This window comes from Mirounga leonina, unplaced genomic scaffold (genome assembly GCF_011800145.1).
Source record: "Mirounga leonina isolate KUSES-001 unplaced genomic scaffold, KU_Mleo_1.0 Mir_175, whole genome shotgun sequence".
Classification (NCBI taxonomy): domain Eukaryota; kingdom Metazoa; phylum Chordata; class Mammalia; order Carnivora; family Phocidae; genus Mirounga; species Mirounga leonina.
In genome coordinates, this window is record NW_023270453.1 from 14,299,661 (window position 1) to 14,421,556 (window position 121,896).

General features: G+C 41.6%; 4 protein-coding genes and 1 pseudogene across 7 annotated transcripts in view; 2 read left to right on the forward strand and 3 right to left on the reverse strand.

Moving 5' to 3' along the window:
* TAF3 (TATA-box binding protein associated factor 3) overlaps positions 1–8,423 on the reverse strand; it is a 177,749-nt gene extending 169,326 nt beyond the window's left edge. For both annotated transcript variants that reach the window (XM_035021681.1, XM_035021680.1), the window contains exons 1-2: positions 8,069–8,423; positions 2,814–3,056 (exon numbers count right to left, since the gene is read on the reverse strand). In XM_035021681.1, coding sequence (XP_034877572.1) covers positions 2,814–3,056; positions 8,069–8,234 — 409 coding nt within the window. In that variant the 5' untranslated portion in view covers positions 8,235–8,423. The remainder of the gene's footprint in view (positions 1–2,813; positions 3,057–8,068) is intronic.
* Positions 8,424–16,136: 7,713 nt separating this feature from the next.
* Positions 16,137–37,149, reverse strand: ATP5F1C (ATP synthase F1 subunit gamma). 3 transcript variants are annotated; one of them, XM_035021683.1, is made up of 10 exons: positions 36,991–37,149; positions 27,141–27,175; positions 26,490–26,621; positions 23,462–23,666; positions 22,146–22,289; positions 21,964–22,028; positions 20,571–20,726; positions 19,970–20,066; positions 16,878–16,914; positions 16,137–16,282 (listed from the first exon to the last, which is right to left on the reverse strand). In XM_035021683.1, exons 1-9 carry the CDS (start codon positions 37,044–37,046, stop codon positions 16,908–16,910), a joined length of 897 nt encoding a protein of 298 aa, XP_034877574.1. In that variant the 5' UTR covers positions 37,047–37,149; the 3' UTR covers positions 16,137–16,282; positions 16,878–16,907. The 3 variants fall into 3 exon arrangements, with proteins under 3 accessions (XP_034877574.1, XP_034877576.1, XP_034877577.1); XM_035021685.1 differs by lacking the exon at positions 16,878–16,914; XM_035021686.1 differs by lacking the exons at positions 16,137–16,282; positions 16,878–16,914 and having other exon boundaries at positions 19,966–20,066.
* A 54-nt stretch (positions 37,150–37,203) lies between these two features.
* On the forward strand, positions 37,204–70,220 carry KIN (Kin17 DNA and RNA binding protein). Its single transcript, XM_035021682.1, has 13 exons — positions 37,204–37,445; positions 42,298–42,392; positions 46,585–46,628; positions 46,712–46,834; positions 47,889–48,070; positions 50,859–50,907; positions 51,909–51,966; positions 57,953–58,082; positions 60,162–60,212; positions 63,036–63,104; positions 64,010–64,109; positions 66,008–66,108; positions 69,881–70,220. The coding sequence occupies exons 1-13, from the start codon at positions 37,332–37,334 to the stop codon at positions 69,941–69,943; spliced, it is 1,179 nt and encodes a 392-aa protein (XP_034877573.1). The 5' UTR covers positions 37,204–37,331; the 3' UTR covers positions 69,944–70,220.
* On the forward strand, positions 67,979–68,077 carry LOC118022011 (annotated as a pseudogene).
* Positions 70,221–77,545: 7,325 nt separating the features above from the next.
* ITIH2 (inter-alpha-trypsin inhibitor heavy chain 2) lies at positions 77,546–111,310 on the reverse strand. The gene is made up of 21 exons (XM_035021687.1): positions 111,069–111,310; positions 109,676–109,750; positions 108,097–108,129; positions 106,076–106,245; positions 103,164–103,268; positions 102,281–102,443; positions 98,217–98,324; positions 97,431–97,559; positions 95,922–96,038; positions 95,464–95,632; positions 94,733–94,858; positions 92,809–92,990; positions 91,770–91,955; positions 91,248–91,387; positions 90,032–90,201; positions 87,480–87,617; positions 82,540–82,653; positions 81,949–82,147; positions 81,201–81,373; positions 79,891–80,002; positions 77,546–77,816 (listed from the first exon to the last, which is right to left on the reverse strand). The coding sequence occupies exons 1-21, from the start codon at positions 111,150–111,152 to the stop codon at positions 77,669–77,671; spliced, it is 2,841 nt and encodes a 946-aa protein (XP_034877578.1). The 5' UTR covers positions 111,153–111,310; the 3' UTR covers positions 77,546–77,668.
* Between the last annotated feature and the right edge of the window lie 10,586 nt (positions 111,311–121,896).

Here is a 121,896-nt window from a genome sequence, read left to right on the forward strand (position 1 = left end):
TTTACTGTAGCAATTTCAGACTGAAGTCAGTATTAAAATCCCTAAACTGTTTTTCAGACTCCTTTACTGATACCTTAATTACATTTCTGTGGCAGTATTTACAAATGCTAACCATGAATTTCCTTGTGTATCATTTGCATGCTATAAAAATAAAACGAGAGGGACTAAGTGGTTAAGTGTTGATGATTATCAAAGCCCCGAACTTAGTTTTCAGTAGTGAGCTTGGTAGGGCTTATTAGATTATTAAAAATGATTCAATAAACTCTCTAAGTGAATAAATGCAGGTTATGCATGGACCAATGATGAGCTTGTGCATGAATCATGGGTTAAGATTAATCAAATGTCCATCTGAGTCCAGATTTTTTAAAAGGCCAGAAAAAAAAATTACGCAATTTATTAAATAGGAGGTAGAAGAGGAGACAGATACGTAAACCACAAAACAGATTGAGAAAGCTCCAAAAGGCACAGAGAAAATGGACTAAAATGTTATAAATGGAGAAGATAGTAGTTTTGGTTCAAAAACATGCCAATTGATAATGCACAGAAGTCCTGGTTGGTGAAACTTACCGCTAAGTCACTGATATCAAACTCATCATCACCCATCATCCAGAGGCTTGCTGACGTGCCGGTTATTTACACTAGCGTGGCTCCCTCAGTTTCCTCCTGTATAACACCTTAAGGTCTCTCCCAGCACTGGATTACCACTTAGGCTTTCTTAGCACAATTCCAAATTTTGTGTTTCTTGTCCTTTTAAGTGGCCTTTCAGCTAAAAATTTCAGAGCCACTAAAAGATTACTCTTAAAGCATAAGAGATCGTATCATGGGCTAACTTAGCACTGCTTTCATAAAGATGTCTAGGATGCTTAATAAATCATATTGAGTGACAACAGCAAAGAAGAAAATTCCAGGCCTGCTTGATATTCGTGACCTGTCTATAACAGAAAATGGAATTCTCTGCAATCCAGCTACTAGCCAGGCCTCTGCCCATTATCAACCCTCCTTTGATAATGTTGATACTGCAATACATTGGTTATATTTTTAAAGTAAACAAATATGTGTTTAGAAAGTTGTAACAAATATAGGTTTCTAAGGTCAAAGACGCTGACATTTACAGAGATAGACCTTACATGGGGGCTATGAAGGGTAAGATTTCCTGATAATACAGGCAACAGACACAAAAAAAGTCAATGGTGAGGAGGAGACAGAATTTTAAGCAGGTACTATGGGAAGCTGGGATGACTGAGATACATCTGTAGATTTCCAAGTCCTACTGTTAGTAATATAAACGTCGGCCTGGAAAGGAGGAGAAACAACGAACTTCCGTAAACAAGACCTTATAAATAGCATCTCACTCAGTTCAAGAACATTGACCAAAGGCATGCTCTGTGGGAAGCACTTGGTGATACGAATTCCTGCATCCATCAGTATTAAATCCCCAAGACCCTGCAGTGGAGAAGTGCTGAGCTGACAAGCAAAGTCAACTTCCCAAGCCACTCAACGCAGAAAACTAGGATACCTACCTATCTAAATTTCCATATGTATACAGCTACCAACAAGCACAGGTACGGTACTGCGTCCTCAACCCATTTACGACAGCACCAGCACTCTGTGGGAGGGCCTCCTGCACCCAAGATCCAAACTGTCTAAGGAAGATACACCAACCCACGATAAGTCTCTACCACGTAGGGTCAGTTTTTCAAATGGGGCAACGTGCACACAGATTGTACAACTATTCCAAGTCTAAAGCTAGTCCATGAAACAAATGGGGAGCACTCCAAGATGCTATTAAAGTGGAACAGGAGATTATAAGAAATGAATGACAAGAAACTGGAACCTTGAAGCATTGCTGGTGGAAGGTAAAATGGTGCAAATATAAAGGTAAAGAGGAAATGAATTGCAACTTTTCCATTTTTACAAGGAAAAATATTGTGAACCTGCATGAGAGATCACAAATTACTATGTATCTCTTAAGAGCCTTAGTGAACTTAAATGATCAGCATGTAAACTCATGCAGGGAGGAAGGACCTCTGCAGTGATTGATGACTGTGCCTGATTAGCTATTATTTTTTAATCAAAAATTCTGTTTGGCCAAACAATAAACATTTCTACTCATCACTAAAAAGTGGAGATAAATTTGCAGAACACTAGTGAATATTTACTCACTCTCTGTTCCCAGTATCATCCGACTCACATTGACAATAAGAAGGAGAGGAAAAGAGCGATCCCGGTTTTCCTTTATGTTGCAAAGATTTTCTAATTTATTTAATATCCTGTTCCCATATAATACATCTCTTGAGGGCGCCTGGGTGGCTCAGTTGGTTAAGCGACTGCCTTCGGCTCAGGTCATGATCCTGGAGTCCCGGGATCGAGTTCCGCATCGGGCCCCCTGCTCGGCAGGGAGCCTGCTTCTGCCTCTGACCCTCCCCCCTCTCATGTGCTCTCTCTCATTCTCTCTGTCTCAAATAAATAAATAAAATCTTTAAAAATAATAATAATAATAATAATACATCTCTTGAAAGCCTTCTCTCTGTGGTCACATTCTGTTCTCCCCTACTGAAAATTCAGAAAGGAAACAGATGCCTCATCAGACATAACCTTGACTGTGCCATGGCTCTGCCTAGTGATGCCAGCGCAAAGGTGTTGGCTAAAGGGTTAGACTAATTTGTAAACAACATTAAAACATCTTGATTGCATTTCTAGAATTTATACATTGGCATAGCATTTTATACAATTCACTCAGGAAAACGAAGATTATAAACGCATTAAAATAGTTACAAATGAATGAGTAAGAAACAAACAAAAAACTCACAAACCTTCTTGTGAAGACACAATGGGTGGCATGTAATCAGGAATGTACTCTTTTCTTTCCTCTGCATCTTTACTTCCAGGTTGAGGAAATTGGAGGACATTGTTCTTACTAACAGGAAATGAAGGAATTTGATGTGGGAAAGTCACAGGTTCAATATTGTGAATATAGTCTTCTAGTTCATGAAGGCTAACCCCCATAAGCTGGAAAGCTTCACCAACATCATCCAAAATTGGGTCTGTTCGGCCATCTGAAACAAAGTCAAAAGCCAAGCAAATTACTTTAAGAAAATTCCATGAATACTTTTTAAAATATTAAGAAGTACTGGGTTCATAGGTAGCTCAGAATCAAATATACTATACATACTTAAGACTGAGTTATTGGAAAGAATTTAACAGATTTTAAATGAAAGAGCATACTGTTTAAATATTAGAAAGCTGATTCCTGAAGTCAATTTGAAATACGATCTGACAACCAGACAATTCACACTAACAATCAGCTAGTACCGAATAAATTTCAGAAGTAGTTTACAGACGAACAGTGACGGACCAAATGTAAATGCCCAGTAAATATATTTTTTTTTAAGATTTTTTATTTATTTATTCGACAGAGAGAGACACAGCGAGAGAGGGAACACAAGCAGGGGGAGTGCGAGAGGGAGAAGCAGGCCCCCCGCGGAGCAGGGAGCCTGATGCGGGGCTCGATCCCAGGACCCTGGGATCATGACCTGAGCCGAAGGCAGACGCTTAACGACTGAGCCACCCAGGCACCCCAATGCCCAGTAAATATTACTACTGCTGTTTTTTATCAAATGACTAGAATGCTGTGCTAAGTAAATGTCCATTCCATTTTCACCATTGTTCAATGATGCATCTCTGGAACCTAAAACTGTGGCTGGCATACAGCTGGCACTCAATAAATATTTTTTGAATGAACTCTAGTACTTCCTTTCCGCCATCCCAGATTTCACTCTGTCTGGTTTCGGTTACCCACAGTTAACGCGGTGAAGCAGCAGACTTGGAGGGTCAGCAGTAGCCTAACCCTATGTCACAATGCCTACGTCATTCACCTCACTTCATCTCATCACGTAGGAATTTTGTCATTTCGCATCATCACAAGGGCGAGTGAGCACATTAAGATATTCTGAGACAGAGAAAAGTGATCATTCACTTAACTTTTATTACAATATGCTGTTATAACTGTTCTGTTTATTATTCGCTATTGTTGTTACTCTTTTAATGTGCCTAAATTTATAAATTAAACTTCATCATAGCTCTGTACAGGAGAAAACACAGAATATTTGGGGTTCGGTACTATTCGTGGTTTTAGGCATCCACTGGGGGGTGGTCTTGGAATGTATCCCCCGCGGATGAGGGGAGACAACTGTATGGCACTGAATCAATTTTTTAAATCCCAGAAAATTTACAGAAAACACTTAGATCAGAAAGATAATCTATGTGCAAATTTTAAATGTCATTAGAAGACACCATACAAAATGGACAGAGATAGATACAAAGTTAAGGCGAGATTCTCTTTACAAAAGTGGTGTTTTTTGTTTGTTTGTTTTTTTAACTGAAATCACTTCACTTTAAACTCAGTATGTCTGAAATTAAATCATGCTGTAAAATGAAAATAACCCAAAGTTTATAAAAATTAGACACATGCTTGCTCACACCTACATAAAAAAGTTCTGGAAGGATATACATCCAACTGTTAACAGTTTAAGGGGCTGAAAGCTGCAGTGCAGAGGGAAGGAAGCAGGAGACTCTCACTTGTAACTTCAAACATTTCTGTAGTCTCTCAATTTTGCTACAAGTAGGGGTTACTTCCATGATGTATAAAATAGCAGGGATAAATAAAATGGATATTCATTCTTCCTCTTAATGATGTAGATATGCATTTCAACTCTTCTATTCCTAGGAAAAGCAGTAGTATTCTCTCAGTCCAGAATAAATGATCATCTTGAATTCCTGCATATGCTTTGCAATTTCAACGCAAGACCCCTCCCTGGTTCTCCCCTCTTCCTGTCCATTTTTGGCCACAGATTTCAGAACATTTTCTTTCCCTCTCTTCCTACCATCACTCTCCTAGGTCAGTTTCCAGGTATCCTCACTTGAGTCTCTCTTGCACTCAGCGGGAGCACAATTTTCTTAAGATATCACTTTCATCATACTGTTTCCCTCCTTAGAAGCATGCAGTGTTTCTGACCATGCTTTCATTTCCTCTATGTCCCTCCCAAATCTGATTTCACATGTTCCTGTAACACCTTCCTAATGAACTGGCCACATATGTCAAGTTGGTCACCTCACTGGTACTTTCATCACACTCAGTCCTACTTGGGTATCATAGGTGATGCTTTTCTCTAGCCTGGCGTCCACTCCCACCTCTATATAGGCAGGCTTCACAGCTCAACTCAAATTTCATCTTTCCTGTGAAGTCATCCTGCCCCAGCCCACAGTCATCTTCCTTTACCTTCTTCCTTTTGCATTTACTGCCTATATCATGCAATTATTAAGTCACAAGTACTAGTCTTAAAGAGTCATTCTGAAATATTTAGCACCTACTTTCGGTGCACGCACACATATTTAATACATAATACGACACAGCGAGAAATATCTGCCCTGAATGCTTTCACAAATCATGACCTTAGAGAAATTTAAAAATGCATCATTTGTTGAATTAATAGCAACTTCTGATACTTGCTTTAACTTGAGAGCAATTTTTTTTAAAAGGAGCAAACATCATCAGTTTATTTTGTTGACAGTCTGCACCTTTGTCCACAACTTGTGGGCAGGGACTGTGCCTCAGGACGTTGATGTCTCCAACACAGTGCTCAGTTCTTTTTTTCTTAGATTTTATTTATTTATTTATTTAGAGCATGAGCAGGGGGAAGGGCAGAGAGAGAGAGAGACTCTCAAGTAAGACTCTCACTGAGTGCACTGAGTGCAGAGCCCAACACTGGGCTTGACTTCATGACCCTGAGATCATGACCTGAGCCAAAATCAAGAGTTGGCCGCTTAACCAACTGTGCCACCCAGGGGCCCCACTGCTCAGTTCTCAGTGGTGCTCAGTGAATGTTGTCAAAAAGACAAAGAGGATTTAAAGAAGGAGAATACAAGACTGCACAGTGGTAACCTGAGATCAAAATCTGAGTTTAAAACTAGGATAGTATAAAAAAAAGAACCTAAAAAAAGTCTGTAACTAGTAAGTATACCAGGAATCGGCATTTTTAATAAGTCACAAAACTATGATGGAGAATAATGAACCTGATAATCACATTCTCACTAAAAGCAAGAAAACTGGCTGCCAAAATTGGGTAATTAGAAAAAGGATTAACATTAACACATAACAATGATTACTTGATGACTTTGGAATACCTGGTTACTTGCAGTGCCAGCACTGTTCTGTGTATAAGGCAGGAAAGGTAACTATGTATTCAGGGGATATTTTCATTACCTAAAAATACAGAACATCTGTCCTTATTTAGGGAACTTGGTAGCAAAAATATAATCTGGACTATGCATAACCGCAACAGTATACTCAAGGACCATGAAAAGGGAGAGGGAAGGAAAAGAAGCAAAAGCCAAGAGAACAGTGTGCTGGTGGTGTACTTTCAAGATAACAATGAATGAGAGTTACTTTGCAGTGCCATATTTAGATTAGAAGGATCAGTGAAATCAAGCATTCAAAAAATACCACAGTTTGGAACTCAAAAAGTCAAGTGACTAAACAGCTATTATGGTAGTAGGTTATCAGTTCATTCATTTCTTCAGCAAGTATCTCCTGGGTGCCTAGTAAATGATAGCACCGTACTAGGTTACAGAATACAAATATAATAAATTTGTCGCCTAGGGAGAAGAAAAGGAAAGGGTGAGAAACAGACACAGATGATTACAAAACAAGGTGTTACATACAGGAATATGTGCAGAATTAGGAGAACAGATGACATATGAATTTCCCAAATCAAGTGATAAGTGAATTTCAAAACAGAAGTAGTACCACCGGTGCACCAGGGGGTGAGGGATACTCTAGGAAACCCCATGTGTATAGGAATGGATAGTTTAAAATGTTTTGGATAAGGCAGGTAATTCAGCATGGCTGCAATCGGAACAGCAGGAGCAAGAAAAAGCTCACAAAGAAAATATGCTGTTGAAGAGTTGAGATGTTCAGCCTGCAAGCAATGGTGTACAAATTAAAATATTTTTAAGAATGACACGATCAAATATGTTTATGGACAAATTACTTTGGCAGCACTGTCGAAGCAGGAATGGAATTGGGGGCTCAAGAAGTAAAGTGTATCTGTGGGTCTCAATTTTCCAGTCTAGGATCCACTTCAAGGAAGCAAAGTATCTTATGAAACACTTTACCCAGTTCTCCCGCTTACCCACCTTAACGACCTGAAATTTCAATGAATGGCAGTTCCCCCATACATACACATAGACACACACACACTTACTTCACATCAGTGGGATGCTGTGTGGTTTCTATTAAGTATTCCGAATTATTAAATGCCATCAGCTATAGATACTACTGGACACTCACTTAAAAACCAAGTACTGCAGCCCAGACTACCTGGGGACCCTTGTAAATTGCCTATGTTCCCTCTATTACACTTTTATAACCACTGATAAGAAAATATCAAGGAGGAAATCAATGAGTAACGGGGATGTAAGTGAAAGTTAATCTAAGTGAAACTGACAAAGTTGGCCTTGGGAAAGAGTAAACTGTCTATGAAATGAACAGATACAGAAAGAAGAGGCAGTGTCCCCAACGGAGCAGAGCTGTCAACGAGTATATGCTGTTATGAGCTGAAGAATGGCTAGCCTTGTAAGAAACGGCCGGTAGACGGAGCGCCTGTGACAACTAGTTGTAGTAGTTTGCAGGCAAGGGAGGAAAAGGACCAAAGTAAAAGAGGCTGCAAGGCATTCTGGAGGTGGTTCTACACGCAGCAAAAATGAGATGATGAGAAAGACCGATGCATATTTCCGATGAGAAGACGTGAGAGGGTGTGGAGCTGAGAGCGGAGACAGGGGTCCCGGCTGGAGGCGGGAAGTTAGTGGATGAGGAAGAGGCACCAAAGGGATGACTGGAGTTTCCAGGGGCAGTGGAACCCGAGGGACGTCAGAGGGCGAGAAAATGCCCGATCTCGGGGTAGGGGTAGAGGACGAACACCTTGGAGACGGTGAGATAGAGAAGGGAAGACCGGAGGTGTCACTCGTGACTGGCCAGAGGCAGCCCTCCCGCACCCAGCCCGGTACTCACACAGCTCAGAGTACCGATGGCAGCCCCGTCCCAACTGCTGCAGATAGCGCTGCAGCACGTCCGTGAGGAGGTGGCAGGCGCTGAGTTGCACCGAGTCCCAGCCCAGCGCCTGGCAGATCTGCGCCACCGAGACCCTCAACAACGACCTGGAGTAACTCTCGCACATCCCGCTCCGTGGACTCCACCGCAGCCCTTGCTGCCACTCTCTCCACCCCCACCGCCTAACCTTAGCAGAGCCCTCGATTCATCCTCTAGGGCCCCCGCGGCGGGGAAATCGTCCCCCCGACCCCTGGCGACCACCTCAAAGCGCCAGCAGCACGGAGCGCGCCAGCCTGAGAGCCGCCATTTTGGACTCGCTCCGCCTCCCGCTGGACGGTCGCCGGGGCGAGGCAGCACTAGCCGAATGTTGAGCGCGTCAATGAGGAAGCTCCGCCCTGTTGGAGCAGAGCGATGGTGTCGGAAGCGACTCTTGGGCCTGGAAGGATGCAGGAAACGGCTGTGCTGAGCGCAGGTGGAGGATGCGCCCGGGGAGGCAGGTGCTTGGGGCCTTGGGTGGGCTCTCTTGGAGGGAAAAGGAGAGGGGACCGTCAGTGGTTTAGGAGCAAAAGAGGGAGTCAGGATATGAAATCGAAATGCGGGTGTTAGAAGTGGGAACCTGAGAGGCTGTGAGTGCAGGGGCGGGATTTGGAGCGTGGGAACTTAAGTGCCCCCAAACGCGGATCTGATCCGATCTTGCCTATGCTGCTGTTTAACCATGTATAGATAGGTTAAATCAAACCCAAGCTGCTCAGAGGTTAGAATCAGGCGAGTGAGACACTAGCCTCGGTGCAAAATTTATGGGAGCACAAGAAAACTGAAGATCAATCATTTTTTAATACAGTATTAAAAAAAAAAAATCCAAACCACTTCCCCCAAATTCTTGCCTTACTCGCCTCATTCTAATCCCAGCCCTGGGTTCAATAAAACTCAGTTGCCTACGGAGGACAACTGAAATCGATGAAGCAGGCTGAGAGGATGGGGAACTGTTGCCTACTCAAGACTCTTCTCCCAGCCCCAGTCAAGTGTTGCCAGATCTCTCCAGACGACCGGAACTCTGGACTTTGTGATAAATATCTCGAGTTATAAATATTACCCAACCTATGGGTAGTCAATTGCAATGGCTGATCTAATGATCTCTTAAATATGCCCTTTTGTGCTCCCCCCACCCCAAGTTTCTAGAGTGTTCTTTCCTTCCTTCCCCTCATCTCTCTCCTCTGTATTTCTCTGTCAATTTCTCTATTCTTCTACTTGGCACAGTGCATTTAGTATTTTGAGTTTATGCGCCTTTCCCAATAAATCGTGTTTCTGAATGGATCTACATTCTCCCTATAGGGAGTATTCCAGAACTGTGAACATAATAGATACTCAATTTTTAAAAGTCAAAACCACAGCAGAACTGAAAATGTGGTGCTTCAGCCAAATGACAATTCTGAAGAGATGGTGCTCCGTGGTGGGGTGCCTATAATATTTTCTTCAGTGACACTTGTGTCCTCAAGATTATCGGGGACCTTTGGGGTGCAAACTCTATGGGAGTTTTAGCCTTAGGACTTTTAGTCCTAACCTTACTTGACCATTTTGTAGCCATTTGTTACTGTTGAACACTACCTTAATTTTGAAACTCTCTTATACCTTGGATTTCACAATACCTTATTATCTTGCTGTCCCTTCAGTATTATATTAGACCCTTCTTCATTTGCCTCTGTGTGTGTGTTCAACTCCTTAATCTTTTATTTCAGAAAATTTCAAACCTACAGCAAAGTTGAAATGGAAAAGTGTAAGCACAGGCATATACTTCACCTAGATTCATCAATTGTTAATGCTTTGTTACATTTACTCTATACGTATACACACATACTTTTTTTTCAGAACAGTTTGAGAATAAGTTGCAAACTTCATCACACTTAACTCAGAAACACTGGGGCGCCTGGGTGACTCAGTTGGTTAAGAGTCTGCCTTTGGCTCGGGTCATGATCTTGGGGTCCTGGGATCGAGCCCCGCATCGGGCTCCCTGCTCTGTGGGAGGCCTACTTCTCCCTCTCCCACTCCCCCTGCTTGTGTTCCCTCTCTCGCTGTGTCTCTCTGTCAAATAAATAAATAAAATCTTTAAAAAAGAAAAGAAAAGAAACACTTCAGTATGTATCTCCTCAAAGCAAGGATATTCCCCAGGAAGTTATTTCTGGGATGGAGATCAGCCTGCAGAAGGTTTATTAAGGAGTGTTCCAGTGGCTGCTGAACCTGTCCGTGGTCCAGCAACATTGGGCAAGAGAGTTCCAAGAGACACCCAGCCAGACCACTTGGGTGCCACCCATCTCTCCTTGCTGCCCACTGTGTAACTACAGCGTGGGCTCCTAATGACCGGAGTCAGTTACTCCTACCTGCACAATGACTTCTTTCTGCATGCTGACCCCTGGCTGAAGTGCCCAACTGGCAACTGTAGCTAATATTTCAGTGGGACTCCTGTGTGTCCCTTGGTGAAAGCATTCCCCCTTTTGCAAATTAGAACTATCAACCTGGAGGAGCCAGAGTTGCAGGGACAAGAAAAGTTTCACAGGTGGGTCACTGTAGGGGCCAAAATTGTCAAATGATACATGGAGATACAATGGGGACCACTGGACCTGCATTCTTTGAGTCTTTAAGGATGCCACTAATTTCTCCCTTCCCCTTCTCCCTGAGGTACAGGACCAATCTCAAGAGCTTGTTTCAGCCTCCCTGCTACCATAGTTCTGACCCCGCAGGCCAAGGAATCAGTGTGGAGGTTGTGCCAACTTCCCTGTATGTCTAATGTAACTACACATTGGGGGATCAGGGAATTGAAATCCTTAAAATGTTTGAGTATTTCCTTTCTCCAGTGGGTGGTTACTTGAGTAAGTGACTGTTGGTTCCTTTGCCAGAGGAGTAGGGAAATCATTATCCTCTCCATTTGGTGTTGAGTTCTTCTTCCTAAAGACTTAAGAGTTTCTGTCTGAAAATTGGCTCGGATCCAGACGTTGGGTAAGGAATCATGGCTGCTCATTGGGGCGACCATCCTCAGCCACCTAGTTGTCTATCCGTGAATTATTTTGATGGTACAGATTGAGGAGCCCACTCATCGGCGGCCCATCTGTCTGTTTCACCCACCCTTGTTCCAGGAACCATTTCTAAAACTCACCAGGTGACTTCCTCCCCCACCTCTTAACTTCTCTTATCGTGAGTTCATTCACGTGGCTTCCGACTAATACACAGCGAAGTACAGCCCTTTTGGCTTGTATTATTTTATAGTCCTACTGTCCCCACTTTGCTTGAATATCTGAACACTGATACCTCATACCAGCTTGTTTCCACTTTATACCGCCCTAGTTCACCCCTGGTAAAAGTTTTACAACCTGCACATTCTTGAACTACCTACCTTGTGCCAGGGGCTTATCATGCTCCATCGACCACCAGTGCTGAGGTCCTCAGGGCCAGCCAGGTGGCTGACCCAGCTCCTAAAATCCTCCTGTCTTAGTATCTACTGTCTCCACCCCTTCCAATACAAATTGCCCCCAAGTGATGGGGTGCCTGGATGGTTCAGTCATTAAGCATCTGCCTTCAGCTCAGGTCATGATCCCAAAGTTCTGGCATCTGGGCTCCCTGCTCAGCGGGAAGCCTGCTTCTCCCTCTCCCACTCCCCCTGCTTGTGTTCCCTCTCTCGCTTTCTCTCTGTCAAATAAATAAATAAAATCTTAAAAAAAAAAAAATGCCCCAAGTGAGACTCTCCAGGAAGCAGCCTCTGAGATGGAGATCAGTCTATAGGAGTGCTCTTGGGATCAGGACCCAGGGAAGGAAAGCAGGTGGGGGTGGGGGAAGGGAGACATCCTGTGAGTTCAGACAAGGGGGACTGGCTTTATATTCCCACACTGAGCAGGCACTGGGTGTGGGCTGCCCAGGAGGGAGGGGGCTGTGATCTGGGGCAGGGCAGTCTCCAGCTGAGGATTCCAAAGAGGGTTAAGTGCTGAGGGCTGTGTCCTGACACAGTTCCAGAAGCTCGGGAGACACACCCCTAAGTCCTGCTGTGGGTGGGGGGGGGGGGGGGGGGGGGAGGATCTGGGAGGAGCATCACACCTTCTGCTACACCATAATACCATTGTCACACACAACAGACTCAAGGGTGATACAGTAGTATTACCCAGTATCCAGTGGGTATTCAGATCTTCCCATGGTCCCCAAATGCCTTTTAGCTTTTTAATTTTTCAATCCATAATCTAAGAATCCCTCCTTGCATTTCATTGACATCTCTATAGTCTTTTTTAATAAGATCAGCACTCCCCCCCGCCCCGCCCCGTTGTTTGTAGGGCTTTTATTTTTTTGGTCTTTTATGACATTTTTGCGAAGTCTAGGAGTTTTGTTTTGTTTTGTTTTTTAGGACAGTTATTTTATAGAATGTCTTGCAATCTTTGATTGTTTTCTCACCTGATTAGGTTCAAGCTAAACATTTTTGGCAACAATATTCCTACACAGGTTAACAGCAAGGGTCATGTTGTGCCATCACTAGTGACAAAGTTTGGTCATTTGTAAAGGTTAGGTACCTACCAGTCACCATTGTAAGGTATCCTTTTTTTTTTTTTTTAACTTTGAGATTAATAAGTAATCCATAAGGTGATACTTTGAGCCGATTTGAATAACCTGCTTCTCCACAACCTTTCGCCACTGGTTTTATGAGCATCCATGTCTGATCTCTTACTGAGTCAGTCACAGTCATTACTCTGGTAGTTATTAAGTGTTGATTTTTCTAATCTGAGCGTTTTTTCCTACCTTTCTTAGCAGACGTTCTAGAAAGTTCCCTCATTTTTTCTAGTATGATGTTAGTATGGAGTCAGACATGCTTTTTATCCAGTGAGCTAGAATCTCTTAACATTATTATTCTTTTGCTGCTTAAATTATCCTGTATTTGGCCAGCAGGAGTCCTTTCAGGCCAGTTGCTGTGTGCTTTTAACAATGCCTCTGTCATTCACTGAGTGTTTCCATACTTGGTGGCACGAGATTTTCTCAGGCTCACCTTATGCTCTTCCCTGCCCTAGACTTAGAATTAGCCATCTCTCTAAGGGGCTCTGGTTCGCTATTTAGAAACCAAGATATGGGCTCTAGCTGACCTTCATTATTACTGGGGTGTCATTGCTTCAGGGACCTTTTGGTGGAGAAAACTAGAAAATATGAATATTCCAAAAGTCTGAAGTACATACTGATGCCTGATTCAAACCCCTAACTCCATATTCTTTACCTCCTCCCATTTCATATTTATATCTCCCTCCTCCCAAAGTAAGAACCCTGATTTCAATTATAGCAAATATTTGCTTTCTCCTCTAATGCCTTTGCCTAATTTTTAAGTATTTGTTCTCTTTTTATATGCTTCACTCCAGTAATTTTCATGGTTATATAAAGATGACTCCTTAACATAACGGTTTATTCTAAATTTTTCCCAAGTTTCAGACTAGTGTAACTAACTGCGTCTATTCAACAACTAATGTCTATCTGGATATCCCTTCTACAACTCATTTAATTAGTGTTTGATGGATGCCCCAAATGAAACTCATCGTTCTTTCTGTTCTTGGCTGTACACTTCAGTTCACCTCAATTACTAATCAGTGCCCAGTATACAACATCGTATCTAGCAGGCAGTCAGTGCTCAATAAACGTATGCCTTCTAGAACAATTCATCTTGCAATAACGTGTAGAATTAGAGAACAACTGTCTATACTAGAAACCCAAATTATGCACTTTAAAACAGTGAATTTTACCACACGTGTCTTCTCTCAGTGAAGGTGTTATTTTGAGAGAATCGGATTTGAGTGGTGGTAAGGAGACAAGCACCTCCTCCAAGAGCTGCAGCAGTGGGGACAAGGGGTGGCTGCTATCCACCGTCTGTTGACACACCAGTAGGACCCAGGGCCTGCGGACTGAACTTTCATCCTGAAAGCAGAGTGCTGACTCACCCAAGGACCCCTGGTCCTTACCATCCCGTCCCAGTGGAACGTGGAACGTGGAACGTGGAAGTGCTGGGGACCGGGATGAAAGAACCCAGCCGAGGGGGTTACAGCACAGGCCTAGGGGGCCCCAAGTACACTGGGGGCATCACTTTGTATTCAGCACTCACCCTGTATCAGATTCTGAGTATTTGGCAAGCATTAGCTCATTTGATTTTCCTAACAACCCTATGAAGTACTATTTTCATCTCCATTTCACAGATGTTAAGACTGAAAGAATAAGTCACTTGCCCAAGATCACACCACCAGTAAGGGTTGAGCGGGGTCTCCACGAAAACGTCATAGAATAGGTATTTTAAGATATGCAAGCTCTTAAAAGGTTTACCTATTTACCTGGAAGATGTACACCACCAAAACATCAGAGAGGGAAAAGTGTGACACAGGAAGTGAGCTCCAACCCAGGAGAGCGAGGCACCTGACATAGCACTGATAGACCAGAACGTCCATACTCCAGAGACAAACAGAGGGCTGGCACCATGAGGCCCCCACAACTGTTGTCCTCTCTTCTGAACCTCTGAGTCTGTCACGTTGAGCCTGACAGATTTTTACTCGACAATGTGCTTACATTCCTGCTTTTCTTCCTGCTGGGTTGTCTAGAATATGCAGTTCACCCTCATGGAAGTGTTCTGTTGTCCTCAAAACTGGAGATGGGCCAACGTGTTTAGAAGCAAGATAAAAAACGCCACCTAGCCCCATTCCTCGCTAACATTCCTGAAGGTGATCTAGTAGTTTGAACACACGTACGTGTCTGCCCGATGCCTCAGCCTCATTCATCCACCCGTCAAGTGATTCCTGTAAAGGCTCAGGGAAGCTAGAAAAGGACCCTGGGTGCTGTTCAGTTTCTCTTCCGCAGCCTTCTTGTAAGAAGGCAGTACTGCTCCTTACAGGCTTGTGGTTGCTCATCAATTTTTATATTACTTACCATTCACTTCATTTTTGTAAAAATAGTTGTTGGCAAAATAATAAAGCATTTGAAGAAATCTTTCTAAATAGATGTATTTAATGGTTTTTAAAAGTCAAGAGCAGCATACAAATTGTTAAATGAGAATGGGTATATTATATATATATATATGTATTTAAAAGTTTTTATTTATTTGACAGCGAGACAGACAGCGAGAGAGGGAACACAAGCGGGGGAGTGGGAGAGGGAGAGGCAGTCCTTCCACGGAGCAGGGAGCCCGATGCGGGGCTCGATCCCAGGACCCCGGGATCATGACCTGAGCTGAAGGCAGACGCTTATTACTGAGCCACCCAGGCGCCCCTATATTTTTATATATTATTTTTTTATAGTTCTTTTTGTAATTTATATATTACTTTTGTAATTAAAAAAATAATTTCCCTATTTTAAACAAATAGGAAAACCCTGACATTTTGGCACAGCCAACTTGTGCATAATCAGGTTAGGCATCCAATCTTAATGGTTATCTAAATGTGAATATGGAATGAGTTATCATACTGAAAGATTTCTCAGTGCTTGGAAAAGTTACTTAAATTTTATTTATTTATTTATTGAAGATTTTATTTATTTATTTGAGAGAGCGAGTGTGAAAGAGATCACAGAGAGGGAGAAGCAGACTCCCACTGAGCAGAGAGCCCAACGGGGGGCTCGGTCCCAGGACCCTGAGAGCATGACCTGAGCCAAAGGCAGTCACTTACCCAACTGAGCCACTCAGGTGCCCTGATATTTAAAATTTAAAGTAAGTATATGCCTGGAATTCTATATCCCATAGATGAGAAAGAGCAAATGACTCCAATAGCATTTTTACTTCATTTTGTTGGATGTTCTTTTTGAAAGAGCAGAAGAATGAAAGGCTGGGCTAGCTTGTGGCCTGCTGCCTCTTCCTTCCCCCCAACCCCAAATACTCTGGACTTGCGAAGGGTGTTCTGGAACTGTAAAATCAGCAGAGGCTCTTAGATTATCTTCTTACCAAAAAATTTTAGCAGTAGCAGGTCAATATTTTTAAGTACTTTTAACATCCCACTTTGAAAACTATTAACTACTGTTCCTATATAATAAGAAAAGACAGTGATTTTCTTTCGGTAAGTTGTTTATTGTAAGATAATTTACAAACCTCTTGCTGTCTTTAGTAGTTTAAACAATGGACCAACAATTTCTTCTGACAAGGACAACAGTAAGCTAAAAATAAAATCCGCTGGCTGAATTTTCCTTCTTTATCTGAAAAACAAAGTACAGAACAAATAAAAGTCAGTTTTGGAGGGAAAAATAATGATGTCAAGAGACAATACCTATTTAAGTGGGGTTTAAAGAACTGACTTTACACAATAAAATGTTACTATATACTAGTTGTTCTCAAATTTTGGTCTAGGGACTTTTCCACGCGGTCCATGAAGGCAAACTACTTTCTTATTTGCCTGTTTTACTCATTCTCAAGAGTACATGGTAGCATTTTCCAGGGCTAAATGACATGTACTATCAGGACAGAATGAATACAGAAACAAATGAGAATCTAGCTCTCTTCTATTATGTCAGAGGTGAAGGGGTCCTGAGATCATCAAGTTTGAGAACCACCAGTCTATATTTAATATTTCAAAATAATGCTAATTCTCTATCCGTAAAGTTTATTTAATAAATCAAAAAAAAAAGTGCCTGGCATTACCCATATGCTACCACAAGCTGGCAGCTACTATAAATGGGCCAAAATCTAAATCTCAGAGAATCTGTTTCACTTGCTTCATCAGTGTCAATCGTATCTAGCTAAATTTCTTTCTGGTGGGGTTAGGGGAGAGAGTGTGAAATATTGCCACTTTACCTCTTGTCTGAGGATGAAACTTGGTTTTCATTAATCCCTGGTTATTATGTTAGAAAAAAAGACAAAACAAGCCAGTCAAGAAGCAATCCATGCTAGTTAATCAGGTATCATTTCCAACTAAAAACATCCGTTTCCACACTCGGTATCTCGAGGAAATCATGTAAGTTAGTTACCAAACTATTCCTTTAAAACAGATCCGATGCCTGTTATAAAAAGTTACTAATTTCATTCTGGTTGGAACAATAAAACCATGTTGATGCAAGAAGGCAAGACCACGTAAGTGTAACTGAAGTGTAATTGAAGCCCGATAAATAGCACACAGTGTATTACTAAGGAATCAAATGTGTTTGTATTAAACAGTAAAGTTTTAACCAGAATAATTGATCGGTTACAGAGCATGCAATCCACTCATACACACACTCCAAGCTTGGACTGCACAGCCAACCCTAAAGGATTTAGACTACTTTTCTAGAGAGCCAAAATTTAATAGTCAATTTCTGATTCTCAGTTTTTATGTCCCAGTCTCCCTCTCCTCATTTCCCCTGGTTTTGCTCCTTTTTAGCCAGGTTTCCCATATTTCTAGTCAAGGAAGAGGGCAGTCCTCAATACTGCAGATGCTGTCTCCTCGCGTTTTATTCCCAGCATTCCTTTTTCAAGAGCAAAACAGGATCCTTGGTTCCCTGGATCACAGTCCCTAGAACCTTCAGAATGCAGCTTTCTCCCCCAGGCCCCCTCACACTTACCACCCAAGAAGAAAACAGCTTAGCATTAGCAGTAGGACATACAGCAAGGAAGAGAATGAATAATATGCTTATGTAATCCTCGCCTTAGCCCCCGTGTTATAGGACAAAACTGAGTCACAGAAAGAGTATCACACCCAAGTTTATCATGCTAGGAAGTGGCAGGGCCATTCATCATTGCACTGTACTCTCTGATGCTAACACAACATTAGTGACTAGACTGAGAGATGGGTTAGTCTTAACAAAGTCCTGCTTGGAAAGCAAACTAAGACAAGAACGCCTGGGCTAGCAAAGCTGATGGATCTGACTGACAACTTATACAATGGTCTCCATCAGTTTTGTGTGTCTCTTTGGCATTCTGCCCAGTTTCTATCCTGGGGAGATAATACTTCCTTAAGTATTTAAGGAATTACTTAATACCCAATTTAAATTTCACCTTAGTGACGAACCTATCTATTCCTGATTCTCAAACACGGATCCACATTTTCACACACCCACTGAAATGTTATCTCTCCCTCTTCTGAATTTCCACCTCTTAGGGCACATCACTCATTCGCTCAACAAGTATTTACCGAGGAAGTATGTGCCAGGTGGTAGGGCTACAAAAGTAAGACACAGTCCCTCCCAAGCCACAGGAGTACAGGCAAATAAAAAGGCAATTCCTAATAAAATAGTGTAAATGCTGAAAAGGGGAAGCACAGGATGCTAAAGGGTGCTCCACCCGAATGGTGAAGGAAGGCTTCCTGGAAGAAAGGCTTCTCTCAATTCAGGAGAGAGAGAAATGGAAGTCTGTCTATCAGATGAAGAATCCAGGGTGCAAAAGGAAGAAAAGAATGGCATTTCAGGCAAAAGCACATGACGTGTTTGTAGAACTGAAGTACATCAATGCGGCTGAAGTTCAAGGGGAAGTGAGACGTGGTGGTTAAGACTAGACTAGAGAGTGTTGGTGGCCAGAAAACACAGGATCACATTATCTCAAGCTAAGGTGTTCTGCAGGATGATTATGTAAGAGAATGGATTCTATTCTTTTCCTTGTAACAGCCTGTTGCAAGGCCAGACAGTAAATATTGTAGGCTTTGTGAGTCACATACTGTCTCTTTTTTTAAACAAAATAACCCTTTCAAAATGTCAAAACTGCTCTTGGCTCTGAGCCATAGTACGCTGACCCTCTTTTCTCCTGCAATGTCTAAGATAATTAGAAAAGAAGAAAAGAGTTTCCCTGTGGAGGCTGTGAGCTCTCTGAGGGCAAATACTGTCCCTACTACATCCTCAGTGTCTAGCACAGGGTCTGACACATAAGGGGCACTTGATATCCTTATTAATTCAGGAGAGAAATGACAAGGATCTGCATTAGGTGGGCATAAAGGGGAAAGAGTCAAGGGATATTAACAAGGTAAAATTTACAGAACTTAGTGACCAATTAGGAGGAGGTGAGAAAGAAGAGTCAAAGATAACTTACTATACATTTACCTCTCATCACAATTACCTACGTATTTTTGTTATCCTGTTACAATAGCAAAGCCTTGGTCACATCCTTTGACACTTCCTAGCACTGAACTTGACACACGGTGGGGGTTCAGTTTAGTCATTTTAAAAATAGACTCCCCATTTTCTCAACCCTGGTTTCATAAACCTTAACATTTCTTTTTTTTTTTTTTTTAAGATTTTATTTATTTATTTGACAGAGACATAGCGAGAGAGGGAACACAAGCAGGGGGAGTGGGAGAGGAAGAAGCAGGCTTCCCGCCGAGCAGGGAGCCCGATGTGGGGCTCGATCCCAGGACTCTGGGACCACGACCCGAGCCGAAGGCAGACGCTTAACGGCTGAGCCACCCAGGCGCCCCAACCTTAACATTTCTAGACAACCAAGAAATTTTCTTGAGGAAAATGCTACATTATCATATGGTACTAACATAGAAAATTTAGTAAGTGAAGAACCAATTTTGACCAAGATTTACCAAAAAACCCAAGATTTAAGTGAAACCAAACCCAAAACCAGTCCTATAGTTGGAAAGCTTGGTTTGTAATGTTTTAAGTTCCAAAGATAGATTTTATAAATGATACTAAATTATTTACATCTTTATTCCTAATGTTTTAGGAAAGTGAGAGCTAACAATATACTGATTTCTAAAAGAAGAAACTAAGCCCAAAGGTTTCAGCTTGAAAGAAGCAGAAGAAACCAGAGATCTCATTTTCACCAAATCTTTATATCCTTAAGGTAGATTACAAGGTTAGGCAACGGATCATTTCACCTTTAGCACAACAAAAGCGAAACTGAAACATCGTCACGTTAAGCCAGCAGACACGGAAGAGAGGAGGAAAAGTGTCTGGAGGCAATCTGCTGCTACTTACAGAGCTGCTGCGCCGGAGATGATTTCAATCAACTCTTTCGTGATGACAGCCTGGCGGGTGCGGTTGAACGTCAAGGTCAGTTTGTCAATCATCTCGGCTACAAACAAACAAAACAAAGGGATTAGACAACACTATCTCACACTACGAAAGAATAACTCATTCCTTAATGTATTCAGAGATGTATGTTGCTTAATTTAAAAATAAGAATTTTTATGTGTTTTTGGGTACCAAACCTGGCCTCTCAAAAAATTTCACAAAGATATTTTTACCTCTTCCATAGATACCTTTTCAAAGTACTTGCAAATTTACTGCCTACCAAGTGAGATATACTTCCTTAAAGGCAGAGATGATTATTTGTCTGTCTTTTGAGACGGAAAAATTCAAGGAAAGAGATGGTCATTGGTCAAAAATGTCATAGAATCAGTGGCAGAATCAGTGTCTTACTCAAACAGTAAGACAAGAGAACTGAGGACTGGGACTAGATCCTTGTTCTCTTGTTTCCTGGTCTACTCAAGGGACAGTAATGTTTTTGATGCAAAGGTCCTCATGCTACTCTCAGCAAGAGAATAACGCTTTCAGAAGAGATCCACTGTGTGCTTACAAGCGTTCTTGCTAGCGTTGTCCATGGCCGTCATCCTGGCACTTTGCTCACTCGTGGTGGATTCCTTTAGAGAATAGTAGATGATGCTGGCCAGATTGTATTCTTGGTAATTCTGCAGCACGTCAGCATCAATATCATCATAGATACTCATGCTCTCTGAAAGAATAAGTCATAAATTTCTTTGAAGTTACATAGTGCAAAGAGGGATTAAACAAAAACAGCTTACCAGTATAAAAACGCTTAATAATTACAGAGCAGAAGTCAATGTAAGATAGGTTAAAACATTCAGTTCTGAAAGTTTCATCTATTTCCACACTATAGATTATAGGTTTTCACCAAAATATAATGTGTAAACAAAGCATTTGAAATTCTACTGTAAATGCTTAACTTACTAAAACCTAAGAAGCGAACAATTAAAATAAATTCTCTGCATTTCATGGTCATGAGGTCCTCTGGATAGCATCAAACAGAGTGCCTGGCACAATGTCAGCAAATACTCAATAAATATTTTTTTAAAAAATAAAAGAATGAATGAAAAAACTGAAACTCATTTAGTGGAATACAAAAATCCCAAATTAGCCATTTGATTATTGGAGAAATCTGCAGGTGTCCATCAGGTAAATGAGAGGGAAATGGAATACAGAAGAGCAGGGCAGGAATCAGAGACCGACTTACATCTTGTTGATTACAATGCAGAAATTTAGTGGCACACCTCAACCTTCATTTATTAGGGTAAAGTGCTAAAGTATTGTACTTCATCAAACTTAAAATGCTATGGATGATAACCCCGATTTTAGACCATTAAGAAAGAAAATAACAACAATTAAAAATGGCATGCCATTGACTGGCAGAAACATCCCAACTTCAGAGACATTAAAATGTTTAAAAAGTATACATCTTAATACAGGAAATACTATGTACAGAAGGGGAAAATGCCTCAGGAAAATAAAATCGGTTCCAGAATATTATTTCTATGATGCTACCCTGAGCAATGATGACGTTAGTCAAACAGTAAGACAAGAGAACTGACTGAGTCAACGCAAATCAGTTGTGAGGACTGTTCATGTCACGACTCCAGAGCTGCTGAATATACTGTGCTTTGGGAGAGTGCCCAGACAGAGACTGCAAAGCCAATTCTAGCTAGGCTCTTCAATCTCTGAGAACAGAAAACACATCTAATCATTTATTTATTTATGTTCTCTTAATGAAGGAATGGAGTCAGAGTCATTAATGAATGGATCAAGAGATCATGGAAGCCACTGACAGACGGTGATAAAGCCCAACACGGTTCTGTTACTGCCGAAACAGGCCATCCTGACAAACACTATTTTCCCAAAGGTATAAACCTCTGCTTTCTACACAGAAAAATCCTTTTCCTGCAAAAACTACTTACCAGCACTTGCAACAGTTTCAAGGGAAAAGATGGGCTTTTCTTCTGTCTTGTAGGAGATGACAGACCTAGAAATTATACGAGCAAATGTCAATCTCAAAATAATAAACTGTTAAGTAAGCATTTACTTATTTTAAAGGACGAACACAAGCATGAAAAAGCTTCGATTTCTAAATTTTTCTTGCCTGAACTGATTAAAGATGATAGACCCTTCATCAAATTCATATCCGGAATTTAGCAGTTCAAGGGCAATAGTGGACGCATCCCCAAAAGTAGGAGGTTTTCTTCCTACTTCTTTGAAGGACACCAGAAACTGGTCAGAGTGAGTCCTACAAGAGAATCAGATCACACAGAGTAGTTTAAAGGAATACTTCTGCCGAACACAGGGAACGAGGGAAAGTATTATCACTTTGGATCAAGTTTTTTTTTGGGGGGGAGGGGGGTGTTCACTGAATGGAGTTGTTCCATCCATTATTATGATTATTTAGTGGCTGCCAAGAACTAAGGACTAATAATCAGGCCTCTCTTGTGTTATATTTCTCTATGCCTTGATTTCTCTTCTTCCCATCTCAATTAACTGCTGTTCACTTCTGACATTTCCAGGCTGTGCTAGCTCTTCAGAGTCCTTTTTTGTTTAAAATGGCAACTAGCTTTTGATATTCCTACTGTGTTCCACTCATGGGTTGGATGAAGGAGAAACACAAGTAAAAAAACAGAAGAAATCTATATATTCTGATTGTCCTAAAAAAACAAAAACAAAACAAAACCCTCTCTATGGGTATAAAAATAGGTAACCAATTTGCAACGACGTGGATGGAACTGGAGGGTATTATGTTGAGTGAAATAAGTCAAAAAGAGAAAGACATGTATCATATGATCTCACTGATATGAGGAATTCTTAATCGCAGGAAACAAACTGAGTGTTGTTGGAGTGGGGGGTGGGGTGGGAGGGATGGGGTGACTGGGTGATGGACACTGGGGAGGGTATGTGCTCTGGTAAGCGCTGTGAATTGTGCAAGACTGTTGAATCTCAGATCTGTACCTCTGAAACAAATAATGCAATATATGTTAAGAAAAGAAAAAAAGAAGAAGAAGGTAGCGGGAGGGGAAGAATGAAGCGGGGGAAATCAGAGGGGTAGACGAACCATGAGAGACGATGGACTCTGAAAAACAAACAGGGTTCTAGAGGGGAGGCGGGTGGGAGGATGGGTTAGCCTGGTGGTGGGTATTGAGGAGGGCACATTCTGCATGGAGCACTGGGTGTTGTGCACAAACAATGAATCATGGAACACTTCATCTAAAACTAATGATGTAATGTATGAGGATTAACATAAGAATTTAAAAAAAATAATAAAATAAAATAAAATGACAAAAAAAAATAAAATAAAATAAAAATAGGTAACCAAAAAAAGACACACCTTGCTGAAATAAACTATCAAAGATACTCCCACTTACTCATGCTTGCACCCATTTACACATAAACAGTATCTATTTAAATTACCTATGAAGTATACCCCTGATTTTATCACCAATTCCAACAAGCATGACTTCTTTCCCAGCTGCTGTGAGCGTGGCTGCCTCACTTTTCATCTGTTTAGCAACCGAGGAATGAATAGCACCACAGAGCCCTCGATCTGAGGACACACCAATAAGGAGGTGTTTCTTCTTGTCTTCAGGCACCTTAATATCAGCTTTTTCATACAGAGCTTAAATACAAACAAAAAAGCAAGAATTTAAAAATATGTAACATATACAAAATAAAGCAAAGATCCCTAATTTACAAAAGAGCTGAAAGAGTTGGCTGTTTTCGAAATGATGCATTTAAATGTAGGTGGCATCTGATATAATCAAAACTGTCTGTGTACTTATTCCATTTATAATCAGGTTGAAAACCATAAAGGTTTAATTCTCTATGTGATAAAGGCTCCAAGGGCCAATTAGTGGTCAATTTACCTCAAATGTTGACTTAAAGAAATCTCTAGTACAATTAAAGAATTTATAAGGAGGTCTGAATTACAGAGTACCAACTTACCTAGATACCAGACTTGGGAAGGATGCAAATCGTCAATATACAAGCAAAAAAGTAAGAAGCAAATATTCACTGACCTGTTCATATAATCTGCATATCAAGCTCTTATAAAAACTGTTGGCATTAAAATAGCAGATGCCACTTTTATTCTGGGGATTGCTTTGACCACCTTACTTGGTTGGTCTAGCCTTGTCAGCAGCAGAGGCCAAGAGGGGATTAAATGGGATGAAATATACACAGATTTTACTGGGGAAAACAGAGGAAATGGCTGTGGGAAAAGGCAGGAAGGAGTCAGAAGGGCCATCACAACATGATGCAGGTCTGACCTGCGGGAAAGAGGGAAGAGAGGTCGGGTGGCAGCTTCCTGGACCACTGTGCAGTTTCGGGGAAGTTCAGCAAGACCACTGGGGAGGCTGCAAGTCTCCCAAGAACGTGCTTGCTCAAGTATCCTGCCTGCTCAGGTGCTGGCTAGGCATGGCCCGTAGGAAGCATGGCCTGGGTGCAAACGCAGGGTGAATTCCAGCAGCTGGTGCCCCTGTAGGTACAAGGTGCATCTTCACAGCCACCACATTCGCCCATTTCAACAAAATTCCTGCTATTACCTTTTTCATTATAGAGCAGGGATTCTCAAACGCCAAAACCTGAGGTCCCTCCATAAAAAGCAGAGAAGTGGAGTGATGGGCATTAAGGAGGGCACTTATTGTGATGAGCACTGGGTGTTGTATATAAGTGATGAATCACTAAGTTCGACTCCTGAAACCAATGTTACACTATATGTTAACTAACTAGATAATTTTTTTTTTTTCTTTTTAAAGAGGCTCCACCCTGGGCATGGAGCCCAATGCAGGGCTTGAACTCACCACTGAGAGCAAGGCCTGAGCTGAGATCAAGAGTCGAACACTTAACCAAATGAGCCACCCAGGTGACCCCAACTAGAATTTAAATAAAATTTTGAAACAAACAAACCAAAAGCAGAGAGAAGTAAATATTCAACTCCAAAGTTCAGGGGAATGGGGAGAATATTTCTTTTTTTTTTTTTTTTAAAGATTTTATTTATTTATTTGACAGAGAGAGAGACAGCGAGAGCAGGAACACAAGCAGGGGGAGTGGGAGAGGAAGAAGCAGGCTTCCCGCTGAGCAGGGAGCCCGATGTGGGACTCGATCCCGGGACCCTGGGATCATGACCTGAGCCGAAGGCAGACGCTTAACAACTGAGCCACCCGGGCGCCCCGAGAATATTTCTTTTAAGTCTCTTTTTATGTTTTATATTGTACAGCATAAAATGCCTGTTAAAATTTTCTAATTTAAATATTTAAAATAATTAGCCACTTAATATCTAGCAGGTAGTATTTGGTTTGAAGGACTTCAGAACTGATTGGCAGCCTTGGCTTGAATTTTTAATATTTTACCACAAATACTCTAATCAGACATCTAAGCCAGTTTCTTCATGAGATAATTTTGTGATTATGGACTTTGGAGGGAAACAAATTTATTATACTTATTCATAGCAGCAAAAAAGGTAAATATTGAAATAACTTTCCCTTTTCATATAAATATGTAATTTATCAAACTTTACTGAGCCACTAAGGTGCTTAGGATTTATTGTGCAGCGAATGGGACTCGTGAGAGCAAAGGGCTGGGGTTGATAAGGATCGCTGAAAGCTAACCTACCAACTGTCCTCTGCACCTGTTACATGAAACTAAATGTGGCATTTTTAGAGCGAGGACTCATTTCCACCAAGGCCTACTGCTCTATCATTTTCTCACGCAAAGTTAATAAGCAAAATTTGCCTTCTTTATGGTTGAGTTTAAACATTCCACTCAAGTATTCATGAGTCCTGTCCATGCCTGCTCAGTCAACTCCACTGCAGGCTATCACCTCTGCACCCCGCAGTCTTAAACCAGCACATCACAACATCACAACATCACAGGACGACATCAAGCACCTAAGTCGAATGCACTATATTTCTAAGTTCTTTTGAATATACAGTTAATAATCTGGGAAAATTTTCAAAGTATTTTCTTTTTTTTTTAAAGATTTTATTTATTTATTTGAGACAGAGAGAATGAGAGAGAGCACATGAGAGGGGAGAGGGTCAGAGGCAGAAGCAGGCTCCCTGCCGAGCAGGGAGTCCGACGTGGGACTCGATCCCGGGACTCCAGGATCATGACCTGAGCCGAAGGCAGTTGCTTAACCAACTGAGCCACCCAGGCGCCCTCAAAGTATTTTCAATATTCACAGTCACATACAGCGGTTAACAGGCAGGCTTTGATGCCAAACCACTAAGTATGTGACCTTGGGCAAGGTACTTGATTTTAGTGTTTCTCATCTGTAAAGCAGGGACTCTAGCAGTTCTGACCCTTGTAGGATTGTTGTGAGAAACGAGGACTGTCTAACACTCAGACTAGACCTGTCGTCACCAAGCACCAAATAAAAGTCATTAGTGGTGATCTTTGTTAAACAGCTCTTCGTAACTTGTGAATTATACCCTTCACTTACCCAAAGATCCGATTCCATATACTCGAGCTGGTTTCAGCTCCCTCTCGGCTCGGGCATATTTTGCTGCCGCTACCATTTTCATAGACTTGGTGATTTTCTGGATGTTTTTGATTGACTTCAGTCGCCTGGTAACTGAAAAAGAGAAATAGCGTGTTATGATAAAGGAGTTACCATTTCACTTGTGAATTTATCGCAATAGCTTTCTAAACTGTGAGGTAGAGTAAGTAGCACTTAGACCATCGATTAACAGCATGATGCCAATTGAGGCTTGAAGTTAGAACGAGTACTGAGCAAAGGTGAAAGCCAGCCGCTGCTCAGACAGGCAAGGAGGCCACGGGAAAGCTAACAGAAGGTCAAACGCAGCTGCCACTTAGAATAAGATGGCCGCAGAACGGGGCGGCACACATTAAAAACATTTAAATAGCTTCTTCTACCGCTATCACTGTCATGGTACAGACAACAGAATCAGAACCACCGTGTGTTGCCTCACACTGGTCTTTTCCAAAACCAGGTCAATGTCACACACAAATTGACAAAAAGAATATTTTGTCAAGTTTTATCAAACATACAATGGGCTCAAGCAGCATATTTTTATTTCTATTTGTCAAAAATTAGCTTTTCTTAATTCACATATCGAGATTAAGTACTTACTATCTTTTAAAGTTGCCATATTTCGAACTTGGATCCTGAAAATGAAGATTTTAAAAATATTTTAGTTTTCTGAAAAAGAGCCCCTGATACAAGAAAAACTATCAAATACATTTAAAGAATGCCCCATAAAAAAACAATCTATTAAATATAGGACTCTGATATACAGATATTTATACACATACACACACATATTTAATCCCTTAATACTGATACCAAACCTTACTACCAAAGGCCTCATTTCATCTGCCTTAACAGCACAGACCTTCCACCAGTCACGATGGAGATCACACATGCTCCTAGTCCCACCTTCATGCCTCCCCCTGTACAGTTTCCATGACAAAAAAGTCCTTCCCATTGTTAGGCTATCCAAGTATACTTAAAACCAAGGTCAGCCACCTATAAAAAGCTACCTTGACTTCCTTAGTTCACTGAACACTTAGGATCAATTATACATTCTAACATGACCACATGTGTTAAAGTACAGTTTATTTAAACCAGTTCTTCTTCAACTCAGAAAAAATGTACTAAGCAGGGGCGCCTGGGTGGCTCAGTCGGTTAAGCATCTGCCTTCAGCACAGGTCATGATCTCAGGATCCTGGGATCGAATCCTGCATCGGGCTCCCTGCTCAGCGGGGAGCCTAATTCTCCCTCTCCTCCCCGCTCATGCTCTCTCTTTCTCTAAAATAAATAAATAAAATCTTAAAAAAGAAAAATGTGCTAAGCATCTACTATGCTCCCGGACATGGTCTGTGACCACAGGAAGCATACTATTATTTCATAAACAAGATTCATAAAAACTTAAGATTTACATAAAATGTACATTAAATATTTTTCTAATCTTTATGATTACAGTGCTAATGCATAAAAGTAAAAATGATTTGACTTCAATGTATGTTAAATATACACACACACATCTACATTTATGAAAGATAAATACGAGAGGATTGCCACCCTACTAAGGAAGACAACATGCTATCAAATAGAAATTATCTGTTAGGCCTTAAATCTCTACAAAGTGTCTGTGTTGGCTCAGAAAGCTCCATGGGAGAACTGAAGAATCTGTGAATTTGTGCATAAAGAAAGAAGGCCTAAGGAGGACATTCCCAAACAGGATGTAGTTTTGAAGCTGGAGACATAGGTTGGGTTAATTTAAATTTTATTTTATAGGTAGCAGGGAAACAATGAATACATACAAGCCCACAACCAGTTTAGTTTTTCAGTAAAGTACCTCAGATGGCAGTGAAAAACACAAAATGATGTTGGAATATTGATGACATGGGGACTGCAGGGGGCTGCTGCAGTTTTCAGACTGGAGAAGGCAAGAATGTGAACTAACATGTTGGCAAAGCAACAGGAAGACTAGATTTATGAGCAAGTTCTCAAGAGTGAAGAGGAAACCAGTAAGAATGATTTCCAATTTAATGACCTGAGTGGACAGTGTCATTAACCAAGGTAGAAAAACTGAATGGGGATGATCTCTCTAGAGATAATGAATTTTAATGAATATGACATAAAGACCATGGGACAAGGTGGAAATGTCCAATGGGCTTGGGAAACGTGAGATTTTTGAGCCTTGAGATACAGATCTCTAACTCATGGAACATGGATGTTGGTGCCAAAATAGGGAAGTAGAATTAGAAGCAGAGGGAAATTTCCTAATTTTATGAGGCCAGCATTACCCCAATATCAAAACCAGATAAAATCATTGTAAGAAATGAAAATTAAAGGACATTGTCTCTCATGAACATAGATGCAGAATTCCTCAACAAAAGATTAGCAAATTGAATCCAACAATATATTAAAATGAATTTTATACCACAACCAAGTGAGATTTATTCCAGGTATGCAAGGCTGGTTCATCATTTAAAAAACAAATAATATAATCCATCACACCCACAGGTTAAAGAAGAAAAATCATATGGCCAATAAATGCAGAAAAATTTTTTGACAAAATCTAATGCCCATTAACAGTAAAAATAAAACCCTCAGCAAATTATGAATAGAGAACTTCCTGCACCTGATGAAGAACATCTACCCAAAACCCCTGTGGTTTAATGATAAGAAACTAGGAGTTTCCCCCTAAGGCTGGGACTAAGGCGAGGATGTCCTCTCTCCTCACTCCTATTCAACATTGTACCGGAAGTCCTACCTAATGCAATAAGACAAACAGGAAATAAAAGGTTTACAGATTGGAAAGGAAGAAATAGTAAAACTACCTTTGTTCATAAATGACACAACTGTCTATGTAGAAAAATCCCAAAGAATTGGCAAAAAAACTCCTGGAACCAATTATAGTAAGGTTGCACAGTACAAGGTCAATATATACAAAAGTCAACTGCTTTCTTTTTATCAGCTATGAACACTTGGGAATTTCAAGTTAGAAAAATAGCATATTAAAAAAAAAGAAAAACAGTATCATAGAATTGTAGATTTAAAAATGGTTAAGATGGGGGTGCCTAGGTGGCTCAGTCAGTTAAGCGTCTGCCTTTGGCTCAGATCACGATCCCAGGATGGAGCTCGATCCCAGGATGGAGCTCGATCCCAGGATGGAGCTCCGAGGTGGGGGCCTGGAAGGGGGGTTCCCTGCTCAGCAGGGAGTCTGCTTCTCCCTCTCCCCAGCTGGTGTTCTTTCTCTCAAATAAATAAAATCTATAAATATAATATACATAATATATGTAACATATAAATAGAAATAAATCTTTAAAAAAATGGTTAAGAGTAAATTTGTTATGTGTATTTTACAATTAAAAAACACACAGAAAAAGACTACATATAAATCTAACAAAATATGCCACAAGAAAACAACAAAACTGATGAAAGATCTAAATAAATGGAGAGAGATTCCATACTCATGAATAGGAAGATTCAATGTTACTAAAATATCAATTCTTCCCAACTTGATCAATACAATTTTTGACAAAACCTCAGCAAGTTGTTTTATATATATCAATAAACTGATTTTAACATTTATATGGAAAAGCAAAACACCCAGAATAGCCAACACAATATTGAAGAACAAAGCCAGAGAACCGACACTACCTGATTTCAAGACTTACTATAAAAGTGTGGTAATCAAGACAGTATGGTATTGGTGAAAGAATGGGCAAGTAGATCACTGGAAGAGAGAACCCAGAATTTCACTCATAAGTGAAGTCAAAAACAAGAACAAAAACAAATGAAAATACAAACAAAAAGTAGAATGAGACCTACAAACACAGAGAACAAACTGAGGGTTGCCAGGGTGAGAGGGGTGGTGGGGGATAGGCAAAATGGGTGAAGGGGAGTGGGAGATACCAGCTTCCAGTTACAGAATGAGTAAGTCTGGGGAATAAAACACACAGCATAAGGAATAGAGAATCCAGAAATAGACCCACACAAATACAGTCAACTGATTCATGTTTGATACAGGAGCAAAGGTAATTAAATGGCGAAAGGATACACTTTTCTACAAGTGGTGCCAAACAGTGGACATCCATATGGAAAAATATTAATCTAGATAATAATCCTACACCTTTCACAAAAATTAACTTGAAATGACTCATAGATCTTAAGGATAAAACACAAAACTATAAAACTTCTATAAGATATCACAGGAGAAAATCTAGGTGCCTTGGGTATGGCTCTAAGTTTTTAGATAAACAAGAAAAGCATGATCCATGAAAGAAAAAATGATTAAGCTGGACTTTATTAAAAACTTATGCTCTGTAAAAGCCACTATTAAGAGAAGGAAAATCCAAGCCACACAATGTTTACAAAATACCTATCTGATAAAGGACGGTTATCTAAAATATACAAAGAACTCTTAAAACTCAGTAAGAAAACAAACCACCCAAATAAAAAATGAACAAAAGATCTAAACACAAGCCTAAGATAAACAGATGGCAAAAAAGCACAAGGCGCTCAGTATCGTGTCATTAGGGAATTGCAAATTAAAACAATGAAATACCACTTCACACCTGTAAGAATGGCTAATTTTTTTTTTTTTTTTTTGAGAGAGGGAGGCAGAGAGAGAGAATCTTAAGCAGGCTCCACGACCAGCATGGAGCTGTCTCAGGGTTTGATCCCACAACCCTGAGATCATGACCTGAGCTGAAACCAAGAGTCAGATGCTTAACTGACTGAGCCATCCAGGTGCCCCAAGAACGGCTGAATTTTTTTTTAAATGACAATTCTTTTTTTTTTTGAGATTTTATTTATTTATTTGAGAGAGAGAGAATGAAAGACAGAGAGCATGAGAGGGAGGAGGGTCAGAGGGAGAAACAGACTCCCTGCCGAGCAGGGAGCCCGATGCGGGACTTGATCCCGGGACTCCAGGATCATGACCTGAGCCGAAGGCAGTCGCCTAACCAACTGAGCCACCCAAGCGCCCTAAATGACAATTCTAAATGATGGCAAGGATGTGGAGCAACAGGAACTCTCACTGATCGCTGGTGGGAATACAAAATGGTACAGCTACTTCGGAAGATGGTTTGACAGTTTCTTAAAAATCGAAACAGTCTTAACATATGATACAGCAATCACGCTTCTAGGTATTTACCCAATTGAGCTGAAAACTTATGTCTACACAAAAACCTGCACACAAATGTTTATAGCAGTTTTATTCACAATCGCCAAAAACTGGAGGCAACCAATGTCTTTCAATATGTGAATGAATGGAAAAACGTGTACATCCATACAATGGAGTTATCCAGCAATAAAAATAAATGAGCTATCATGCCACAGAAGATATGGAGGAACCTTAACTGTATATTGCTAAGCAAAGAAGCCAATCTCAAATGGTTATATACTGTCTGATTCCAACTATCTGACATTCCAGAAAAGACAAAACTACAGCAAGAGTAAGATCAGTGGTTGCTAGGATTCTGGGGAGACTTTTAGGGCAGTGAAACTATTCTGTAATGGTAGATACATGTCATTACGTATTTGTCAAAACCTACAGAATATACCACAAAAAGAATGACCTTAATGAAACCATGCACCTTAATAATGTATCAATATTGTTTCATTAATTGTAGTACATACACCACACCAATGACAGATGTGGTTAAGTGGAGAAACTGTCCAGAGTGGGATGTGGGTATCTGGAACCCTCTGTACTCAACTTTTCTAGAAATCTGAAACTGTACTAAAAAATAAAGCCTCTTCACAATACCTTCAGAAAAGGATATTATAAAATTATGTTTTATGATCCCATTTCTGTGATTATATGTATATAATATGCATAAAAAGTTTGAAAAGGTCATAACCAAAACCTATATTTTTAACAACCTTTCTCTCCCTCTCTTTAAAGATTTTATTCATTTGAGAGAGAGACACAAAGCAAGCACAAGTGGGGGGGCAGAGGGAGAGGGAGAAGCACACTCCCCGCTGAGCAGGAAGCCCGATGTGGGGCTCGGTCACAGAGCCCTGGGATCATGACCCGAGCCAAAGGCAGACGCTTACCCGACTGAGCCACCCAGGTGCCCCAAAATCTGACTTATATATCTTACTATTGGTGTTATGCAGCCATAGACAAAGAAATATAGAGAAGAGGGCAGAGACTACATGAAAAACTTTAGATTTAGTTATAAGAATGGATCCACTAACGGATAAGACGGAAGTTGTCAAAAACTGACAAGTTCTGCTGTTTCAGAGCACTTACCTGACATACTGACCATTCCATTAACATCTGTTCATAATGGCGCTTGGAAAATAACATCATTTGTTGATTTTTTTTTTTTTTTGTAATACCTACTTTTTCACCCCAACCAATCTAAATGTATAGACTATAAGGAGTGACGTTTGGACATTATGGATTTAGGCAAATACTCCCAATTTAACGGACGTAAGTTTCTAGTCAGAGAATATCAGGGAATAAATCTGAATTGCATGCCATATTTGGATGAACACAGAATGTTTTGGTTTCCACAAGTATCCCAAGTGAGAGGTATGAAGAGGTAGGATCTTTTGTGATTCTTTATGCTGTGCACATGCCCTAATTTCCTATTTTGAAGTGCTCTCATGTTTAGCTTTCATTCAGTTCTAAAGACGTCTATGTTATTTTTAAGTACAATTTGAGTACATACAGAATAACCATAAGCTGATCCCAACTCTTTAGGGGCAGCTTGCTCTACTGAATATATAATTTTTGCAAATGAAAATATAAAGTTTTGAATCAGTTGTTTGTTCTGGAAACTGCATCAAATCCTGAGAAATCCTTGGGAGATTATTGGAGAAACTTAAAACATATCAGATATAGTGGATAGAAAAGTCAGAGGTTGTGGATTACCATTATTTTTTTTTAAGGATTTTATTTATTTTTTGTGAGAGAGAGCAAGCGTACATGAGTGGGGGGAGCGGCAGAGGGAGAAGCAGACTCCCTGCTGGGCAGAGAGCCTGATGCGGGACTCGATCCCAGGACCCTGGGATCATGACCTGAGCCGAAGGCAGACGCTTAACTGACTGAGCCACCCGGGAGTCCCAAGTTATTTTTAATTTTATTATTATTTTTAAAAGATTTTATTTATTTATTTGACACACAGAAAGAGAGCACAAGCAGGGGGAGCGGCAGGCAGAGGGAGAAGCAGACTCCCCGCCGAGCAGGGAGCCCGATGTGGGACTCGATCCCAGGACCCTGGGATCAAGACCAAGCCAAAGGCAGACGCTCAACAGACTGAGCCACACAGGTGCTCCTATGTGAAGTTTAAAAAATCAAATTAAAAAAAATTTTTAAGATTTTATTTGAGAGAGAGAGAGCAAGTACACAAGCAGGGGGAGGGGCAGAGGGAGAAGCAGTCTTTCTGCAGAGCAGGGAGCCCAACTCGGGGCTCAATCCCAGGGCAGATGCTTAATCGACTGAGCCACCCAGGCGCCCCCGTGGATTACCATTATTTACTATGATCATACAGCAGTGTTAGCAAAACTAAGAGCAGTAATAGAGGAGGGAGTCCCAGCAAGGTTGCTAGGGGAACGATTCCTTAAAGAAATTTCAGAGTTTGCAAGAATGTTAAGATGTATGCTGTATAAATGTAAAAATTAAGGAAGCAGCAGCATCAGCTAATTCTTAGGGGGAAATTATGAAGTATGTCTAATTCTAATAATACATGATTGTATGAAAGTCCATCACCTGCCTGTCCGCCGAAAAATGACTCCCTGGCACTTTTCCCCCACGACCACCCATGATCCAGTCTTGTTTGGCAAGTACAATAAACCTTCTTATATTACATTTTATGTAGGAACTGCATAATGTCGTTTTCAATTCATGTATCTGGATCCATACCAGCATTTCTTCTACCACGCCATGTTCTTTACAAATACTCATTTAATCTTCATGCTAACCCAATGAACTGTGCACTATTATTACCTCCATTTAACAGATGAAGAAATGGTGGCACAGACACTGAGTAACTTGTCCAGGGTCACACAGCGAGGTGAGTGGCAGTCGAGATTCAAATCCTGGTAGTTGGCTCCAGAGTGGATCTCCTACACTACATACCCCGATGCCTCACATTTTTTTACTTTTACAAGTAAATAAATATCTGCCACCTCAATCTCAGAATGTAATCTGCCTTCTGTCTCCTGAAATGCCATCTCCCTTCCTTTTCCACAAATATAATTCAATTAATGGCTATCGGTATGCTACCATAAAACAGTTCCACTTTAGAGAATGGGGAACACAAAATAGAAATGTATCTTCCCCTGATCTGAAGACAGGAAAAAAAAAAAAAATCACACTTCTCTTCCTTATTTCCATTTTCTTACATGCTACTTAAAAACAAGTTTAATTTCCCGAAATTTTGGGTATTTTACTGATATCCTAAACAACTAATATAATTTCACTAAGATTTTAAAAAGGCCTAATATTTAGCTAATGTTAGTAAGCTAACCTCCCTGAAACAAAACCTGTAACAGTAACAAATGGCATTTTTAAAGCTTCCAATAACCAAAACAGAACGGAGAAAATGCCCCTTCCTGGTTCTGTAAAGGCAAAGCTATTTTTCTCCCCTTCCAAATTAATTCTGTGGAGTGTGAAACATTAAGATGGTTTTCATTTCTGAATTTAAAAGGCAATTATGAACGGGAAGCAAAAGGCCACCCAGAATAATGGAATACGTGAAAATGCTTTCCCTTGATGTTTGATGAATATTCATAACCTACCAATTTAAAACCAACATTCTAAAGGGGTTAAGGTCCGGATTACAACCTGTATCTGCTGATGTAGGTTCCAATTTAGGAGCCTAACAGTTCCGTCACACTACTCTTATTTAAAACCATCCTTTATTATAAGATCTTCAAACTGCCTTACAAGTTTTTTTTAAAAATTGCTACAATTTTACGCAAATTATTTTGTCGTTTCAGAAACTCTTTCTATTTCTTAGAGATGAATTCGGATACTACCTCGGGTGAAAATACTGACAGATGACATTTCTGCACCGCAACAGGGGAAGGAGAGCTGATGTTTGCTGAGCGCCACTGCATGCCAGAAACTGTCCCATAAAGCTCACTAAGACCTTATGTATTTGTTTAGCACCACTTTTTAGTACTTTCCATAGTACGAACTTGGTGCAGGGCAGGCACCCAACAAATGTGTGCTGAGTGATTAACAAATGGGACAACCTACATGACTGAGAGTCCAACTACGGTGACTTAATTGCCATGAATACTCATTTTCAATATTAGAAAAAAATCTGACTTTGAAGGCAAATCCACCAACAGTTTTATGTAGGTATTCACATCCTACTCATTACCCTAAAATTTTTCTCTATTGTTAGGAATTATTTCCTTAATGAAAAACGTACTTATTTCCATTAAGGCTTTCTAGTCCCTCCACATGAAAATTAGGACACAAAATCTAGTTTTGCGCTGCAGCTCGTTAGAATTCTTATTTACTGTAAAACCGGAAAATTGCTACACTCAGCTTTTAGCCAATAATCCCCTTAGCACCGCGTCTGAAATTCTTCCAGACTCTGTCTAGCTTTAAGACATTTCATCCTATGATATGGTACAACCCACAAACCAACGTTTATCTGCCTATTGCGTGGCCTTCTAATATGCAATTTTTTTTTCGGAAACCAATGTTTAAATTCCTTAAACTTGCACGGCAGTTAACAGATGGCGATTGAAAGCCATCTATCTCCTCCTCCTCAGGACCTTCGGACCATTTCATGACCTTGCAGGGTTACTGCTTCAACATAATGGTTTCAAGACAGGGCTAGGTGTCTTTCCCTTCCGATCGCCATCAGGCGGATTTTTAAGGTCCCTTTTGCACCCAAACTACCATAAGCCCACGAAGGCACTTATTTTATGCAATAGTGCCCAGCAAAGAGCCCGCGCTACATACACGTCCTGGCTGAATCGAACAGGTCTTACTGGCCCATGCAAACCCTGCCCAGCACTAGAGGGTTCCAAAAGGCGTCAAGGACAGAAAGCACAACCTAAGCTTCCCTAGACCTTTTCTTAGGTCTTCCCCACCCCCTTTGTGGGCCCGGGGAAAGACTCGGTCTTCACCAGCCCGCACGCAGCAGGGGCTCCGTGAGTGTTAGTTGAGTGCATCCCAGACCGCCCTGAAATCAATTCAGACTAAAGTCTCAACCCCGGGGTCCAAGATGACCGCTCCTCGTGGCCCTCACCCCGCCCCACCCCGCCTCAAGAGACGTGGCGAGCCCTTACTGTCACCGCAGCCCCTTTGAGCACCCTTCCCGGATCGGAGGGGCTTCCTGCAATCTGGGCTTCCCGGGGCCTCCTAGGGACTGGGGGCCTCGCAGGCCCTGCGACCCCTGTCCTCCCACTCGCCTCCACTCGCTTCCTCTTCCCCCTAACCGAACTCCTCCATTCCTCGCAACCCTCCCGTTCCTTCCGCAAACCGCCATACCATTGCGGCTGCACGGCGCAGGCCGAGAGCCCAGCGACGCCCGCCCGAGAGAACATGATGGTACCGGACCGGCTGAAGGTCGGTCAGACAGGCCTCACCGCGCATGCGCGGGACCTTCCCGAGGCGCCTTCCCACCCAGTTTTCCCCTTTAGTCTCGCTTCCTCCCGCCGGACGGGAAGCCTCGCGAGCGTTGGGTGCTCAGCCTCCGGAGGCCCCACCTCCTTCCGGCTCGCGGCTGGTATTTGGCCCGCCCACTCCTCCCCCGCCCCCCCGACAGCTTCATTCCGCTTCCGGTTGGCGAGGCGCTGGGCTTCAGCAAAGTTGTCGCTACCGTGGTCGCGATGGGGAAGTCAGATTTTCTTACCCCAAAGGCCATCGCCAACAGGATCAAATCCAAGGGGCTTCAGAAGCTGCGCTGGTATTGCCAGATGTGCCAGAAGCAGTGCCGGGACGAGGTAGGCGGGCCTGGATGGGGCCCTGCTGGAGATCCAGGTTCAAGCCCCTGACACTGGGGGTGAGGGAGTGGATCTCAGGTCTCTAGTCGTGGGTTTCGCGCTGGGCGAGTCAGCTTCTCAAGTCAGTAGGGCCATCCTTACCTGCAGCCCTCATCCTAGGGGGACCAGTGGTCTCTAACACCTCATTCCTCCACGATCTTCCTCCAAAAACAAATGAAATAAGAAAAGGTTTTGCAGCTCTCGTAGACGTGATGCTACTCAAGCTGTCATGAAACGGGGGGCGTTGAATAGTGCAGCACCGGATGCCTGGGGGAGAAGAGTAACCATCATCTCTGACCTGACTCGACTAAACAGGATAGTTAGGATTCACATCTCTTTTCGGGATTAGATGAAAAAGGACAACTAAGCTCTGGCACACTACTCACCTAACAAGCGTTTATGGAGCACCTACAGTGTGTCGGGCCCAGGGGATTACTGTGGATAGGATCGTGGACGGGAGTCAGACTGTCAGAATCCTGAATCCCAGCCGCGCCACTTCCTAACTATGTAGTTTTGGCCACGTTGCTTACATTCCCTCTGCCTGTATGCTTATCTTGTAAAGTGGAAATAACAATTGTACCTACCGGTAAGATTGTGAGTTTTAAATCAGTGAATTATGCGTTCAGTGGCTCAGGGGGTCTTTGGGCAGATATAGGAAGTTTTGTATGCCATACAATGGAGTTTATACTTTTTTTCATTAATGAGGTGGATGATAAAGCACCTTGAAGAATTGAGAGCAAGCTAGTGACAGGATCCTATTTTTCTCTGGAGACTGAGTTGGATTGGGTAGGTGCAGGGGAACATTGGGTAATTGGAAGAATCTACTCGAGTGTTTCTGCAGCGAGAGATGAGATACTTAAGTAGGACTTACACTGAATAACACTGATGCAGTTTTTCCTTTTCATTTCTCTCCAGTTCTTTCTTTTTAATAGTCAAGGTGAAATTCCCACACAGAAAACTAGAAACTGGTACAGTGAACATTAATATATCCATTACCCATATTTAACATTTTAAGCAACTTGCCTATCTTTACTTTTTTCAGAAATATTTTTTTAAAAGATTTTATTCATCTCTCTGACAGAGAGAGAGAGACAGCGAGAGAGGGAACACAAGCAGGGGAAGTTGGAGAGGGAGAGGGAGAAGCAGGCCCCCTGCTGAGCAGGGAGCCGGATGCAGGGCTCCATCCCAGGACCCTGGGATCATGACCTGAGCCAAAGGCAGAGGCTTAACGACTGAGCCACCCAGGCGTCCCTCAGAAATATTTTAAAGTAAGTTGCAAATATCGGGATATTTCATCTCTGAATACTTTGGTATTTAAATACTTAAATACCTAAGTATTCTAAGATATTTGGATATTTTTCAAAATAGCCACGATGAACATCATCCCACATAACAAAATTAATAAAAATTCCCTTATGTCATCTGATACACACTCCATATTCACATGTCCTCACTTGTTCCCACAAATGCTTTTTAAAAGTTATTTGCAAACCAAGATCGAATCAAAAGCTATGAATTGGATTTGTTATTTGGACTTTAAAAAACAGATTTTTTTTAAAGAGCGTTTTTAGGTTCACAACAATAATGAGCGGAAGGTACGGAGATTTCCCATACACACTCAGGCCTCACGTATATACAACTTCCCCAGGATCAGCATCTTGCAAAAGAGTAGTACTTTTATTACAATCAGTAAAGCTACATTGACACATCATCATCACCAGAGTCTTTAGTTTATAGTAGGGTTCACTGTTGATGTTGGATGGTCTATGGGTTTGGACAAACGTATAATGACACATATATCCATCACTGTAGTATCATACAGAATAGTTTTGTTTCCTTAAAAATTTCTGCAGTCAGTTATTAGGGCTTTTATTTCTCTCTCAATTCTAAACTGAGTATAGAACCCACTTCCCTCACCCTTCCTTCTGCCCCCCTGAAACCCAATTATTTTTCTTTTTTTTAGTTAATTTTTTTTTTTTTTAAAGATTTTATTTATTTGACAGAGAGAGACACAGCGAGAGAGGGAACACAAGCAGGGGGAGTGGGAGAGGGAGAAGCAGGCTTCCCGCTGAGCCGGGAGCCTGATGCGGGGCTCGATCCCAGGACTCTGGGATCATGACCTGAGCCGAAGGCAGACGCTCAATGACTGAGCCACCCAGGCGCCCCTAGTTAATTTTTTTATATGCCTATAGTTGACACACATTACACACACATTACATTAGTTCCATTAGTTTCAGGTGTACAACATATTTTATACCTTATGCATATACAAGTTTATACCTTATGCTGTGTTCACCACAAGTATAGCTATCATCCATACCATACAACATTATTACTATACCATTGACTATAATCCCCATGCTATCTTTTTTTTTTTTTAAGATTTTATTTATTTATTTGACAGAGAGATAGAGAGAGAGAGCAAGTAGGCAGAGTGGCAGGCAGAGGGAGAGGGAGAAGCAGGCTCTCTGCTGAGCAGGGAGCCGGACATGGGGCTCGATCCCAGGACCCCAGGATCATGACCTGAGCCGAAGGCAGCCGCTTAATCAACTGAGCCACCCAGGCGCCCCCCACCCCCACCCCATGCTGTACCTTTTATTCCCATGACATATTCATTCCATCACTGGAGACCTATATCTCCCACTTCCCGTCACCGGTTTTGCCCATCCTCCCACCCCCCTTTCCTCTCCCCTCTTGGCAACCATCAGTTTGTTCTCTGTATTTATAGGTCTGATTGTGCTTTTGTTTTTGTTTATTCATTTGTTTTTTAGATTCCACATATAGGTGAAATCATGAAATTTGCCTTTCTCTGACTTATTTTACATAGCATAATACCCTCTAGGTTCATAGTGTTATAAGTGTCAAGAACTCATTCCTTTTTATAGCTGAGTGATATTCCATTGTGTATGTCTTTATCCATCTTCTTTATCCATTCATCTATCACTGGATTCTTGAGTTACTTTCGTATCTTTGCTATTCAGTTGTTTTTCTGATACTGGCTTGAAGAGACTAGGCCAGTAACTGCCTTGGAGCATTGCCACTTTCTGGTATGAAACAATTAGGTTTTCTTGTGGTTGTCTTTCACCTTCCTTCTCTAACTTATAGTTTCTATAAACTGGAACTTAGATCTGAAGGCTTGATTAGGTTCAGGTTAAATATTTTGGGGAAGACTACTTGATAGGTGATCCCATGTATTTCCTATTACATCACATAAGGAAGCTCATAAATATCTGATAGTGCTAGGATATTTGAGTAAATATGACAGCCTGTAAAGTAATGTTAGAAAGTAATATTTTTCCTCTTGCAAGAGCAAGTAACTAGTAAAGAATATATCTAGTTTCCCATCAGTCTTTTACTTAGGTGTTTTAGCATCCTTGCTTGAGTCCATTATTGCCTTAAGAGTTGCAAAGTGGTTGTTTTTCTCTATTTTTCTAAATTTATTATTGGCTACCATTCTTTTCTAAAAAATGTCCTTTTTCTCATTAACTAGGCCTATTTGGTTATCCTTAAATGTTACCCTAAATTATAATTCCTGTGAGAAAAGGAGGTTAAAGGCTTAATTCTTTCCTTTGGTTACCAATTTCAGAGTAAGACACTTGTGGTGGTTCTGTCCTGTTTGCCCTCAAATCTGTTTATTGCCTTCCCTACCTGGGAGGGTGACCTGTAGGAGGAGAAGTTAGTCCCTCTAAGGTCCTCCCCTCTCTCAGTGTTGGAAAATTGAGGGAGAAGATCAGATCCAGAGTATCCCCTTCTGCCCATCCACTCATGGGTTTCTAGAATTTAGTAACATCATTTTGTTTTCATTTTATTGATTTATTTTCAATTTATGGAAAGTAGTACTGGTTTTTTCATTTATGAGACTGATACTAAGTTTCCTTTTAACATACAATTAAGTAAGAGTAATTCACAGGTACTACACAGATGAGGCAGGAACAGTGTAGGTAGTCTGTGGGCGACCAGAGCTTAGGAAGCTTATCAAGATGGAGCATTGACATCAGGCCAGTGGCGTGGGATTGAGCCGAGGGACAGGAGAAGAGCTCTTAAGGAGGCCGAGAGTGGACTTAGTGGTACGTGGAAGGGAGACGTAGAGGAGGACTCGAGGATGCCTGTCTTTAGGGTCCTGGCTGTGGGTGTGGGATTGTGCTGTTCACCGAGATGGGGAATACAGGAGGAGAGACACATTTTTCATTTCTCTTTCTATGAAGAACCAGGTGTAAATGTTAAGTTGAGTAGATACAAGTCAAAGCTTGTAATTTTTTTATAGTCATCTGAAGAAGATGCAGATTTAGTGTATTTCACATGAGGTTTCTGTAATATGCCGCAGTGTGTTTTGGATAATGAACTAAAGTAGAGTGAAAATAGTCCCCTTCGTGGAAATTCACTACTGGCCCATCTTACTTCATTCCATCCCTCCAAGCACTTGCACAGCCCTACATGAAGTAGGCGCTCAGTAGAATTTGTTAAAGTGATTTAAAAAACAAAGTCACTCTTCTGGTACTGTGCCCTGTCACATTTCTCACTAATGTCTGTTTTCCAAAGCGCTGTTTTTCTCTCTTTAATCTGGAATTATTCTTTGGTTAGCAGTGTTGCATAACTCAACCTCGTAAAAAACTTGTAAATAAATATAATAGTGTGCTTAGAGCTAGTGATTTTTCTTTTTTTCCCCTTTCTTTTCCTTTTTCCTATTTTTTTTTTCTTCCCTTTACAATTTATTATCAAAGAGTAGCTTTTTAGGGTTGATTAAATACTTCTGTTTAGGGCCCATTGTGATGACCTAAATCAGAATGTAACTACTACCTTTACATGTTTGTAGAATGGCTTCAAATGTCACTGTATGTCCGAATCTCATCAGAGACAACTCTTGCTGGCTTCTGAAAATCCTCAGCAGTTTATGGATTATTTTTCAGAGTAAGTAACTTGAAGACATCCTTTGCTCATAAGCTTTACTGAGTTGGACATTTAGTAGATGCTCAGTATTTTCTATATTGGGAGCTGTGTTTATTCCTTACACATTAACACGATAGCTGTATTATCCTGTGCTCAGGTTTTGTTTTCCTTTGACAGTTTATCAGAGTATGAAATTGTTGCAAAAGTGGTCCTCACAATTTAGTCTTGCACTTCAAGCATAAAAAACTCTTTCTAACTCAGTTGTGGCTCAGAGCATAGCTCTGGAGTCAGACTGCCTTCCTTAAGCCTGCAAATCCAGGCTTCTCTACTCATGAGCTGTGTGACTGGCTGAACCACTTACATTTGTTTGTGCTTTTGTCTGCTCATCTGTAAAATGGGACTAAAAACAGCAGCATCTTCCAAGCGTTTGCTTTATTTTCTAGAGCTTATATAAAGATTAATGAGTTAATACTTTTAAAGTGTTTAGAAGAGTACCCAGTACTCGATTAATAGCTGTTAATTATTATTACTATTAATGTTTAGTTTCCTAGCTCTTTCTTTCCAAAGTTCTAGGACGGAGCGTTGACATCAGGCCAGTGGCATGGGATTGAGCCGAGGGACAGGAGAAGAGCTCTTAAGGAGGCCGAGAGTGGACTTAGCACTTAAGCACCCTTAAAAATTATTGAAGAGCCCCAAAGAGCTTTTGTTTATGTTTGATATTGATACAGTGCTATTTGTAAATTAGAGATTAAAAATGAAAAAAAAGTATTTATTAATTTATTTAAAATAATAAACCTATTACATGTCAAAATAAATGAATTTTTTAATTTAAAAAGCCTATATTTTCTTTTTTTTTAAACCTTTATTTTCTAAAACAAAAAAGTAAAAGTGGCACTGTTTACATTTTTGCAAATCTCTCTAATGTCTGACTTAATAGAAGACAGTTGGATACCACAATTGCTTCTGCATTCAGTCTGTTTCAAATGTTTTGGGAAGCACTTAAAGAAAGCCTACCCTGTACATAGATGTACAGTTGGAAGGGGGGAATATTTTAATAGCCTTTTTCAGATAATTTTGGATGTTCTTTGATACTACATCAAAACAACGGCATGGGAGTTTTTTAAACTTTTTTCTTTAATATTTATTTATTATTAATTTAAAGAGTGTACCCGCCTGTGCATGAGTGGGAGGATGGGCCAAGGAGGGAGAGAATCCACAAGCAAACTCTCCGCTGAGGGTGGAGCCCAACGCAGGGCTCGATCATGACCAGAACCAAAATCAAGAGTCAGTGGCTCAACCAACTGAACCACCCAGGCTTCCCTGGCATGAGTAGTTTCTTAAAGATCAGTTGCAGTGTGGAATCTGAAACCACATCAGCAAACTTTTTATATTCTATTACATTATGATCCCTCAATCTTTCACTTTAAATGGATCTCGTACCCATGCATGATTTTATATCATCATGCGTTGGTCATTTGGAAAATATTGGTTCACTGAGTATTCTGAATGTTGACACATTTTGTTACACAGTAACTATAAAATCATATTTATTAATGTGAGCATCAGTGTCATTGGAAATGTCTTTAAGTTTTGGGACGTATGTCAAACTCACAGTGACTGATGCTAGTTGACCAGATTCAAATTTTTGCTCGAAAGCTCAAATTTTATCATTGGCAACAAATACCGTCCATTGTTTTCCTGGATATGACAAGGCTCCCTTTGTTTATGTTTGAGGAAATGTCTACTAAATATCCAATTTGGAATAATCATGGTTGATTTGTCAGTCATTCTTTCCAATAAAAATGGTGCTCCGTGAAAAAAGGTAGTTCAGCGCAAAGCTCAAACGATTGCACAAGTGCTTTGCTCAAGACAATCACTGTCCAGCAACAGGTGGTTTACTCATAATCCCATTTCATCACATAGGATAGTGGACAGAGGTAGCCCCACAGGTTGAGATTTAATCCTGTTACTGATACTGCTTTGTCAAGGACATTCTCAGTGAGACTGGCATTGACTTTCACCGAGAGCGCCTGCCCATGAAGAAGACCTGGGCCGCTAGTCCAGGGTGGCCTCATTGCCTACTGCCTGGACTTGGCTGAGATGCCAGCAGGTTCTCCCTGCATGGCTTTCGTGCCATCAAGGCAAGTAGCACAGTGTAAAAGGGCAGAAAGGATTTATCTGTGAACCGCCTAAGAACATCTGGAATACACTGGATACATGTGCCACATTTGGGGAAATATCAGTCTGGCCAGAGCCTTCCTCTCTACGCCCGTCCACTGCATCCTCGGTAGCTGCCCTCCTCCTCCACCAGCCCCCTGGAGGGTCGCTTGTGCCTCTTTCCGTTTTCCTCTCTATCTTTTCTCAGTGGATGGTGCTCTTAACTGTCCGTGAACGCCTCTGTTTTCCATTCTTTCCTACTCCTCCTCCCTCTGCTTACTTTTTTCCTTAACCCTCTGCCTGTCCCCCCAGCTCCTCAAATGCAAGAACGTTCTTCAGAACGCCCGCTTGGCTTCCTTCCCTCCATAGTACAGGGGTTCCAGGAGTTCCGTTATTCTTGCAGCTGTTAACCTTTGTGTTGGATGACTCCTAAATCTCACCGTTCATTCCTAACATCTGTCTTAAGGTGTAGATTTTTTTTTTCTCTGCACAGTTCTATGTTTCTGAAGGCTCTCTCAGAGCCAACATTTTAAAGCTAAAGGCAGTATTCTGCCCACCACACCTGCTTGTTATCCTGGGCTGGCTGATAACTGCCTACCCGGAACGCGAGGCTGGGAAGTCCCTGTTGTCAATTCTCCTCTACGGTGTCCTTTAAACTTGCATCCTCTCCATTCTCACGGCTCTAGTAATAATAGTTCTCATCATTTCTCGCCTAAATTAATTCCATGAATAAATGTTTTTTAAAAATAAATAAATAAAAACCTCCTTAAGTGGGGTAACAAAAGTTTCCGAAAGTAAAATGAATACAGCGATAAAAAAGGAAGGACTGATAATAATTCTTACCCCAAATGAGAGGATGCACTGGGCTCCCAGCTGCAGCTTCCGCTCCTCCCAGACATGTTTTATGCCAGTGGATCACAAACCACTACACGCATCCGAATCACCTGCAGGGCTTGTGACCACAGTGGCAGGTTCTGAGTCAGTAGATCTGAGGTGGGGCTGGAGACTTGGCATTTCTATCTAGTTCCCAGGTGATGTTGATGCTGCTGTGCTGGGGACCACACTTCGAGAATTCTTGTTCTATACTTTCCACAGGATTATCTTTCTAAATCACAGATTTTCACAGACTAATTCCTAAATAAATTATTTGGTGCTTTTCCACTGCACGCATAAAACCCACCCTCTTTACCATAACATTCAAGATACTTCAAAGATTAGCCCTACCAGTATTTTCCAGCTATTGTCTTCCACCCCCGCTCCATTATTCTATTCTGTTCAATCCCCCTGTGTCTCTCATTTCTATCTACTCTTAACATTAGCTCAATTAGATTATCATTTCCCAGATGTGATGCTTTCATGTCTCTCTGCCATCTGGGAATGGCCTCTTCCTCTTCACCTCTAAAGTCCTATTTATACTTCACTGCACATATTAGAGATCACCTCTGGGCATCTCCCTCCACTCCCCTGATACTTCGTTATATCTCTTTTGCAGTTTGATTTCTGTTATGATTGCTTTTGCTAGATTGTAACCTGGGTCAAGATTCCTGTTTTATTCACCTATGTTTACCTAGCACTTAGCACGGTACTCAGTTCAGAGGGACACGGTAAGTGCCAATTTCCTGTGGAATAGGGAAGTTTTGTTACCAGGTGTTGTACACAAACAAGGAATCATGGAACACTACATCAAAAACTAATGATGTACTGTATGGCGACTGACATAATGTAATAAAAAAAAAAGAAGAAGAAGAACTGCATTATTATGCCACATTCAGTAGCACTAAGAGACTTGATGAAGGAACCTCTGCAAAGATGTTTAGTCAGTTTGGTTACGGCTGCTCCAGTTTCAACTCCAGGCTGACTTTTAACTATAGTTCTTAAAAGTTACACTCTTTTGGGATTCCTTCCTTTTTTAATTTTTAAAGGTTCGTAATAGATATTCACATGGATGTCTTGTATATCATTTGGGTGTTCACACTGTATGCTGGCTTACATTTCAGGAAGATGATGCTTTATATTTGTAGAATTACCATAATGCTCTCTTTCCTTTCCTTATTAGGGAATTCCGAAATGACTTCCTAGAACTTCTCAGGAGACGCTTTGGTAAGCATCCGAGTATTGTGCATATAACAACGTCATAATCTTATAACCTGCGCAGGATTGACAGTGTTGTATTTTGTTCTTAGGCACTAAGAGAGTTCACAACAACATCGTTTATAATGAGTATATCAGCCATCGAGAGCACATCCATATGAATGCCACTCAGTGGGAGACTCTGACTGATTTTACTAAGTGGCTGGGCAGAGAAGGTAAGAATAAGACAGGATTTAAATAGTTATGTGGCGCCAATGCAGGGAGAGAGAACTGTCATAGTTTCTGTGTAAATTTACAGAAACAAGGATGAGTAGGGCAATTAAAAACTCGTGGACAGGAGCAGAATCTTCCAGGATTGATTTCATTTGTTACACTTGAATATGAGTGTCTGGAATGGTTCTTTTGATAGTTCAAAGATGTATCACCGAAGCATCCTCTCATTTGGGGTAAGAATTATTATCAGTCCTTCCTTTTTTATCGCTGTATTCATTTTACTTTCGGAAACTTTTGTTACCCCGCTTACGGAGGTTTTTATTTATTTATTTTTAAAAAACATTTATTTGTTTATTTTAGAGAGAGAGAGTACAAGCGGGAGGGGCAGAGGGAGAGTCTGAAGCAGACTCCACACTGAGCAGGGAGCCCGTAGGGCTCGATCTCAGACCCTGAGATTACAACCTGAGCCGGAATCATCCAGGCACACCACAAGCTTTTTAACATTTTGTTTCAGTTTATTCCATTTCTGATCTTCCTAGGCTGAAGCTAGGGAGAAGAGAGGAGAAAGAAATTTTCTGTCAATGTATTACTTATTCAGTGTGTTACTTTATTCCATTGTATGGAGAAAATTTCTACTTAGTAAGTTAGCAGAATATCATGTACTCCTTGTATGTTAAATACTTAGAAACAGTTAAATAAGCGAGGTAATACTTCTTTTGTGTGTTTCCCTTACTTAAATAGTTGACTTAACCTAGCTAGTTAAAAATCAGGATAATAATTTTTTCTGTTTAAGGAGATAAAATATTCTACTTAAAATATCTAAGTTTCATCAGCTGTGAATATGGAAAATTTGTGTGCTGCATGAATTTGTGTATTTGAATGTTTGAATGAATGTATTTTTTTTAACTTTTTTAAATTAAATTTTATTTTATTATGTTCGTCACCATACAAAACTGAATGAATGTATTTGAATGAATAAGCACATGATGCAGAGATAGAACACATTTGTATTTACTTTTAGTTTTGATTGTATGCAAAAATGTTTTTTCTTTTAAGGTTTGTGCAAGGTGGATGAGACCCCGAAAGGCTGGTATATTCAGTACATAGACAGGGACCCAGAAACTATCCGCCGGCAACTGGAACTAGAGAAAAAGAAGAAGCAGGACCTTGATGATGAGGAAAAAACAGCCAAATTTATTGAAGAACAAGTGAGAAGAGGTCTGGAAGGGAAAGAACAGGTGGGCAACAATATCATTCTGGGAGGCAACAGAGAAAGGCTTCAGGAAGCAAAATTTTTAAGCATTGACTTGAATTTTGTAGGTCTTGTTCCTTAATTAAGAGAAGAAAGATGGCCAAGTATAAAAGCCCAGGTTTTGGAGTTGAGACAAATCTGGGTTCAATTCCTAACTTACTGACTCACGGTCTCGTAGAATTATATAATCTTCTAAACCTTGGTTTCCTTATCCCTAAGGCAGAGGCGATAGCTAATGGGGAAGACAGAGCAGATCACATCACTGGGCTGGAATTAACATAGTGCCGGAGTTAAACACAGTGTGGGAACCTATAGGGCCAGCATTCACCCCATTCTGGGGAGGATGCAGAGTATCTGAAGGTAGATACAACCTCTGGGCTTGAAGAATCAATGGGCAAAACCCAGACAAATGGGGGAAGGAAGACATGGTTCAGGTGGTTCAGATGTTGGAATAACTAGAATAAGGCATTTATTTTAACAAATATTTATTGGGTACCCCCTTCTTCTAGGCCTTCTTCTAGGCACTGGGGATAGAGCAGTAAACAGAAGGTAAAAACTCGCTGCCTCATGGTGCTTACATATCAAAAGTACAGGAAAATATAACCTAGTATATATGTGAAACTACTAGCCATTTAATATTTTTAAAAAGCTTCTTGTGGTATAAGATACATGTGATAAAGTGTATGGTGGGCGTTAATCTTAAGGTGACAGCTCAGTGAAATTTTACACATGTATGTGTCTTTAGCAGGATGGATGGAAGTAGATGGACGCATAGCCTATGTAGCGACCCACCAGATCAAGAAATAGACCATTTCCAGGGGTCATAGTCATTCCCAGTTAATAGTCCCCGTCCCCCAAGAAGGAACCAGGGTTCTTCCGGTACCACTGTTGATTATCTGTTAGTGTGTTTGTGAACTTTGTAGAAATGTGATCATACCATATACTCTCTGTCTGGCTTCTTTAACTTAAACAGAAGTTCTTTATGTTTCCTGTACCTATATTCTTTCCTATCAGTGTTTAACTCTTTTTTAAAAAGTGATGTTTGCTATTCCATTTTATGAACGTCACACAATTTATCCATTCCCCTTTTGAGAAACATGTGGATTGTTTTCAGTTTTTGGCTATGGTGAATACAGCTGCTCTGATCATTAGTGTACATGTCTTATAGAAGCTGTTTTGTACAGAGAGATGCAGGAATTAGTCGGCAATAAGAAAGTAAAGATCCGTTCATGAGTCAACTTTTATACCATGTTAGTTGACCTCCTTGATAAGTGATGGGTGTGCATGTGTATTATGGTACTCTTTCCATATCCGTGTATTCATATGCGTGTATTCACACAGCCTTTTAGGAGTTTTCTGTATTAAATTAAAATAACAATGGTTATTAAACTGCTGTAACTGTCAAATTTAAACCCTTGCCTAAGATTGAAAGTTCTTTATTCTTGAAATTCTTCTCTTACCTTTTTCATTTTAAACCTCTGCTTTCAATAGAGGGAAAATGGTAATTTCCTATTGTGGAAATTAAGAAGGATCACATCATGTACAGAGGAAATTGGTTTACTTTTTGGAATAGCATTGTTTTTTAACATTTTAGCATAATTCTACTAAAAACTTCAAGTTAATTCGTACTTTTCAAGTATAAATAGCATCTTCCCCTAAAAGGCAGTGGAAGTCCTACTGATCAGTGCTTCCTCATCGCACTCTTAAATATTATAAATTTTTAAAAAGCAACATCATCTTTCGCCTTCCTTTGTGAGATCCTAATGGAGAAAGAATATCCCAGCAGGATCTCAAGAACAACATTTTTATTAATAGAAAAAACAATCAACATTTATCAAACACTATTGCAGGCATTATGCTAAATGCTTCCTTTATTTTATCCTTATGACATCCCTACATATGCATATTATTCCCATTTTAAAGACAGAATAATTGAGGTACAGGGAGATCGTGAGATTGACAGGTGATGAAGCTAATAATGTGCAGAGGTGGGTTTGACCTGCAGTTCTGTCTGAGTTCGTTTTAGGCTCTTGATCTTACACTAAACTATCCCACAGTATAGAAGTGTTTTGCTTTTTAAAGTAATCCTCTAGCTAAAATTCTTTTTTTAAGATTTTATTTATTTATTTGAGAGAGCAAGCGAGAGAGAGCATGAGCAGGGGAAGGGAGAGGGAGAAACAGACTCAATGCAGGGCTCAATCCCAGGACACTGGGACCATGACCGGAGCCGAAGGCAGATGCTTAACCGACTGAGCCACCCAGGTGCCCCATCCTCTAGCTAAAATTCTTAAGGTTTATTGTTTTATGTTGTTTCCTGTTTAAATTATAGTAGAAATAAAAATGTAAGTAGTCTTCTGGGATGTGGTACAGAGAAGCCACTTTTTTCCCCTTTAGAATAATTCTTAGTTGAAGAATATTTGCAGTACATATAATTTCTTAACAAGCTCTTAATCATTTTTTTTTATTAAGATTTCATTTATTTATTTGAGAGAGCAAGAGAGAACTAGCAGGGGGAGGGAGAAGCAGACTCCCCGCTGAGCAGAGAGCCTGATGCGGGACTAGATCCCCGGACTCTGGGATCATGACCTGAGCCGAAGGCAGATGCTTAACTGGTTGACTGAGCCATCCAGGTGCCTGGATTTTCATCATTTTAGAGCTGCATGTTGGAGCTGCCTTGCAACATGGGTAGCAAGTCATAATTGGGACTATTGAATATTGATAGTAAATGCACTGTGAACCAAACCTTCATACTCTTTTTTCTTTTTCCCTTTTAGGAGGCTCCTATTTTTACAGAATTAAGCAGAGAAAATGATGAAGAAAAAGGTGGCTTTACTTTTTTCCTATTCTTCTTTTAATATGGATGATTTTATATTGGCTCTGCCAAAAACTAGCACCATGTTTAGGGGCAAGATGTATAATCTGTCTGGATTGCATTGTTTTTACCGATTTATGAAAAGGTAACAATAAATCAGGTAGGATGCTTTCAGCTGCAAGTAACAAAACCGACCAAAATTAGCCTAAATAATAAGGAAATACCTTGTCAGAACAAGAATCCCAGAGGTAGGGCAGTTCTGGATGCTAGGCCATCCATCAGGAGCTGGACACAAGGTGGTGGTAGGCACTTTCAGCCATCGTATGCACACCCAACAATGTCCAGAGGATGACAGAGAGCATCTCTTCTGGAGTCCCCTGTGAGCAGGAAAACTTTTCCTAGGAGACACTCCTCCAGGCAGCAGACTTCCTTTTGAATATCACTGGCCAGTCCATATCAGCCTCCACCTCAAGAACAGGCACTGGGAAAGGAAGTGGCATCATTTTGATTGGTTTAGAGCAAAAGAACCTTACTATTTACCTCCCGAAGCCCCCCACCTCCTAATCCCATTACTTTGGGCATTAGGTTTTCAACATACCCGTTTTAGGGGGATGCAAACATTCAGACTCTATCATCCTCCAAGCCATGCGTGCGAGGTGTAAGAAACAAAATTGGAGTCCTGTCCCCTTAGCATGGGGAGAGGGGGCCCGTGGATATGGGGAGCGGCCAAGGCAGTCCCCTATAGCTTGATCATATGTAGATCTTTCCCAGCTCTGTGAGCATCCGTTCAGTATTATCTGCAGGAATTCGTCATCTCTGGATAGGAGCATTCCAGCTCTCGTTTATTCAAAATGTCCGTGAGCTTTCTTTGTGGATACATTGTGGTGTCTTATCTGATAAGTTTTATAAGTTTCCTGAAATATATACACACACACACACACACATTATATATATATATAATACATATGATGAAATATACATGTAAAAAAATACATCATTTTTTTTCTTCCAGTTACATTTAATTTGAATAAAGGAGCATGTAGTTCAGCAGCAACGTCATCCAAATCAAGGTGAGCTCCATGAACATACATCTTAGAACTTGAGAATTTTTGTGAGATTGATTACTGCACTTTCAAAGCACAGGATTGTGAATTATTTTTTTCTGGTTGTAATTTTCTTCTTTGTCTCATTTTTGTTTGATGGTGGTTTTCTTTTGTTAGCACCTGTCTTTTTCCTTACCTGTCCGTGATACGATGCTTCTGAGGAAAGGCACATTTTGATTAAATGCCTCACATGACAAGTGTTTGCTTTTCTCTGAGTCCTTCTCCGCTTAGTGGCTCCCCTAAGCTATTGCAGTGCTATGGATTTTTCTATCACAGCCCACTCACCAAGTTTAAATATTAGCTTGGGTATACAGTTTTTGTTCTGCCTACTGTGTTAAGATTTTGTGAGAACAGAGACTAGGTTATTCACCCGCCTTCTTAGGCCCTGGTAAAGTATAAATGCACCAGAAGGCACGTACTCGTAGTTGTGCTCCCGGCTGCCTGGTGTAAGTAGCCGAGCAGGGCCTGACCAAGCTTTTCTGTAAAAGGCCACATAGTAAGTATTTCAGACATGATTGGCCGGTTGTCTTTGTCACAGCCACTTGACTGCTGTCAGAGTGAGAAAGCAGCCGCAGACAATGTTCCAACAAATGCACGTGGCTGTATTCCAATATGATCTTACTTCTAAATACAGGTGGCAGGCTGCATTTGGCCCTCAGGTTGGAGTTTGCCAAACCCTGATATAGCATGTGGTCAGGTTGCTTCTGTTCCCTTTTCATGTTCTCTTCTCTTGCGGTTCTTATCTGTTTTTTCACCAAATATTTATTCACAATCTGTGATGCGCAACGTGTCCAGTTTGGTTATGGAGATTCAAAACAAAACAAAACAAAACGGTAAGATACTCAGGAAGGTGCCTTCCCAGCGTCTACCAGAATTTTGTTTTTAGTTGGCCAATATTTACTTAGTATTTTATTTATTTATTTTTATTTTTATTTTTTTAAATATTTATTTATTTGAGAGAGACAGAGATAGAGAGAGCCCGAGCAGGAAGGAGGAGGAGAAGCAGACACCCCGCAGAGCAGGAAGCCTGATGCGGAGCTTGATCCCAGGACCCCGGGACCATGACCTGAGCAGAAGGCAGATACCCAACCATCTGAGCCACCCAGGCGCCCCTTTACTTAGTATTTTACGTGTTGTTTATTTAAGACCTAACTCAGTTTTCTTGGTTAAGTTATAGGCTAGTGCTTCTTGGCACAGCTAGAAAAGTGGCCAGGAGAAGTGAAGGAAATAGAGGAGCAATGTATAACTGCTTCTCTGGGCTTGCCAGAGATCTTCACTCTGATCTAAATGCTTCAGAATTGACACCTACAGTAGATACCATGAAGGACATGGTTAATTGGGTCCCACATACAGTACATTTGAAAAGAAAATTCTTTTCAAAATATTGGTAGGATATGACCTGGAAGACAGAGTCAAATATATCCAGTCACACACGCCTTATGGTTTTTAGACCCGTACGTGTTTCTCTCCGTTCTCCTTTATTATTTGTTATTCCTGAGTGTAGGTAAATGTTAAAATTGGTCCCAGTGGCCCCCAAATTGGTCTCCCTTGTATTAGTTTTCTATGGCTGCTGTAACAAATTACCATAAACCAAGTGTCTTTTTTTTTTTTTTAATTTTATTTATTTATTTGAGAGAGAGCAAAGTGAGAGAGAGAGCACGAGCAGGGGGAGGGGTGGAGGGGAAGAAGGCTCCCCACCGAGCAGGGAGCCCAATGGGGGGCTCGATCCCAGGACCCTGGGATCATGACCTGAGCCAAAGGCAGATGCTTAACTGACTGAGCCATCCAGGCACCCCAAACCAAGTGCCTTGAAACAACAGAAATGTGTTCTTTCTCTGGAAGCCAGAAGTCTGAAGTCAGTATCCCTGAGCCAAAATCAGGCCGCATGCAGGGCGGCACTTCCTCTGGAGGCTCTGGGGGGAATCCGGTCTTTGCCTTGCTCAGCTTCTGGTGGCTTCTGGAGTTCTTTAGCTTGTGGCTGCATCCTTCAGTTTCAGAAGCAGTGTCTTCACATTTCTCTTTGCTCCGTCTTCACGTAAAAGGATGTATGTGGTTCCATAGAGAGCCTGCTCAGGCAACCCAGGATAATCTCATCTCAGAATCTATAACTTAATCTCATTTGCAGAGAGCCTGTTCCAAATAAGGTAACATTTATTAACTCCAAGGATGAGGACCTGTTATCTCGGGTCTGCTAGTTAGCCTTCTATAGCCTGATGCCAGGCTCTGATGTTACTAGTAAAAATAGTTTTATTTGACTAAGTTCTATGAGTTCAGTCTCGAGTATCTATAATAACTCATATATAGTGTCTCAAATAATACAATGGAAAGACTCATCTAAATTTTCTTTTTCTGAGATTATGGTCCATTTTTATAGAGTTTGAGATTTATTTTCCTGTTGATTTATATCTCTTGTATATCTGAAACTCAGAATGAACAAAAGGATCTAGATATAAAAAATTGATACTTTAGATTATATGGAGGCACAAAGATAAGCCCTGCTTCTCCAGTGTTTGAACAGAGGTTACTCAGTTTCCATTTCTCTTTTGGGGCTTCTCTTCTTTAATTGCGTTAGGACTCACTCCAGTTACTGAAAGCAGAAATCTAGGGCTGTTCTAGAAGCAAACGTTCCATTTCCAGTCTGTTCCTGTTCATTTCTTGCCTTGATTTGAGTCCCATCTTGCCCCGTCTCAATTTGTCAGCCTCCAATAGCATCTTTGGGGAGGAGGGGTGTTACTGTTAGAGCAGGTAGTGTAAGATCAAATACAGTGCACAGCTGGGGCGCCTGGGCGGCTTGGTTGGCTAAGCGTCCGACTCTTGATTTTAGCTCAGCTCATGATCTCAGGGCCGTGAGACTGAGCCCCGCATCAGCCTCTCCACTTGGTCGGGAGTCTGCTTGAGATTCTCTCTCCCTCTCCCTCTGCCTCCCCCCTCTGTGTGCTCATGCACTGGGGGGTGCTCGCTCTCTAAAAAAGTAAATTAATTGATTAATAATAATACACAGCTGAAATTAATTAATTAATAATACACAGCTGAAAAAAACAGACTTTTGTTTTGCATTTTACTTTAATGTTCATTATTGAGATTGATACTTAAGTTTCTACTCTTAAAATGATTTGTATAGGTATTCTTTTTTGACTCTAGTGTTTTTAGGATAGGGATTATCACTTTGAAAGCTTGGTAAAATTTGGTAAAATATTGTGCTAGTATCTTTTACAGGTGAGGGAATACTTTTTTACTACTGATTCAGTTTCATTATGGTCATTAGTTTATTCAACTTCTCAATATAATCTTGATCATACAAATTTCAATAATTTGTATAATTTTGATTTTTCTAGAATATTCTTTTTACCTAGGCTCTCAAATTTGCTATTCTATTACTCTTTTAGAATACCAACTTTTTGTTTTCTTGAAATTGTCATTTCTTTGGTTTCTGTGTTACTGACTTCTGTCCTTCATAATTTCTTCTGTCAACATTTCTTATATTCTTCCTTATTCATTTTAGCTCTAATAGAATCGTGATATTGCAAGCAGGAAGATCTTTCTAAATGTCTTTCTTTCACCTGCGGGATAACGTCATTTTTGTCCATGCTACTGATCCGGTGCCTCTCCCGCCCCTTGCCCTCCAGCTATGCTAAATTATTTGCCCCATCCTAAGTGAGCCTCGGTGGCTCACCCTTTCTTGCCTTTACATCTTCTGTCCTTACTTCCCGGAATGCCCTTCCGGGTCTGTTCTCCCACCCTGTCGTGAGATCCCGATGGGCTCTTCTGTTTGTGTTTTTATCACCATTGCTTGTCACGCTGTAGACATTAAATAAGGCCAAATAAATGTTCTTGATAGGAAACTTTCTTTCTCTTCAGTTTAGTTTTTTTGTGCGGTGACATACATATAACATAAAGTTGACCATTTTCACCATTTTTAAGCATACAGTTCGGGCGATTCATGTCACGTGTGCAGCCGTCACCAGTATCCATCTCCCGGGCTTTCTCATCAGCCCAAACTGAAACTCTGTCCCCATTAAATGCTTGCTTCCCCATTTCCCGGTAGCCCCCAACCCCCAGTAGCCTCTATTCTGCTTTCTGTCTCTGTGGATTGGACTCTTCTAGGCTCCTCATAGGAGAAGAAGTCTACAGCGATTGCCCTGTTGTGCCTGGCTTCTTTCACCCGCTTTAATGTCTTCAGGGTTCATCCATGATGCGGCACGTGTTGGAATTTCCTTCCTTTCTAAGGCTGAATAATATCCTTTTGTATGTATGCACCACATCTGCTTCATCTCTTCATCAGTCATTGGACATTCGAGTCACTCCCACCTCTGGGCGTTCATGAACCATGCTTTTCTGAACATTGGTGTTCAGATACCTGTTTGGGTCCCTGCTTTCAGTCCCTTTGGATGGAGACCCAGCAGCGGAGGTGCCAGGTTGTATGATAGTTCTGCCTCGCTATTTGCCACAGCAGCTGCCCCAGTTGACATCCCCACCACCAGAGCGCAAGGGTCCCAGAAACAGAATCAGAACTTAGAAATCTATTCAGAGGATTGAATTATGGGACAAAACCCAGTAAGTGATTTTTCAAAAGGGTAAATGTAAAACGTTACAGTTTGGTGAACGAAGAATACCTGCCGTGATGACTGAGTGGGGGAATCCTGACCTGGGGCCCCTGTACAGAAAAGTAATGGTTGGGGGGGGCGCCTGGGTGGCTCAGTCAGTTAAGCAGCTGCCTTCGGCTCAGGTCATGATCCCAGGGTCCTGGGATCGAGCCCCGTATCGGGCTCCCTGCTCCGTGGGAAGCCTGCTTCTCTCTCTCCCTCTGCCTGCCGCTCTCCCACTTCTGCTCCGTCTCTCTCCCTCTCTCTCCCTCTGCCCCTGCTCCATCCCCTCCACTCATGCTTTCTCCCCTGAAAACTAAAAGCCTGAATAATAATTCTGTTGTTTTTCTGTTAATCACACCTTTTTCCTTGGTTATCTTCATGGTAGCTTTTTGCATGTATTTATCCTTTGTTCGTCTTTTGCAAATATGACAAACTAAATGATTACACTGGTAAGATTCATTGAGATATTAACTGAGCATGTATTTTATGTGAGTCACAAGATAGCAACTCTCTTTACAGGAAAAAAATAAGTATATACAAATATATACCCATTATTATATGTACAAATCATATATGCAAATGATTATAATATAAGGTGGCGTATGATACAAGCTAGAAAGTGCTATGGCAGTTCAAACCCTCATGAAGAATGGATCTTAAAGAATTGGAACAAATAGAGATAGATATTTGTTCTAATTGGAACAAATAGAGATTGAGCTGGGTATAAAAGAGGCAGTTTGCAAAGGCATGAAACATGGCATGGCTCAGTCAGTAACGAGTTATTCAGAATGGCTGGTGTATACAATAAGTCAGAGATAATATTCTTGGGCCAGTGGTGACAATTTTATACCACACTAAAAAAGTAGAATTTACACTGTCAATTCTAGGCAGTTAGGAACAATCAGAAATTAGGTGACATGTTCAGATTGCTTTCAAAAAATAGAACTGACAGTAATTGCTAGACTTCTTTGCCAACCTCTTATTTAATCCTTGCAATTGAGCTCTGAGTTGGCTCACACTGTTATCCTCATTAATAGATGAGAAACTGAAGCTTAGAAAAGTGAATCACCCAAGGTCAGAAGCAGAAGCCTCCTTAGCCCCTGATCTGCCTAACCCCGAAGCTGGCACCCCACTGGTCTGTGCTGATCATGGTTGGCACTAAGTGAAGGGGTGAGGAGAGGAAAGAGGGCGTTAAGGCGGGAATGGTTACATGTTCTCATGCTACTTAGGTCCTAGGTCCTCTGTTGTTTTGACTAATCTGTTGTAAATTAATCGTGTAACAAATTTCTTCTGTACTGTTCTGCACGTTAGAAAGCCTTCTTCTGTGCATTGGTTTTGTTAACAAGCATGGCTTTTCTTTTTACCAGTTCCTTGGGACCAAGCGCATTGAATACCATCGGGAATGCAGCATCAGTTAAAAGAAAAGAATCTTCCCGGAGCTCAGCTCAATCAAAAGAAAAGAAAAAAAAGAAATCTGCCCTTGACGAAATCATGGAGGTATAGTTTACAAGCTGCTTATCGATGTGTTAGCAGTTAGAGGAATGACATAATTCAAACTAAGGAAATTTTAGTCTCACCAATTCTTGGATTAATATAAAGTCAGAAAATGTATGCAGACTAGGTTAGGGGAAGGTAGTCTGGACGCAGTTCCATCTGGGTAGAGTTGGAATCCCTCATCACAAGTTTATTTTCGTGCCTCAGGTGCTGTGTTCAGAACTCTCCATGTGTTCATGGTCAGTGGAATTCAATCAAAAGGACCTGGGCGGTCACTGCAGCTAAAAACAAAAGCTCTGTTTCCCTTCTGTGGCTCTGTAAAATTGTCATCCTCCATGGATTCCTCCCACCAGCCTCTGTTCTCCTCTTGCCTCTGACTTCACTTACCACCTCCTAGCCAGCAGCAGAAAGCGATGACGTTGTTTTCATTTGACTTTACCTAATGGCTAAGCCTATGTGATGAATCCTTGAAAACCCGTGATTTAAGATTGAGGACCACACTTTGGCTCTAAATCTACTTGCACCTCTAGAGCTGTTCTGAATCTTCCTCTTTCCCTTTCCACACATAACCTTACCTTATCAATACATTTATGAAGTAAGTAGAAAGGAGAAGAAGGACAGGTGAAGAGAAAGAAGAAATGGATAGAAGAAGCTGACTTGTTTTTTCCTGTAATATCATTTCCTCTAATCTCCCCAACCTTCCTCTTTATTTGTGAAGGGATAGAGACAACTGTTTGGTCTTCCCCATTTCTGGGTGCTCTTACGATACAGGGCGGTCTAAACAGTTGAGAGTGTAATATAAAATGTGTACACTAAGAGATGTAGTTGCTCCATCACTGAGCATATACTGAGTCGCTGTTGTGTGGTAGGCATCATGCGAGGTCCTGTGTCTGTGTAGTAGGGAGAAAAATACAGTCCCGCTGTGTCATGGGGCTTTCTCTCTAGTAGGAGAGACAGTTCATGAACAAGTGAACGAGTGAGTAAGTTATTACAAAACGCTAAGTGCTAAGGCGGTCTGAGGGCGGGCCATGGGGGGTAGCTTGTGAAAAGGTGCCAAGGCAGGAAAGACCTTGAATTCAGGCACCTGAAGGAAAGGTCCATGTGGCTGGAGAATGGTGAGTGCGAGAGTGGTAGCATTTGCAGTTTGAGAGAGAAGTTGGAGCAACATCTTAGACGTCTCAATAGTCCATGACAGGAGGTTCCTGAATCTAATTCAAAGTAAAATGGGAAGCCAGACCTACCTGCCTTGTAAAACCTGCTAAATTTAGAATGTTCTTTGTTAATACTGGAAAGTTGGAGATATTAAAATGGAATTTATTATCAACCAAAGAATTGCAGCATCCTGTCCCACTGAAAGTTGGGACTTCAGGTTCACTTACAGCCATCGAGAAAGAAAAAGGCGCAATGTGACTCTTCAGCACTCTTTGTTTGGACACCCTTGTGCTTACATCTCTCGTGGTTATGTTTTTCTTTCCCTACATTCACAAGATTTATTATCCTTATCATACAGAGAAGCCCCTTTTGGCCATCACTGTAGGACTAACCGTGCTGCGCAAAATTGGTTTAAAGTGTTGTGTTTTTACCACATGAACATGTTGCTTGTTTCCCAGCTCATGACAGGCACACAAGGGAAGTGGGGAAATGGCGATATAGCGTTGGCATATGGCCTTGCAGTCTTGACTAAGTAGAGGTCGCTTGTGTTTATTTTCTTGGCCAGTTGACGTGCTTTATCACATATTTTTGTACATCCAAGTATGTGTGTGTGTGGTTTTTTTTTAAAGATTTTATCTTTAAGTAGTCTCAGCACCCAGTGTGGGGCTCGAACCCACAACCCCAAGATCAAGAATTGCATGCTCCACCAACTGAGCCAGCCAGGTGTGCCCCCCCCCACCAAGTGGGTTTTTTTTCCTTTTAATTAAAAATTAATTGCAAAAAATGTTTATTTGTATTTGTCAGAGCTTATAAATTACACGGATCGCCTTTGAGGTATATGTTTTATGGTGTTCATTTGCTACACAGAATGGTATTTGAAATAAATTGAGGATTTTAAAGAGAGAATTCTGTATCTTCTGTGTGCTACAGATCGAAGAGGAAAAGAAAAGAACTGCCCGAACAGACCACTGGCTACAGCCTGTACGTATTGAGTTGAAGCTTCTTATTTCCTGAATGCTTTTAAAAAAGTGAATCATGTAAAGAACATTTGGTACAAATGACTGAATTTCTCAAATATACTTAAATCATACGGATAGATCTATAACATTCATGACTTTTCTTTTCATCTGATCTTAAATGATCAGCTGCACCTGTATTGGAGAGTTACTTCACGTTTGTAGGCTGGTAAGATTTCTTGAGTTTAATGCCAGATTCGTTTGTGGACATCTTGAATTTAAGCCTGTAGTTATTTCCAATTTTGCTATAAGACAAGGGTTGTGTTTTCAGAAACGGGACTGAAAGGTAGAATTGTGAATGCCGAAGCACTTGTTTTCAACTTACAGCTTATTGAACTTAGAATCTCCCTTTAGGTACTTTGTCGGAAAAAGCCGGTTTTCATTTTACAAGCTCAAGTAGAGCTTTGTATTTTATTGTATATTTATTATTGCTGTTATTTTAAGATAATAATTTTGAAACAGTTAAATAATTTTAAACAGTATTATTTATTGATGCTCTGTTTTGAACCTAGATGTAAAGTTTTCGCAAGACGCTCAGGGTGCGTTTGTTAAAGCTTCTAAAAGAAGCTGGTTTGATCAATAATAGGAGACTGAAAAGTAGTGAGAATATGTGTCATTTAGATCATTTTGATGCAAAAAGTAAGATTAACAATAACCTAGAAGGTCATGAAGTCCAGAGTTCTCATTCAGATCTTCAGAGTCCTGCTCCCTCTAAGCAGGAAAACAATTTCATTTCCATGTCTTAGTTTGTGGTCTTCTGCATGGGAGGCATTTCTACATGGTACCCAAGTGAAGGCTCAGGAAGCAGGTTAGCTAACATGAAAATACTTGCTGCTTTACATCACAAATGAGTCCTCTGTATGAACTACTTCAACGAATTCTTCTATCAGCCCTATAAGGTAATTCCTGTTGTAATTCCCATTGTAGAGGTGAGAAAACTGAGGCATCAAGCATTTGAGTAATTTCCCCAAGGTCATAGAGTAAGCCCTGAGCCAGGATCTCCCTGGCAATCTGATTCAGTAGGTTGTGCTCTCAACTGGTCAACAGACCTGCATCCTGGGGTGTCTCAGGCGCCCTGACTCCCTGTCTCTGAGTACAGGTTGAGTCGAGATCAGTAAAGGCTGGACCTGAAGGGAAGAAACCACCCCTGTATTGTTTCGTTTTCTCCATTCCAGTAGCTAGCGTAAATATTAATAGTTTGATTATTGTTTATGAAAACGTAATCAAGAATTTTGCTCAAAGCATTCGTTCTTACCCAGAGAGTAATTCACAGATTTTTAGAGAAGTGTTTTTTCCAGATTATATATGTTTACTACTACCACCTTCCAGTCTCCTGCAGTGAAATGCACATTTTGACCAGCCTCCTAGGTGATTCTGATGTATGCCCTTCATTGGTTTAAAGGAAAAAGAAACCAAAAGAAAAAAAGAGAAAGCATTCCAAGTTTTAGTCCAAAAATTTTCTTCCCACTGGTAATACTTTCAGTTCAATTATATTTTCTGTTTGATAATTCTCTCTTATAATAAATTATTCAAATGTTTTTCCTAGTTCCCTCCTAACAGAGTATTACGTTAAAAGTGAGGATCATCCAACAGTGCTCTGATGACTCAGTGTGTCTCTTATGTTGAAATGGTCAATATGTTTGTTAAAATAACCAGCAGTCCACACAGATAGACTGGAGAGCTTTATTTAAACTCAGAAAAGAAGTATTTTGAACCGTTCTATTGTGTGAGCAAGTGTTAGTAAGCCCAATGATGTAATGAGTTAGCTTCAAATTTTAAGTGTGTACCCATGAGGGTCTTTGAGAAATTTAGCCCAGAAATACTCTGGCTAAATCAGAGAAGCTGTTTTGGCATTACTTGGCTTCATTTAGAAAGTCTTAGATTCTTAGAATAGAGTCCTAAGAATAAGACCATTCACGTTTTCTCTTAAACGTGTTTTTCTGCTATAATATATCCTCCCTACAAAGTCCTTATTGAATTTTGATTAATAAAATTTTTAGCCTGGCTTACTTGTGACCATCTAGTACCTCTGTTACATTCACTTGAAGTAGCAAATACAGAATCACTACAGTGATTATAGCATTAAGTCAGAAGAATGAATTTTCATGATCAGCCACTAGACAGCTAATCTAAATCAGGAAAATGATGATAAAGAAGCAAACTCAAAATGCATTAATATGAAATAAGCCCAGATTTCTCTCCCATTTGAGAATTAGATGTTCAGAATAATGATACTTTTAGCTGGAGCTAATCTTGAAGAATCCTGTCTGTATCAAAAATTCAGAGTAACCTAATGAGAAAATAACACTGTGAAAAATGTCATGCATAAGCTCAAAGACTCAGTTCCTTGCAATTCCCGGTGAGACCTGCCATCTGAGGTTTTATCAGCAGTGAACACCAACACTGTAATATCTTTGGCCCTTTTCATTTCCTTGAATGCAGAGAGAGAAAGAAGCTATCTGTGAAAGACATGGATTAATAGGGTTGAGATTGACAGATAAAAGTCCTAGATTTCAAGAGACCTTCAGTGTGGAAATCAGCCTTGAGACAGGTATTTTTTTTACCTCTTGGTAACCATGTTGAATAAAGGGAGAAAGAAGAAATAAAAGATCACTAAGGGAATGTTTTGCATAATTGGGAAGGCTTAGAACTCCAAAATTTCTTATTTAGCAGAGCAGTTACGTTTTGCTATGATTTTTGGTGAACATGGTTTAAAGTGAAGGAGTAAAACCAGAAAGCTAACTTATGTGTTCCCTTTCATCTTTATTTTTTTGTTGTTATTTTCTAGGAAATCATCGTGAAAATTATAACCAAAAAACTCGGAGAGAAATATCATAAGAAAAAGGGTGTTGTGAAGGTAAGGACGGGAGGCTGTGAATGGAATTTGTGGAAGGAGCTGGGCCTGGCCGAGTCAAGCCATTTTGATATTCCTGAAAAATCACGTCCTCAGGGCAGGAACATTGTGTCTCAGGATCTTGATGGTTCCATAAAAGGAAAGCTGAATTCATAATTTGTGAGAAAATGATTCTTTTGTGGCCATAGTTTCTATTTCACTTTGGTGTGCTTTCTTACTGGGGCAAATAGCATGTATGAAATCCCACTGGCACAGCTTAAACTCGCTTGCTCTGCGTGCCTTGCCAATCAGTGAGACACATCCTCTTTGTTAATGATGGGCAAGACAACTATGTCCCCAGAGTTCTAAGGAGGACTTCCTTGTTGTGTTTTGCCCAAGAAACTTTTAGTTGTTCTAGGATTTTAAAAGTTAAAGGTTGACGCTTCAGTCCTTTTCTCTCTTTGCTGTTGCTAAATAGTTTAATTCTGGAACCCAGCATTGTGCATGCAGAAATGCCCTTCTATTGTACTTCAAGCTAGGCATTCTTCTTCTCACTGTATTTGTTGAAGTCGTAGTCTAAGATCACCAACCAGTCCTTTATTCTCTCCAGACGAAAACCTTCACTAAGCCTTGAATTGAATTCTTTATTAGGAAGCATAGAACCACTATATTGTACATGTGAAACTAACGTAATATCGTTTGTGAACTCTACTGGAATTAAAAACGTAATAAAATTTTAAAAAAATTAAAAAGAAGCCTAGAATGAATAGTCGTATATGGAATCTATAAAATAGTGTCATTTATAGAAGGAGTTACAGCACTTACCTTTTGACTGGAATTTCATTTGTTTTCATCTTATCTATTTCTGTCCTTTGAAATTTGTGTGCACTTATTTCTGCTATTATAAAAGTGTTGATTTCACATGACAGGAAGTAATTGACAAATATACAGCTGTTGTAAAGATGATTGACTCAGGAGACAAGCTGAAACTTGACCAGACTCATTTAGAAACAGTAATTCCAGCACCAGGTAAATCTTTTTGCAGACCGTTTAATGTGTATGCTATCGAAATGAGTGATCCCAGCCTTAAAACCATAGTTTCTTGACATTACTTGATAGTTACAGACCCAGATTTCCATTCTAGAAATATATAGCTGCTGGTGTAACTGATACGCTTCATTTCAGGTGACACGATAGTTTGTTTACCAGTCCTCTGTGAAAGCTATTTTGTGGCTGAATCAATTTTCCCTTTCTGGGATTCTTCTTTTTTTTTTTTTTTTTTCTGAAACAAAACAAACTCACAAGGAAAAAAAAATTAATCGTACTATAGTTATTATTAATATATTTCTCTAGCTACCTGAGATAGTAAAGTAAAAGTCTGTATTGTTTTGCTTTTTCTTTTCCTTAATTGTCTCTATCATTTGAGTACTTCCGAATATCTAGCATGAATGCTGCTATGCCCAAGTTGTTTGCCTCTGACCCAGACTTCACAATACTATCCTTGCTAGCACAGCGATGTTAGACTCTAAAACTTCCGCTTATCGGATCCTTTATGCTTTCCCCCTAAAACAAAACTCACTTTATGGCTTAAAATTTTTTTTCAGCTTTAGTGAGATGTGACTGACACACAGTAAGCTGCACTCATATAAAGTATACAATTTGATCCACTTTAACCCGTGAATACTGTCTTAAACCATCCCTACAATCGAGATCATGAATGTACCCATCACCCCCCAAAGTTTTATCACTTTCCTTTATAATTCTTCCCCGCCACCCCTCCACTCCTGCTTACCATGTACCCCGAGGCAACCACTTGTCTGCTTTCCATCACTACAGAAGAGTTCCTGTTTAGAAGTTTATATGAATGAAATCATACCACGTGTCCTGTTTTTTGGTCTGGCATCTCTCATTAAGCATAATTATTTTGGGTTCATGCATGTTGTCAAGTGTATACATAGCTCGCTTCTTTCTATTACTAAGTAGTGTTTGACTATATGGATGTACCACTTTTTGTTTATTCGGTCACCTTTTGATAGACATTTGAGTTGGTCACAGTTTTTTGGTTGTTGCAAATAAAACCTCCAAGAACATTCATATGCAAGTCTTTATATGGGCATATGGTTTCTTTTCTATTGGGAAAATACTTAGAAGTAGAATAGTTCACTCATAGTGGGATATGTTTAAATTTTTATGAAACTGCCAAACCATCCTATGATTTTTATTATTTATTTATTTATTTATTTTTAAAAGATTTTATTTATTTGACAGAGAGAGCAGGATAGTGAGAGCAGGAACACAAGCAGGGGGAGTTGGAGAAGGAGAAGTAGGCTCCCCGAGCCGAAGGCAGACTCCCAACGACTGAGCCACCCAAGCACCCCAATCCTATGATTTTTAAAATGAGGCAAAGTGGAGCACCTGGGTGGCTCAGTTGGTTAAGTGTCTGTCTCTTGATTTCAGCTCAGGTCATGATCTCAGGGTCCTAAGATCAAACCCTATGTCATGCTCCGCCTGAGCGTGGAGCCTGCTTAAGATTCTCTCTCTCTCCCTCTGCACCTCCCCCTCTGCTCACACACCCGCCATCTCTTAAAAAAAAAAAAAAAAAGCCAAAGTAAGCTAAAATTTTTTCTGATTATTTCTGGACTGTAGACATTTCCCCTAAGTACCTTCTACTTGCAATCTAAGTTAAAATGTATCCCTTTGACAAGTAAGTGAAAAAAACCATGAGGATTCTTAGAATGTTAACAGTGATCAAGGCATCTATAAACTCTCCTTTAGAATATTACAGAGTTCTAAAATGATGAAGAACTTCTAAGATGGGTTTTGGTTTTCGTTATGTTCATTCAGTGTAGCTGCATTTTGCTATAACAAAGTAGAAGAAAAAAGTGAACATTTCTTTGCATTCAGTGTGATACTCTTTTCTACTGTAGGAAAAAGAATTCTCGTTTTAAATGGAGGCTACAGAGGGAATGAAGGCATCTTAGAATCCATCAATGAGAAGACCTTCTCAGCTACTATAGTCATTGAAACTGTACGTATGTTGACACAAAGAAATTTCTAAATGCTTTAAAAATGTGCCAGAATTCTTTTTCATTGGGTTGGTCTTTGTTTTATTTTAGAGTCTGGGTTTTTTGTTTGGGTTTTTTGTTTGTCTTCTCTCCTATATGGAAATCTGTCGGCTTAGTTTCTGTAATGACTCTGCCATTGTAAAGTATTTTGTGTTCTGATTTCAAAAGAAATGCATATGTGTCTTAGTCCACTCAAGCTGCTGTAACAGCATGCCATAGACTGGGTAGCTTATAAGCAAATGTGCTTTTCATGGTTCTGATGGCTGGAAATGCAAGAACAAGGCACTGGCAGATTTAGCGTCTGGGGAGGGCCTGCTTCCTGGTTCATGTGTCCTCACCTGGTGGAAGGGACAAAGGAGCTCTCTGGGGTCTTATAAGGGCACCAGTCCATTCATGAGGGCCCCACCCCCACAACCTCATCACTCCCCAAAGGCCCTGACACCAAATACAATCACATTGGGCATTAGGTCATAACTATGAATTCTGGATGGGACACATTCAGTCTATAGCAATACTCATTGTGTAAAACCTGAAAAGGACAATTGAATACAAATAGCTTTAAAAATTACCCATAATCCCCCAGCCAGATAACTCCCTTTAATATTTTGATCTGTTCCTTTCCAGTCTTGGTATTTTATAAAATTGTATGCCGTGTGTACAGTTTCACATCCCGACTTTTTTTCTCTCACATCTAATATAAAACTCAATTTGACATGGTATAATTAGTGGGGAATATAGAGTCAGAAGCAATGGGGGAAAAGCCCCAGAGATCAATATTTTAAACAGTCCTCCCCTTCTTTCATAAAGGGCTAGAAGGTAGCAGAGATCAGTAAAGTAATTTCAGGAAATCTGATGTGCAATTCAAAGTGTTGATTGACAGAACGGATGGCTCACTGACAGGCCTGGGAGCATGGCCCTGTAAGGCCTGAGACGTCTCCTGGGGGAAAGAAGGGCCTAAAGCGGGCTTTTCCCCCCTGCCACCTAATGCATTTTGGAACAGCAAACGACTGTGCTGTGCCTCCAAATGAAATCAGTTTTCATACCCAGTACCGTAGCATTCATTAACATTTGGGGGGTTAATAGACCCCTCGGAGAGTCTGATGACCGTCCTGAGCACTCTCTAGAACTGACAGGTAACTGCCCAGTTTCATGCGTTGCGTTAAGGGGTTGTAGGCACCTGAACCCAACACTGGATTGCGTTTGGAAAATGGTGTAGGTCCTTATATGAGAGAAACCACATTTAAGTAAATTGAGCATTTTTTTTTTCTGTCTCTGACAACACGAACTTAAAAACTGGCATTCACGAACATAAACCATAAGGGAAGGAAAGGAAAAGGCGTCTCTCCTGGTACTGAGAAATGTACCGATCTGACTGAATTCATAGATTGAGTTTTTTTTTAAAAACTCGGTCAGTTTTTCTCTCAGCCAGCATAAGGTCATGGAACATCTCATATTTCCTTGGCGAAATGATTCTCCTGCACTTTTTTAAATGCATAGTCCTATCCAAATTAGATCCTGCTTCAATTCATGCTTTCATCTCAGGGAAATGCAAAACAGCTAATCACTGCGGAGGGCATTCTAGGTTCCGTCCAGATCCCTTTGGGTCAGTGTGTGGTTTTCATGGGCCTGTTCCTTTCCTCCCTCCCTGTGACCCGAGCAGCTCCTCCTTCCTAAGCTTGTGTGGCACACAGAACTGCAGTGAGGCAGGGCCTGGGAGGGCCCCACATGGAAGGCCTTCTTGACTGCCAAGCAGCATGTACGTTTCAAAGGAGAAATCCACCTACTACTTTTCTTTTCTTTTGCAGCTTGCCCCCATTTAAAAAATAATCTTTTGTGCCCGCTTCGGCAGCACATATGCTAAAATTGGGACAATACAGAGAAGATTAGCATGGCCCCTGCGCAAGGATGACATGCAAAAAATAATCTGTTTGTGTGAGCCTGTGTCCACTCGTCTGCGTCCCCATGGTTCCTTCACATCATTGCCATGAAACACACAAACTTTCTAAGGGATTTCTCCTGCTATTTTTTATCATTTCTGACATCTGAAATTGTAGATCAGTATCAAAATATTTGAAATTTACTCATTTATTAAGCAGATTTTTAAGTAGCTAACAAATTGTTCAAAAACTGTCTCAGCCTTTTAGCCTGTTTGCCTAATTAACTGAGGGACTGGCTCCCTTCCCATTCCCCAGCTTTGTAAAAAAAAAAAAAGAGAGAGAGAAAAGCGAACTTGACCACAGGCCTTTGTACTTGATAATGAAAGATTCAGCCCTTTGTCATGCTTCATCTGGGAACTTACTTCCTTTAAATACAGTCATTGTTATATATTAAAGGAGTAGCATTTTAAAAAGGATTGTTAAGGGGAGGTATGATTCACAATGAAAAACACTGAAACCTCACTTCAAGGTTAGAGTCATCATCATCGTCATTTTATACTTTGCAAGAGAGAGGACCAGCTTTCAAATTTTAACCAAAAGATTTAATAAGAGCCAAGAATTATTGAGCTCATATTCCTATCATGTTCCAGATATTGTTTTAAGCACTTTATTGACTTGTTTCTATTTCCCAACAGCCCAGGAACCTAGGTCCTATTATTAATCCCCCCCTCGGGGATAGTGGGGCACCGAAGGCTCAAGTCACTTGTGCAGGTGGGATCTGAACTTGGTCAGTCTGGGCTCAGGACCCACATTTGTGCCTCTCTGTTCCCAGGCTGTATCCACTTTTGTGACAGGTGTTCTTTCCCAGTATCTAGTTTAACCCTTTTCCTTTCTTTTGGATACGAACAGAAAAAGCAAATACATTTGAGGTTGGGCTCATTTTCGGTAATAAAGGCCAGCCGAGCTGTCAGAGCTAAACTAGACAGACATGTTTGAGGATCTGAATTGCTTAACATGCTATCTGCTCTTGAAAAAGAAACCCCCAAATGGCACAAACACGGTAAAATTTAACTTCTCCTTCTGAAAGTCCAGGATGGGTGTTCTTTTTTTTTTTTTTTTTTAATTTAAATTATTTATTTATTTATTTGAGAGAGAGAGAGAGAGAAACAGCACGAGAGGGGATAGGGTCAGAGGGAGAAGCAGGCTCCCCGCTGAGCCGGGAGCCCGATGCGGGACTCGATCCCGGGACTCCAGGATCATGACCTGAGCCAAAGGCAGTCGCCCAACCGACTGGGCCACCCAGGTGCCCCAGGATGGGTGTTCTTGATCAGGAAGATCAAGATGGGAGCTTGATCAGCTCTTCTCGGAGGGGCGATGTGTGAGCCCAGGATTTTTACAGCTCATGTCTCCACCACCTTCAACAAGTGGCTTTTACAGCTGCCGTGTGCTTCACACACGCCAAGGCTGAGCAAGGTGGGCCACACGCGAGGACCATGTGCGTCACTTCCGTTCCCCTCTGTGGCCGGGGCTCCATCTTATGACCACACCTCCCCACGCGGGGAACCGGGGAAAAAGCATCCTGGGATCAGAGGACACACGGAGCAGCCAGCAGGTCCCTGCCACAGCATGTAGTGATGACACATTTCACATGTCATTGAAAAAGTCACTGCACTTCGTGATGAGGATGCCCTAGAAAAGTTTAAAATTCAGAGTCGCAGAGAAACGTTAGCTACCATACTAGGGTTACGGGGGTATGGAAAAGGCGCATTTGGATCTGTAAGTGTAGTGTCATTTTTCTTGTCTTTTAAGTCCCTGTGTGTTTTTAATCTTTTTTTTTTTCTATTGTTTTAACTTGTAGGGCCCTTTAAAAGGACGCAGAGTTGAAGGAATTCAATATGAAGACATTTCAAAACTTGCCTGAGTTTGAAAATTTGTTAACACATTAAAATCCTAAAGCATCAAATTGGTGTTCACCAAGACATTATGAGACTCTACTGTGTTAGGGTGTTTCTTTTGTATAAAGCAGATGGATTTATTTAAATACTACTGTATAGTTGTTCAGCTAAGCTTATAGAAAAATCAAATTATGTCTCACGAAGTATCAAAACAATGTAATTTTGTTCTTGTTGTTTTTGTTTCCTTTGTAATATTTCCTTAATGATTTTTTAATCTTCATTAAAAGAATGTTATTGTACAGTGTTTTATATAAGACTATTTAGAATCATACAGTTAGAGGACATCCTTCATATACTGTATATTTTCTGTAGTAAAGTTGCAAACTATAAATATAATGACATTTTAAAAAGTCAGACTATAAATAGAGTCACAGCGTTATTATAGAGATAGAGCTCACACACCATATAATTTTACCCATTTAAAGCGTACAATTCAGTGGTTTACCGTATATCTACGGAGTCGCGCACCCATCCCCGCTATTTACTTTTAGAACATTGTCATCACCGCATGTGCCCATGGTCACTCCCTGTCCTCCCTCTCTCCCCAGCCCCTGGCCACCACCAGTCTACTTCCAGTCTCTGATTTGCCATTCTGGACACTTCGTAATCATATGACATGTCTTTTTATGACGAGCTTCTTTCATGTAGCATCATGTTTTCAAGGTCTGTCCACGTCGGGCCACGTATCAATACTTCGCTCCCATTTTCTTGCTGTATGGGTAGGCCTACTCCCATTTTCCTACTGTATGGGTAGGCCACATTTTTAAAATCCATCGGTCAGTTGGTGGCCATTTTGGCTGTTTCTGCTTTGGGGCTATTCTGAGTAATGCTGCTACATGAACATTCAGGTACAAGATTTTCTGTGGACGTACGTTTTCAGCGCCCAGGAGTGGAGTCGCTGAGTCTCACTGTAACTCATGGGATACCATGTTTAACATTTTGAGGAACTGCCAGACTGTTCCAAAGTGGCTGCACCATTTTACAATCCCATCAACAATGTTGAACTATACATTTTTAAGCAATAGAGCAGTGTATTACTTAGGGATGCAAAAGATAGGAAATCCACCTCCTAGTTGGGTTATGAAAAAAAAAAAATCTTTTTTAGTAAATGAATGTATAGGTCACAGGACAAAAGGAGCAGACCTTAGCTTCCAATGGGGTTCAGAGTGTAAACAGCCTTATTGGGGCTTGGTCTCCGCGGCTCTTCCTTTCTCTGTGTTGGCTCCATTCTCAGCCCCTCACACCAGCAGGATGCCTGCTGGCATCTCCAGCTTCCCATCTTCCTTTCTCCCACAGTTCAAACAGAAGACTGGAATTGAGTTTTAACCAGTCCACATTGGGACAGATCACTCCAAATGCAAGGGTTGGAATATACTGATTGGCCAGACTTGGGTTGTGTGCCAGCCCCTAGGCCAACTCTCTTGGATGTAGCATCAGGGAGAGGTGAGAAATTCTCTAGCCAGAAGCTGGGAGAATATATGCTGGTGAACAGAAACAGAAGACGCAGCATAAGACATACTAATAGGATGATGTCAGTAGCTTTGCCAACACAATTCTTCCAGGAGGAATTCAAGTGTTTCTGAACTAACTTGACAGCATAGTCACATGAAAAGGAACTGAGTTTCAGAGTCGAGCAGACTTGAGATAGAATTTTGGCTGTTCTTTTCACCAGCTATGTAATCTTAGAAAATATCATGTTCTTGAATTTCAATGTTTTTTTTTAAATTTTTATTTATTTATTTATTTTTAAAGATTTTATTTATTTATTTGACAGAGAGAGACACAGCGAGAGAGGGAACACAAGCAGGGGGAGTGGGAGAGAGAAGCAGGCTTCCCGCAGAGCAGGGAGCCCGATGCGGGGCTCGATCCCAGGACCCTGGGATGATGACCTGAGCCGAAGGCAGACGCTTAACGACTGAGCCACCCAGGCGCCCCGAATTTCAATGTTTTTAATATACAAATTGTCAAAAAAAAAAAAGTGTCCCTCTAGGGTTGTTGTGAGAACTATAGAAAATAATAGGAAGTGTCAGATGTGGTGGTGGGCGTAGGTTCAGTAAATGGAGCCACACGTCTGTGGCCTGGCCTGGTATTAATCTGGCCCGAAGAATTTCAGGAGGGAGAAGGTTCTCCCCGATAATAAAATGGTAAATAAACCGCAACAGATTTCACATGCCTCCCCCAAATCTGTTTGGAATCACCTCCCTGGTTTTCTTCATAGGAAAAAATATTTCCTCTCTGCCTCCCACATTTTTATTCTTTTCCCCAACATCTTCCTGAAATTATCTTCAGAATGAAATAAAGTGGCATAATTGAGGTGACTTTTAAGTTTTAAAAATCTGAAGCACAAAAATATGATTCTAGGTGACAGGACATTTTTTCCCATAAGTTCTTAGAGCCCAGTAGTGGTTATGTTACACAAAGTGACTGTAGACACCTAAAATCAAGTTTTATATAGACTCTTTGTTTCCTTTTTAAAGCATCACAAGCTACTTTTCTTTACATAGACTTTTAAATTGAGCACAAGGTACGGAGATTTCACATCTATCCCCTGTCCCCACACACGCACAATCTCACTATCCACATCCCCCACCAAAGTGGCACATTTGTTAATAATGAACCCATGATAATGATTGATGCCTCATCATCATCCAAAGTCTGTAGTTTATATTAGCATCACTCTTGGTATTGTACATTCTATGGGTTTGGACAAATTGATAATGAAATGTATTCACCATTATAGTATCATACAGAATACTTTCACCAGCCTAAAAATCCTGTGATTTGCCTATTCATCCCTCTCTCCCCACAATTCAACTGCTTGGCAACCACTGAATTTTTTTTTTTTTTTTTTTTTTGCTATCTCCCATAGTTTTGCCTTCTCCATAATGTCATATAGTTGGAATCATACACTATGTAAACTTTTCAGATTGGCTTCCTTCACTTATATGCATGTAAGTTTTCTCCATGTCTCTTCATGGCTTGATAGCTCACTTCCTTTCAGCGCTGAATAATATTTCTTTTTCTGGATGAACCACAATCTACCCATTCCCCTACTGAAGGACATCTTCGTTGCTTCTAGATTTTGTCAATTATAAATAAAGCTGCTATAAACATCCATGCGTAGTTTTTATGTGGACATGTTTTCAACTCAGGGTAAATGCCAAGGAGCGCAATTGCTGGATCATCTGGTAAGAATATGTTTAGTTTTCTAAGAAACTGCCAAACTGTCTTCCACAGTGGCTGTGCCATTTTGCATTCCCACCAGCAATGATTGAGCGTTCCTGTTGCTCCACATCCTCACCAGCATTTGGTGTTGTCAGTGTTTTGATTTTCGGCCATTCTGATAGGTGTGTAGTGGTATCTCATTGTTATTTTAATTTGCAATTCCCTAGTGACATGACATTGAGCATCTTTTCATGTGCTTATCTGCCATCTGTGTTTCTTTGGTGAAGTGTCTGTTTAAGTCTTTTGCCCATTTTTTAATTGGGCTGTTCATTTTCTTATTGTTGAGTTTTAAGAGTTCTTTGTGTGTTTTGGAAAACAGTCCTTTATCAGATAAGTCTTTTGCAAATATATTTTCTCCCAATACGTGGCTTGTCCTCTCATTTTTTAGAAAGCTATTTTTCATCATATCACTTGAGGTCATATCAAATTATTGGTAATAGTGTCTTGGGAAACCAGATTCCCTGAGTTTTCTTCATTGGGCATGCCATTGGATCCTATTGCCTTCTGTGCTGCTTTTCCCCTTGTCTACTTCTGTCTATCCATTTTTGCTGTCATACTTGAGTAAATTCATTCAACAAACATTTACCTAGTGCCTCTGGTAAATAAGTCATTGCAGTAGGTGCTGGAGATTAAGATGTGAGAAGCGGGTATAGACCCAAGATGTGTGTTATGTAGGAATTGACAATGTTCAGTGAACTGATACTCAAATGAAATGATTGGCGAGTAAAGAGGAACTTGATAATCTAGGGCAGCAACTTAAAAATCCACCCTAGGGGCGTCTGGGTGGCTCAGTCGTTAAGCATCTGCCTTTGGCTCAGGTCATGATCCCAGAGTCCTGGGATCGAGCCCCGCATCGGGCTCCCTGCTCAGCGGGAAGCCTGTTTCTCCCTCTCCCGCTCCCCCTGCTTGTGTTCCCTCTCTCGCTGTGTCTCTCTCTGTCAAATAAATAAATAAATAAAATCTTTAATAAAAAAAATAAATAAATAAAAAATTAAAAAAAAAAAAAAATCCACCCTAACTTTGCTGGGCCTCAGTAAGAGATTTCATTAACTAATATCAGCATACACCTCAGTTCCTACTTCACTAAAATAGAACCACAGAATTAGAATATGAATCAGCCTTGATTGTTAAATTGGTTATAGGATTGACTGAAGTGTCCCCCAGAAACATTCAGTGAATAACTGAATCATTATACTATTAAAAGGAAACATCCTTGATTTTTCTTTCTCCTACATGGATAGCCCAGAAAAAGTCACTACTGTAGACTTGGCCAGTGTGGAAAAAGTGTTAAAAATAATACTACTAAATTCTTACCGCATTTTTATGTGCCCAGCATATATGAGCATTACTTAAGCATTTTTATGTATTCCGGCAGCCAGGTAACTTTTACTTTGATCTTAGAGTCTTTGGAATGACATATCTCTTTCAGTTGGGATAAGGCTGAAGTTAAAATGCCACTTTTTATGGTATTAAGTGATCCTATAAACATGTACAATGATTTGCATATCTCACACCAGTAGGTACTAAAATAACTCCTGATTCATAGTTCATTTTTACTATACATTGAGACAATCGTTAATTTCCTTTTCTTCCCAGTTATTTCTTTGGATTGCTAATTTTCCAACTCTTAGAAAATTGATTTTCAGTAACTTAAAAACACAAGTAAACATACAAACTTACGACAGAGATGCAATCTGAGACAAGAGGCTGTTTTTTTCAAACATGGGCTCTAATTTCCCCAACAATAAGCCATATATTTGCTTGGTTTAATGGAAACCATTTAGATTGATACTTACAAAGTGCTTTGAAGCTAGGCTACAGAAGTCCTAAAGATGATTAATATATATGACAGATAGCAGCTCTGTGATACCCCAGCTGAGATTTAAGTTGAATACCACTACTCTATACAAAATTAAATACTGATCAATTCCCAGTGGGTTACAAAGTGCTCCAAAGAATAAGAAAACATAATATAGGTAATTGTCAGGTTATTTTCCTTTATTGCTGAAAGCATAATACTTTCAGAAACTAATCAAGAGGTAGACAGTGGAAGAGTTTCTTCTTTTCCAACTATCCCTGTTAATTTGGTTCTTTCATTTGAAGTTCAAAATTGATTATTCATTTGTAACTCTAATTATATAGAGAAGGCATATTACTGGTCTCAGTGGGGACATGTGGACAGTATGAATACAAGTTTAGTTTTATTATTCAACACACCAGCTATTAATAAAGATTTTAATAATTTGAATAATATGGATTTGACTTTAAATCTAGTTTATTTGATAGAACCCTTGTTCAATATCCTGTGTATAAATGCACAGCCCAAGATCATCATTATTATTTTTAAAACTACAGAGCACATATAAAATACTAGGAATCAATCGAAACTTATGTATCTAAAGGTATAAAAGTCTTAAAGGCATAAAAGTCTTAAGGTCCAAATTGTTACCAAGTAACAGAATTAATTATAAGAACCCACTTTTGAAGTCTGTGTTAAATATTAGCATTTTAAGATCAGTATGTTTGAAATAGAAAATGGGAAAGATGTCATAGACTTTTTTAATGTATCATAGGTAACCATAGATGAAGCTGAAAACCAATGCCATTTGCCTCTTTAGCACTGGGGTCACCTTTGGATTCTAGAAATATCACGTTTCTTTAATATTTTACAATTAGGTCAACAGATAATCACTTGATTGTTCAAATAGAGGTTGGGTGTGTCCAAAAAGGGAGTTTTGTGTTCTTTCTAAAATAAAAATGACTTTTATAAATTATGGAGAGAAAGCTTCAAAACAATATAACTTTAAACCTTTTTTTAAGTGCAATTTTACCACTTTGGCCTTTGGAAATATATCCTAATTCTAGGAATTGATTTTTAAAGGGCAGTTAGAAACAAAGGAAAGTACAGACTTAAAATGAATCCAACTGGCACCATATCACGAAGATCCACTAGATTAATGTGGACGTGATGAAGACATCCGATTAGTTGTTTATTTATTCTGCCTTATAAATGTCATTAGCCTTTTGTTAGGACATAACTTGCTAGTCAAATTTATTTTGAAACGAAGTCTAATCATACAAGGTTTAATAATGTAAATGGCATTACTCTCAGACAAAAAGTCTACAAGGAATACTCAGGAAGCCTCCGCGTTCAAGATCATTAAATCGCTGTGAAACGTGTGGCTTCCAGAGAATCTGGAACTGTGATTGTCTACAGATTCATAGTAACATCAACAGCCATGTCAGGTAATGTCCGGAGCGATTTTAAATATGTGAAGAATTTGGGAGCAACACCATCTCTGAGGTGACCTTGGGATAACGGGAGGCAGACCTGTTAGGAGAGATTGTAATTTAATAAGCAGACCCCTCCCATTTGTATCATATCTTATTTGGAGAATGGCTTTGAGAACAGAGAGAGGTTGGTGAACTAAGGCCTTGTGACGGTGTATTTTATGTGTCAACTTGGCTGGGCCATGGGGTACCCACAGAGTTAGTCAAACATGCTTTTGGTGGTTTCTATGAAGGTGTTTTTGGATGACATTTACATTTAAATCATAGACTGAGTAGAACAGATGGCCTTCCTGAAGTGGGCCTCATCCAATCAGTTGAAGGCCTGTGTGGAACAGAGAGGATGACCCTCCCCCCAGTGAGTGGGAATGCTCTCGCTGACTGCCTGTGGATTTCATCTGCAACACTGATTCTTCCTGCCTAATGGCCTTCAAACAAAAGCATCGGCTTTCCCTGGTTCTCCTGCACCATCATCGGTCAGCCCACCCTGCAGGTTGGAAACTACCAGCATTTGTAACAACGGGAACAAATTGTTGTAATAAAGCTCTCTCTCTCCCTGTGTGTGTATTTAAATATACACACACACATATATGTGTTTCTCTTTCTCTGGAGCACCTACTTACACAGGCTTCATGGACTAAAAAGGACTTGTAAGGCCAACGCTGTGGAGGGAATCCTTGCTAACCGTATTGGGCCATCACAGGTACCTTGGCAAGTCTATCCCAACAGCTGGTGACAGGGCTTTAGTATTTATAGCCACAGAACAGTTAAGATCAAGGAACTTCCCTGTTCTTACTCGATGTTCGCCAAATCACCTTCTCAGAAATGAACATCCCATGTACCTGACAACGTAAAAATGTACTCAGCCTGCAAGGTTGAAGACCTGACACTTGAGAATAATGAAATCATCATAGTAAATGCCAAATGTAGGGCTCTGTCCGGAAGCCAGTCTGACTCGCCAAAGCAGCTCTCCTTTGCATGACCTTGATGAACACCTCTTAACATCGGAAGACTCAACAAAATCCTAACTCTTCTTTGCAAAGTGTTTATTTTTCTTCAGATGTATTAACAGGTTTTAAAAACCACCATGATATCTGGTTAGTGTTTTAATTATTCAGACCAAAGAATGACTGCAGGGAAAAACTGTACCTACAGATAATTTCCAAAGCCATCAATCTTTAAGGCCTTTTGAGAAAGCTATAAAGCTGAGGCACGAAGTAATCCTTGTAATGCCCATCGATGAAACCTTTTCCACTGTTGTGCACAAACCAACAGGAGACCTCCGTTCCAAACACTCTATCTGTTCGGTAGTCTTTCTGCAGACCTCTGCAAGGAAAATGGTGCATATAGTTAGGACACAGTCCAAGGCTTGGCCCTTCTGCATATCTGGAAAGGAGACACGCTCCGTCCCTTGCTGTTCTTTGTAGCATGTTCCTTCTAGGGCCATATCTGCTCGCCCCCACACATCCGCACTCTCCAAGTCGTATGGAACATCATTATCTGGGGCTTGGTGTTGGAAGGACAGGGAATAAGCAGTGTATCCTTAGATAATTCAAATAACCCTTTGGAGATTGACCAATAGAGACTTTTCCGGTGAGGAGTGCAAATTAACTTTCAGTTGGAGAGAAGGCGGGAACCCAACACTGGAGTGCTGTGGGCTAACCTCACATGTCACCTGCAGGATGAATCCAAGATGCCCCCCACCTCCCTGGGCGGGTGAGAGTGCTATGTAAGGGCGATGCCGGCTGTTTCTGAGAAATTCATGCCTTTTACTTAAAGGACAAAGAAGCCAATGATTTAAAAAGTCATAGGGCCTATTGTCACTAGTGAGCTTTAGAATATATACAATAGTGCACGGCCCCAGGTCAGCTCAATTTCAGTTATGCGTCACTAGGTGCTTGCGGTAGATGAACTTGAGGCCTAACAGTTACTTTTGTCATTAGAGGATAGCAGATGTGCGTTCACCAACCCCAGATAACTGTTCTTACTGTGATTACCTGTGCTCACCGTTGCTTTATCAAACACACACCCTGATGCCCATTGGTAACTCACTGGTCTCCAGTGCTCCAGAACCAGGTGAGTGGTATACTCACGAAGAGCTCATCTTTTGTTCTCTTTTGCTTTTTAAAGATTTTGACTTATTTATTTATTTGACAGAGAGAGAGAAAGCACAAGCAGGGGGAGTGGCAGGCAGAGGGAGAGGGAGAAACAGACACCCCAAGAGTTCATCGTTGTACTTTGTGTAAAACACAAAGCTACGTGTGGTGGTATGTATGGCTTAATTATGACTGCAATTTTATCGCTTACTTACATAGAAGCCAATGACATTTGTATGCAAAGAAAGTCATTTCTGGGGCGCCTGGGTGGCTCAGTCGTTAAGCGTTTGCCTTCGGCTCAGGTCATGATCCCAGGGTCCTGGGATCGAGCCTCACATCGGGCTCCCTGCTCAGCGGGGGGCCTGCTTCTCCCTCTCCCACTCCCCCTGCTTGTGTTCCCTCTCTCGCTGTGTCTTTCTGTCAAATACATGAATAAAATCTTTAAAAAAAAAGTCATTTCTTATAAAGCAAAGTTGATTGCTTTGTAAAAACTCTTAAAAGGCAAAAAAAAAAAAAACTCACCTGCTTTAAGATGCTATCAGATAGCACAGGGGAGACTACTGTCGAGGACTGGGAGAAATTGAAAAGACTGATAAGAATATTACACTCAGAATGCTTTGCGATATGGAATTCTCACTTCAAAACGAAGCATATGGATAGGGTTTGCATGAGAAAAGCTACACTAAAATGCATTGGGTAGATTCATGCTCAAGAAGAAGAAGAAGGCTCCAGTCTTAGGTAAACATATCCATTCATTCTCTAGCACTGTGGTTCACAGGTATTTTTTTTAAAAGATGTATTTTGAGAGAGAGCGAGTGGGGGGAGGGGTGGGGGAGAGAGAGAGAATCTCAAGCAGACTCCATGCTGAGTGAGGAGCCTGACTCAGGGCTCGGTCCCACAACTCTGAGATCATGACCTGAGCGGAAACCAAAAGTCGGACGCTCAACTGACTGAGCCACCCAGGCGCCCTAGTACACAGGTACTTTTATGATTTCCTCCTTTGATCAGCTTTTTCAGTAATCCAGCTTGTGTCCATAGGGCTAGTAATGCTTGACGGTGAGACCAACAGCTTAATTGTCCTCGGCCTTTTATGGTACCTGTTTGTCTAGCTAGTCCTTATTTGCATTTAGCCTGGCCCACCTGTGCCGTCCTTATGCAAACGTTGTGTATGTGTCTCTTCCTGATGAACCGTTCAGTCTGACATAGGTAACGCTTGCAAGAGCTTTTCTTGCTTCTATGATACTGTGTGAGTTTAATCCCGGGAGGCGTGCTCTCCGTTACTGTTGTATGCCTCCAAGGCCTACCTGGTGACAGTCAGCGTGTATCCCTTCACTTCCATGCTCGCCTCTGGCTTCTTGGGGACCTTTCCCGGTCGTTCATTGAAGATACGGATCTTTGGCTCATGCATGAACTGGCCTAGTGAGACAAAGTCCAGTCGCTGATTTACACAGAACCCAAGGGTAAATAAAAAACCAGTCTCATCTCATTTGGCCCAAGCTGCATTTCTGTCCACCCCCTCCCCAGAATTTCTGGGGTAGAAAGACATATTGAGAGGAGAAGGGCAGAGCGATGGAAGGGATGGGTCCTTCCCAAGAGCAAAGCTGGGCTGCTCGAGCCACAGTCATCTCACATATGAGGCTGACCTACTGGACAAGAAGTGGATCGGAACGCCGGCCCTGATGACGGGGTGAGCACCTGCCACATGGCTTAAATCGCAGGGACAAGGTTTGTGATGCCACATGCTTAAACTGGAACCATTCCTTAAAAAGTAGTAGGGAAAGTGGACCTAGATATCCTGCTTGTTATCACAGACTTCCAAAACCAGTTCACCTCTCTTCAGTTAGAAAAAAAACATCTTCCACATAAAATTGAAAGTGTATATCGCTTCTCTAACCTTTTGCCCAGTTTGTGAGGATGAAATCCTGGTTCTAGGAAAACCTCACCTGCAACGGCAAATGGTCTTGGCTAGAGCAACACCGAGTCCCCCTGCCCTGCTCTGTCGGGTTGCATGAATCATGTTTGTTATCTTCTGTATATTATGAGCTGACATCAAAAACCCTGACTGGCTGGGGAGAGACTGCCCCTCCCAGGGCCAGCCAGTTCTGAAAGACAGCGGAGGACTCAGGAGCATGCTATGATCTGCATGCAAACCATCCCAGGGCCAGACCTCCTCTACCTGGCCTGTGTGACCCGGAAGCATTCCAGGGCCAGGGGCCAGGTAACTAGAGACCACCCAAGAGCCCAAAGCCTGCCGAAATGATTCAAGCTAGCCAACCCGGAACTACCCTGCTCTGCTTTGTCTTCCCACAGAAACTCAGGAGAGGCTCTGGCCTAAACCTGTTGCTTCGGGTCCTGACCAAAACCTGGCCTTCTTCCGTGGCCCTGCATTGTGGGCCATGCCTCTTTGTTTCTAGGGGAACCTGAGTGACAATAAATGGTTCTGTCAATGGCATTGCCCCCTGTGTGTCCTCAGTCCCCTGTATAAATCAAGACCCAGGCACAGAGCATAGCCCCAACCTGTCCTTTGAGTCCAGACCCATCACTGTCCAAGTTCTAACCTCCAAAGTTGCTCAAGACCAAGACTCACTTGCCAGATGGGTGATAAACACCGTACCTATTAGTCCATGTGCTTTAGGTGAAAACTTATTTGTGGGGGGAATGTAGATCCCCAAAAAGTCTACATTGATTGGATGCTTCTTCCAAACGCGATGGAGTAAAACAGAGAAGGACATGTCTTTATCCAGGGTGATAGTCACAGTTTGCTCCTTCTTCACAGAGACAAGCACCCTGGGGCAAAAGGCAAAATGGAGTCAGTGTTTCTAGAACACACTGTTTTTAGGAAGTCATTCCTCCCACCATGAACTTGAGCTCGCCATCCCGCCCTGGACAATCCCACGAGTATTCTACTCCCTCTACAGCACTTTTCATTACAGAATGTTGTTTTTGCTCCTGGCTCCGGAATTCTGTCAGTTTATATGTTTGTATAAAAGCAATGAACAGGTAATCATGGGAAAATATGACTCATAAGACACAATCATAGTGTTTCCGGGCACACTCCGACATGGAGTTGGCTGGGGATTTTTGATGGATTCATTCACTTATCTGGCACGTCTTTATCGAGTCCTCACTACATGCCAGGCCGCAGGCTGGTGCTGAGACACACAGTGGCCAAAAGACATGGACTCAGCTGCCGGGGGGCGGGGGGCAGAGGGCTGAGTAGGCAACAACAATCTCTCTGAACCTCGACTTCTTCACATTTAAAATGATGACTGTAAATTCTGCGTTTCGATCACGGATTTCTGGATCGATTTGTGTAGTCATGTGTGGATGACAGACCCGCATCTGGACGTGACAGTACTCGCCTCTGATTAATGACATGAGCTGTGTCAGACCAGGAAAGGACAGACACCCGAGAGCCCCGACTCAGAGTGATGGTCTTGGTGCTGATCTCTATTTTCATGTCTTCGCTTTGTAAATAAAATCCCAGTGTTCCAAAATAGGTGCTGAGTTTTCCATTCTTGGGTTTCTTAGCACCAATGAGCTGCCCATTGACCAAAATCCCTGGAGGAGAAAACACGCTTTTTTCTCTCTGTGTGCCATTTTTTTGCACATGCGGGCACCATTATTCAAATTTACAAAACTTGACAATATGGGAAAATTATCATTTTTTGCTTCAGGACTTACATTTTTGTCCTAAGCAACTTTCACTTTGTTACTATGTCTTATTGTACTTTAAATGATTTATATCACAGCAAGATCTGCTAGTTCATACAGTTTCTTAGCTATTCTAATTCCCTTAGGAATATATTTATAATTCATTTCTCACTAATTATCAGAGTTTGAAAAGTACAGGACTTCTTTTATGGTGGGAAAGAAAGAAATTCCAAGTAGTGACAGTGAAACATGACAATGATCTAATTGCCTATTTCAAATATAGCATCTTTTTATTTTACCTGATTCTGGATCAGAAACAAGGTTGAAAATCTTTCCAGGTTCTGAGTCAATATTGAAACAAATATTCTTTTCATTTTTTGGTAGGTAAATGATGAAATGTGGGTCATTTTCAACTGGAAAATACACAAAGAAAATGAAATCAAACAAAATCATAGAAAGGAAGGTGACATTGAACAGTACTTTATTCCTGAACATCTTTAACTTAACAAGAACAAGTATTTATGGTGCTTCTACTAGATGCTAGGTTCTGTTCTAGGCGTTGGGGACCCAGTGGTGCAGACCCATTGTCCCTTCCCCATGGAGCTTCTGTCAGAGTTTTATTATTTTACAAATATAGTGTATACTTATTCTGAAACTATCACATATGATCTAGGCTAGAGATAAAAAAATGAATAAGAAAGACACAAAAGGGGTGCCTGGGTGGCTCAGTCGTTAAGCGTCTGCCTTCGGCTCAGGTCATGATCCCAGGGTCCTAGGATCGAGCCCCACATTGGGCTCCCTGCTCAGCTGGAAGCCTGCTTCTCCCTCTCCCACTCCCCCTGCTTGTGTCCCCCCCACCTTGCTCTCTCTCTCTCTCTGTCAAATAAATAAATAAAATATTAAAAAAAAGAAAGACACAAAGAATAAGAAAAGCACACATACACATCAGGTATACATATATATACTATATGTGTGTATATACATACCATGAGTGTTGTATAGATAGAGAAAAAGATGTGTGTTTTTTTAAGTAGCTATACACAAAACATAAAAATAAAGGAGACATAATATTATTTGTTGGCATACAGATATTAATCAATTCCAAGAGCAATGAAGCATCAAGCTTCTCTCAAGAAAGAACTCCTTTGCTACTAGATAACCTTATTCTGACTGATCTTTCTTGTTTGTTTGTTTGTTTAATCATTCAACAAATAGTTGGTGAGAAAAAAACCCAACTATGTCCAAAGCACTGAATTAGGCAATGTTTGGTATAGCTACAAATAAGTCATGGTCTTATTTATAAGACCTTCAAGAAAGTCACAATTTAATGAAGGAGTGACCAAGATTCTCTCCTTGACCAAACTCCACTTAGGCTCCCCCGACCTTTTCAACAAGGCCTCAACTTTTGGACTTACATGTTTGTCTCTGCATTTTCCAATTTTAGCAAGAATCCTAGTAGGCTGGCTTAGCTAGAATCCCCACCTGCCATACTGAGCACCCTTGATATCTAACTGGGTTCCTCACTCCCCACCGCCCTCCAGGTGACATCTGATCGCCTGACTGCCTTCAGCAAGAATCCTGTTAGGTCGGTTTGGCCAGAATCCCCCTTAATCCTGATGTTTCCTCTGAGTGATTTTGCACCCACTGCCTCACCCTGTCCTTGTCTATAAACTTCAACTTTGCCATGCTGTATTTGGAGCTGAGTCCAATCTTCTCCACCCAACTGCAAGACCCCATTGAGGGGGTCCCCATACCCATTGTAATGGCCCCCCTTGAATAAGGTCTTCCTGACCTTGCGTGCTCTAACGAATATCAGGAATAATTTTTTTCCTTCACAGTTTTTCTTCATTGAGACAGACACACCCACTGAGGGAAGAGAGAATAAAATAAATGACACAAAAATAGCACAAGTGCAATGCTCTGAGGGTAAAGATGAAGGGTGACCAGCCCCGCCTGGCCAGTTGAGAAAGGACTGGTGAAGGAGTTCACACAAAACCTTGAAGCTAGGAGAGGCAAAAGACACAGAAGAAACAGATTTTAATCTGAATACACAGCATGGAGGTATAAAAGTGGGTGATTTGTTGGCAAAGTACCTCAGTGTAACTAGGGGATGGGTTCTTGAAGAATGTAGAAAAAGACCAAAAATGGGGGTTGTGGAGATGGGTGGAGCACCACACCTAAGAATGAAGCTTTAAGTTGGGGAGCTATTTGTAGTTTTTGAGAAAAAAATGGGACATGATTTGACTTTAGGGAAATTACTTGTCACAGTATAAATTAAGTATTGGGAAGTGGACGTGGGAAGATCAGTTAGCAGCTAACGCAGCAGTAACCCAGGCAAGAGATGTTACATTGAATGGGAAACAGGACAGACGGGGGACAGAAGATTCCAGAGACCAGTGGTAGAATCCACAATGTCAGGTAACTTAGCGTAGAGGAACAATTCAGATCTGCCAGGCTTCCTGCCTGAGTCCCTCAAGGCCCCGGAGACAGGAAGGTCTGAGCTGTAAGAACCGTAGTGATCGTCTTTTCCAGATTAAAATGAAAGACCAGGCTTCCACTCATTGAGAGGCTATTGTCTTCTAGATGTTGTCACAAAGTCCCATGCAAACATTAACTCAACTAATTCTCTTCGTATCCTCGCAGAGGACAGGTCACCTGCCCGAGGTCACATTACAGAGTTAGTGCGTGGCAGAGCTATGAGCAAAGCCAAGCTGTCCAATGACAAGCCCATTCTCCCACCTACTCTGATACGCTCGTTTACGTTCATGTGTGTGTTTTGGAACATGAAATGGAAGATAAGCGAATGCAGAACAGGAATACAATCTGGTACTTCTTTGCACCCCTCACATTACCAAACTCTTGTGGTGAGGTCAATAAATACTTGGTGAATTGATTTTGTGTTGAGCTGGGCACTAGAGGGCATCATTAAAACACAGAACAAAGGTTCTCATCTCTTTTTCCATTAAAAAAATTCATTTTGTGATGATAGCCTCTTCCTTTACACAAATAAGGTGTTTTGAAATATTTTTTTGAAGGACATAGCTTTTATTAGAGATCATCATTGATTTTGCCATTTTAATTAACCAAAATCCCACTAATCAGACCTGCTGGTAGGTAACCACGAATCAACTACTGAACTGGTATCACTCTAGGCAGCAGAAACGTCATGTTTAGGTGAGTCTGTGTAGCCTTACATTTAGATCAGGTTGAAGGTAGATTGAGGGCTTCCATGACTAACTTCATAGATTCCTGAGGACCTGGTGTTTATGAGCTTCCACAAGGAACTAAGGTTATAACCACCCTGCAATTTATCACCATCTCCATTTTACTGGTGGGCTCACTGAGACCTAGAGAGGTCCCAGAGTCTGGCCCACTGTCACAGGGGCAGAGTCTGACCCCGGTACTGTCTGACTCTCAAGACCTTGTCCCTTTAACTGCATCGTACAGCCGACTATGTACACTCAGAGGAAGCACCGCATTCTTACTGGAAAGAATATAAAAAATGAGGTTAGCTTTATCTCTGCACGTTTCTACAGAAGCTTCATCTTGCAAAGCCACAGTGTGAGGGGCTCACGCACCTGTCCTTGCCCTTGTCTCTTGCTCTGAGAGCCACTCAGCACAGGAAAGATGGCAATTTTGCCAGCACTGTAACCTGACCTGTGGATGCCCTCCCCACGTGTGCAGTGTTGTAAAGTTAAATTACCCCTGCTGGCCGGAAGCTCAGTGCAGAGCCCCTCATAAAGCTCTGTCCTCGGACGTGCCAGGTAGGACAGGGGAGGGACCTCCGGATAAAGCATTGCCGCAGATGAAAGAGCGAAAAAGCAAATCACTTTTGGCCCACAAAGAATACTTTTAGAGACAAGCCATAGGGGTGAGTTGCACTTGCTCTAAAAATTGAATCGAAGTCCTCACTATGTTTTCTCCTGCCAATTTGGTGCTCTGTAAGTGGTGGGTGTACAGTCTTGAGAAATCAGTTCTGACAGTCAGAAATGTTCTTGCTAGAAGATTCTGTGTTCCAGGCAGCCTAGAAAAGCTGCAAGCTTCTAGGAACATCAGGAGCTACTCTGCTATTGAAATTTCAGATAAAGGGCTGATATCCAAGATCTAGAAAGAACTTCTCAAACTCAACACCCAAAAAACAAATAATCAAGTCAAAAAACAGGCAGAAGACATGAACAAACACTTCTCCAAAGACATACAAATGGCTACCAGACACATGAAAAAATGTTCAAAATCACTTGTCATCAGGGAAATCCAAATCAAAACCTCAATGAGATACCACCTCACACCAGTTAGAATGGCAAAAATTAACAAGGCAGGAAACAACAAATGTTGGTGAGGATGTGGAGAAAGGAGAACCCTGTTGGTGGGAACCGCAAGCTGGTGCAGCCACTCTGGAAGACAGTATGGAGGTTCCTCAAAAAATTGAAAATAGAGCTACCCTATGACCCAGCAATTACACTACTGGGTATTTACCCCAAAGATACAGATGTAGTGAAAAGAAGGGGCACATGCACCCCAATGTTTATAGCAGAAATGTCCACAATAGCCAAACTATGGAAAGAGCCAAGATGCCCTTCAACAGATGAATGCATAAAGAAGATGGGGTCCATATATACGATGGAATATTACTCAGCCATCAGAAAGGATGAATACCCACCATTTGCATTGACCTGGATGGAGCTGGAGGGGATTATGCTACGTGAAATAAGTCAAGCAGAGAACGTCAATTATCATATGGTTTCACTTATTTGTGGAACATAAGGAATAGCATGGAGGACATTAGGAGAAGGAAGGGAAAAATGAAGGGGGGGAAATCGGAGGGGGAGACGAACCATGAGAGACTATGGACTCCGGGAAACAAACTGAAGGTTTCAGAGGGAAAGGGGGTAGGGAGATGGGTTAGCCCGGTGATGGGTATTAAGGAGGGAATGTACTGCAAGGAGCACTGGGTGTTGTGTGCAAACGATGAATCATAGAACACTACATCAGGAACTAATGAAGTACTGTCTGGTGTCTGGCCCAAGCTGATTCATACACGAAACTCTCCTCTCTCAGTGGAGGTCAACCATGCCTGTAGAAGTCACCTGGTTTACCAGGACTTTTTAATTTTATTTATTTATTTATGTATTTATTTATTTATTTTACCAGGACAACTTTTAAATGTATATAAATAAATGCTCCACGGGATTGCGATCCAGGAAGCCAGGATGTGAAAGCGGTGGTAAAGGTCTCTTACCTCTCATCACATGTGGGGGAGGAGTTGCCTCCAGCACTTGGGCTCCCAGTACGGGCATTGGGATCTTCGGTGTTGGGGAAGGGTTGACCCAAGATGGGACTGAACTCAGAACAACCTTGTTTCCATAATACAGGGCGCCTGTATAGAGAAACCCGGAGCCATTAGTTCCCATGGAAATTTCTTACAACTTCAAGTATCTGTGTTACGCAGAACCTAGAGGTTCTCAGCTATGGTTTTCTCCCATTACTTTTATTCCAGAACTTTCTCTGTTCCCGCTTTTCCTGTTTTTCCACTGTGGGGCCTGCTCGAGGGCTCTCTGCAGAGTCTGGGCCCCGGACTGTGGGCTCTGCCCCACAGAGGCTGGAGAAGGGCCCCACGTCTTCAGCCCAGGCCCGGGAGATGATGTCCAGGCCAGCCCCTGGAGAGGTCCTGGATTACAGCTGCCTCGGCCTGGGTCCCTTCCTATTGCCTCACCAAACAACAATCTAAACAATTCAGTTTCTCAGCCAGCTCATTTCCCCTGCTGGTTATAGCAAGTTCATTTTGCTTTCTGATATACAGGCAGCCTTCCTGTCTTAGAGAAAACAAATGGCAGTTCACCTAGGCGTCTTACCTAGCTGATACAAAATCACTTATAAATGCCAGTTTATCTAGGGCGAGTTTCTGCCCAGAGAAATTTAGCTGTGGGGCCCCAGGCTCTTGTAACTGGGATGTCAGAAGTAAGAGCTCCTTGAACCCTAGACTGCTGCGGTTACCTGGTATCTCACTCGGACAAAATGAAAAATGTGGAAAGTGATCCCTCCAGGGTGTGCAGGCCATTCTTAAGACTGTGTTTCAATAGGACTAGTTCCTAAGAAAGGGAGGGCAGGAAGAAGGTGATAAGCCAACGTCTTCTAAACTTGGCACACGTGCCCCTGAGCACAGCTTAGGACTTCTCCCCAGGACACAGAAATCATGGGTGGCTTTGTGGCAATTTCAAGGTTCTCAGCTTCCACGTGTACTTTTCCCAAGAAAACTCCTTTCTCCCAGTTGAGAAGTGGAAGGCATGCTCTCTCACTAAAACCCCCCCGGGAAAATTGGTGTAGTGCCGAAAACTGGAATGACTCCAATCCGTTGCAAGGGACACAAATCCGTTTGCAAGTCAGTTTCCAGTTCTTTGCTTTAAACAGAGTTGAAGTGGGACCTGAGCTGTCATGCGCTAGATCATTAAAAATAATTTTTTTATATCTAGCATACTAGATCCTATGTGAGTTTGGCATATAACTTTGAAGAAGCTGTAAGTGAGTGACAGTTGCTGTGACCAAATTCATTCCATTCCTATCTACTTAACCTATGTCAACAAGATTTATCCGGACTTAGGCCTATAAAAACATTTTTTTTAAGATTTATTTTTAAGGAATCTCTATATCCAACTTGGGGCTCGAACTCACAACCCCAAGATCAAGAGTCACACACTCCACCGACTGAGCCAGCCAGGCACCCCTAAAATTTTTTTAAAGAAGAAATGACACTGAATCTGATCTCTTTCCATCTATTAATAAATAACACTTACCCATAGGTACTCGAAAAAACAGCCACATTTTTTTCTCATTAAGAGATGATTTTCAATAAAATTTTACTTTGGGATATCAAATTTATAATCCATGTATATTATTTTGACCAATTGCCTACTTGTAGTAATTTTAATAAAACTCAATCTAGAAAAAAAATTTGAACACTCAGAATCTAATGGTCACAAGAAATTGAAAAAAATTTAAATTTGTAAACATTTTTCTTGCATAGGAGCAGGATGATCAGTAAAAGTCTTTCCCACATAGCAGTGTATTACACTGAGACATAATTCTGCCAGTAATGGAAATACCAGTTCAACTAGAAAAAGGAACCATATAAAATTTCTAATAATAGAATTTGTTTATGTATTTTTTTAATGGATGATGGAGAGTACCAAGTTAGGTATTCCATGTCGTTGAATACACTTAAAACAGTGATGTAACAGGTTTATTTTAAACATTCACTACTGGGGCACCTGGGTGGCTCAGTCAGTTAGGCGTCTGCCTCTGGCTCAGGTCAGGATCCCAGGGTCCTGGGATCGAGTCCTGCATCGGGCTCCCTGCTCAGTGGGGAGCCTGCTTCTCCCTCTGCTTGCTTCTCTCTCTGTTTGCTGCTCCCTAAGCCTGTGCTTTCTCTCTCTCTCTCTGACAAATAATTAAATAAGAAATCTTAAAAAAAAATTCAATGTTTACAATACGCCCCAAATTAAATTCGCTGCAACTATTTAAGTGTGGTGAAAAATGGTTAAATGCTGATTTAAACAATGCGTGCCGGGGTACGTAGGTCTTCAAAATTCCTTTGGGAGCTAAGTGAGCAAAAGTTCTAAGACCATAACAATAAACTACCCCAAAGTAAATTGACAGGAAGAACTCGGACACACGGGGACCCAGGGCTGGGAGCAAGAGGTGGGCTACAGGGGGAGAGGAGCCGAGGTTGGAGGACCCCAGTGCAGGCTAAGAAAGCTGACCCGTCCTATTTGTCCAGCAGATGGAAGCACTGACCTGAGCAACAGGAATGATCTTGAGGGGGAGAGTCGGCCAGCATGCGCTCATCCCCGGCCTCGTTCTCAATCACCATCGCGGTGAGTGGGGTCACTATGTGATGTTCCAGAGACATCTGCAGGATAGTTTTTGTAATTTTCCTTTTGGCAGCAGCTGTAGGTGCCAGGCTTCTATATTTGGGAAACAGAGGCATTCAAGAACATTACTGTGCTTACGTCCCACACCCCACCACCTCTGGGCTCAGCCGGGACCCTGGGGACTCCAGATAAAAGAAGGCTAACTGGCTCCATGAAGCCAGGATTTTATTTAGCCATGCAGTCCTACAGGACTTTTTTTTTTAAAAAAAAATAGACTTTATTTTTCAGATCAGTTTTCGGTTCACAGTAAAATTGAGGAGAAAGGACAGATTTCCCAGATACTCCCTGTGCCCACACACCACAGCCTCCCCCATTATCAACAACCCCCCACCAGAGTGGTGTATTTGTTACAACCTCTGAACCTAAGCAGACATTTACTCATCACCAAAGTCCATGGTTTACATTAGGGTTTGTTCTTGGCTGTGCACATTCTGTGGGCTTTAACAACCGTGTGATGACATGTATTCACGATTGTACTATCGTACAGACACTTTCACTGCCCTAAAGATCCCCTGTGCTCCGCCCGGTCATCCTGCCCCTCAGCCCCTGGCAACCACTGATCTGTTTTCCAGGGATTGTTCCTGAAAAATCAGTATTGAACTTCAGCAAAGTGCTGTGTATCTGTAATTTTGCTGTGAATGCACCCAGCATGCTTCAGTAAAGGGGCAGGGATAGTCACAGAAAACTAATTGATGGTGACCATGATTTCTACCACAGGTGTGTGTGTGGGGGGGTGTTCTGTGGGAAGGAGAACAAAGGACCCTTCAGAGAGGACAGAAGTGTTCTATAACGATCCGGGTGGTGATTACATGGGTGACACATCTAAGGATTCATTAAACTGTACGCTTAAAATTCATGCACTTCACCCACTTTGTGTATGTTATACCTCGATAAAAAAGAAAATTGTGAACTCAGCTTTACTTAAAGTGCTTGGAACCAGTGGAAATTGACAATCCAAATCCCAAGTTAATTTGCCGCTTTTCTTGGTTCCAAATCCTTCTTGTGTATTACTTTCAAAATATTCAAGGCAAACCTCTTACTTTTGCAAATCCCTGTTATGTATACTCTTCTCTTCTTACCGCTCAGCTAGAAGTTGGTTGATTGTCAGATAGGCCCACAATTTCCTGGTGAAATCAGGATCTGCATGCTTGTCTTTTGATAGAAAATCCTCCAAGTCGTCCATTTCGGCCAGAGTTTCTAAGACTAACTCCGTGTTAGCCTGGATGATGGAAGATTCAGTTGAAAGACATCGGGGGAGCAGAACTATAGTTAATCAATCCGCATTTTTCCTACCTACTGTGAGTGAATCAGGGAGCTATGTAACTTCAAGGGAAGCGCAAAATAATTCAAAAGAATACAAAAGAGGAAGTAAGTGCACACATGCAAGGTTTGGGATTGGCTTTGGGATCAGAAGGGAAGGATTTACAGAATGGTTTGGGGACCATGGCAGAGATATTCTCATGCCTTCCCTTCCACTTTATCACTTTTATTCCACATGCAAGATTCTTGGAATGCAAAATATTAACCTGTTAATATACAAGATGGACTGTATCGAGGGGACCAGTTAGTCTTTTGAGAAATAAGGAGATAAGTAGAAGTACCGAAGTGGCAGTGATGATGCTCTGTAACTGCTCCAATTTATCAGGGTTATATTTTCCTGCCACCACAATCTCTGAGCCTCCAAAATAGTTGTGGAAACTGTTTTGAGTGACATCCGATACTGATAAGTGGGGATAGTTGAACTGAACATTCCGGAGCAATGGAGTAGAGACCTGGTTGTAGAATTTCTACAATTCATAAAAAACAGAGAAATCATTATTTTCATACTACTTCATCAGTCTAACACACTTTTTTAAAAGGGAGGAGGGGCAGAAGGAGAGAGAGAGCATCTTAAGCAGGACCCACGCCCAGCACAGAGCCCGACTCAGGGCTGGGTCTCACGACCCTGAGATCATGACCTGAGCTGAAATCAAGAGTCGGACGCTTAACCAACTGAGCTACCCAGGTGCCCCTAAAGCGCTTTTTGCTGAGATTCCTCAAATGGTTAGCTGGTATCTCTTAATTTATTTTCACAGGATCTCTGTGGAAAGCTATGAGACAGGGAAAATTCTCACAATTATCAGATGAACTGAGAAATGGAGAAACTAAAAAATTGTTAAGAATATTACCCTTGGGGGTGCCAGTCAGTTAAGCGTCTGCCTTCGGCTCAGGTCGTGATTCCAGGGTCCTGGATGGAGCCCCGCGTCAGGCTCCCTGCTCAAGTACATTTACAGGCTATCGTTTGATCTGTGTTGCATTATAAAAAGCTGATACCAAGGTGCCAATGCACTTTGAAGGGGAAACAATGGCTGCGATGTTAAGAAGGACCAGTTGTTTAGTGGGACTGGAGAGCCCAGAAGCTTTGATGATGCGTGGGAGGACTTGCTCAGGGAGTAGGGAGTGTGTGCCCATCCCCCTCCTGCCTTAAATCTCACTGTCAATGCAGAGCAGATACCCATGCAGGGTGGGGTGAGAGAGCAATCGAACACTTTCTGGTTGTCACGGCCGAACATAGCTGAAATGATGACAATTGTGACTTAAATTTGGCTAGTTGAATGACTTTGAATGAAGGAGGAAGAAAGAACAGAAAAAAAGTGTTACTTTGAGCTGGGAGGATGTGTCCTGGTTTCCATAAATCCTTTGAGCAATTCCACGGTTTTCATTGGATAGTCTCTTCAAAAAATCATAATCAACGTCAAATCCTATCCCCAAGCTGAACAAGGAGATATTGTCTCGGATGTTCTGCTTCACGTTTTTCTGAATTTTTGACAATTTCAGTTCACCTAAAGTTGATGACGACAGAGAGGAAGAGAATGAGGGGCAATGTTATAATGTTTTTGGAAAATCCACGGAGGGCAGTTTAGCAAAATTTGTCGAATTAAAAATGCACTTCCCCTTTTTAAAAAAAATTTTTTTTAAGATTCTATTTATTTATTTGACAGAGAGAGACACAGCGAGAGAGGGAACACAAGCGGGGGGGTGGGAGAGGGAGAAGCAGGCTTCCCGCGGAGCCGAGAGCCCAATGTAGGGCTCGATCCCAGGACCCCGGGATCATGACCTGAGCCTAAGGCAGACACTTAACCGACTGAGCCACCCAGGTGCCCCTGCACTTCCCCTTTGACCCAGAGACTCAACTTCTAGGGGTTTTTCTTAAGCTGCACTCACACAAATGGAAATGACGTATGGGCAATCATACATAGCAACATTATTGGGAGTAGCAACAGATTGAAAACAAATGCACAGCAGTAAGGGAGGTTGGTTAAATGATGATACATTCAAACTGTGGGATACTATGCAACTATGCAGTTATTAAAAAGAGCAACGTAACTGTATGTATTTATATTGAATGATCTCAAAGATACATTTTTAAGGGGGAAAACTGTAAAAATTGGTATATGTAGGATGTATTTGCATATAAGCATGTGTGTATGTATGAGTGTGTATATATATTCACATATAAGTGTGTATAGATGTATATGGAGTATACACATATGCACAGAATATATCTGGAAAGATACACAAGAAATTGCTAACCAAAGATTGCCTCTGGGGACAGGAACTGGATGGTTAAGGGACAGAAATAAGAAGCAGACTTAATTTTCTACTATGTTTCCTTTTCCTCTTTATGAGTTTATTCTCAAATTGAGTTTTCTATTTTTATTTTTTTCAAGATTTTATTTTTTTAAAGTAATCTCTACACCAGTGTGGGGCTCAAACTCACAACCCCGAGATCAAGAGTCACATGCTCCACCAAGTGAGCCAGGCAGGTGCCCCTGAAATGGAATTTAAAAAGTAAGCTGATCTGAGAGGTAGAATTCAATCTCTACCACTGAATCTACCACAAAACCATAATGACAAATGGTTGCTTTTCGTCTAAAACTCTAGTGGCCACTGTCATGATTGGTCCACTGGTCTTCCTTCCATCGAGCTGCGTCTGGCACAGGTCCTTATCTGCATGGCAGACTGCAACACAATCTAGCATGCACTTTTGTATTTGCCAGTAGAAAGACACAGATGAAGCAGATAAAAATAACAGCACATGATAGAAGCCAGGAGAAGTTGGGCCATTTTGTGGCGAAGAATGCATAATGTACAGGATATATCAGAAAGAAGTCATTTCTCCAGTTGCCGTGAGTGACTGGGGGAATGTGGAGAAGGATGGAATAGGATGGAGAAGGATGCAGACTCCAGAAGTGTTCTGGAGACTGGGGACGGACACACTCATCCCACCCACTCCCGTACGCCACCTCACATACCTTAAGTTGAGAGAATAAATGTAATAGCATATTATTACAGTTCATACTCAAATTTCCCCACGTTGTGGAGGCCAAATGGGCGCTTTCAAGAGCATCACCAAGAAATGTCTGGGACTGGGTTTCAAGGGAATGAGTGCTCCAGGGTCAAAAGAAGTCTCCTGTTAGAAAGCATGGGGCTACAGTGGTTTAGAAACTTGCAAATGCCATCAGATTTCCCATTTGAAGCAAGAGTTAAATATTTGTCACTAGAAGATTGAAGTGCTACTTGCCTACTGTTGGGTCGCCGTCAGAAACCAAAATGATCAGAGAGACTGATTCAGGGTCCAGCATTCCCAAATTATTGGCTTCATTCAAAATAAAGATGGCGCGCAGAAGGGCTTCGTTGATATTTGTGCCTGTTAAAGTAACATTATGTGCTGTTCCGTTATGTACTGTCTCTTTGCACAAAAACCATCACATCCTGGGTTCAGGTTCGTCCGTCTGGTGATCACTCATACGTCATTTTATTCAGTACCCAAATCCTTCGATTGTTTTCCAAGTGACACAAATTTCTCCCAGGCTGGCCAAGATTCCCCAGGGGAGTAAAATACTCACTTTGTAGTAAACTATTCCCTTAAAGATGAATTCATCCTTTCAAAACACCCATCTGTCATTTTGTTAAACACCCAATAGAAGGTCCCTAAATCAGCCTTGCTGACATGCTGGGACATTGGTCTGGGGACAGTTGCATTTTATGCTGAGAGTCATAAGAAGGCTAGTGTCACTTGCTGATATCCTTTTCTGAGAAAGATTGGGATGGTCACAGACTTGTGTGAGATGGGTTATGCCTCGTACTTTCACAAGAAATTAGTATTCATCATGGAATAATGCATGCATTACTTAAGGCAGGCCATTGCAAGCTGGGCAAAGACCACTGTGGTAGGGAGTGATACTTGCTAAGTGAATGAAGATTTGAACCCTATGAATGTTTCTCACTGGGCTCTAGGGTAAAGTCACTCACCTCCACTAGGCTGGATTTTCTCAATATACTTCTTGGCATCTGCAATCTGTGTTTTAGTAGCTGAGACTAAATCATTTCTCCAGGTTCTAACATTGTGGTTGAAGTCAACCACAGAGAATTGGTCTTCATCTCTTAGGTCATCCAATATGGTCTTCATTGCTTCCACTGTCTATTTCAAAAAAGAATGAAGAAGGGTCTCATTACATTAACTCTCAGCCCAAGAAGAAAGGAGGAAGACCAAGAATTCATCCTATCATCTTGCAAGTACCAACTCAAGCTGTCATTCATCCAGAAAACCTCTTGGTCATAAGCCAGCAGATCTGTGGTACTTTGTCAGAGCAGCCCCAGGTGACCAAGATGAGGCCTGGGGGGAAGGTGCATTGAATGTCTGCCATGTTGGGAGGGAATCAAAGAAAGCAGGGAGCCCTGAGCACCCTTACCAACAAGGAGGTACTTACTTGTTTCATTTTTATTCCCCACATTGAGCCGCTAACATCAATGACAAAGAGGATGTTTTTGGGAATTGGGTCCAGGTTTTCAGGTGCAAAAAAGTGGACAAAATATCCATTAAATACCTGGAGAACAGAACACAATGTTTAGCATGTAGGAAGGCAGGGCCCTAGGGACTAAGAGAGAAGAGGCAAGCCACAGGGAACAGGAGGAATGCTGGTCATAAAGGGGAGGCTCGGTGTCCATCCATGTCTCTCCCTCCTCCTTCCTGCTCTCCCCCACTCCTCTGCTGGGAAGGTCCAAGACTTCTGGGTAGTTTCATTCCCCAGGGCATTTCACTTTGCTCCCCTCCATCCACCCAGTCTTCATGGACAGCCTGCCTTCCAGGCACCCTGCTAGCCAACAGCCAATGGGGCAGGATCTCTGCCCTTACCGGGCTCACAGGCCAACCCAGAATCCAGACAAGTAAAGAGACAGTTGTAGCAGAGTGTTACATGCTGTGATCAGGAAAATAAAGGACTCTGAGAACGCCCAGTGGACACGTATCTGACTCAGATGGGGGAGTCTTTCCCATGGAAATGGAATCTGCACTGGACTTGAGCATGAGTTTGGGACTTGGGCAGGCTTGGGGGGTGCAGGTAGGAGTGGGGAGGAGAGTTCCACACAAGGGTGAGAAAATATGGCACACTAGGGGCTCTGTAAGTGGTTCAGCACCACGAGGGCTATTGAATTCAAGAATTCAAGGAATTAGAGTGGAGAGTCAGCAGGACAGATCATGAAGGACCTTTATCAGCACTCTAGAGAGTTTAGATTGTTCTCGAAGTTACTAGAAGTTCGCTCCAACTGGATTTGGGATCTCCGTCTTTGTCTTCTGCTCTAGGCTCTAACGCCTGGCTCCCCTAGTTCTCTTTCCACTGCCCTTGGTCGCTTCTACCAGGACAGTACAATGCCTAGCTGGAAATGTGTAGCTGTGGACACTTCTCTACCTCCCCGTCCTGGAGAGAAGCACAGACTTCCAGATACCCTCTAAGGGCTTTACCTTAGCACAAGGGAAATACAGACATACACCTAAGACACGACAAAGGGGGAAAAGAAATTGAAGAAATCTCACAGTGAACATTGGCCCTGGAAATCACCACTAGCCCAGATCGTTCTCTTGGTTGTTCCGTCCACCCATCCCCATAATCTCTCTACTTTCTTTGATAGTTTAATTGCAAAGGGCCTTCGTAGGTTATCCAAAACTCCCATTTTGTGATTTTCCTATTGTACTTCATATAAGGCCTAGAAGTATCCTTCTGAGACAAGAACATGAAACTCAATGATGCTCTTTGTGGTTTTCTTGACATGAAAAGATGATGCTTAGTAACACTTAGGGAAATAGGATTCTATCCCTTCTCTGAAACTGGACGCTTGCCTTGGCAGCTAGGAGCCACCCAGAAGCCAGGGGGGGCTTGTTCCAAAAGACACCTTTGTTTGGCCTCAGCATGGCAGTCCTCTTGGAGACTGGTTTTACTCACCTCGAGTTCTCCAGCTTTCTCTTCTCTGTTCACATCATACATCACCACCAGCTCTCCGTCTACTGCAGTCTCAGAGCAGTTGGAGCATTTTCTTTGCTGTACCACAGAGGGCTTGAAGGACACATGTGCCTGGAAAGAACAGTGACATCAGAGCCCAGTCTCTGCGCCTCTCCCTCCCAAGATGGGGGGCTGACAGCTTCCTGTGCACACAGGTGAAGAGTATTGCCCATGGCTTGATGGCCAGCCCCCACCCAGGCAGCATCAGAAGTCGCATTCCCAATGTAAGGGACAGTGGCCGGGCATGTGACAGGGCATCTGCCAGCCTGTGGTGCTGCTGCCCAGGTTTTAGGACTTCTTAAGATACTCAAAGAATTCCTCCCTTCCCCCAACAGAGAGATGGCGACCAGCTCGAGAAAGTCTGTGAAAGGTTCTTAGAGGAGTTTGACTCCTCCACTGTTGGTTATTATTGGTCATGAAGCGAAGAGAATTAAGCTGAGCATCTCTTGCTGTGACTAATGAAAATCTACCACGTGATTTATGTGATTATGTGAAAGCTGTCTTTTAGCTACAGTCAAGCACATGACTTGAGGGAAATGGGGCCCCAAAAGGGACAGTCACTGGTCAAAATGTAATGAAACAATAGATTTTGCTCAGGGATCTCTGTTCCTCCACAGACTTCACTACCTGACCACTTTTCTGTTCCCCAGAGCACAGGAGGGGCAAAGAACCCATGAGCTTGTGGCCACTTAAAATAAGACTCTTTACAACAAGCAATACTTATGATACCTTCTGCTGTCCTTTAGATATGACAGGAACACCATCAAAATGGCCATCAAATGTGTCAGGAACATGGAGAAATTTGATTCCCTGAGGTTCAATAACCCATACGTCTACCTAGAGTTGAGAAAGAAAATTACTCAAAGCATCAAGGTATCTTTTAAGGTTTTTTTTTTTTTTTTTTTTGAGCAAAAAGTACCATGACTACATCCTCTGCTGTTTTTCTCATCTTCAGGCTTTCCCAGAAGTGACCCAGTGTGGGTCCATGATCACTTCTGCACGTTCCTTAACTGCCGTGGATCTGATTCACCTGGCCACAGGGGCTGAAGACCCTTTGGGCAACTCAATGCTCCCCTCCTCTTGCTTCATTCCTCTGGGTTTCATTCCCCATCTCTATCCTAGTCTATTTTTATTGTTGTTGTTTATAAGAGTATTCATGTTGTCAAAGGAAACAAAGGAAGGAAAGCCATTGCGAAATGATTCTGCCCTTAGTCTGTGGATCTGTCAACAAAGAGCCAGGGCCCTTTCATTCCTTTTCTGTCTACGTGCTTTGAACAGAGCGAAGCAGAAGGAACTCCCTTTGGATGATCCTTGGAAAAACCATAACCACGGCTTTCATTTCTCTCTATAGACTCTAAGTGCTCTGCTAAGCACTTCACATGTATGAACCCATTTAACTCTTACCGATATTCTTACTATCTATTTTATTTGTTATTGCTTATTTTATGGATGAAAAAACAGACTCAGAATTACCCAGCTTGGAAGTGGCTGAGCCAGGCTTCAAACCCAGGACCCAAACTCCTAATACATTTTACACTGCTTCTTGACTTCTAATAGCTTGTGCTCCATCTTTTCAGTTGACTTGGCCACACTATTCATTAGTCCCAGGCCACAATATCCTATTTGTTTTTCATGAGATTTCCCAGCTTTTGCATACACCCACTTAAATGTGAGGCCATCAGATGGAGCCCTATGCACATTGGTTTCCTTACTGCCTCTTACTCATTTAGGATCATTTATAACAGTGATGAGCTCGCTCTCTTTTGGAAGTCCCTGCCTTTGGAATCATGCCAAATTTTTATCTAATTTTTACTTTTTTAAAGTAGGCTCCATGTCCAGCATGGAACCCAGCACAGGGCTTGAACTCACAACCCTGAGATCAAGTCCTGAGCTGAGATCAAGAGTCGGACGCTTAACTGACTGAGCCACCCAGGTGGCCTGATTTTTTTTTTAATCTTCTTTCAAAAAGTCATGGACACTTGTCTAAGCAGAGCCAACATTTTCTTTCTTGGTTATTACAAATTCCAACATAAGATGTGAGTTTAATTTGCCTCCAAGATTCCCATTAGCTCCAGGCTCTCCATGTTGGTAAGAACTAAATCTACATAGAATCAGGTGGATCAGACATCCCAGGACAGTTTGACCCAGACATTTTGAGTAGTTGATTGAGCAGTTCCTGGAGGAAAGGGAGAAAAGTCAGGGAGTTGCAGAAAACTGGGTCCACTGCTTTCTCTCTTCCATAAGGTTCTACCTATAAATAAGTGTAGACTACTCAGGACAAAGTTCAGTCTCTCCATAAGAGCATAAAAATGGCAGAGGGGTCTTTTCCCGAGTGTCACAGAAGCTATTAGTAGTCCTGTGCTCAATTTGATGCAGACATGGCCCCCAAATCTAGTAGGAAACTGTGCTTTGGGGGTGTGTACCTACGATCCCATCACTGGTTCATTGACAGGTCCCAACCTGTCACCCAAGATATTTATTGGCATTTCTGGAAGGAACCAGCTATGGGAGTTGAAATAAGATCTTTTTCCAAGATTTGATATATCCGGAAGGTAGGGGTGGGAGTTAAAAAGAGATGTGTTCTCTGTGATTCCTGTGAGGGAAACGTATTTCCAGTTAGGTGGCCCTTCTGATGGTGATTAGAAAGCTTTTCTGGAATAAACACAAGGAGAAGGTCTAATTTTATGATTTTGCCTTAACTTATCTCTGGATAAGATCAAACCTCTTTAGAAATGAATACATTTCATAGATGGTTACGGCTGGAAAGTACCTTAAGAATCACCTGGTCCAAACTTCTTTCACAGATGAGACACTAGTTAGGTTTCCGTAGTGTAGTGGTTATCACGTTTGCCTAACACAGATGAGACACTGAAGGCCAGGAAATGGGTTCGCCCAGAGCCCAGGGCTGTGAGTGTTAATTCTGGACCAGAATTTGGGAAACTTGCCACTTTGTCTAACACTCTTGCTAATAAATTAAGCTCCATCTGTCTTATTTTAAAGACAAGGAATTCCTAAGAGCATGGAAAATTTAAGGATGAACAAAAATTTCAGAAATATAAGAAAGATTTATGTGCTACATAGTATGTGTGTTAAGAATCATTATCTTCATGGACTCAAACTCAAATTCTTGGATTAATAGCATAGAACATAGTTTCAAATCTTAATTGTTTCTTAGCTGTTTCCTTAGGCAAGTTATTTATATATCTCTCTAAATCAGGGTTAATGAGATTTACTTTATAACTTGTGGGGAGGAATCAATGACATATAATGTAAGTATCTTATCCAAAATATTACAGAAGTATTCTCATAGCACTAACTCAGTTGCTATTAATATTATTAACAACCTGAGCACTTGCATCATTGTAGGCAAGATGCCAATCACATCTATTTACCGTGGGATTCATAGAATTGAGCAAGAGAATGGCACACATTCATCATCACTCCTAGAAAAATAGCCAGGGTCACGTGTTGAGTTGTGCAGAGCCTCCAGCCAGGGCTTCAAGAGGGTGCTGAGATCCTGCCCATAACCCAATGGCCAAGTCATTTGCCCTGACATGGGGCTGCATTTGCCAGGACGAAGGGCATCTTTTCTTAATTTTCACCAAGGCCCCAGATGTGCCAGCAGGGACACTGAAAAGAACTCAGTGGCATATCCCCTGGGAGCAAGTTGATGCCACACAGTGGTCATGGGAAGAAGGTGGGTTCCATTGGTCAGATATGCACCTTTTCAAATTGGAATAAAAATTTCATCATGATCCATTTATCCCTTGGAGTCATCTCTGCCTGTGGACCCCACCTTCCTATCAGTCAAATGGAGAGGCAGACTGGATCATATACTCTCCCGGGCTGCTTCTGGCTCTGCTCTGCCTTTGACACAAAATGTTCATGTGATGTCACAAAGATTCAAGCCCCCAAAGAGTGTCTCAGTTCTTAGGGCAACAGGTGAAGATGATAGTAAAGGTGAGTTCGTATCAGTAGGGCCATGGGGTCGTAAAGGAAGACAGCTAGCATTCACTGAGTTCCTATTATTTGCCACCTATTTCCATAAATTATATGGAAAATATGTTCTAGCACCCTTTCCTCAGATGAAAAAAGGGACCATCAGGAGAATGTGTCCCATGTCAGAGAAGGCTAGTGTAAGGGTTGAACGGCGCTCTCCCCCACTACCCGTACCCCCGAAGACATGTCTACATGAAATCCCTGGACACTGAATGATACCTCACTTGGAAAAAGTATCCTCATAGATGAAGTTAAAAGGTAAGGATCTTGAGATGAGATCATCATGTCAGTGGACCCTAAGTCCAGTGACGTTTTCATATAAGAAGAAGGCAGAGGGTGATTTGAGACACATGGAGGAGAACATGGTGTGACCACCAAGGTCGAGATTGGAGTGCTGTAGCTATGAGACCACGGGTTAAGGAGTACCAGCAGTTGCCAGACACGAGGAGAAGCAAGGAGCAGATTCTCCCCCAAGCTTTCAGCAGTAAAGCCCTGCTAACACCTGGATTTCAGGCTTTGGTCTTCCAAAACTGTGAGAAGATGAATTTCTACTGTTTTAAGCCACCCAGTCTGTAATCACTTGTGGCAGCAAGCCTAGGAAACTAACACAGCTAATACGGAGCCGAGCCCTCATTGAAATCCCTGAGGAGTCCTGGTGGACTCCAAATCCATCACCGTCTTGCTGACTTGCATGTATCCAATGCCACAAAGAGTGGTGACCCCGGAAAGTATAAATCGGGGCTAGGAGCCATCAGTGGATGCGGTCCCTGCATGCCCTGCAAATTCCAACTCACCTCCAAGTGTTTGGCCAGTCGTCCCGGCTGCAGATGGAGCCTGTGTTCATAGGATCCCAGCTTCCTCCACTTTACTTCCTGGTAGTGAAGTTCAAACTGCACCTTTGCTCCAGGGAGGATGTTTACTTCGGTTTTGAAGTTTTCCATATCAAGAGCCCTGCTCCTAAAGGTTTAACACCCGCCCCGGGATGTAAGTCAGCACATGCATGATGGAGAGCAAGACCCCGCATCTATGCAGAGGGCACCTAGGTTTTTGTGGGCAATCAGGCTGCTCAGGTGTTTATGAAAACAGACAGGAGGTACAATCCAGATCACTGAAATTCCTGGGTAGCTTTAATTCTACCAATAGTTTAGTCTCCTCTCCTACCTGACCTTTTTCTTCCAGAGCTTCTTAGAGATCTGAGTGTTATCTGCAAGAAGCTACCAGTTACTGATCCCTATTCCACGCCAGGACCTTGACACGTATCATTTCTGACATGGCAGCTCTGCAGGATGGGTATCATCAACCTTGTTTTCCAGATGATAACAAATGAGGCTGATAGATTATTAGTAACCAGCTCAAGACCACTTGGCTACTCAGTTGTGGGGCAGGGGCTCAAACCCAAACTGATAATTCGTGCATTGGAGGCTTATTCTAGAGATTCTTTACATCCTTGAAAGTCTTCAGGAAGAAGAAACCTATGATTGCATCAAGTGGAATATGTATTCCCAACGTAAGCCCTTATTTAAACACATATATATCAAGTTTACTGTGATCATTGCTTGAGGTGTTTAGTTTTAAAGAGGAAATGGCAGGATTATCAAATGAGGCTGATTTGGGCTTTGGGACTGAGTGGGAGCAGCTAGCGGATGAGACCATGATCTGCGCTGGCCCAGCCCTTACCTCACCAACCCCGCAGTCTTGCCTTTGGCTCTTGCCTGGGAGTAGAGAGCTCGACCCACAGTCTTCTCCTTAATGGAACTAGTGAATGTCTTGCCGTCTACAGTCCTAAAAAATGACAGGAGGCCCCCGAGTTGTTGAGTTTTCCCACGCAGTAGTCTCAACAAAACAAACTAACAACAAATAACCCAACCAGTTGGATTTAGTGAATGTGGGCCATTATAATTTTGCACCTAGAAGAAATAAGAGAGACATCTGCCTATCGCCTGGTCAGGAGTCCCTTTATCTGAGAGTGTGATTGAAGAGATAGGCACCCTGAGCGCCGGGGTGGTTAAGCGTCTGCCTTCGGCTCAGGTCATGATCCCAGGGTCCTGGGATCAAGCCCCGCATCAGGCTCCCTGCTTGGCGGGAAGCCTGTTTCTCCCTCTTCCACTCCCCTGCTTGTGTTCCTGCTCTCGCTCTCTCTCTCTGTCAAATAAATAAATAAAATTTAAAAAAGAGGCACCCATCCTGAAAGCCTCCCCTTGGGTGCTGTTGCTTGTGTTTAAAATTGTTCCTCATTTTCAAGCTTTACCCTTCAGATAAGTGTTGTTCTCTTTGGGTAACCCTTTTGAATTACAAATATGCTGAGGAGAAGTGATTGATAAATCACTAGTTATCTGGCTTACATTTGTTTAGAAGATGACTCTAATAGCCTGGGGGCTCATACTCTCTGGCAAGAGCAGAAGAGAGTGAGGGAAGATGGAGGGAGGCATTGGGGAATCCCTTTGCAAATTTGTGTTTATCCCCCTAACATCTCCCTTAGGGATCTCTGACTTCCCTTTGCAACTCCATCTCAACACAGTGACTGTCATCTAATGCGTTCCAAGTAATGATTGGTGAGAGCCATCGTATTACAGAATTTCAGAAGTAAAATGGACTCCATGGCATTCAAATGGACAGGATCTCTCACCATGTGGAGAACGCTAGACATCTGGCAGCATAAGGGCCAATTTCTTGTCCCAAGTGCCAATGACATGCTTGGTGAGGCTCACTTGAAGGCCATCTCTTTAGATGAGAAGTCAGAGCCAGGAGACAGTGACTTGCTCAAGGTCACACAGTTGGTCAGAGACAGCTAGAACTAGACGCCACGTGTCCAGGTCTGCACTATTCCCATCAATCCATAGTCTGGTTCAAAGACCAAGAAGTCTTTAATACAAAACAAAATTATCTCTAATGGGAGAATATTTGGAACCTTGATTTTAAAAAGGCAGAAGAAATATTTTGCTAGAAGAAATATTTTGTGCAATTCATATGAAATTGCAGTGATCAAGCTGGCTACCTTCTCTGGTCTTCATAAATTCAGCCCTGAGTGGAGGGAGACCAGAGTAAGTGTATATGTTGTAATTCTATCTTTTGTCACCTCAAATCTTCTATGACATGAGATGGAGAAGAAGAAAAGAATAAAGGAAAACAGAAAGAAGCAATATCTAGAATAAATTCTGGTTATGTAGCTTCAAAATAAAAATTTATTACAACAGTTGTAAATGTAATTTTTCAGACGCAGTGTCATCTAATGCCACTACATAAAAGCTCTTCTTTCTACATTTCCTTTTTTAGAACTAAAAATTTTTTGAAAAATAAATTTCTAAGCCAATTCAAAGGATACCAATTCAAAGTCACCTAATGCCTTTTCCCCACCTACTTTGTTTTGTTTAAAAAATATAGTTAACATGCTCTGTAATTTTTAGAAGTCAAAGTGCATGGTGTTTGAATGCTTTATCTATTCACAGTTATCTCTGGTTACCTTGGTGGTTGAAAGACCAAAGCCGATGAGAAGTAACTCAATCTAATGTCTTAGTAAAAAAAAAAAAAAAAAGCCAGATTGTATGCAGAGTCTTGTGCTCTGTTCTAGGCAACTGGGACAGGACACGGCCAGGCAGAGAACACTCTGGGGATGGCTGTGTAAATGGTCGGGGGTAGAAAGCCATCCAAATACTTGGAGGAACAGGGAATGTTTAGCCTTGATACATGAAGCCACCAGGTGGAAGAAGATAAGTGGCCTCACTTTTTAAAAAGCACTGGAGTGGCTGAAAAGTATTTTTAATTACAGAAATCTTCAAACAGACAAAAAATAGAATAATAGAAGAAACCTCCATGAAACCATCCCTGAGCCACACCATTATCAGTACTCAGCCAGTCTCAGTTCACTGCTACCCCCACCCTCTCCATCTCGATTATTTTGAAGCCAATCTCAGAGAGCATATCATTTCATCCTCGAACACTTCAGTACGTATTTTGCAGAGAATTAGAAAAAAAATTTGTGAGTGGAACCAGAGTCACTGGGTAGAAACGGAACAGATTTCAATTAAGTATGAGAAATAATTCTAACAGACCTGTCAATCATTGAGTGGATTGCTCTGGGAAGTAGTGAGTTTATCATTAAGGAGATATTCAAGTCAAGCCTGGATAAGCCACTTGTCCTCGGTGTAATAGAGGAATTCAATCACTGGACAGATGATTGGATTTAATCAGTGGTTCTCATGTTTTTTCCCCATAGAGAAACATATGACAGGTGACACGGAACTGCTCTGCACTCATATATGGTTTCCTGTAGGCCATGGCAAATCCATAGATTTCTCCCCGCCCCCCCACCCCCTCCCCTGCAAGAAAACACATTAAAATGCAAGTAAGAGTTGTTACCAGGGAGATAGCTTGGTTGCTTTAATTTATTAGATATGAAAAGCAAATCCTTCACAAATCCTGATATTTTGAACAGAAACAAATTATGGGGACCCTTGATATTCACTGGGTCCACAGATCTGAGAGTGAGAACCAGTGGAGCAGTTGACCATTAAGGTCTATTCTAACTATGAGAAGTTTGGATTCTATGAGTAGAGCATATCCAATTTCTAGTCTACACAGGAGTTACTCACATGGAAAAGTTGGAGATGAAGGCTCCTTTGGGAATCTGAACATCAAACACGACATTCTGAGGCTCTGGGGAGTTGTTCACCACTTTGGTCTGTATGACAGTGTTGGCCATACGAGAAGTAATAGTGGACTGGACTTTATAGCTATAAAGAGTTACTTGATCAGCCTCTTCCTGTAATTGGCAAGAAAGCATAGGGGTACTCAGAGCAAAATTACATAGAACTTCACCACGTATTTGATGGTAAGAGCACCACATTTTATTATGAACAATTTTCAGGTATTGGTAAGCATATAACTCAGGTAGTATTAAGCATTCTCCTAACTTGGAATCCCCCCGCCAGGCAGAAGCCCGCCTTTGTTTTGAGATAGCTCGCGATGCCTTTCAGCTCTGTGAGTCTATTCATAATGACGTTTAAAATGCGAATACAGAAAATGGTTGTGCGATGCAAGATTGGATTGAGAAAGTTCAAGAAATAACTTCAAAGGCAGGACCCTAGCAAGGGAAAGGATAAGGATGGCGGGGTTTTAGGAGACCCTGGCTGTATCTTCAGAGGGAGGTGCAAACAAGGGTAGAGTGGGGTGGAAGTACACTTGTGGTCCCCATATTGCTATCTGCCTTCTTCCATCTTTTTTTTTTTTTTTTTTACGATTTTATTTATTTATTTGAGAGAGAGAATGAGAGAGACAAGGCACAAGCAGGGGGAGCCACCGAGGAAGAGGGAGAAGCAGACTCTCCCCTGAGCAGGGAGCATGATGCAGAGCTCCGTCCCAGGATCCTGGGATCATGACCTGAGCCAAAGGCAGATGCTGAACCAAGTGAGCCAGCCAGGCGCCTTGCCTTCTTCCATCTTATCTGTTATGGTGCCATCTTCTCGTCCTTTTCTCCTTCCAATTAGAACAAAATATGACACACTGATGGGCGTGAGCAACAATTGGAATATGAAGAAAAAGTATCTTGTCGATGCCATGATTGGTCCAGTGCTCTGGACCTCCTTTGCTACTCCTTGTCTATTCATTTAAGGCAGCTCCGGTGTAACAAATTGCAGTCTACCACTTTGCTGAAAAGCTCATGTCTTTCAGGAGATGCCTGAGAACCGCAAGCTCCTTCAGGGTTAGGGCAGTTAGGTGACCCATTAGGTTTTGCTTTCTTCTCCAAAAGGATTTGCTTATTTCGATAGTAGGTGTCATCCCCAAAACTTTGTCAGGCAAGATTAAGCCTTTCAACTCCGTAACAGCCAGCTCACCTCAAACTAAGACAGAAATCCAGGCTGAGTTACTTTTCCTTCTTACCCATTAAGTGTATGCTTCTCACAGTTTCTGTCAGTTCAGAGCAGGAAGCCAATGGAAACCATTTCCTTTTTTTTTTTTTTTTTAAAGATTTTATTTATTTATTTGAGACAGAGAGAATGAGAGAGAGAGAGCACATGAGAGAGGGGAGGGTCAGAGGGAGAAGCAGGCTCCCTGCCGAGCAGGGAGCCCGATGTGGGACTCGATCCAGGGACTCCAGGATCATGACCTGAGCCGAAGGCAGTCGCCCAACCAACTGAGCCACCCAGGCGCCCCGAAACCATTTCCTTTTGATGTTTTCTCGCCACAGGAAGGACTTTTGAACATCTCAGGAAATCAGACCATTTCATGTTTGGGAACTTCTTTCCCACACTGTCTTTTTCCTTCCTCCAAATCCGTTAGGTGTCATAGTTTAAATTAAAACGGCTAAATTGGAATGAATATGTATGCTTGGGTGAAACTAGGTTTTTCGCAAAACTTAAGAGAATAGAGAGAAAGGACTTTTTCAGCTCCTGGTGACATCTCACCTGGTGACATCTCTCCTACATATATCCTATACTCTTTCATGCTGAATTTTAGACATACTTCCAAACAGAATTAGGCAAGAGGGTATTTCGAAAGTCAGGTAAATGCTCTCAGGGCTAGAGACAAAGAGGAAACCGCATTGATCTCCTGATAATAGGTAACAGGAAAATCATTCGGTCATCAATTTTTAACAAAACCAAAGTAAACTCACCATCGTTTCTCCAGATTCTCCAGAAACGCTTCTCTGTGAAAGGAAGATAGATAATCATTCTTCCAAAAGTGGGTTACTTATTACCTAGAGGACAAAAACTGCTTTCTCCCAGTCAAAAAAAAAAATTTTTCCCTCCTTCAATACTGAGTTACAATTCATTCATTGGAGCAGATATAAATGTCAAATATTCTAGAATACTATTTTCCCACTGGTGTTTTTCTTTGAACACATTTCTCAGCCACTTTGCAAACACACCATTCTTTGATATAATGCTAGAACATGTACTTTTAAATGAAAATATTCAACGGAACTCATGCTGAGTGGCCCATCTCCCCTTTATCCCGTTTGAGTTATTTTCTTATTTAGCTGAATGGTAATCTGGATGCCCCAGGCTACCACGGGGCTCTGGACATGACATTTGCAAGATCTGTAGTGCTTTCATCCCCCAGGCCCCACTCATCCTTCAGATCTCAGCTGAGGGAAATTTTCTCAGTCAAGCTCTCTCATGCCCACCCCCAAACTAGGTAAGCTTCTCTTACTAAGTTTTCATGGCAGCTAAGCTCTTCCTCCCAAGCAAGACGGTGGGAGTGCTGTCTGTTTCTTCCACTGGACTCAGCTACATGAGGCTCGGGATTTCGAGGCATTTCTTCTTTGGGGTGACCCTGGAGCCAGGCATAGTGACTGGCGTGTGGAAAATCCTGCACTTTCACTGTTATGCTAGAGAATTATCCACATGAAGGACTGTCCTCTAGGCATGGAAAGCTGAATTGGGTTTAAAGCTGAACTGGGTTTAACGATGGGTGAACATCTAATGTCTGTGGGACTTTAACAGAATAAGTCAGGTATTGGATATAAGGCTAGCTAGCCTGATTTGGAGTGAACTGGGGTTTTAGGGAGTGTTATATGACCTTTTGAGTCCAACAGTTGACTTTTTTTCAACTTTTTGAATGCAATTCTCAATGATGAAGTTTTCTCTTTTGTGGCTAGATGACACGAGAACTTGCCCATTGGGTTTTTATATTATTGATCTACAAGAAACCTGGACTCCTAGGAAGTCCAAAATTCACACCCATACAAAATAAGTCATTGGTCAGCTTAGTGTTGCTTCCATAAACACCCCCTTTCTCAGCACGTGGGCTCCATGTGGGAGAAGCCACACCCTTCCTGGCCTCTTGGAGAACTCACCCCTATGAATTAGAGGATGCCTCCGCGCTATTGCGGGCGGCCTCCAGGATGCAGCCTGGGACCTGGCTGGTCCCTATGCTCTCTGAGCTTCTCCCCAAGGCAGCAGTGACCGCCCCGAGGAGGATGTGTTGCTCAGTGGGCGGCATCTGCCACCCCTGGGAGAGGCAATGCCCTCCTAAGAGGAAATCTTTCCTGATAAGGCAGTAAAATCATCGTACCATCTTAGAATTTGAAGAAAATCCATAGCCATCCATCCTTTAAGGAACTAAGGTGACCACTATGATAAAAAAGAAGCTCTGAGATAATCTAGCAAAAAGCACCTTAATCCTTCCCCTCCCTCATCAATCATGATCTCTTTCACTAATTTCCCCTTCGAGACTAAGGCTTACTGTACCTGATACCTCCGGTTCTCCGGCACAAACTGAAATTTGCCTGGGGCCAGTTCAACAAGATCTTCGTATTCTGCAAACTTAAAAAAAATTTAGGATATTTATTTCTATTAATAAAAAAGATCCAGAGCAAAGGAAGCAGATGGGGACAGGCATAAAGGCATTCATCCTGTTTTTCTATCTTGTTTCCTATACCTTTGGGAAATCACTTTTTTTTTTTTAATACAATTACTTCTTTAATGTGTTTATATTTGCTAGCTATGTCTCAGAGGTGAATCCATGGAAGCTATTCTCTTCAAATTTGTTGGATGAAGCAATGCATTTTTTAGTTTGCTGGAAGATGATGGGGCATACAGGTCGGGGTCACTGTAACCCAATGATCAGGTAGGTACCTGGGGAGCTATTGGGTAAACATTGGCATCAGCAAGTGTGTGAGTGGATAAATGTGCCCATACGTCTCCTCCAATTAAAAATGTTGGGAAAAAAATGTCAATAGGAAAGGAATACCAGTAAGAAGTGACTGAGCAAGCACAAACATGTTTGGATGTCTTGGCTTCGATCCCCAGCTCTGTTAATCAGATTTCCAACACACTTTGGCGGTTCTTAAGGTGTTGGAAAATAAGATCGTTTTTTAAGCAGACAGAGTGATTTTTTTTCTTTCCTGCAAATATGCAATCCTGTTCTTTGGCATTTCTGTGGGTAATCCACTCTGCAAGTATTACAAAGCTTCTGCATCTCCTAGGATATTCCCATAACACACATTCCTTTTGACTCAGTCCAAGACTTAACTTTCCTTATGTTGGGGATGGCCAAGGATCCAAAGTGGAAACGTTGAGCTCCCTGGAAATAATCCCTGCACTCTGCCAGCCCACTTGCCATCTCCCCCACTTAACAGCAATATTTAAACTGCCCTCGTGACAGGACTCATTGTTCACGTAGGTAGGAAAGACAATGGTGCTTTGATAATGACTTTTCTTACACTCTTAGTGCAAGAGTGATAATGATGTGTCATCCTCATCACAGCTAATAATTATTAAGTGCTTCCTAGTGCTTGCATTGTGCTCAGTAGTTTACATATGTCATTTAATTCCCCTAACCCCCTTTGGGTTAGATCAATTATCCCCATTGTTTAGATAAGGAGTAGGCAGCTGTGTTCCATAAATGTTGCTCTGTGGGGCCGGTCCACTGAATTTGACCGAACTCTCATGCAAATCCCATTAACGCTTTAAGAGGTAAATACACGTTCCAGTAATTAGAACAGTGAACACTCCTGCTCACAAGAATTTTATCATAAATTTCCTTTCGCCACAGAGCACAGTCCTTGAATAGCAATAGCCACAGGCTATTTACTGAGCCTGTGTATAGGCCCACAGCAAGGACTTTTCTGGGAGTACTTACTTCTGGAAGTCCATTGGTGGGGATTTCGAAGCCTTGTGTTTCAGAAACAAAGACGCAGATGAGAAAGCACGTGAGTCGATTCATTTTGCGGGCTGGCTTTGCCAAGCTCTCCGTGCAGGGTCCCGGGAGAATGCCACTCCTCGCTGAACCCAGTTCAAAGGAACAGCAGAAGAGTTCGTGTTTTAAAAGAAGAAAAAAAAAGAAGAAGAAAGCTCTCAAACTTTGTTCAAAAACAGGACAAATATTTGTTCTGGAGTTCAAACTTGAGCTGTGGGGGTGGATCGGACACCCAGAGGTTATTCAAACAGCAGAGCCCGGGGTAGTCACTGGGCTGTGAGGATAAATCAGGGTCAGGAGGATGTGCTTTCTTTGGCTTTGCTGATTTCTGTTCATCTCAGAATCAGAGACCTAAGATCAGCCTCATCCTCTTTGAAGGACCAGGTGGGAAACTAGATGGGGAAATAGAGTCTGAGAGAAAAGGGCGAAAGTGTAAAGCTTCTGGAAATGAAATCCCTTTGTTTAAATGAAAGCAGGAGAAGTTTAGCAAAAGTGGAAAAAGAAACACAATGGTGTTCTGAGCAAAGCATTCACTGCTAGTGTTTTTCCCTCTCTCTTTGCGAACTAAGTACCTAGTGCAGTAAAGAACTGGGCATGCAGCTGGGCCAGATACAAAGACACGCTGAAGAGTGTGGGGCCGTTTCACGAGTGTCTTTGACTAAGAGAGCAGTGTCTGTCCCTGATGCTGCCCCTGATCAGCCTCGCTCAGGTCAGTGGAGAATCGATCTCCTCTGTTCCAGAATCCGAGAAAACCCAGCCTGGAAGCCCTGCGCAGTTTGTGTCCCATGTGTGGTCTGGATGTAATAATAATGTTAACTAAGATGTATTGAGCCTCCTGGTGTCAAGTACCTTCACTTGTATTATCTTTAACTCTTTTATTTTTTTTAAAAAGATTTATTTATTTATTTGACAGAGAGAGACACAGCGAGAGAGGGAACACAAGCAGGGGGAGTGGGAGAGGGAGAAGCAGGCTTCCCGCCGAGCAGGTAGCCTGACGCGGGGCTCGATCCCAGGACCCCGGGATCATGACCTGAGCCAAAGGCAGACACCTAATGACTGAGCCACCCAGGCGCCCCTAACTCTTTTATTTTTTAATCTACAAAAGAACCATGGGAGGTATGCACTCTATTTGTCCTCCTTTATAATTGAAGAAAGTAAGGCTAAGTCGTTTATTCTACCTCAAGGTTAGTAAGTGAAGACGCAGATCCAGCAAGTCTGGCCTGACCCCAAAGCCTTCGCTGCTCATGACCCCATAGGCTTAGGAGGGGCAACCTGCCATTCATCACTGGGATCCAGGGTTCCAGGTGTGAATCTAAGCTAGAATTCACCTGTAATTCCCCACCTGGGTGGCAGGTCTATTTAGTGGGTCTTTTTCTTGAACCTCTATTGCAGACATCTGCTTGAACATGGATCATGCTCTGGATCCCAGTTTGGTCAGCAGGGGACCTGTGCCCTCACTTTATTTCTGGCTTTCCTTCTCAGAATGGAACGCATGGCTTCCTGCCTAATGTTCTGTGATCTAGCTCCTGGCCATGCACCTGCTTGCTGGAAAGGACCACTCTCTAAACGTCCACTCCCATGGGGAACTCACACCCATATAGCCATAGGAAGTCTGCTGTGGTCCCTGAAACATGATGCTCTAGGGCTCTTTTCAGCGGCTCCCATTCTGACCACAACGAGCAGCTTCCCTTGAGCCTCCAAGACCCACTGTGAGAGTTACATTGAACCCGGGCCGTTGTCTGAGACAGCCTTTGGATTTTGTTTAAAGGGAAATGGTTTAAAAGATTTCAGAAACAATGCAAGTGAAAAAAAAGAAAGTAAAAAATAATACCAAAAAGGTAAACTTATAAATTGAAATGTGTACGATGGTACTTAAAAACTTATAATTTTATTTATAATACCCAAGCACATGCCAAAAATAATTCAAAGTGTAGGGGCAAGTAGAATATAAAATGCACACAGATAAAATTTATCTGTAAGATTAGGAAGGGTTACTGACAATTTTTTTTTTTTTAAGTTTCAACCCTATGCTGTCTCCATGAGACACTTTATCTCGGCGAGATAAAAATAGACTAAAAGTTGATATCATGTTAAAAATCTTTATTTCAGAGACTTGAAAACAGGTGTTACAAAGATGGTATCAGGTTAAAATAAATGTCATGGCAAATAGTAACAAAAAGAAAGTCAGAAGAAAGTTAAATCTAAGAGTAGAAATAAAAAATTTGGAGAAAAATGATAAAATAGATTTTTAAATTAGAAGACATTGATCCAGCTATCCAATTAATAAATGCAGAATATATGAGAATAAATTAAAAATTTATTTTTAAGATAATTTTTAAAAACTTTAAATTTTAAATTAAAAAATTTAATTTAAAATTTAAATTTTAAGTTAAATTTTAAATTAATTTAATTTAAAAATTTGAACTTCAAATTTAAATTGAATTTAAAATTGAATTTAAAAATAAAATTAAATTTAAAATAAAAATAAATTTAAAAAGTGAGATGTACAATAGTAACATGAATTGACCAGTGTGTCAAATTTATAAGACATCTTACATGAAATGTAAAATATTTAAAATAATCCATAATATAGAGGTAAACAGACCAAAAAATGGAGAGAGAAATAGAAAAAGGTGCATAAAAAATTCATTGAGCCTGACAATTTTTTTGGAACTTCATAGGATGTACAATATCTGAACAATATGCAGAAAGTGACACTCTGGTTTTTAATTCATTTAATGAGGTGGATTCTGTTTTTATCCACAAATCTGAAGTACACACTTAAAAAATTTTAGGACCGATTTACCTTTTTTTTTTTTAAACATTTAATTTATTTATTTGAGAGAGAGCGAGAGCAAGCATGAGGTAGAGAGACAGAAGCAGACTCCCTGATGAGCAGAGAGAGCCCAATGCGGGACTCGATCCCAGGACCCTGAGATCACGACCTGAGCTAAAGGCAGATGCTTAACCGACTGAGCCACCCAGGTGCTCTGGGGCCAATTTACCTTATTAAAAACAGTAGATATTATCCTGGACAACATTTTTGTACCAAGAAAGAATAATCCACAATAGTGGAAAGTGGATTAACCTAGGAAATTGAGGCTGATATTACACAAGAAAATTTATCCAATTAAAACTTCAGCAACAAAAATACTAAATTTTTTCACTATTTCAATAGCTATTAAGAAGCCATTCAGTAAATTCCACAATCTGTTTCAGATGAAAGTGCTTAAAATATTAGTCTCAGGAGGCAATTTTTTTTAACTTGATGGGAAGTGTGTGTGTGTGTATGTGTATACATGTATATAAAACCAAGAGTCAAGTCGGAAAAAATTAAGAAACACATGTAGAAAAGTCACTTCTCTTAAAAAGAGAAACCAAGATATTAGTTTTTGTCAAGGGTGAGAGTCCTAATCTAGAAAATTTGAGAGTCTCATAAAAAAAATTACTAGAAGTAGCCAAATTATTTAGCCAAACAACAAGGTACAAGGTGAACCCACAAAATCAGTTACATTTCTCTTTATTAGTGGTTGCACCAGAAATAGAACAAAAGAAGTCCTTTTTTACCAATTGTTTCAAAAGCACATAGGAATTTAAGTCAGGACAGAGATTTATAACAAGAAACATCTTAAACTCTGGTAAAAAGAAGGAAGCCATGAATAAATGGAGCACTGTATTCTTAAAAATACTAATTGTTGGGCGCCTGGGTGGCTCAGATGGTTAAGCGTCTGCCTTCGGCTCAGGTCATGATCCCGGGGTCCTGGGATTGAGTCCCACATCTGGCTCCTTGCTATATAGAAACCTATAGCAACAAAACAATAGGGAATGAATTCAGTCCTTAATAAATGCTCCTGGGACAATTAGATAATGGTATGAAAAGGAATTAACTTTAATCTATAGCTCATATCATATATAACAAAAATTTAAATGGTTTGAAGAATTTCATGCCAAAAAGAATAATGAAAACTGGGTAGGCTACTATGTGCTGGGTCTTCTTTTAGGCACTTAGAAAAGAAAACAATAGAATGAGTAAAATATACATGATAAGCAAAACTAGTTAAGATTTACTAGGACTGGGCGCCTGGGTGGCTCAGTCAGTTAAGCGTCTGCCTTCGGCTCAGGGAGCAGGGAGCCCAATGTGGGGCTGGGTCCCAGGACCCTGAGATCACGACCTGAGCTGAAGGCAGACGCTTAATGACTGAGCCACCCAGGCGCCCCATAAATAAATAAAATCTTAAAATCTTAAAAAAAAAAAAAAAGATTTACTAGGACTGGTGAAAGCAGCAATCTCCTTACTCCTCCTTTATAGGTGAAATCACGGAGGCTCAGAGAGGTTAAGTAACTGGGTCTAGATGGTTGGCAGGATCTGAACATAGACCTGCGGCTGGCAAGCCTGCATTCTGCCCATCACCTGCCAAGGGGATGGCCTGGGGGAGCCTGGGTGGCTCAGTCGGTTGAGCGTCAGACTCTTGATTTCAGCTGGCCTCATGATCTGGGGGTGGAGGGGGGTTGGAGGAGTTGAGGGGTGTCATGGGATCAAGCCCTGAGGCAGGTTCCCTGCTCAGCGGGAGTCTGTTTCTCTCCCTGCCCCACCCCCCCAAACCTCACACGCGGGCACATGCAACTCTCTCTCAAATAAATAAATAATAAATAAATCTTAAAAAAAAAAAAAAAGATGATGGTCTGGCTCCTACCCACACTGGGGGACGTGGATGAGCAGAGAGATGACATATAATGAAATGCAGACATTATATTACACAGGTAAAAAAAATGCTCATATGGAATGAAAGCAGTTTTAATTTACTATCAAACATGTACCTTAATCCTCCCATTATCCATGGGGACGAGTTCCAAGATCCCCAGTGGATGCTTGAAACTGTGGATAGTCTTGAACCCTATACACACTGTTTGATCTTATATATACGTTACCTACGATAAAGTTTAATTTATAAACTAGGCACAGGAAAAGATTAATAACAACAGTTGAGGGGTGTCATGGGATCATATAATAGAGACGATTATAACAATATAGTAAGAAAAGTTCCCTAAATGTGGTCTCTCTGTTCTCTCTCTCCAAATATCTTCTTGTCGGGCACTGACCCTTCTTGCAATGATGTGAGATGACAAAATGCCTACATGATGAGATGAAGGGGAGGTGATGTATGCGTCGGCGCGTAGCGCGGGGCTGCTGTTGACCCTCTGACACGCGTCAGAGGAGGGTCCTCTTCTTCTAGGTCATGGCTGGCCCCGAGGGAAGACTGAAACCAGGACACTGGAACTCTGGATAAGGGAGGGGGGACTAGTGAATTCCACCAAAAAATAATTAAGAGTCTTACAAACTGTACTGGAAGTTATTGAGAAACAGATGATCACAAATTGCTTGGCGGCCCAGTGAGTTGCTCCAGTCTCTCCCATGAGTAATATGGTAAAAGTATAAATGACAAACTATAAAACCATTGCCACATGCTCTCTGCTCGGGAAAGAAATTCCCAGGAAATAATTCAAAGGGAAAAATTGTATAGAAAACTTGATGCCACTGAAATATGGACAAGAAGCAAACTGACAAATAATGGGGGGATGGCTAAGAGAATGGTTCATTTGTTCATGAATGAGTTCATGTACCGTAAACACCAACGGAGACTTGATCAGTTGTGCTGGGTACTGAATACTAAAAGCGCATCACAGGGAGTTCTGATTTTCAAGTGGCTCAGCGTGGTGGTGCAGAAGGATGTGTGAAGGGCAGACAGCACTCAGCAACCTGTGATAAACTGGAGAAAGGATATGGATGCACGTTGCACAGAGGAGACATTACTTCCATTGGGTCTAGAAGGAAGGGCAGCGTTTGTCCAGGCTGACAGCGGGAGAATCCCACTTGGGAAGTGAGCTTAGAGTGTGCAGAGGCGGCTGGGCATTCAGAGCACTGGCCGCACCTCAGTCTGGCAGGAGATGGCCACGGGGACAGGTGCAGGAGAGCCTGACACACTGCGTCAAGGGACTCTCAACTTTGTGCTGTAGGCAGCGGGGATCCGGTGGAGGATTTGTAGAAGGACAGAGGCATGACGAAATCCACATTCTATAAAGATCACTTTGGGTGCAGCCAGGATGATGGAAACGAAAGACCAAACCCAGGGAGCTCCTGAGGAGGCTGACGGTGCCCACACAGTGGAGTGGCATGAGGGTCTAAACCAAAGCAACCGCAGTGGGGACCGACCAGAAGATGCTCCCATAAGATGCTATATATTTGTGTCAGTTGGCAAGTATGTGCTTTTGATATATAGAATTGTATGTGCCAGGGGCAGCGGGGTGGCTCAGTCAGTTAAGCATCCGACTGTTGATCTCAGTTCAGGTTGTGATCTCAGGGTTGTGGGATGGAGCCTCATGTCGGGCTCCATGCTGGGTGTGGAGCCTGCTTAAGGTTCTCTCTTTCCTTCTGCCCCTCCCACGCCCACTCTCTATCTCTCTCTCTCTCTCAAAAAAAAAGTATGTGCTGATTATTGCTGATTAATGTTTAACAGCACACAGATTAGTAAGGACTTACATTTATAGCTATAAAAAATGTGTAAGTTGGCAAACAGTCAAGAAATCTTGGTGACTAAAATGTCATGTGTAGGTGGAAGGTTTATGGACAATTCTTTCTTCTTTAGGTTAAGTGGTTAAGAGCATCGGGCTTTCGGGCGCCTGGGTGGTTCAGATGGTTAAGCATCTGCCTTCGGCTCAGGTCATGATCCCAGGGTCCTGGGATCGAGTCCTGCATTGGGCTCTCTGCTCCTTGGGAGCCTGCTTCTCCCTCTGCCTCTCTCTCTCTCTCTGTCTCTCATGAATAAATAAATAAAATCTTTAAAAAAAAAAAGAGCATTGGGCTTTGGAGTCTGTCTTCCTGTGCTCATAATTCTGGTTCTTTCACTTACTAGTTGTGAGACCTTAAGTGGCCCCCTAATTGGAGTCTTGTTAGTAAAATGAGAATGAGCTCCCACTGCTATGGACTGAATTAAATGCCCTCCAGATTCTTTTGTTGAAGCCCTAACCCCTCTCCCGACCCCCCATGTGGCTGTATTTGGAGATGGGGCCTGTAAGAAGATAATTAAGTTTAACAAGGGTCATAAAGCTAGGGCCCTGATCCTACATGATTAGTGTCTTTCTAAGAAGAGACACCAAAGAGTTCTCTGCCTCCCTCTCTACCCCTCACTCCCTACCAGGTGAATACACTGTCCACAGTGAGAAGGTGACTATCTGCAAGGTTAGAGGGGACCACTCACCATGAGCCCAGTTGGCTGATTCAGTGTTGGTCCTAAACTTCCCAGCCTCCAAAACCGTGAGAAATAGATGTGTGTTGCTAAGCCACCCCCAGTATAATGCTTTACTATAGCAGCCCTAGCCGACCGAGGCACTCAGGTGAATTCTTACAGAGTTCTCGTGAGCGTTAAGTACAATAACGCATATGCAATACTGGGCATATACTAAATGCTCAATAAACAGTAGCTATAGTTATGAACTACTTTTATCATTAGAGTGTCGATTTCTATGTAAGGAAATTTAGGGCACACACACACACACAGATTTTAATACTTATGGAAACATTTTTATCCATAAATTTACCTCTCCTATTTTTCCAGATTTGGGACAGTGAATCTTAATTCTGCACCTACCAGCGCACCTTGTTGCCCACTGTAGATGGTAAATGATACTTGCTAAATGCTTTTGGAAGTTCTTCATAGACTATTTCAAGCTGCTGCCGCCTTTTGGCTTTTGTTTTTGTTTCTTCTGAACAGGTCAACTGTCATATACCTTAGATTTTATGCTTTGTTTATCATCAACTTTCCCTATCAGATTAGCACATAAAGCTGTTCCCACATTGCAGACTGATGCAGTGGAGAGATTTTATGTATTAGCCAATCCTGGGAGGATTTTATTTTCCTCGCCACAAAAGAGAAATTCGGCCTCTCTGGAGGAGAGGAACTCTGCAGTTCCAGCCCTGGGAAGAATTAGGTGATGGGGAAGCGTGTCTCAGCCCAGGGCCAGCTTCGGGGGGCCTCGATCTTCCTGCTACATTTAATGCCATCCCCACTCTAGCAAAACAGCAGATTGGAAGAAGGGATTTGACCAGGTGGCCTCTGTTACGTCTCTATATCCACTGGAAATTTTGATGGCAGGAATTTTAGAAGGAAAGCAAAGAAGTCTGTATTTGGGCACCTCTTGGGTTTCAAGCAGGGTTAAGAGAGGGGAAAAGCATTTCCAGCATGGGGGGAAAGGGGCAAGATGGCTACAGGCTCTGGTGATGGATCTTTGTTCTCAGGATGATCGAGTGGTGGCCTCCGTGGACACAGGATCCGAGAATGTGGGAGCCAGTGAGATTCACAGCTGGGGACCCACAGAGTTAAAAGTGGGGCCTCAAACTCCCCTGGCTTGAAAACGGGAATTTGGGGGACATTTATTCCAATGCCCAGGGAGTATAGATGCAGGTGACACATGGACGTCAGGTTTAAGTGGGGGCGGGAAGCCCCTTAAGGGACATTAGAGGGGGGTCACCAAGCCACGCTTTGTGGCTGCCACGTATCTACCAGAAGGGCCAACTCTGGGAAGGGGGCTTCTTCAGCCATCATTCATAGCATCCCATCACGGACTTTCTGAAGGGCCCTGGAGGGAGAGGTAAAAATTAAAAGTATAATTTTTAAACACACAAAACAATAGTACCGAATTGCTCAGTAATGTATACCCATGCAGGAAAACTACAAAAACATGCATCGGGATAATCCATACTAATGTTCAGTGATGGTTTCCCAGCAGAGGGAGAGAGAAAGGGAAGGAGGAGACGTTGGTAGTAGCCAGCTTTCTTTCTTAGAGAAAAGAACTTGAAGCAAATACGAAAAATATTTGGAAATGTTTATTGTTTCATATACATATATACTTACGTATGCATATTTTTAAATTGTGATAAAAACACGTAGCATAAATTTACCCCCTTAACCATTTTTTAAAAGATTTTATTTATTTGACAGAGAGAGAGAGAGAGCCCATATACTGTACTTTTCAAAATACTTTCACATTTTACCATTATGCTGTTTGACTCCCAAGAGCCTACCTCTTACTAGGTGTGTGACTCTCGCAGGTTTCCTCATCTGTAGAATGGGGATATAACATCTACGGGCTGGGGGGGGGGGGGCTGTGACGAAGAGTGACCGAGGAGCAGGTTAAGAAAATGGTGCCTGGCACAAAGCGAATGGCTACTCCAGGGACTGTGTCATCACTGTCATTGTTCTAGAAGGCAAAAGAAAACCAGCTGGGAGTGTGAGGTATAATCACAGGGCCTAGACCTGAGAGTTGTCTCCACTTTTCTGCCTAGGTTTTCCCTCGGCCTCGGGAATGGCACAGAGGTGTATGTTCTGGGAAAATGTACTTCTGGAGCAACGGAAGGGAGGAAGCCAACCCTCCCCTTCCTTGTGTAGGACAGGCTGACTGAGCTCTCAGCCAAGTGGATGCCTCAGCCCATTCCTCACGGGAAAATGCTGTCACAGCTTTGCATTCTCTGCTGAGATAATGCCTCTGAGTAACTGAGACCCCATGGCATGTTTTTCAGAAATAATTGTGATTTCCAACCTTATGGCCCTTTCCATTGATCATTTCATCTCCTGATTATAATCGGATATTCAGAATGACCTCAGCACAAGCCACACTTTGGGCAACCTGGGAACTCTTCTCTCTTTATGCCGATAGCTTCTGTCCTAATCCCAAGGTCTTGAGAAAAAAACACCATGTTTGATCTCTCTTGATGTTCGGAGGCACCATGGGTCCCTATCAGGGTAATGTGTATTCAGGTCACTGGGTCCTGAACCTGGGGCTTTCCCAGCCTGCCTCATGCCTGGGCCGCTGCGAGCTGTTCCTTAAGTTTTCCTGATTTGTAGGGGGGAAATCACTCCTGCAAATGCCACAAGAATATTGACTTGCATATCTGTGAAAATCAATAGGAAGTATAAAGAAGAAAGTGTCACTACATTATGATGTTTAAATCACATAATAACTCATGTAGTACTCAGTGAGAATTCTAAGGAATATCCATAAACTTGAGATTCATGACTCTGAATGTAAGTCATCATAGCTTAGCTAACAACATGGCAAATCCAGAACACATTCCTAAAACTCAGTTCGAGTTTCACCATTGTGAAAGAGTATATTTTTTAAAGTCCAAAGTCGAAAGTGAACTAACTTACAAATAGCCCTGTCTGACCCTTACTTGCTTGTTCATTGGTTCAGATGAGGCATAACGTGGAAAAAGTCTGCTTTTTACACATATTTGAAGTCTGATGCCTTCCTACTCAAAATGAAGTTAAGTCATTTTGTTTTAGGTTCTTCAAGGATTATTTATTTTATTTCTCTAGATGATATTCTATTATTGTTACATCTCTTTTTTTTTTCCCACACTGAATACAGGTGTGGGTTAGTGTAATTTGGGGCCAGAATAGAAAGAAGTTTTGCAAGAAACATGTTAGAAATTGGATAGAGGTACCACAAGCCAAAAATATGAAATTAGAGAGTATGAGGCTGATTTTGTCCTTGTTCTTGGGCCATGGAAACTTGGCTTTGCTGCTGAGTCATCTCAATTTTTGTGTTCCTTCAGAAGTTCACAGTCAAACCCACTGCCCAGGTAGAGACAGTGGGGCCGAGGGGTGTCCAGTGGCCAGCCGTTACACGTCAATTCAGTGTAGCAGCTTCCAGAATTCCTCCCAGGGCATCGGGGTGTTTCTGGTGGGGAAGGACCTCACTGGAAGCTGCTTTC

Excerpts from the sequence above, each read along its gene's own strand:
- KIN (XM_035021682.1), top strand. The coding sequence starts at position 37,332 with ATGGGGAAGTCAGATTTTCTTACCCCAAAGGCCATCGCCAACAGGATC. Across the intron at positions 48,071-50,858 it reads GTCTGGAAGGGAAAGAACAG|GAGGCTCCTATTTTTACAGA; the intron begins GTGGGCAACAAT and ends TTTCCCTTTTAG. Across the intron at positions 51,967-57,952 it reads GCAACGTCATCCAAATCAAG|TTCCTTGGGACCAAGCGCAT; the intron begins GTGAGCTCCATG and ends TCTTTTTACCAG.
- ITIH2 (XM_035021687.1), bottom strand. The coding sequence starts at position 111,152 with ATGAATCGACTCACGTGCTTTCTCATCTGCGTCTTTGTTTCTGAAACA. Across the intron at positions 97,560-98,216 it reads TATCTAAAGGACAGCAGAAG|GCACATGTGTCCTTCAAGCC; the intron begins GTATCATAAGTA and ends TGTTCTTTCCAG. Across the intron at positions 80,003-81,200 it reads TAAAGCACATGGACTAATAG|GCCAGTTCATGCATGAGCCA; the intron begins GTACGGTGTTTA and ends TTGTCTCACTAG.
- ATP5F1C (XM_035021683.1), bottom strand. The coding sequence starts at position 37,046 with ATGTTCTCTCGGGCGGGCGTCGCTGGGCTCTCGGCCTGCGCCGTGCAG. Across the intron at positions 22,290-23,461 it reads ATCAGGGGTATACTTCATAG|GACTCACTCTGACCAGTTTC; the intron begins GTAATTTAAATA and ends ATTCTCTTGTAG. Across the intron at positions 22,029-22,145 it reads ATCATCTTTAATCAGTTCAG|GTCTGTCATCTCCTACAAGA; the intron begins GCAAGAAAAATT and ends TATAATTTCTAG.